We start from the raw sequence: 144,179 nt of genomic DNA on the forward strand, positions 1-144,179 counted from the left end.
ACCCCTGGTGAAAAGGCCACAACAACAGCCCAAAAAACGAAAATCACAGAAAAATCAGCACAATCCCAAGCCCTCCATGATGTTTAAATTCAAGACACCCCACAGACAGACTAGGCCCATGCACCACTTACTACCCCTGGGCATAATGGTTGAAATCTAGGCAAAATGGTTGCAGACCTAAGAACACTGCCTGCATTCAAAATATCCCCCTGCCTCCCAGCACATGGCCAGGGCTTGCCTGTAGCAGCACTCAAAATGGCCCCCACCCACATGGCCTGTCCCCATCAACACCCCAAAAAATCGAAAAACGCTGAAAAATCAGCACAATCCCATGCCATCCATGCCATCCATGATGTTTAAATTCAAGACACCCCACAGAAAGACTAGGGCCATGCACCACTCACTACCCCTGGTGAAAAGGCCACAACAACAGCCCAAAAAATCGAAAAACACAGAATAATCAGCACAATCCCATGCCATCCTGGCCCTCCATGATGTTTAGATTCAAGACACCCCACAGAAAGACTAGGCCCATGCACCACTCACTACCCCTGGTGAAAAGGCCACAACAACAGCCCAAAAAAACGAAAATCACAGAAAAATCTGCACAATCCCAAGCCCTCCATGATGTTTAAATTTAAGACACCCCACAGAAAGACTAGGCCCATGCACCACTCACTACCCCTGGGCATAATGGTTGAAAGCTAGGCAAAATGGTTGCAGACCTAAGAACACTTCCTGCATTCAAAATGGCCCCCTGCCTCCCAGCACATGGCCAGGGCCTGCCTGTAGCAGCACTCAAAATGCCCCCCACCCACATGGCCTGTCCACATCAACACCCCAAAAAATCTAAAAATCCTGAAAAATCAGCACATTCCCATGCCATCCATGCCATCCATGATGTTTAAATTCAAGACACCCCACAGAAAGACTAGGGCCATGCACCACTCACTACCCCTGGGCATAATGGTTGAAAGCTAGGCAAAATGGTTGCAGACCTAAGAACACTGCCTGCATTCAAAATGGCCCCCTGCCTCCTAGCACATGGAATTCAAGACACCCGACAGAAAGACTAGGCCTATGCACCACTCACTACTCCTGGTGAAAAGGCCACAACAACAGCCCAAAAAATCGAAAAACACAGAAAAATCAGCACAATCCCATGCCATCCAGGCCCTCCATGATGTTTAAATTCAAGACACCCCACAGAAAGACTAGGCCCATGCACCACTCACTACCCCTGGTGAAAAGGCCACAACAACAGCCCAAAAAAATGAAAATCACAAAAAAATCAGCACAATCCCAAGCCCTCCATGATGTTTAAATTCAAGACACCCCACAGAAAAACTAGGCCCATGCACCACTCACTACCCCTGGGCATAATGGTTGAAACCTAGGCAAAATGGTTGCAGACCTAAGAACACTGCCTGCATTCAATATGGCCCCCTGCCTCCCAGCACATGGCCAGGGCCTGCCTGTAGCAGCACTCAAAATGGACCCCACCCACATGGCCTGTCCCCATCAACACCCCAAAAAATCGAAAAACACTGAAAAATCAGTACAATCCCATGCCATCCATGCCATCCATGATGTTTAAATTCAAGACACCCCACAGAAAGACTAGGGCCATGCACCACTCACTACCCCTGGGCATAATGGTTGGAACCTAGGCAAAATGGTTGCAGACCTAAGAACACTGCCTGCATTCAAAATGGCCCCCTGCCTCCCAGCACATGGCCTGCCTGTAGCAGCACCTCGAAATGGCCCCCACCCACATGGTCTGTCCCCATGAACACCCCAAAAAATCGAAAAACACTGAAAAATCAGCACAATCCCATGCCATCCATGCCCTCCATGATGTTTAAATTCAAGACACCCCACAGAAAGACTAGGCCCATGCACCACTCACTACCCCTGGTGAAAAGGCCACAACAACAGCCCAAAAAATTGAAAAACACAGAAAAATCAGCACAATCCCATGCCATCCAGGCCCTCCATGATGTTTAAATTCAAGACACCCCACAGAAAGACTAGGCCCATGCACCACTCACTAAACCTGGTGAAAAGGCCACAACAACAGCCCAAAAAAACGAAAATCACAGAAAAATCAGCACAATCCCATGCCATCCAGGCCCTCCATGATGTTTTTATTAAAGAGACCCCACAGAAAGACTCCCCCACCCACCACTGAGTACCCCTGGGCAAAAGGCCCCAACAACAGCCCAAAAATCGAAAATTCCAAAATTGTAGTTGCAGCAACTCTAATGCCCCAAACAAACTTACTTGTGAAATTTCTAATCCAAAAGTGATCCAAAGAAAGTCAAAAAGGTCTCAAATCATAATATCCAGCAGCATCGACAAAAAGTAATCCGTCCAGGTGAAGAATCTGAATGAAAGTGACCAGCACATGAAGAAAGCACTGGGAGGAGCCTGCTGGACAGGAACAGGAAGTTGGAGACTGTGGGGCACTTCCTTCCTCCCACCCCCCCCCCCCCCCAAAAATGGACTCCTTGCAAAAAAAAGTGCAGGCAAATGTCTACCTAAGGAGTTATTCTGATAAAAATCATCATTTTCAGAAGGTTTATGCTGCTTGCTGGTGGATTTCTTGTGCAGAATTTCAAATTTTGTAATTTCGCGAGTGCGAGATTGCTGCTGCTCGCCGCATCTACGTGTTCGCAATTGCAAACTCTCGCGATACGTGCTGTGCAAGGTGGCAAGCCCGATTACGTAATCGCGGTCACCAAACTCCCGCGGGATCCCGCAGCAAGATCCAAAATGGCGCAGCACTTGCAAAATATAGAGAAAAACAACTCAGCAAACGCTGAATGACGGTAAGTGAACGCCGCACGCCGCAAAATTGTATCACCAAGAAAAAAAAATCCGCTGCGTGCGAATTTGTGGATTTTCTGTAAATTCGCGAGCTTTCGCGGATTGCAAATTTGCCGAAAATCCGCAAAATCCGTGAGCGGAACGGGTTTTCCGCCCATGCAGCCCTGGGTAAAATTTGGGCATTCTCGTTTTCAATGTCCTAGCTGACCACATTGAAAAGAGGGGGAGTTACTGGGAAGATCAGTCTCTCTCCTTCTCTCCTGTTCGGTCACCCTGCCCACTCCGCCTCCTCCTTGTATTGTCTGCTGAAACAATTGCATCTGTTCTTGAACAATTGCACAGTGATTTCCCACAGAATTCATTTCAGACACATTTTTGTTTTGCCATCCCATACATATGGTTCTCAACGGCTTACAGCTTTGGTAATAACCTGTGAACAAGAGCAGCACTTTCAGCAGCATTTTACAATGCCAGACTGATCATCAAATATATCAGTCAATTGAACTGGGAAATCAGAAGGGGTAACAGTTGCTAACTGTGGTCCAGACAGTTTAAGTAGGACAGACTTTAAGATTGCTTTCAACCAAGCATCCCTAGCAGTAATCAAGGCAGCACTTTCCCTGGGTGATATCACTGCCTTTTCGGGTTGCCATCCAGGCAGTTTCTGACTGCGTCAGGTGTGATAGCATGCAGTCATTAATTAACTTCGCCCAATTAGGATTATAGAATTCAAAGACAGTTTTCAATTCTTCCTTAAACTTCAAGGAATTTTCTCACACTTTGGAGGATTGTCTAGAAATATTCGAGAGATCGGGACATCTACAGTGACTCATCTCCCTTTTCTGGGATGTAGATACTGCCGTAAGTGCAAGAGGCAAAAGATTGAATTTGGGAAAGGACACTGAAGTACTTGCGATCATCATTGTAAGGGTTGGCGTTCGCCTAGTGTGCTGGGCACAATTCAGGATCTCAATCCCTTCACTTACCAGTTGGCTGCAGACTACTCTGAGCCTGCATTTCTGAATGGCGAGCCAATCAAGACTGTGTCATAAGCGGTAAGTGGTGTGCTTTGTGTCAGCTTCTTATCTAACCCTCACATTTACTACACGCTTGCTGCCACCTGCTATGCCCACCTGTTCTCCTACTCGAGGTGTCCCCGCTTGTATCCCATCAGCTCAGCCTGCCCATTGGCTGGTGCTCCTCCAATCCCAAGCCCAACTAATTGGCGACCCCTAGCATCTCCATATGGAAAATCATTACATCTAACTTGTCCTCGTCCCTCCCTCAATCTCTTCCTGAATCTCATTAGTCATTTGGGGAAAAAGGTCTGGAGGAGGTGGTGCACTGGGAGCACTAGTTGGCCTTCAATCCCTCATGCAACTGACTTGGTATCTGAAGATTTAAAGCCCCCACACACAAGATCTCAGCCAGCATTTCATGGTGCCTCATGGCAATCAAGTAAGGCCAACCATTGCTCTGGAGTTTTTGTATTTTTGAGGTACTTTAGTCTCCTTTCTAACATTGTTTAGGTGTTCAGAATCAAAGATGACTTCTTCAGAAAAAGAGGTGCTTCTACTGCTATTAGTACACTTAAACCAGTTCTCAGTAAACCAACACTTTCTCTAACCATAGTTATGGTACATAATATCGACAGGAGTAACTCTACAAGGGGCCTTTTTCTTTTCTGTTTCTTCAATTCCCCTTTGTCTTACAACACCTACTTGCATTCAAGGTAAGTACTTAGGTGGTCTGCTCTTAACTGTACTGAATAATTTGTGTCTGTTTATCAAGACCCGGTGGACATGCACACTTACTGTAACTCTTAAATTCCCAAAAAATTACAAGGGGATGTCACCCTGGTGGCAGAGAAAGCATCTGATTTATCGGTACAGAGTTTGCCTAAGCTTAATGTGGGTGCAAACTTACCCAGTATTCTCCTGACTCTGATCAGCAGTGAATTGAAATGATAGGGAAGCTTGGCAAATGGCAACCATGCCTTTCATCTCTTCACTCAGTCAAGGATGCATCCTGGTAGACGAACACAATGGGGTAGAGTATCTCTTACTCAGAACAATGCTGTCTTAGAGTATCACAGATTCAAAGTACACCAGGATAAATTATTGGACCACATTTCAGAGCATTTTGGACGAGTACTTCAACAACAGACATCAGTACAACCCAGGATTGAGCATTGCAGAATTGGCGTGTCCAGGGATCAGCGCATTCTTGTCCACTTCAGAGTGTGAACACCACAGGATCAGAGATCCTGGCACATCTGGATCATACCTTGCCATGTTCAGGACACTGCAGGATCAGAGCACTGAAAATTGAAACCTCCACAGGAAGAGAATACTAAAGAACATCCCACCCTCAGAGTGCCCCAGGATCAGAGACCAGAGTACCTAAGACTTGAAGTACCCAAAGGTTTCAGCACCTGTATCACAGAAACCAAAGATCTGAACCAATGATCAGACCACCTGAGGCACAGAGCAGTCCGGGACCAAAGCCTTTCAGAATCAAGCACCTCAAGATCAGAGAACCCTCATATAATCAGAGTCTACAAGCAAAATGCATCCCACGATTATATAAAGACAAAATGAGAGCAACCCAGGTTCAGCAACTAGAGTATCTACAACTAGGAGTCCCAAGGATTAGAGCAAACTTCATCAGAGCAATTTAGGGTTGTAGCATCTAAGGACCAGAATACACCATCCTCAGCGCACTCCGTTAGACCGCTTACTTATTGGCCAAAGTACCATAAGATTAGAGCAATTAAAGACCAGAGACCAGAATATCCTAAAATTGACTTCTCTTGTTCGAAGCACGCTTGCATTGGAATTTTGAGTAATTGATATCCGAGTACTCTAGGAATTAACCTGCCAAAAACACAGCATCACGCTGTTGAGCCATACTATTATCTGAGTTCTTAAGAATCGGGTAAACCATGAGTGGAGCACTCAATGATCAGTGCAACCCTGATTCAGACCACCTTACATTCAGTGCATATAAGGATAAGAACAATATACGGCAAGATCAGAGATCGAATCATCCAAGACTTTAGACACCCAAATATCAGAACATCTCAGCATCTGAGCACTCTGAAATGAGCTCCGCAAGAGCAAAATATGCTATTGGAGTAAATTGCCCTTTCTAGAGCTTCACTACCGATTTTTCACCTTTTACTCAAACCTATACTTGTTGCTATAGAACTCTGTGCATTCAACTCCTGCTAACCAATTATAAAGTGCCCTTGCTCTCCCTTTCAACATGATGAAATTGGTATACTCCTAATTGGCACATTTAACTTACCTATAAGTCACTAGTAAATGGTACAAAGTGCACTTAGAGCCTTTGAGTTAAATATCACTAGTGGAGAGCAGCGCCCTTTATATCACCCATAACAGTGCAAACATGACTGCAGGCAGACAATTTGTAGCCTGGCTTTGAAGTTTTAAACCACACATTCAAACTGTCAAAGTAACCCTTTTGACTGGTCAAAACCTACATTTTAAATATGTATGAGTTGCCTCTATGTATGCCTTATTGCCCATAAGGCAGGATGCATGGTACTTAAAGGTAGAACATGTAGAAATTTAATGTTAAACATGTAATTACCATGAAATAAAAAACTTATTTTAATAGAGCAAGGCTGTCTGTTCCATAGGAAAACACTGGGTTACATTATTACATTTTATATTGCTAATTTGGGGCAGGAAAGGGAAGTTCACGACTGAACCCCCTGTATATAGTTGCGGTCTATATCTATGAATGAAAATTAAAGGAAATGATTTAGCTCAGTGCTCTATACAGCGCCGGCGTGTTTAAACCAACAAGCGACCATCATCGCTTACCGTCATTCAATGCTAACAGCGTGAAAACTACACAAAAAGTAAACAGGAAGTTTAAAAAATGTCCCGCATCCAAGCTTTAAAGAAAGCTCATTTCACTGTCTAATAAGCCTTACCTTCATGATGTAGCCGAATCACCGTTCTGCTCAAACGTTTAGTGAATAACAAGAGCCTCGAGTTAAACTTGTCCACAAGTTATGCCGGTATAACAATAGTACCAACATTCCAAACTACGGTAGACTCACCAGCGTCTGACGTGTGCAGGATTTCCTGGTCAACTGACTTCAAAGAGGCGTGTGTTAGAGAGCTCCTCATTGGCCCGTTAAATAGTTTGAAGGTATCCTGACTCGAATGCAAGAGTATTTGAGCTTTATTGAGAAACCGAGGGAGTGCAATACAGCCACAGCAGACATGCCAACCCTCCCGATTCAGGCTTGAGACTACCGATTTGAAGGCTAGTCTCCCGCCTCCCGATTCGTACAAGCAAAAACCCGATTCGTCGGGGGTTTTAGCTGACAGGGATTGATATTCTGTAAAGTGTTAATTCTTCCAACAAAGAGTGGCGATGCAGGGGTTCTCGAAGGGGTGAAAAACCCACAAAGCGTCATTAACTTGGGAATCGTCTTTCAAAAACCTGCGAAGTACTGGGGGGGGGGGGGTGAAGGGGGAAGCTGTTTCAGCCCGGGCTGCCACAGGGGGGTGGGGGGTGCATGCACTACCAAAACCTGCCAGGCCAGTGCCCAACACTTGCATCACCCTCTCTCTGCCTGCCATTATGCTCCATGCTTCCAAAAACGTGCATTTACGTTTCAAATGTCCGATCCTGCAGCAGCCACTTCCAGCCCATACATGTCAGTAACCCGATTCAAGGCCCCATTCTCCCGATTAATTTTTTTAAATCTCCCACTTTGCTCTCCTGATATGTTGGCATGTATGCCACAGTCTAACCGTTCCCGACGGTAATGTTGAAAAAACTTCGAATAGGTGAAAACTAAAAAGCCCGCTCATTAAAACATGAAAAGGGATTTCGTAGTTTTGACGCGGTAAGCATTGGATGACGGTAAGCGATGATGGTCGCTTGTTCATTTACACACGCTGGTGCTGTATACAGCACTGAGCGAAATCATATCCTTTAATTTTCATTCATAGATATAGCCCGCAACTATTTACAGGGGGTTCACTCGTGAACTTCCCTTGTTTGGAGGTAATCGCTTTGTCCTAAACCATGCATGCGTACTGATGTCCGTTGAATTTTTAAACACACTGCATGGATATATGTAGTTACACAGCGTGTTGAGGACAGATGGCATGCCGGCACTTTCAATCACTGGTCAGAATACATCAGGGGTTACTAGTCATTACAATAGCACCTATATATGCTTTATATTCTTCAGTGCACAACACAGACACTTTTTGCATGTTAATTTCGGTGCACAGTGGGCACAAGCACAGACATTTTTATCCTTGTTTCTCAGAGTGAGTAAGAACTACATTGTTGACCTGACGTTTTTTCTTTTCTTTTGACTGTTCCGGCAGGAGGATCTCCTTCAAATTGTGTCATTATGGAACTTTTCCTCTGAAGAAGGGTTCTTCGAAACCCGAAATGCATTGGGCCTGATATCAAAAATTGTTAAACAAGCTGTTTTGTTCTTGGATTGTATTGAATACATATATTTTGGACTTTGTAAATTGCAAAAGTGATGATTATGGTTTTCATCAATGTGACCATAAAACATTGGTTACCGACCTAATTTGTTCAGAAATTTCTTTCATTCTTAAACTTTTTGAAATGTTATTGTATACTTATCACAAGTGTTCCAATCTTTAATAGAAACCTTAGGGACTATCGCAGTGCGCTGTGAGTCAGGAACAGAGGTTTTCGTTTCCCCTCTCTAGGACACTATGATTACCATAGTACATTCTCCACACACATACACACATACTCACACCCACACCCAGCCCTCATTGCCCAAGTATAGTATGACACAATACTTTCACCTTCTTAAACACCCAAGGTGGGAAGGGTTGGCCCTGGGAACGTTTACCCCATTGTTTAGAGTGGCCCATGAATCATTCCCACCCACTCTCTCATGCCAGGCCTATATGTGTCATCTCCAGGCACCCACTGTGGAACACTCCTAGACCTGAGGAAGTTCATAAGAGGACCGAACTTGCTGCCTGTGACCTGAGAAGGACCTTGAAAGGATTCACTTGTTCCCAGGACAAAGACGGGGACTCTAAGGATCATAACGCTGACCTCTTGTTAAAGCTATAGGGGCACAACAAGCTACAAGAGGCCTTTGCCTGCAACTACCCAGCTGACTTGTGGCAACTGGACCCGGACTGGTCCCTGCTGTCTGATCTCTGCCTGACACCCTGTGAGTTTCCAAATACCTCTACAAGGGTTCTCTGGGGCTTTAGAAGTGTACTCCTGAGGTGTATTGGGACTTAAAGGAGTAAAGTCAGAAAGTAAAATCCTGACAAAGATGTATCTGCTTGATGTAGCCGGTCTGCACACTATCGCGGTCAGCATCAAATTGCCCCTAGGTCCTAGTCTATTGCGATCATTGGCCCTTTGTGCATATTGTCGCTATTTTTCCTAAAATCTTAAAAAATTCATATCTCCGGTTCCCTTTATTGCATTTGGTCATTTTGTTGATTACATTTTACCTTATTTTTCTCATTTGTTTTGGGATTTTTATTGTTTACCTCTAAATTAAGCTTGTCTGCTCTGTGCCATAGCTACTGGGGGTTGAGCGCAGGTTTATTTTGTGACTTTGAGCCTTCACACTGACAAGGGCTCCGATTGTACCTTTAGGTGGGTAGACACACACCACAAATAATGCAATTTATTACAGCTACAATCAGAGCAACCAGACAAAGAGCATCTCTTCATCAGTGAATCATGTGATGCGAGCACACTAGAATCAGAACACGCCATGATCAAAGTGTGAAAGGATTGGCGACCAGAACAGCCTGAAGATGCGATCAGAAAAGCCAAAGTTCAGAGCACCTAAGCATAAGAGCACTGCAACATCAGAGCAACTTAGGCTCACATCACCATAGGCACTAAATATCAGAGCACCTGAGTAGGAATAATCTTAAGAGCGCATATATGACCACTGTAGTAGAAGGGAGGCTTTTGCTCTGGGGCATACCATAAATAAAGCATTTCAGAAGCAAAGAAGTGGCCTAACGGCTAGCGCGGCCAACCTCAGAGCTGGGGAACCGGGTTCGAGTCTCGGCAGGGACCCTCAGCATCCTGTGATTCTGTGCAAATCAGTTAATCTCCCCGTGCCTATCAAAAATGAATGTGTCAGTCTGTAATACAACTGGTGCTCATGTGAAGTGCTCTGATACCTTCGGGTCTAGTTCACGCTATATAAAACTCATTAAATAAAGCACTCAAGGATTGAAGATTTTAGTGTCAGCACTTCATGCTTGAGAATTAAAATGTCAGAGGACCCAAGCTTTAGAGCTCTTGGCACCATAGGATCAGACAGGGGCGGAGAAGATCATAATATCTGTGATTCACAGCACCTAAAAATCAGAGCCACAAAGGAGCGGCAGAGAGGGAGGGATGCATTCCAAGTAATGATGTAACCTAACCAAGTTAATAGGTTGAAGTCAAGACACCAGAACAGAAGAAAACTCAGATTATTTCATTAGATTGTGCTAGATTATGCCAAGTAAAGGACAGGCAATGAGAGGCAGAAACATTATAAAACTTGCACGGACAGTGGCAAAGGGTTTGACCAGACATGCGTCCCTTGCTCGCTGCGCCCCTTGATACAAGCTAGCCTGGCTGATGAGGACTGTTACCCCGAAACCCTCCTGGATGCTTTTCCCCGGTCCTGGGAAGACCTGGCCTGGCAGTTCAGGCTGTACAGTTACCATGAGGAGCAGGATCAAGGCTGATTTGCATATGGCTGGGTCTAAAGTGGGGTGGCATAGTGAGCAAAAGAACAATGGATTAAACCCAGATCTCTTGACTGAGGGTGAGTGATTGAAAAGTTTCAGCATTCTGTCCATCGTCTTGTTGCATCTGTAAAAATTCTTATAAGGCATGGAATATATATATATATATATATATATATATATATATATATATATATATATATATATATATATATATATATATATATATATATATATATATATATATATATATATATATATATATATATATATATATATATATATATATATATATATATATATATATATATATATATATATATATATATATATATATATGCTATGTTATGTTATGGTAATAACAACTTGTAGAGTGCACGGTCACCCGTAGCTTTCATGGCTCTGAGCATGAGGAGTGTTGCAGCAAAGTTACTATGCATAGACTTGCTGAAACAGACATGTTTTCAGGGCTTTCCTGAAACCCAGGAGATTGTCACAGCTCCTGAGTTCCAGGGGAAGAGGATTCCAGAATCTTGGGGCTAGGTAAGAGAAACGGCATCGTCCTTGCCTTTTCCATTTGAATGAGGGAATAGTTAACAGGTGGAGGTGGGCTGAACGGAGACTACGAGGGGGTGAGTACTTAATGATCATGCTTTTGATGAATCTAGGGCTGTTACTGCGCAGGGCCTTGAAGGCTCAGCATCCAGCCTTAAAGGCTGCCCGTTGGGCCATCGGTAGCCAGTGGAGTTTGGACAGTCCAGGTCTAGCTGACAGCCATTTAGGCTGTTTATGAATGAGTCTTGCTGCCTGGTTCTGAACGATTTGTAATAGTTTAAGACCAACTGGCAAACCGAGGTAGATTGAGTTCAAAAAGTCGAGCCGCAAGAGTACCAGAGCTATCACCACCTGTATGAGGGCTGAATGAGTCAGCAGGTGGGCGATTTTCTTGATTTTCCGTAATTGGTAAAAACTGGAGGAGATCACTTCTCCCACCTGTCCTCTGAGCGAGAGATCAGCATTGAGAATAACCCCTAGGCTTTTAACCGAGGTTGGATGGAGTGGGGTGAGACCCCAGTTCTGCCGGCAAATAGTGTAAGCCCCAGCTAATCTCGCTCTTCCCGGCAGCACTAATTCCATCTTGCCTGGGTTGAGTTTCAGGTGATTCATGTCCATCCAGCGCTGGATGTGAAACATGGTCGCCTAAAACTCAGCCGCGGAGTCAGGGGTTCCTAGTGGAATTCAAGCTGAAGGTCAGCCGCTTAGATAAAGATAATGATCTTCCTGTTTTTTAATGAGTGAATCAGGGGTCTGAGATATAGATTAAACAGTAGCGGGGAAAGAGAGGAGCCCTCAATATTGCTTATTGATTTATCAGCAAATTATTCAAGAAAGATAAACCAAACCAAAAGATACTAATTCCAGTCATGTGCACACTTTTAGCTGCTTTTTGGAGAATACAGCATTTTAAAGGAACTTATCCCAAAATTAACATGTAAAATTAAAAAAAATTCATATTGGGTTACGTGTAATATTGTTCAGTATTCCCGTCTTGGGGTTCTAGTGAATCCCTTTGCCTTCACTCAGTGACTGTAGCCACTCTGCAGTTATAGTTAGGATTCCCAGAGGTTGGAATTTGTCAGATTGTTGCTTGCTAATAACTGTCAGTTTCATGAATCTCCACGAAACTTAGCAGACCTATTCTTTTTTCTACATTGGCAGCAGACACAAAGTTTTGTGATGATTAGGTAAGACGGTGCAAAGATAAGACGAGGGGTCCCAAAACAGGTTTTTCCACCTATGTATTTTCCATAGATTTTTTAGACAGAAGTAGCGACAAAATGACTAAACAGATGTACATGAATTCTGGCATTAATATAGATTATTATTAGATTACATTAAAATACTTGTAGAGCGAATGGCTGCGGCGTCCCAGCGCTAAATAATGTAAATCACCATGTATCCCTCAGAACCTGGGCAATACAATTTAATATAAACAATGGTTCTGTCGGGTATGTCACTTGATTCCTTCAATACATGAACTAAATTCTTTATCAGGTGCAATTTTTAGTCTTCTAATTACTTAAGACAGATCCAACCTAAGAGCTTGCTCACCATACAAATCCAACATCAAAGAGGTTCAGGGTATTCATCCGTTTTTAATCTATGAATTTGTTTTTTCATTCATAAACACCCCTTATACATATCATACTTTTTAATCAAGACTTATTCACAATTCATAAATATTTTTCAAAAGGCGGCGCAGAAAATTAAGTGATTATAATGTGCTCCGTCCATTACCACCTCCTTTTGACTAAAAATTGCACCTGATAAAGAATTTAGTTCATGTATTGAAGTAATCAAGTGACATACCCGACAGAACCATTGTTTATATTAAATTGCATTGCCCAGGTTCTGAGGGATACTGGGTCGCCCCATGGTGATTTACATTATAAAGTGCAGGTGAATATCTGCGAGGGTTTCTGCTCTCCAATTTAATGTTGTATTGTTTTGAAGAAATCGTGTAAAGTCTAACTGTGTTGAAATTGTGTGACGTTAATTTGAAATCTTGACGCTAATTTGAATATGTCAGACAAGGAAACCTTGTCTTACACAGAAGAATATATAGCTAAACTAATCCAGGATCAGGGTGCATCCAGCTTCCTGTTGGGGGGTGAGGGATCATCAACGGATGCTGGGTTAACTACCAAATTAGCGAAACTAGAGAGACTGGAGAAAAAACTGATAAGAACACGCCTGCATGGGCATGTATTGACAAAATACTTGGAGGCAAATATCATACCAAAAGGTCTCCAGGTACGAAATGAGCCAGCTATCTTCATAAACGTACCTAAATTTCGAGAGGGGTTTAGTTTTGTGGCGAATAATTGCTCCAGGCACTGGATGGTGCTTGGAGTTGAGACCGCCATTGAATACGTGAAGAAGTTAATACAAGAAATTTCAGAACTTAAGAACAAGATACTGGGGGATTCGGCAATCACTAATGCAAAAGAGGCATTGGAGCGTGCTGAAAAAACCCTCAGAATTTAATACAATTACACTTGGTAGGAAGCTAGATAAACTGAGGAAGGATGTAAAAAACTACGACAAAAAACAGGCATACCCATATCTTGCAGACGACTATTATCAGCAAGATATCCAGGGGTTCTACACAAATAGGGGTAGAAAGGGTCCATGTAGATTCAATACCTTCTCAGGTTCATCTATAGGGACTAGTTCTGACTCGGAGGCAGACAGACCTTCCACAAGTGGTGCAGAACACCAAGGTCCCTGTCCTTGATTAGGAGAGGGCCCCAAGAGAGACAACAGAGGAGGGGGAAGGCAGCAGAATTGGCAACGACCCAGGAGATGGGGACAAAACAGATACACACAAGGGGCCTCCAGAGTCAGATTCTACCCGCCAGAGACGCACAGCCAGATTTCAACCAGGAGACAGACATACAGGTGGTAGTTACAGAAACAGTGGGAGCCGCTTTAAACACGATTGTTGCTGGACCTCTTAGCCCTGCTGAACCAAGATTAGAGGGCCAAACTTTCACCATGGACAGACCAACAGCACAGATACACACCAGTAACAATATTATGGAGGCCATGTCAGCCCTGATGGGAATATCGAGTACACTGCAAGTGAGAACAGAGGTTCTACACCTAGACCCTGTCCTAAACTTATACAACTATGAAATGACTGATGTGGAAATGAGTGTCTTGGCGAAGGGTTTGTCCTATGTACCTACAAAGGCACCAGACTCATTCCAAGTCAGATTGGAATTGCAAAGATTCTTTCGCAGGATCAGATTAAAGTACTTCTTTACTAAGAATATCTCTACACCGAAACATGCGGCAACTAGTTTCAGGGCACCATCTACTTTCATCCCAGCATCGTTTATGATGAGCGATAGATTACTGGCGTTTGAGAAAGTGGTATTAGAGGATACTATGCAACTGATGGGAGAAAGAAAATATATAAAATACAATATGAGTAAAGAAGAGAAAATGGCCCTCAATGACCTTGCGAAGAATGCTGCAATAACAATAAAGGGGGCGGATAAAGGAGGTGCAATAGTGGTCCAAAATACTCAGGACTACATTACCGAGATCGAACAACAGCTACAGGTACAGGAGAGCTACCAAAAGGTACCAAGAGACCCTACAAAGGAAATCAAGGCACTAATGGAAGCTATAACCGAGGCGGGAGTGGAAGGTTTCTTGAGCCAACATGAACAAGACTTCCTTAATCAACAAGAACCCAGGATACCAACCATATATACCCTCCCAAAGGTGCATAAAAGACTGGAAAACCCGCCCTGAAGACCCATAGTCTCGGGCTGCGGTTCAGTACTTGAACCATTGAATCAGTTTATTGATTATTTTCTGCAACCTTGGGTACCAACCACAAAATTGTATGTGCGAGATAGTATGCACATTATCCAATTACTTGAGGGCCAAGCGTTTGATGGTACTAAACAGATATTGGTCACATTGGATGTGTCATCGTTGTACACTTCTATCCCTCAGGATAGTGCAATAGAGGTGATAAGAATGACACTAAATCAGAGAAGTAGACCACATTGGATCCCGACGGAATTCCTGATCAAGATACTGGATATAGCGATGAAAAGAAACTACTTTGTTTTTAAGGGACAATTCTACTACCAATGCAAGGGCGTGGCCATGGGCGCAACATATGCGCCAAGTTTGGCTAATCTTTTCACGGACAAATATGAGGAAGAGCACCTATATGACCTGGCAAATCCGTTTCTGGAGATGATTGATGTATGGAAACGTTACATCGATGATGTTTTAATGATTTGGTCAGGGGATGAAGAGGAATTGGATGAGTTCCAGATCTGGCTAAATATTCGAAGCACAGACATACAGTTCACTGTGGCGCAAATCAGGAATTCTATTGATTTTCTGGATCTCACCTTTCAAGCCGAGGATGGATTGCTGTACAGTGATTTATATCGTAAACCTATGGAGAGAAACACACTACCCATGTATGGTTCTCATTACCCCAGAAATCTGAGGGATAATCTGCCCTATGGGCAAAACCTTAGACTAAGGAGGAATTGCTCTAAGGGAAAATACTTTTTTCATGAGGCAGATGAATTGACAAAAAGATTGGAAAATCGGGGATACCCCTCAGGCCTTTTAAAGCGTGCTAAGAAGCGTGCCTGGTACCAACCAAGAGAAGCATTACTTGAGACGAAAGAGAAGCCTAAAGAATCAACGTATAATACCAGAAGTAATGAGATACAGAAAATCATTAAAAAATACTGGAACCTGGTCCAAGGAGAATTACAAATGGCACAGCAACCCCTATTTGCCTACAAGAGGGGCAAAAACATAAAGGACACAGTGCTGAAAGCCTTCCTGGATCCCCCGAAGCAGCCCGACCTAAGAACTCTGTTAAACCTGCCACCAGTAACTGGTCACCATAAGTGTGGCAATTGTAGAGCCTGTGACTACTGCCTGGAGGGCTCGAGCTTTACCCTAAATACCAGAACTTTCAAACTAACAACATTTACAAATTGCAACAGTGCACTGGTCATTTATGCCATCACCTGCCCCTGTGCCCTGACATATGTGGGACAGACAAAACAGAAGGTAAAAACTAGAATTTTACAGCACATGAGTAGGATCAGGTGCAACACGGTGGGTGCGCCCTTGGTGGAACATTTCCATGCACACAAACATACACCGAAAGACATCAGGTGGAGAGTCTTAGACAAGATAACACCTAGGCCGAGAGGTGGATCAATTACTAAATCACTCAATTATAAGGAGTGTAGGTGGATACACATCCTCAATACAGTGCTGGAGGGGTTGAATGAACGTGAGGGGACAGCAAAACAGATGGGACAACTCTGAGTACATAGGTTCATAACTGATTCATGTTTCGTGTCCCTACTTGGGTACTTAGAGGTCCATAATTGATTTGTGTTTCGTGTCCTTATTTGGCTGCTTAGAGGTATTATGAGAATGGAATATCATATAATGCTTGGTATCTTATAATTATGACATTGTGAATCATTTTCAATTGTATGTATAGGTTTATTCTATATGAATTTTATTCCATTTGATTCCCATTTTTTTGTCTACAACATTTGTTATAATGATTATTGTGAATACCCTGGCTCCTTTGTTGGACAGATTCTAAACAAGATGTTATAATTTGCATGATTCCATTGTTGTTATGTGTGAAACCCAACATGCTCATAACTGAATAATAGTGTGTGAAGCTTTGCATGAACTTAGAATAACTTGCTCGGTATGGTTGCTGTTATCACAAACACCCGTGCTCTGCTAAGCTATATACCCAAAAAAGTTTTCCGTAACTGGGTTAAAGCTATGCCTGAGGCAGTGTGTCACATTGTGTAGTGATATCCTGTAAATACAAAATGCGAGTGAGCTTTGCTTCGTAAACATGTTATTACGTTCATTAGTAGTGTAACATTTTCAGACGATGACGTATTAAGGGAAGCAAGGGGGACCTTAGCAACCTAACAATGGCTTCACGCAGCAATACGTTATGCGTAATTCGATCAGTTGCTTAGCAAAGACATGACGCCAACGTGCAGTTGCGTCCTTGAGACGAATTATCGGGCTTTAATTGGTTGAGTTCGAAGAAGCATTTCTTTCGTCCTTCGAACGCGGCAGGAGAGACGTGATTATGATAGATCTCGCTGGCTGACCCAGATCAATTGACTACATCTTTCAAGAATAGGTGAGATTAGCCCTATGTGTTTAAGTATGTTACTGAGCTCGTTTAGAATGGGTAGAATAGCATGCTCACGACGCACTCCGTTTTCTTACAGAACGCCTGATTAATACGGCGACCTGAGCCTCTAGGGGTGCTACATCGGATTAAAGCCTTATGCATTTATATGCAGTGTGGGAACCATTGACATTGATTACTGGGTGAGTGTATACCCATTATGGTATAGAATGGCACTTTTCAATACATATTGAATGTCGTGCTGATTATGCGCACCTTTCCCTACAGACCGTCGGATTAACACGACGATTTTGAGCTAGAGGAACAATATAATTACCCCAAGCCCCACGTGGTTCCTCACTCCTTTGGAAATTTCTGTGGGCACCATTCGTGTCAACTAAGGGTTGAGTTTTACACGTTTGTATTTAGAACTAGTTGAAACTGATTAGGGACTACTTGACTTAATTCCATTGGATATGGATTAATGTTCATCAAGTACTCGTTTAACTCAACATATTAAAAAATCCAATGCGGACGAAATAACTTCTATAACGTTAACCCCGGGTCCAACTCACGAAAGCCCATCGGTGAGTGTATGAATAATGCATGTCACTCGCCACTTTGTGTCTCATCACACTTTTACAAATCCATTCTGATAAGCAACTTATCTAACCTACAGGCGCTTTACCACAGCCCCATGTCCTGAAGAAGACCCCCTTTAGACCCACAACTAAGGCGTCCATAGGGTCGAAACGTCGACGAAACTGATATCATTGGATCAGTACAGAATATCCGGTTTCATGATATCCAATTGAAGTGGATTACTGGGATAATTTTAACTAAATATAGAAACTGGCCAGAATACTTTTTGCTTCTTTTTCCCCCCCTCTCCTTCACTCACTTGTATATAAACACGTTTGAATGTCACTATTTCATTTTATGTCACATTATAATCACTTAATTTTTTGCGCCGCCTTTTGAAAAATATTTATGAATTGTGAATAAGTCCTGATTAAAAAGTATGATATGTATAAGGGGTGTTTATGAATGAAAAAACGAATTCATAGATTAAAAACAGATGAATACCCTGAACCTCTTTGATGTTGGATTTGCAAGCTCTTAAGTTGGAGCTCTGTCTTAAGTAATTAGAAGACTGTAAATTGCACCTGAAAAAGAATTTAGTTCATGTATTGAAGGAATCAAGTGACATACCCGACAGAACCATTGTTTATATTAAAAAGTCCCAGCGCTAAAGCCAGACAGAGTGAGGGATAGGCGAGGAATTAAAGTTGAGAGAAAAGCCAGGTCTTCACCAACCGTCTGAAGACCTGGTGATGGGGTGGAAAGGGTCTTTTTGTTATGTGATCTGAATTTCTTCACTTGTTTTTCAGTAATAAGGCACAATAACTTACTGATATATTGGGCCGCGGTATACTGTGGTACCTTCGTGGTATACCATGGTACATGTGAATGACGACACACAGTATTATTGGTTAATCTAACCCCTTGAAAAATAAAAAGGCAGAAATATTGTTTAGACCACACTTTGTGTTTGTACTGTGTTTCAATGGGAAATCTACTTCATTACTCTTTTTGGAATGTATAGGAAAAAAAGATGAGGCCGTTTCAGGGGTGTGGAAGTCTTTTAAAAATCTGCTTGATTAAGAGCAAAATAATTCAGAAATCTGCTCGCCCTTTAGAGAAATCCACTTGTCCTACTTCATACCTAAATCTTACATGAACCAAAACAGACAAGTTAAATTTTTTTTTATATTAGCACACACATGTATAGACTTTGAACAGACTGAGGTACTCTTGGGTGTGAAATGGTGCAATTTAGTACTTTTTAATGTATTTTTCAAGTTCGCTCATTTTAACCCCTATACCCTGATGCAAAGCTCCTACGGGCAGTAAAATGCTGGAATGGAGCTACGTTTTTAGAATTGGAATTTTGGATACAAAGGTAACACAGATCTGTGCAGAATCTGAATTTACCCACTTTCATAAAAGGAAGATGACCCGAACTGGGACAAACAAATTATAAATAATCTCTGCATATGGTGCATTAACCCCCCACCCCCTTAAAAATCGCACTAGATTTGAAATTGGTGACTTTTAGGAAAACACGTGGATACCTCCAATAGGTGCATTTACTCCGTTTTTTGACTGGGATTAAAACGCAAACCGTAACTCTGAAGTTGGTTCAAGTATTGGTGCCACACAACAGCAAATTACATCTAGAACTCTTGAAAGGTCACAATCACGAGGCGCCTAAATCACATTTTTAACACTCACTTTTTGCAATTTATAAATAATGTTCCATCTTTTCCATTTCTTGCCCATCTTTTCGAGCTCTGGCTCCCTCGCTACATACTAATTTCTTTCATATTTTTGACTGATATCTTCTGTCAACTTTATCTACCTTTTTTATTTTTATCTCAGTTTTCTTCCCTACTTTTCCGGCTCTCTCAACTTGTTCTCTCCTTCCTGTTGAACTGAGCAGAATGTCTTCAAGAGCTGCTCCTTTGAGCTACTGATCCCAAATATCTCTCCAGAGGGGAGAGTCCCAGAAGAGCGCCTGACAACCCCTGGAACATCTGTTAAGACTGGCACTCTGCAAAGAGGTAGGCCAAAAAAACACAGCAGATACACCTCATACAGACACACACACACACACACACACACACACACACTGATTTCATGTTGGTCACTCCCTCTCTCCTGCTTTGCTTCTCTGATCCTAACTTCCATCCCACATGAACTTTATTTTTTGCAACAATACCCACTTACAAAACACCTTGCCAACTAGATTAATTATATTCTTTTCTCAAACACAACAGATAGCTTCACTGACTGCACACCAGAACACCAAAGCCAAATCCATCAATCAATCAGTCAGTCTATTTGTATAGCACTGCTTATCACCCCCTGGGGGGGGGGGGGGGGGTATCCGGACGCTGTATATAGTTGGCAGAGTGCTGCCAGCTCCACAGCTCTTCCCAAGCAACACATCAACATACGCCTTGGAGGCATTCAGATATTCTTACATAAATGTACTGCACACATTGCTTCAATAACTTTTTCCAGACTAGTGATGCTGCCTAGAAAACCATCTCCCTAGCCGGGGGGCCAATGGACAACTGACCACTCAGCTCAATGAAAAACACCAAAGTACTTCAGCACACCACAGACACTGACCACTGGGAAGGGTAAATAAGGGGGTACACAAATACAATCGTTTAGATGTTGCCACTATGCTTCACAGCATGTTATGATCATTTTTTTATGATTACGATGTATTGTTGTGATATAGAAGTAACAACTAGCCAGAGATCGCGTAGCGATCATGTGACCGGGAGTAGAACCAATCACGAACGTGATCACGCGTTAAAACACAATGGGAAATGTTTAACGCATAGCGATTGGCTGAATGAATACGGCGCGCAATGCTTGATATTTAACCGTGAGTAAGAACGGAACGCTCGTATCAGAGCTACTTAGCACGAAGAATAGAATTATTTTGTTTTGTGTTTTTGTTAAAACTGTTTAGCTTGATAATAACGCAAGACGACATGGGGCCATTGTCTACACATCGTTTATTTTGGGAAATGGACAAAATACGTGTAAACACTAGATCGTGGTACTGGGTGCAATTCTTGCTTTGGTTGTGAAGATTTACATGGACAATTGAACTAAAATATTTTTCTTGTATTTTTGTTACAGAGTTACAATACAGACTCGTAGTTGTTACTAAGATAATGAACTGATTAATGTGATAATTTGAGAGTAGCAGGAACACTCATGCAATTCTTTGTTTTCCTCACAGACCCCCGAAGAAGGGTCATCCTTGACCCGAAATGCATTGGGTAGGAGTTAAATGTTTGAGCAGCGAACTGTTGTAAATGAATGAATTAATTCAAACGAATTTTCTGAAAATGAAGAAAATAAACAAATAATGATAATCAAAATTGGAAGTAATCAAGAGTCTTTATGATATAAATGGTGAAAGGATCAGCAATAGACCACAGAGGTCTTGTTAACTTTGTGCACACCTCCACTTGCGAATGGGTCTCCCATTTACTCCATTGTTACACATTACTACAATCAGCTCATGTTAGTTTCACGTTAAGTAACAATAAACTAGCCTTTAGGAAATCACTACAAAACACAACCAAACAATTAACAATTGATTGATGGAAACGAAAGGACACACATATGAAAGCACTACAATACCACAGCGGCGGCTCCTTTGCTATGGCAGAGGAGCGTCACAACCCCCAGCATCCCCCCCACCACACACAGGTCTCAAAATGGCAGGAAATGAAAAGTAAATATAGTTTTATTTTTCCTTTCCTGACAAGTCTTTGGGGGCGGGCCAGGGGGAATACAGGCACTGAGGGGGAGTGGTGGGCCCTGCCTTCAGTGAACAAGATGGTTTGGCCGGCCAAACCGTCATGCGCACTGAAGCTGTCTCTAACCCGAGCTGCATTGCCGGGTTGGAGATAGCAGGCGCAGGCTCCCAGTCTCACTGGGAGCGTAAATTCACAGCACTCAGGCCAATCCTGACTGACACCAGCAGCATGAGAGCAGCGTCAGGATTGGCCGTAGCGGAGTCTGGGAGCTAGTGCTTGGAGGAGAGGAAAGGAGAGGAGAGGAGAGGAGAGGAGAGGAGAGGAAAGGAGAGGAAGGGAGGGGAGGGGAGGGGAGGGGAGGGAGGGAGGGGAGGGGAGGGGAGGAGAGGAGAGGAGAGGAGAAGAGAAGAGGGGAGGGGAGGGGAGGGGAGGGGAGGGGAGGGGAGAAGGGAGAGGAGAGGAGGGGAGGGGAGGGGAGAGGGGAAGGGAGGGGAGGGGAGAGCATGAAGAGGCAGGTCGAAAGTACGTTTTTTTTTCTGTCTCCCCACCACGTCATTCTTGGTCAACACCAACTGCTATTAATACCATACTAATGGCACAAGCCTTAAAGAACAGATAACATGACAACATAACATTACTTTAGAAAAACTGATAACCACACATTACACACATTAACCCTTCACTGCCCAGTCTAATGCCCCTTGACATACACTACTAACTCAGCATTGCACATATTTGCCGATTTCCCACAACCCAACAGAAATGTACTCCCTTGCCCCATTTCCACAATGACACAACAATGCGCATATTTATCACAATGTAGCACAATGCATTGACACACTGGTGAAGTGTGTGTGTGAAACAAATATGCACTCATATGCAGAGGCAAAAAGGTTCACAGTAACACACAGGCTGTGCACATAAACTGGCAAACAGTAGAAAAGCGTAGTCTCTGCCAAGCCAACTACCTTGCCAGTTTGCTGCCCGAAACACAGACCTGCCCATGGCTGTGCAGGCAGAGGAATGCACCACATATAGAGATGCTGGGGCATCAGCAGAAGGGCAGATATATGTGGTGGGCAGGCAGAGATTGGGAGGGAAAGGGTTGGGAAAATCAGCCTTCTGCTATGCAACACACAATGGGAATGGGCATGCATAAGTGAGACCCGCCCACTCTATGTGCTGGTACTTGAATGTGGGGGGGTTGATCCCGGTTCCTCCCCGTGCTCCTCCTTCATGTACCACCAGACCCAACGACGATAAGCAACAGTGGACAATACAGCCAGTTAGAACTGACACACGCTGGCTGTCAGTCTAGCACTGAGGGACAGCCAGCCTGTGCTTCGCCTTGATCCTGCCGGTCTCCAATCCACTGGTCATCTACTCCAGCCTCCAATTATTCTCCCCCTGCACCACAGCCTCTATTTATTTTCCCACGCCTCAAACTGATGACATCTTCTGGCTTCACTACCTCTCTCGTCTCCCCCTAACCTAATCCTCAACCCCAGTCATCCCCATGACCACCTCGTCATCGTAGCAGCTCGTTCTTTGCTTGACACTACAGCCTCTCATAGTCCAATGAGTCCAAAAATGCTACAACTCTCTCTCCCTAAACCCACAACTCCTTCCTCTGACTCCCCAAGCTCTACGCACCCCTTGACTCTGCCTGAGGCCTCCCTTCATCGGACTCCCCAGCCGCTAACCATCCCATGAGTCTCCCCGAGGCCTCCCTTCATCTCACTCTCCAGCCTCTACCCACCCCTTGACTCTCCCCAAGGCCTCCCTTCATCGGACTCCCCAGCCTCTACCCATCCCTTGACTCTCCCCGAGGTCTCCCTTCGGCTCACTCCCCAGCCTCTTCCCATCTCTTGACTCTCCCCGAGGTCTCCCTTCATCTCACTTCTCAGACTCTTTACTGACTCTCCTCTGAGGTCTCCCTTCATCTCACTACCCAGTCCAGGCCCTCCACAATGATGTCACGAGGTCCAGCCTAGCACCAGAAGCAGAATTCTGTGGATGGAACACCTGTGACGTGCCAGGCCCTCCTCTGTGATGTCACGAAGTCCAGGCTAGCACCAGAAGGGGAATCCTGTGAATAGAACAGCTGTGACGTGCCAGGCCCTCCCCTGTGTTGTCACCAGGTCCAGGCCAGCACCAGCAGGGGAATCCTGTGGATGGAACACCTGTGACGTGCCAGGCCCTCCACTGTGATGTCACAAGGTCGAGGCTAAGTGCAGAGGGGAGGCCTCCTCCGCAGCAGAGACAAGGAGAGGCCACCGAGAGGGGGGAGAATGTCGGACAGGATTAGTTCGTCTTTGAGGCTCATCGCAGGATCATTTTGTGATTAAATATATATATATTAAGGTTATTGAATTAAAACCGTGTCTCGGCTGCTCCACCTCATACACCGCATGCAACACTTGTCATCGCCCATAACCGGTGATGCATGATGACAGGTTGAAGATCTCTATTGTGACGTGTCCGTGGTATACAAGGCTGGTAACCAGGCTGCCGCAGCATTGCACTCATGAGCACCGGACGGAGAGGACCACAGCTGCGGCTGGAGCCGAGGCCCACGAGAGGCCGAGGGGGCCGGGGCCTCACAGGCTCCAAAAAGAAGTGGGTGGGGATGGGTCACAAGGGACAGGGTGAGTATATTATAAACCAAATGAAAACCGAACTTGAAACTGAACTGAAACCAAACTTTAAACTGACTTGATACTGGCTTGAAACTGACTTGATACTGACCTCCCTTCCCTTCTGATTAAAGTACCTTTCCCTCTTTCTTTCTGTTCCCTTCTATTTCTTTTTCCTTCATATATCTCCTCTCCCCTTCTCGCACCTTCTTTAAATTTCCCTTTCCCTCCATTACTTTCTTCTAACCATGGGCAAATTTTGCGAATCTGGCGTTCGCGAATTTTGTGAATTTGCGAACTCGCAATCCGCAAAATCCGCGAATTCTCAGGAGTTTGCGGATTTTTTTTGGTGTTCGCAAGGATTTCTGCCAGTTCGCAAGGATTTCTGACAGTTCGCGAGGGTTTTGTAACAGTTCGCAATCGCGAACTTACATGTCGGCTCGCAACGTTCACGATTATGTTGTTTCTACGTCTGGTTCATCATCATAGGTTCCCAGCACCCTGTTTCACCCCTGCCGCCCTCTGTTTTACCCATGCCACCCTCTGGTACATCAATGCCTTATGCCACCCTCTGGTTCATCATCACTGTAGATTATGGGGGGAAAAGCAAGCACAACTGCCTGCTTCAACTGACATGAATTAATTTGGGGTTGATTTATTAATGTGTCACTATTTTAAAATTCCAGTCTGGCATCTGCATCCTTATCTGTAATTTGCTTTCTGTTGCAGTGCATTTTTTTTTCCAGGACCTTTGTGGCCTACTTGTAGCTATTCTATGAGCCTGCTGTGAGGGGCAGAGCAGGGTCATACAATTGTTGCAACTAGCAACTGAACAATTGTTGCAACTAGCAACTGAACTTTGGAGGGGCCCTTGTCAGGAAGCACTACAGGGAACGGTTACTAATGATGAGTTTGAACTTTTGAACCTGCTTTCACTTTTGCAAAACTCGTTTTTCTGCAGAGCAGCATTACAGCAACTTTAATGCCCCACCAAGCTTATATGAGAAAGTTGATTTCTAATCCAAAAGTTATCCAAAGAAAATCAAAAGGCCTCAAATCTAAAAAAAGTGCAGGCAAATGTCAACCTGAGGAGTTATTCTGATAAAAATAATCATTTTCAGAAGGTCTATGCTGCTTGCTAGTAGATTTCTTGTGCGGAATTGCAATTTTTGTAATTTCACGAGTGCGAGATTGTTGCTGCCCGCCGCACCTACATGTTCGCAATTGCGAACTTACACCGCAAAGAAAAAAAATCCGCTGCGTGCGAATTTGCGGATTTTGCGGGAAATTCGCGAATCTCGCGGATTGCGAATTTACCGAAAATCCGCGAGCGTAACAGATTTTCCGCCCATGCTTACTTTTTTCCTTACCTCTTCAATCCTTCCCCATTCTGTCAATCCCCCTTCCGTTCTCTTCATTTGCCTTCCCATTCCATCCATTCCGGTCCCATCGCACACTCTCTTATCTCTCCTTTTCCATCTCCACCCCTTCCCTTCTCTCTCTCCATTCCATCCCATTCACCGCCTCCTGCCCTTCACCCCATTCTTTTTTTCCACCCGTTCCGTTCCCTTCCAATCTGTTCCCATACGATTGGCTCTTCCTCACCCCACACCCTTCCACTCATCCTTCCCTTCCTCCCTTCACCTCCCTTGCCTCCACCTTCCCCTCACCCCTTCCTCTCACCTCCCTACCCCTTGACTCCCCACCCTCCCCACTCATCCCTTCCTTTCCCCTCCGATCACCTTCCCTTCCCTACCCCTTCCCTTCACCAACCCCATTCTTAATCCTCCACTTCTCTCCACCTCACACCTACTCTTCCCTTCCCTCACCCTTCCCATCTTCCCTATAGTCCTGTACCCCACCTACCTACCCCTTAGCCTCCCACCCTCACCACCCCTTCCTTCCCTTCGCCATCTCTTCTCATCTCATTGTTCACCCAACCCTTTCTCTTCCCCTTTTCCTCTTCCCTTCCCTTTCCTTTCCCCATCTCCTTCCATCTAATTGCTCATCCAACCCCTTCTCTCCCATTCCCCTCCCACCCCTTCCTTTTTCTCCCCTCCCCCTTCCCTTTGAACACCTCTATAGTTCTTTCCCCTAACCTTCCTAAGCCCTTCCCTCCTCACCCCACCGCCCCTTTCCGACCCATATCTTACCTTCCCATCCTTTCCCTTCACATCTCCCTCTTCCTAACACCCCCACTTTGCATCTCTTCACCTTCCCCTCACCCTTCCTTTCACTTCCCTTCCCTTCTACCCTTCCCTTCTACCATTCCTTCCCTTTCCCTTACCCTTCCCTTTCTCTCTCGCTCGCTGTCCATCATCTCTCCTGTCCCTCATCGTTCCCGCCACACCCCTCCTCTTCCCTTTCTTTTCCTTATCTCTTCACCCTTCCTCCATCTCCTCCTTCCCCTCACACTCCCCTCCTTTCTTTCCCTTTCCCTTCTCTACTCTTCACTGCACTTCCCCCCCTCCACTTCCTACCCCTTATCTCTCCTCCATCTCCTCCTTCCCCTCACACTCCCTTCCTTTCCCTTACCCTTCCCTTCCACCCCACCCTTCCCTTTTTTACCCTTCCCTTCCTTATCCTTTCCTCTCCTTTCCCTGCCCAATCCCCCCAACTCTGTTTCCATCCCTCTGCTCTCTTACCCCTCTCCTCACCCTTCCACTAACCCATCCCTTCCTCATTCTACCTCCTTTCACCTCCCTTCCTGTTACCTTCCCCTCACCCTCCCCTTCTTCCCTCCCCCCCTCTTCCTACCCCTTGACTCCACACTTCTCCCTTCCTTTTCCCTCCTCTGGACTTCCCTTCCCTGACCTTCCCTTCCCTTCTCCAATCTCTTTCTTCACCCTCAACTGGCCTCCACACCACACCACCTGTTCTTCCCTTCTCTCGCCCTTCCCCTATCGTTCCTTCCCCTCAACCTCCTTACCTCTTCCATCCCCACCCTTCCTCTTCCCTTTCCTTCCCTTCTCTACTCTACTCTTCACATCCCCTTCCTAACCCTTACCTCCTCACCCTCCCTCCATCTCCTCCTTCCCCTCACACTCTCTGTAAGAGTGTCTGTTAGAGTCTGTAAGAGAGTGTCTGTGAGAGTCTGTAAGAGAGTGTCTGTGAGAGGGAGTCTGTGGGAGTCTGTGAGAGTGTCTGTGAGAGTCTGTGAGTGTCGAGAGAATGTCTGAGAATCTGCGAGAGAGTGTCTGTGAGAGTATGTGAGAGTGAGTCTGTGAGAGTGTCTGTGAGAGTGTGTCTGTGAGAGTCTGGAGTCTGTCTGTGAGGGAGAGTCTGTCAGAGAGTGTCTGTGAGAGTGTCTGAGAGTATGTGAGAGTGTCTGGGAGAGTCTGTGAGAGTGAGTCTGTGAAAGTGTCTGTGAGAGTGTGTCTGTGAGAGAGTGTGTCTGTGAGAGTCTGGCATCTCTGAGAGTGTGTAAGAGAGCGTCTGTGAGAGAATGTCTGTGAGGGACTATGAGAGTGTGAGAGTCTCTGTGAGAGAGTGTCTGAGAGTGTGAGAGAGTGTCTTTTAGAGAGTGACTGTGAGAGAGTCTGTGAGAGTGTCTGTGAGAGTGTGCATGTGAGAGAGTGTGTCTGTGAGAGTGTCTGAGAGAGTGTCTGTGAGAGTCTGTCTGTGAAAGTCTGTCTGTGAGAGTCTGTCTGTGAGAGTGTGTGAGAGAGTGTGAGAGTCTGTGTCTGTGAGAGTCTGTGCAAGTCTGTCCGATTGTCTGTGAGAGAGTCTGTGAGAGTCTGTGAAAGTTTGTGAGAGAGTCTGTGAGAGAGGGTCTGTGAGAGTGTGAGAGTCTGTGAGAGCCTGAGAGAGAGTGTCTGTGAGAGTGTGTTCAAGTGTCTGTGAGAGTGTGAGGGAGTGTCTGTGAGAGTGAGTGTGAGAGTGTCTGAGTCTGTGAGAGTGTATGTGAGAGAGAGCATGTGAGTGTCTGTGAGAGTCCGAGTCTGTGAGAGTGTCTGTGAGAGTGTGAGGGAGTGTCTGTGAGAGAGTGTCTGAGAGTCTGAAAGAGTGTCTGTGAGTCTGTCTGTGAGAGTGTGTCTGTGAGACCGTGTCTGTGAGAGTCTGAGAGAGTGTGTGAGTCTGTGAGAGTGTGTGAGAGAGTGTCTGTGAGAGGCTATGAGAGAGGGATTCTGTGAGAGTGTCTGAGAGTTTGTGAGAGTGTCTGTGGGAGTTTGTGAGCAAGTCTGTGAGAGAGTGTCTGTGGGAGACTGAGAGTCTGTGAGAGTGTCTGTGAGAGAGTGTGAGTCTGAGAGTGTCTGTGAGAGTATGTGAGTGTCTGAGTGTCTGAGAGTCTGTGAGAGATTGTCTGTGATACAGTGTCTGTGAGAGTCTGTGAGAGTGGCTGTTCGAGAGTGTGAGGGAGTGTCTGTGAGAGAGTGTCTGTGAGAAAGTGTCAGTGAGAGTCTGTCAGAGTGTCTTTGAGAGTCTGTGAGAGTGTCTGTGAGAGAGTGTCTGTGAGAGAGTGTCTGTGAGAGAGTGTCAGTGAGAGTCTGAGAGTGTCAGTGAAAGTTTGTGAGAGTCTGTAAGTGTGTCTGTGAGAGGGAGTCTGTGAGACAGTCTGTGAGAGTGTCTGTGAGAATGTGTGAGTGTCAAGATAATGTCTGAGAGTCTGTGAAAGAGTGTCTGTGAGAGTCTGTGAGAGTATATGAGAGTGAGTCTGTGAGAGAGTGTCTGTGAGAGTCTGGAGTCTGTGAGAGAGAGTCTGTCAGAGAGTCTCTGTGAGAGTGTCTGAGAGTATGTGAGAGTGTCTGTGAGAGTCTGTGAGAGTGAGTCTGTGAGAGAGTGTCTGTGAGAGTGTGTCTGTGAGAGAGTGTGCCTGTGAGAGTCTGGAGTCTGTGAGAGTGTGTAAGAGAGCGTCTGTGAGAGAATGTCTGTGAGAGACTATGAGAGTGTGAGAGTCTCTGTGAGAGTGCCTGAGAGAGTGAGAGAGTCTTTGAGAGTGTGAGTCTGTGAGTGTCTATGAGAGAGTCTGTGAGAGTGTCTGTGACAGTGTGCTTGTGAGTGTGTCTGTGAGAGTGTCTGTGAGAGTGTCTGTGAGAGTCTGTCTGTGAGAGTCTGTCTGTGAGAGTATCTTTGAGAGAGTGTGAGAGTCTGTGTCTGTGAGAGTCTGTGCAAGTCTGTCCGATTGTCTGTGAGAGAGTCTGTGAGAGTCTGTGAAAGTTTGTGAGAGAGTCTGTGAGAGAGGGTCTGTGAGAGTGTGAGAGTCTGTGAGAGCCTGAGAGAGAGTGTCTGTGAGAGTGTGTTCAAGTGTCTGTGAGAGTGTGAGGGAGTGTCTGTGAGAGTGAGTGTGAGAGTGTCTGAGTCTGTGAGAGTGTATGTGAGAGAGAGCATGTGAGTGTCTGTGAGAGTCCGAGTCTGTGAGAGTGTCTGTGAGAGTGTGAGGGAGTGTCTGTGAGAGAGTGTCTGAGAGTCTGAAAGAGTGTCTGTGAGTCTGTCTGTGAGAGTGTGTCTGTGAGACCGTGTCTGTGAGAGTCTGAGAGAGTGTGTGAGTCTGTGAGAGTGTGTGAGAGAGTGTCTGTGAGAGGCTATGAGAGAGGGATTCTGTGAGAGTGTCTGAGAGTTTGTGAGAGTGTCTGTGGGAGTTTGTGAGCAAGTCTGTGAGAGAGTGTCTGTGGGAGACTGAGAGTCTGTGAGAGTGTCTGTGAGAGTGTCTGTGAGAGAGTGTGAGTCTGAGAGTGTCTGTGAGAGTATGTGAGTGTCTGAGTGTCTGAGAGTCTGTGAGAGATTGTCTGTGATACAGTGTCTGTGAGAGTCTGTGAGAGTGGCTGTTCGAGAGTGTGAGGGAGTGTCTGTGAGAGAGTGTCTGTGAGAAAGTGTCAGTGAGAGTCTGTCAGAGTGTCTTTGAGAGTCTGTGAGAGTGTCTGTGAGAGAGTGTCTGTGAGAGAGTGTCTGTGAGAGAGTGTCAGTGAGAGTCTGTGAGAGTCTGAGAGTGTCAGTGAAAGTTTGTGAGAGTCTGTAAGTGTGTCTGTGAGAGGGAGTCTGTGAGACAGTCTGTGAGAGTGTCTGTGAGAATGTGTGAGTGTCAAGATAATGTCTGAGAGTCTGTGAAAGAGTGTCTGTGAGAGTCTGTGAGAGTATATGAGAGTGAGTCTGTGAGAGAGTGTCTGTGAGAGTCTGGAGTCTGTGAGAGAGAGTCTGTCGGAGAGTCTCTGTGAGAGTGTCTGAGAGTATGTGAGAGTGTCTGTGAGAGTCTGTGAGAGTGAGTCTGTGAGAGAGTGTCTGTGAGAGTGTGTCTGTGAGAGAGTGTGCCTGTGAGAGTCTGGAGTCTGTGAGAGTGTGTAAGAGAGCGTCTGTGAGAGAATGTCTGTGAGAGACTATGAGAGTGTGAGAGTCTCTGTGAGAGTGCCTGAGAGAGTGAGAGAGTCTTTGAGAGTGTGAGTCTGTGAGTGTCTATGAGAGAGTCTGTGAGAGTGTGAGAGTGTCTGTGAGAGTGTGCTTGTGAGTGTGTCTGTGAGAGTGTCTGTGAGAGTGTCTGTGAGAGTCTGTCTGTGAGAGTCTGTCTGTGAGAGTATCTTTGAGAGAGTGTGAGAGTCTGTGTCTGTGAGAGTCTGTGTGAGTCTGTCCGAGTGTCTGTGAGAGAGTCTGTAAGAGAAGGTCTGTGAGAGTGTGAGAGTCTATGAGAGCCTGAGAGAGAGTGTCTGTGAGAGTATGTGAGAGTGTCTGTGAGAGTCTGTTCAAGTGTCTGTGAGGAAGTGTCTGTGGGAGTTTCTGTGAGAGTGTGAGAGTGTCTGAGTCTGTGAGAGTGTATGTGAGAGAGTCTGTGAGAGAGTGTCTGTGAGAGTCTATGAGAGTCTGTGAGAGTGTCTGAGAGTGTGAGGGAGTGTCTGTGAGAGAGAGTCTGAGAGAGTCTGGGAGAGTGTCTGTGAGTCTGTCTGCCAGAGTGCCTGTGAGAGTGTGTCTGTGAGACAGTGTCTGTGAGAGTCTGTGAGAGAGTGTCTGTGTGAGTCTGTGAGAGTCTGTGAGAGACTATGTGATTCTGTGAGAGTGTAAGAGAGTGTCTGAGAGAGTTTGTGAGAGAGTGTCTGAGAGAGTGTCTGTGGGAGACTGTGAGAGTCTGTGAGAGTGTCTGGGAGAGTGTCTGGGAATCTGAGAGTGTCTCTGAGAGTGTCTGTGAGACAGTGTCTGTGAGAGTGGCTGTTCGAGAGTGTGAGGGAGTGTCTGTGAGAGAGTGTTTGATAGAGTGTCTATGAAAGTTTGTGAGTGTCTGTGAGTGTGAGTGTCTGTGGGAGTCTGTGAGAGTCTGTGAGAGAGTGTCTAAGAGTCTGTGAGAGTGTCTTTGAGAGTCTGTGACAGTGTGCTTGTGAGTGTGTGTCTGTGAGAGTGTCTGTGAGAGAGTGTCTGTGAGAGTCTGTGAGAGAGTGTCAGTGAGAGTCTCTGAGAGTCTGTGATAGTGTGAGGGAGTGTCTGTGAGTGTCTGTGAGAGTGTCTGTGAGAGTCTGTGAGTGTCGAGAAAATGTCTGGGAGTCTGTGAGAAAGTGTCTGAGAGACTTAGAGTGAGTCAGTGGAAGAGTGTGTCTGTGAGAGTGTGCTTGTGAGAGAGAGTATCCGTGAGTGAGTGTCTATGAGAGAATGTCTGTGAGAGTCTGTCTGTGAGAGTGTCTGTGACAGTGTCTTTGATAGAGTGTCTGTGATAGTGTCTGAGAGTGAGAGTGTCTGTGAGAAAGTGTCTGTAAGAGTGTGAGAGTTTCTGAGTGTATGAGAGTGTATGTGAGAGTCAGTAAGAGAGTGCCTGTTTGAGAGTGTCTGTGATAGAGTTTGTGAGATAGTCTGTGAGAGGGTGTCTGTGAGAGAGTGTCTGTGACAGAGTGTCTGTGAGTCTGAGTGAGAGTGTCTGTGAGAGAGTTTCTGTGAGAGAGTGCCTGTGAGATTCTGTCTGTAAGAGTGTCTGAGAGTGTCTGAGAGTCTGTGAGAAAGTGTCTGTGAGAGTCTGTAAGAGAGTGTCTGTGAGAGTGTCTGTGAGAGGCTGTGATTGTCGAGAGAGTGTCTGAGAGTCTGAGAGTATGTGAGAGTGAGTCTGTGAGAGTCTGGAGTCTGTCTGTGAGAGAGAGTCTGTCAGAGAGAGTGTCTGAGAGTATGTGAGAGTGTCTGTGAGAGTCTGTGAGAGTGAGTCTGTGAGAGAGTCTGTGAGAGAGTGTGTCTGTGAGAGTCTGTGAGAGTGTGTGTGAGATCGTCTGTGAGAGAGTGTCTGTGAGAGACTATGAGAGAGTGTGAGAGAGTGTCTTTGAGAGAGTGTGAGTCTGTGTCTGTGAGAGTCTGAGAGAATGTCTGTGAGAGCATGAAAGAGGGTCTGTGAGTCTGTGAGAGAGGGTCTCTGACAGTCTGTGAGAGAGTGTCTGTGAGAGAGTCTTTGAGAGTCTCTGAGAGAATGTTTGTGAAAGAGTTTATGAGAGTGAGTGAGAGAGTGTGTCTGAGAGAGTATCTCTGAGAGTGTCTGTGAGAGTGTGAGAGAGTATCTGTGAGACAGTGTCTGTGAGACTGTGCGAGAGTGTCTGAGAGTCTGTGAGAGAGTGTGTCTGTGAGTGTGCTTGTGAGAGAGTGTGTCAATGAGAGTGTCGGTGAGAGACTATGAGATAGTCTGTGAGAGAGTGTTTGAGAGTAAGGAAAGATCTACCTCACAAGAGCGAGGGAGAGGTGTCACCTGACAAATGATGATAAAAGAGCGTGATAACGTCTCAGGAATGATAAAACACAACAAGACTACAAATGACTAAAGGGAGAATGTGATAAAAAAATTAACAAAAAGAACAAATATACAAATAAAGCAAAATTTATTAGAGATACAATAAATGTACTGAGAGTAATAGATAACAAAATGTATCAACAAATCAAATAAGAATGCAGAATATCAAAATCATATGATGTGCTGAACAAAAGGAATCCTAAAACAACGACAATTTTCTGATATTTTACACTGTTGTCAAATCAGTACACAAATCAAAATATTTCGTCCCCACAAACAGATTTATCATTCAGTAAAAAGCAAATCTCAGACACATTTCATGAAGAAACTTCCATTCATCTACCTACTCACTCAGTCAAACCAACTCACATCCAGCATTTACACAATAAATATATATACATATATGCAACAAAACAATGGCAGAGACCACCACCACCAAATTATACGAGTGGACAATAAAGTCTGAACATTTACTGGAAGTCCTTGTCCAAAGGTCTCTGTCCTGCATGGTGCCGACGCGCGTTTCGGTGCCAAGGCTACCTCGTAGCCAACACCTTCCTCAGGGCACTAAAGATACAGTTCTCTGTAGTTCAGGACCACAAGTGGGGAGAACAAAAAATGTACAAACAGCATAAAAAAAACCAGCAATAATTTGAATGTGCCAATATTTCAGAAACGGGCACAGATCCCAAATATGGTAAATTCCAAATCAGGACGTTCCATCCAAACTACAAAAGAAAATATATAAAATAATTAAACACATTCTCCCTTGGAGTCAAGGCAAAAATCATCCTACAATGGTTCAAGGGAAGCCTTTCACCCAGTGGCAGAAAATAGCAAAAACGGAAATGTGTAGAGAAAATCCGGTAAATTCCGAGAAAAGAGAAAAGGTTAGAGATAAAACAAAGGAATCATAAGCAAAAGGAAGTGAATAGCATCCACAATAGCAAGAATGAATCAGATCATCTCTCCTAATTTAAGAGGCAACATTCAACGCACGCCAGAAAGTCCACTCGAAATAGTCATGCTAATGTGTGCTCGTAAAGAAACACAGTGTGCCCAAGAAATAGAGCATAAATGAAAACATAACGGCTCCCAAACTTACAGTAAATCAGGAAAGGACAATGCCTAGGATGTAGTCCAAATGAAGCGGGAATAGCACACAGTCAATGCGAAGTTTAGACAAGCAAAAAAAGGCCAGTGGCTCAAGTAATTGAAACAGACAGCTCAAACCGACTACCAATCCAGAAGCTAATAATTCAAACAACTAAATAAAAAAGAGAAGAACTGACAATGAATAAAGGCATTAACAAGAAAGACATCACTGCCCAAGGCAAAAAAACATGTGTGTACTGCCTGGGCAAATCACGATTTACCTAGAAATAATACGATAACGGGCCGAGTCAGAAAAGAAATGCAGCAGCTCCTGGGTCACTTCAGGGAATGAGACTCCACGAACGGATCAAGAATGATGGTACAGGGGTAGGAGCCAAGCTCGCGACCACGATGGCCGCACTGTAACTCGGCTCCGCCAGCCTTCCTGCCCAACACACATATCCTGCCAAGCATCCTGCTCCGAGATGACACACTCGGGAGGAAACGGAAACGTGAAGCAACGCTCGTACTCACCGTCCGACCTGGGGGCTCCTGCGAGCTGCGGATCCGAAGCTGTGCTCCTGCTTGATCCGGGAACTTCGCGGCGTGGAGACCGGGGACTTGCCTGTGTGGGCCGGCCGGAGTGACGGAGTTGGCGCCGGCCCCTGGTGGAGGTGAGGGGTCGGCTGGGAGAGGCCGTTGTGTGGTTGTGCCGGTGGAGACTGACCGGGCCCGGTCCAGCGGCCGGGGGTCCCCGTGGTAGGGCGCGGCATGCCGTGGATGGGGAAGACCACGCAGGAAGATACCCCCTTTGTTGCCCTGTCCGGCCATCTTGAAGCCCTGCGCCCGGAGTCGGCGTGTGGTGCCCACGGGGCGGTGGCGCTGGCGGACCCCCCTTTTGGTGGCTCTCCTTTCTGCACCCAGGTTGCCATTTCTGGTGCTCGAGTGTACTCCAGCGGTGGCCTTGCCTGGGAGCCCGCTCCAGAAGTTGAGGCGTGTGGAGACGCGGCTGGACCCGCAAGATGGCGGCCGACGCCCTGGGTCACGGATTTACTCAGGGCGGCGAACTTGGGTTGCTGAAGTGCATGGGGGCCTGGCCCTGTGAGCGTGAGCCCACGCTTGGCGATGTCCTTGAGGCCCTACAGTCCTTACATGCAGCCATGGCCCCCGACACCCCTGTACAAGATAGACGGTCTGCCGCCATTTCTGTCGGGCCGTCCCTCATGAACACGTCTCGACTTCGAGTGTGCGCTGCTTTGTCCCCCTCAATTGCTGCGGGGAGTGCTGCCACAGTGCATCAACAAGACTGTACGCCTGCGGCCCCGAATCTCCAGGTAGCTCTGAATGTGGCGGGCGCGGATGTGGGCTCCACGCTGGGGCCAGTTCCTGCTCGAATGTTCGGGGAGCGATGTGGGTTGCCGATCCGCTCTGCTTCAGTGAGGTCCCGTCGTTACCTTGCGAGGGAGCCTTTACTTTCCTGTGCAGCGAGTCTGCACCCACACTGTTTGCTGCTCCAGTTGTCATTAATGGAAAGTCTGGCTTGCCGCGAAAAGTACTTGCTTTGCTGCTGGTTGCCGGGGTCCTCTGATTTACACCCCTGTTCCGTTTTGCTCCGATCGAGTGGCCTCTCCACCTTGAAATGTTTGCTGCCCACTATTCTATCACGTATGGTGGTGATGACTAGGAAAGGACAGGGGTGAGCCGGACTGGACCCGGAGGACTACTGGTTGACGGATGAGATGAGGAATGCCCCCAATCCCGATAGTATGGACGATTCCTATGAGGGTTTATGATACCTGATACTGTGTCGATCTTGTTTTTTGATGTTGCATAAATGTATGGGAAGGCGGGGGGCAGGGGCCGAAAGACTCGATTGATGGTCTCCTCCCCCCCTGATTCTTTTCCCTTTTTACCTCTTTTGTTCCTTTCCCTCCCTCTGACTTTTTCTATATTTTGGGTTTCCTATTTAGGGCGACAGGCACGCTGCTGGGGGGGTAGGCCGTAGCCTTCTGCAGGGGTGCAGGGTGGGGTGGGTGGGTTGGGGCCTCTTATCTGTTCCTTTTCCCCTTAGTTCTATGGCTCTTTTGTATCCCTTTATCGGGGCGCCGTGTCTGTGCATGTCTCCCATGGTGTTTTTGCAGGTGGGGATGGCGGGCGAGTTGTTATTCTTTCTACGGTATTGATTGCACATATATTATGACTTGCACGCCCTAACCCCGATAGTGGGATCCTCAGTCACTTTGCGTGCCTTTATCGCTGTGGGGCGCGTGCAGCAGCGCGGCGTTCCTTCTTTTCTTCTTTATAATATATTCCCCTCCCCCTCCCCCTTTTTTCTTATTCTTTAGGTTAGTATAGAGGATGCTTGTAACCACTGTTGTTGCTCTGGTTCCTCCGTTATGTATCAGTACGATAACTAGGTGGTCGGTGGACAAGCGACGGGCCACGGTGGGCACTCATTTGAAATATGGCGTCTATATCCTGATTGATGTGAACTGTTGCTGATAACCATCTTTATCGATGCCTTTATGTCTTGATGCTTGATTCGTAGCCCGCTATGGGAACTCAGATGATTAAAACTGCAACGGATCCGGCTGTACTCCCTATTATAAAATTAACCTTCTTTGATCCTGTTTTCAGCGGTCACGCTCAGCTTTTCTCAGACTGATCTAATTGCTTGCACAATGCTGGGTGCTACCGGGAATCCTCCTTATTGATTTATGTGCTACTTATAATGTGTCGTGGCCGGCCTGATTGGTTGTAGGCCCGTATTTGTATGCTCCTATCTGCACAATAAAGGTTTAAAAAAAAGAATGACGGTACAAACATGGAGTCAAAAGGGCTTGAGAAATCTGGTGAGGAAATAGAATTAAAATGTACAATGAGGCAAAAGCGAAACCTAGATCAAGGGGCAAAAGCGAAACCTTAGCCCCAACAAATACAACATATACAACATCCCGCAAATAACTAAGCATGAGCAAATTTTGCGGATCTCGCGTTCGCGAATTTTGCGGATTTGCGGATTCGCAATCCGCAAAATCCGCGAATTCGCTGATTTTTTTTTTTTGTGTTCGCCCGTGTTTCTGCCAGTTCGCGAGGGTTTTTACAATTTCGCAATTTGCGAACTTACCTGTCGGGTCGCAAGTTTTGCGAACTTGTTGTTTCTACGTGTCCAGCCTGTTTGGGACACTCTTCTTCATCACTGCCACTCTCTGTCACCACTGCCACTCTCTGACTACTCATGCCACCCTCTGGCCCACCCATGCCACCCTCTGTTTCATCACCGCACCCTCTGGTTGTCCAGTGTACATTATTTTCGGCAAAGCAAAGCACACCTTCCCTGCCTCAAGTGACCTGAATTAATTTGGGGCTGATTAATGTGTCACAGAATATTTTTTTAGCTGGCACCTGCTTCCTTAGTGCGCCCTGATTAGTGATCTTTTGCACTTGCTAAGTGCTTTCATTGTTGCAAAATTAGTTACAACACCTGCCCTGCCCCAACTGACAATAATGAATTAGGGGCTGATTAATGGATTTTAACTTCCAGCCTGGCTCCTGCTTGTCTCCCTTAGCTGTAATTCAGGACCTTTGTGGCATATGTGTAACTATTCTGAGGTTCAGAGCAGGGTCACATAATAGTTTCAACTGGCAACTGAACTCTGGAGGGGCCCCTCAGGAAGCACTACAGGAAATGGCTACTAATGATGAGCCTGAACTTTTGAACCTGGTAAGTAGTTACTTTCAGTTTTGCTAAGATCGTATTTCTGCAATTTTGCACTTATTCGCGGGGCGCGAACTCACACGAACAGTGCGAGCAGTGCGAGCAAAATCCGCTGCTCGCGGATTTGCGGATTTTGCGGGAGATTCGCGAATCTCGCGGATTGCGGATTTCCCGAAAATCCGCAAAATCCGCGAGCGGAACGGATTTTCCGCCCATGCCTAGACAGACACAAGTGTTAAGATTGAGAAAAGTTGCTGCAGGTTTATTATTAAATACAACATTATGTAATCACGGTGGGTTATCTTATGGGCGATCCAAGGGCAGGCCGCATTCTCGCCACCTGCCCGCCTGATGAGCCAATCAGCACAGTGGCGAACCACCCAACTGCTGCACCATTATGGTAATCACACTACTCACGCCCCTTGCGGGCGTATCTAGGCAAACCCCCGGTTGCACAGGCCCACAACCACCCGAAGGACTACTGGGGCGCCGACACGGATTCCTAGACCTCCCATGAGGTTCTAGGTTAGGCTCTGGCACCCCTATGTGCCCGCTGAAGTACAGTGTTGCACCTCTCTGCTTCCGGATCCCCCAGTAACTCCGCCACAGCCCGGCCGGCGGCCACCGTTGCCGTTCGGGCCCCCCACCACTTCGCTTCTTAGGGAAACCTGCAACCCTTGCTCTGCAGAGCATCTTGTCAGTACAAAGGAACAAGACCAAAACGACAGGTGAGCGGTGGACCCTTTCCACCTCGAAGTGACCTGATCCTGACATGAATATTACATGCCTGAAGAAACCCAGCCCCCTCTGCCACTAATCTGCAGATACCCCCGGGTCTTTTATTCCTTTACAACCTTAATGTAACCATCCCCGGTTCGTGAAGTCATACTACCAGGTAAATGACAAAGTGATGAGCAGGGGCCCCTACTGCTGAAGGCGCTTCATGACGAACAATAGGCGTTCCAGCACATGCCCTGAAACTCAACCACACCCTTCACAACAAGCGTCAGCAGGCTATACCCAGCTATGTTACAACTACTGCTGTCACGTCGTTCTCCGCATAACATAGAGAAAGTGTGCTTACGATGAACGCTTGTGCTGCTATACTCAAAAGAGCACAGGGGCATTGAAGGGATAAATACATATTATACTATATAACTTGGGCGATGTCTTTGCATATGCCAATACAGGATTGAACAGGTATTAACAGCAGGCCTCACCTGCCCTCTCGGGTTTAGTCTGGAAGCAGCTTAGGCCATGCTACCTATAAGATAGCTTGTCTGTAAGGATGACTTACGACCACCACAAAGGGATTGCTGGGACTGAAACCAAGTGCCCCCTTAAGATCCCGACCTGCATCATGACACACCCGCTGAAACCAAAAGCCCCTCTGAAACTAATCAGCATATACCCCCGGGAACAAATCCCTCTACAGCAATAGTGTAGACTATCCCAGGTTCGTGAGGTCATACCCCTGGAAAGAGCCCAAGAGATGAGGGGGCCTCCCCTGCTGATATCGCTCCCTAATCTATACAATAGGAGAACCAGCGCATGCCCACCACACACCTTCACACAAAGCATCAGCAGACTACACCCAGTAATGTATAACTTCTGCCGAAGTGCAGTTCTCAAAATTCAACTGTAAACTGAGCTTTGTGAACGCTTGTGCAACTGTACTCAAGCAAAGTACAGAGGGATATTTCAGTGCGCAATGCATAATTTAGTATAACTTGCGGGTGGACTTACATTTTATATACAGGATTGCAAAGGTAAACAGCTGGTATCACATTCCCCCCAGTAGCCTGGAGGCTGCTTAGACTATGCTACCTAAGAATAGCTTGTGTATAAAGTTGACTTAGGACCCCCGCCATAAGGGATTAATAAGCTGAACGCAGGTGCTCCCAATATTGGCGATATCAAACCTCAGGCCAACTTCTCACCTTGGGAGGAGCACAAAGGAATCTGAAGGTTACTCAGGTTCAACATGAGGCTGTTCAAACGTAAGCCAGGGGAGCCCAACCACACTAACCCTGAACGAAAGCCGTCCTGGACGCGCGTCACCGACCTGCCCACCTCCAGCCGGGCATCGCCTGCCCTGGGGAGGAGTGGCTGACCACTGTAAGGGACGGGGGGCAGCCCTCTGAGACTAAGGGCCCGCCCTCCTGATGGCCACCGGGTGGCCTTGGGCAGGCACAAAGACTTGACCGATGAAACTAGATTCGCCCCCCCTCTCACTCTCCCCCTCTGTCTCTTCCCCAGGGAGAACTAATCAGAGGGCCACTCAAGAGGAACATCCCCGCAAAGGAATGCTAACATATTCACGAACACGCGGGAGAAATCTAATCCACATCATGGAAGACTCGACAACGGGTCAATCCAGTAAAGGGAATCCTGTGAAAGCATGCCAGGGAACCACAGTCGAAGGACTTAAACTGACAGTTGCTCACCTGGTAGAACGGAGCATGCATCCAGGTGGCGCCATCTTAACCCCTTCCATGCTGATGACGGCCCCCAGTCGTCATGCATCACGGTGCTCGTGTGCTGATGACGGCTGGGGACCGTCATGAACCCGCCCACTCTTAAAAACGGCTGCACAGGCGCAGAATCGCGGCTGCGCTCAAGGGGTTAAAGAGAGAAGGCAAAATCTAATGAGCCCACAGATGAATAAAGCAGACTAATTAATTGTTTGCTCCCACTGGGTATATTCATTGAGTCCCTCCTTCTCAGAGTTAAGAAAGAAGATCCAAAAAAGTGTCTGAGACTGTCTATGAGAGAGTGTGAGTCTGTGAGAGAGTCTCTGTGAGAGTGTGAGAGAGTGTCTGTGAGAGAGTGTCTGAGAGTGTCTGTGAGTCTTTGAGAGTGTGAGTCTGTGAGTGTCTGTGAGAGAGTCTGTGAGAGTGAAGGAGTGTCTGTGAGAGTGTCTGTGAGAGAGTGTCTGTGAGAGTCTGAGAGAATGTCTGTGAGAGCATGAGAGAGTGTCTGTGAGTCTATGAGAGAGGGTCTCTGAGAGTCTGTGAGTTTGTGAGAGAACGTCTGTGAGAGTCTATGAGAGAGTGTGAGTGTGTCTGAGAGAGTGTCTGTGAGAGTGTCTGTGAGAGAGTGTGTGTGAGTCTGAGAGTGTCTGTGGGAGTATGTGAGAGTGCCTGTGAGAGAGTGTCTGTGAGAGTCTGTCTGTGAGAGAGTATCTGTGAGACAGTGTCTGTGAGTCTGTGAGACAGTGTCTGTGAGAGTCTGTGAGAGAGTGTCTGTGAGAGAGTGTCTGTGAGAGTCTGAGTGTCTGTTCGAGTGTCTGTGAGAAAGTCTGTGAGGGAGTGTCTGTGATAGAGTGTCTTTGAGAGTGTGAGTGTATGTGAGAGTCTGTGAGAGTGTCAATAGAATGTCTGTGAGAGAGTGTCTGTGAGTCTGTGAGAGTCTGAGAGATTTTCTGAGAGTCTTTGAGAGTGAGTCTGTGAGAGTGTATGTGAGTGTCTGTGAGAGTCTGTCTGTGAGTGTCTGTTAGACAGTGTCTGTGAGAGTGTCTGTGAGAGTGTGAGAGTGTCTGTGAGAGTGTGAGGGAGTGTCTGTGATAGAGTGTGAGAGAGTGTCTGTGAGAGTTTGTGAGAGAGTGTCTCTGAAAGTTTGTGAGAGAGTGTCTGTGAGTGTCGAGAGAATGTCTGTGAGAGTCTGAGAGTGTGAGAGTGTCTGTGAGTGTCAAGAGAATGTCTATGAGAGTCTGAGAGTGTGAGAGTGTCAGTGAGTGTCAAGAGAATGTCTGTGAGAGTCTGAGTGTCTGTGAGAGAGTGTCTGAGAGTCTGTGAGAGTGTCTGTGAGAGTGTCTGTGAGTGTCTGTGAGAGAGTGTCTGTGAGAGTCGGTTTGTGAGATTGTCTGTGAGAGAGTGTCTTAGAGAGTGTCTGTGAAAGTGTCTGTGAGAGTCTGTGAGAGTGTATGTGAGAGAATCTGTGAGAGTCTGTGAGAGAGTGTCTGTGACAGAGTGTCTGTGAGAGTATCTGTGAGAGAGTGTGTGTGAGTCTGAGAGTGTCTGTGAGTCAGGGCGATTGCGGACTTCTTCACCTCTAAGATCCAGCGGATCCAGGACTCCTTCCTTGGGCTGGAGCCTGAGGTGCCAGGTCGGGCGGAGAATGCCGCTGTTACCCGACCGAACGCCGGGGTGGCCCTGGCAGCGTTTCCTCCTCTCTCGCTGTCAGCTTCATTTGACCTGATGGCGGGACTAAAGTCAGGTTCCCCTCGGGATGCCTGCCCCGCAAAATTTCTGGCTAAAATGGCAGCGGTCATTAATCCACTCGTGAACCCCCTGTTGAACTGTTCTCTTGCACAGGGTGTGGTTCCCCAGTCCTGGAAGCAGGCAATGATTATTCCCCTGCTAAAAAAGCCTGGTCTGGATGTGGAGGTGTTAGCGAATTATAGACCTATCTCGCTCCTGCCGGCTTTTGCGAAGGTCATTGAAAAACACGTGCATAAGGTGCTTGCCGATTACCTGGAGTCCCACGACCTACTGCACCCTACCCAGTCGGGTTTCCGCGCCAATCTTAGCACCGAAACAGCCCTCCTGGAAGTCTCGGAGGCGATAAAGGAGGTGCTGGATTCGGGTGGGAGAGCGATGCTGGTGATGCTAGACCTGTCGGCGGCTTTTGACACCGTCCCTCATGAGGGTCTGCTTGCTAGACTCTCAGAGATCGGTCTTCGAGGGACGGTGCTCCAGTGGTTTCGATCTTTCCTGGCAGGCCGTCGACAAACGGTCTGGGCTTCTGCTTGCTCCGCCGAGATGTCGCCATTGGGTGTCGGAGTTCCTCAGGGCTCTGTCCTGAGCCCAACTCTATTTAATATCTTCATGACCCCTCTGGCGGCTCTGGCGGAGTCCTTCGGGGCCCAGATCGTTTCTTACGCCGATGACACCCAGCTCCTCTTCACCTGTGAGAGGGGTGCGGATTTCGATGGAGGTAGGATCCAGGGTTGCCTTGAGGCTGTGTTTCAGTGGTTCCATCATAACAGCCTCAAGTGCAACTCGGATAAATCCGAGGTCCTCTTTTTTGGGTGCAGTGCGGACCCGGATTGGAAAGAGTGGTGGCCTGAGAACATGTTTCCACCAGCAAGTTCGTCCCAGGTAGCTAAAAACCTTGGGATTAAGATCGACAATGGCCTCACTCTACGCTCGCAGGTAATCGGTCTCACTGGCACCTGCTTTGGCTTACTCCGGATGCTTCGCAAGTTCCTTCCCTTGTTATTGGAAGAACACAGGAAGATCACGGTGCAGGCGATTATAGGCTCGAGAATAGACTATTCCAACGTCCTCTATCTCGGCCTGCCAGAATACCTGCTTCAACGATTACAGGTTGTTCAGAATTCGGCAGCACGTGCTATCTTTGGACTATCTCGCCGTGCCCGAGCCTCGGGCCTCTTGGAGGCTCTGCACTGGCTTCCCGTCCGGAAGCGGATAGTTTTCAAAACTCTCACCCTGGCACACAAAGCCTTGCACACCTCCGGAGCAAAATATCTTCAGAAAAGGCTGTCCTTTTACCTTCCTGCCAGGTCTCTTAGGTCTGAAGCCTTGTTTCTTGCTGTAGTGCCCCGTGTGAAGAGAGCTCGCATCGGTGGTCGCTCCTTTAAATTATTAGCGCCTCAGCTGTGGAACAAACTGCCTGTGTCCTTGCGCAGCACTCCTAACTTGCTGGCCTTTAGGAAGGGGCTTAAAACTTGGCTTTTTACTTCTTAGTTTCAGGTCCTATTAGGTTTCCTCTTTTTTCTGTTTCTGTTCATTTTTCCCTGTTGTGTTATGAGATTAGTGTGCAATTCAAAGCGTCGGGACACTCTTTCGAGTAGCCGCACGCTATACAAAAAACCCGTATAACATAACAAAAAACCCGTATAACATATGTGAGAGTGTCTGTGAGAGAGTGTCTGTGAGAGTCTGTCTGTGAGAGAGTATCTGTGAGACAGTGTCTGTGAGTCTGTGAGACAGTGTCTGTGAGAGTCTGTGAGAGAGTGTCTGTGAGAGAGTGTGAGTGTGTCTGAGAGAGTGTCTGTGAGAGTGTCTGTGAGAGAGTGTGTGTGAGTTTGAGAGTGTCTGTGAGAGTATGTGAGAGTGTCTGTGAGAGAGTGTCTGTGAGAGTCTGTCTGTGAGAGAGTATCTGTGAGACAGTGTCTGTGAGTCTGTGAGACAGTGTCCGTGAGAGTCTGTGAGAGAGTGTCTGTGAGAGAGTGTCTGTGAGAGTGTCTGTGAGAGTCTGAGTGTCTGTTCGAGTGTCTGTGAGAAAGTCTGTGAGGGAGTGTCTGTGATAGAGTGTCTTTGAGAGTGTGAGTGTCTGTGAGAGTCTGTGAGAGTGTCAAGAGAATGTCTGTGAGAGAGTGTCTGTGAGTCTGTGAGAGTCTGAGAGATTTTCTGAGAGTCTTTGAGAGTGAGTCTGTGAGAGAGTGCGTCTGTGAGAGTGTCTGTGAGAGTCTGTCTGTGAGTGTCTGTTAGACAGTGTCTGTGAGAGTGTCTGTGAGAGTGTGAGAGTGTCTGTGAGAGTGTGAGGGAGTGTCTGTGATAGAGTGTGAGAGAGTGTCTGTGAGAGTTTGTGAGAGAGTGTCTCTGAAAGTTTGTGAGAGAGTGTCTGTGAGAGTGTATGTGAGTGTCGAGAGAATGTCTGTGAGAGTCTGAGTGTCTGTTCGAGTGTCTGTGAGAAAGTCTGTGAGGGAGTGTCTGTGATAGAGTGTCTTTGAGAGTGTGAGAGTATGTGAGAGTCTGTGAGAGTGTCAAAAGAATGTCTGTGAGAGAGTGTCTGTGAGTCTGTGAGAGTCTGAGAGATTTTCTGAGAGTCTTTGAGAGTGAGTCTGTGAGAGTGTATGTGAGTGTCTGTGAGAGTCTGTCTGTGAGTGTCTGTTAGACAGTGTCTGTGAGAGTGTCTGTGAGAGTGTCTGTGAGAGAGTGTGTGTGAGTCTGAGAGTGTCTGTGGGAGTATGTGAGAGTGCCTGTGAGAGAGTGTCTGTGAGAGTCTGTCTGTGAGAGAGTATCTGTGAGACAGTGTCTGTGAGTCTGTGAGACAGTGTCTGTGAGAGTCTGTGAGAGAGTGTCTGTGAGAGTCTGAGTGTCTGTTCGAGTGTCTGTGAGAAAGTCTGTGAGGCAGTGTCTGTGATAGAGTGTCTTTGAGAGTGTGAGTGTATGTGAGAGTCTGTGAGAGTGTCAATAGAATGTCTGTGAGAGAGTGTCTGTGAGTCTGTGAGAGTCTGAGAGATTTTCTGAGAGTCTTTGAGAGTGAGTCTGTGAGAGTGTATGTGAGTGTCTGTGAGAGTCTGTCTGTGAGTGTCTGTGAGAGTGTCTGTGAGAGTGTGAGAGTGTCTGTGAGAGTGTGAGGGAGTGTCTGTGATAGAGTGTGAGAGAGTGTCTGTGAGAGTTTGTGAGAGAGTGTCTCTGAAAGTTTGTGAGAGAGTGTCTGTGAGTGTCGAGAGAATGCCTGTGAGAGTCTGAGAGTGTGAGAGTGTCTGTGAGTGTCAAGAGAATGTCTGTGAGAGTCTGAGAGTGTGAGAGTGTCAGTGAGTGTCAAGAGAATGTATGTGAGAGTCTGAGTGTCTGTGAGAGAGTGTCTGAGAGTCTGTGAGAGTGTCTGTGAGAGTGTCTGTGAGTGTCTGTGAGAGAGTGTCTGTGAGAGTCGGTTTGTGAGATTGTCTGTGAGAGAGTGTCTTAGAGAGTGTCTGTGAAAGTGTCTGTGAGAGTCTGTGAGAGTGTATGTGAGAGAATCTGTGAGAGTCTGTGAGAGAGTGTCTGTGACAGAGTGTCTGTGAGAGTATCTGTGAGAGAGTGTGTGTGAGTCTGAGAGTGTCTGTGAGAGTATGTGAGAGTGTCTGTGAGAGAGTGTCTGTGAGAGTCTGTCTGTGAGAGAGTATCTGTGAGACAGTGTATGTGAGTCTGTGAGACAGTGTCTGTGAGAGTCTGTGAGAGAGTGTCTGTGAGAGAGTGTGAGTGTGTCTGAGAGAGTGTCTGTGAGAGTGTCTGTGAGAGAGTGTGTGTGAGTCTGAGAGTGTCTGTGAGAGTATGTGAGAGTGTCTGTGAGAGAGTGTCTGTGAGAGTCTGTCTGTGAGAGAGTATCTGTGAGACAGTGTCTGTGAGTCTGTGAGACAGTGTCCGTGAGAGTCTGTGGGAGAGTGTCTGTGAGAGAGTGTCTGTGAGAGTGTCTGTGAGAGTCTGAGTGTCTGTTCGAGTGTCTGTGAGAAAGTCTGTGAGGGAGTGTCTGTGATAGAGTGTCTTTGAGAGTGTGAGTGTCTGTGAGAGTCTGTGAGAGTGTCAAGAGAATGTCTGTGAGAGAGTGTCTGTGAGTCTGTGAGAGTCTGAGAGATTTTCTGAGAGTCTTTGAGAGTGAGTCTGTGAGAGAGTGTGTCTGTGAGAGTGTCTGTGAGTGTCTGTGAGAGTCTGTCTGTGAGTGTCTGTTAGACAGTGTCTGTGAGAGTGTCTGTGAGAGTGTGAGAGTGTCTGTGAGAGTGTGAGGGAGTGTCTGTGATAGAGTGTGAGAGAGTGTCTGTGAGAGTTTGTGAGAGAGTGTCTCTGAAAGTTTGTGAGAGAGTGTCTGTGAGAGTGTATGTGAGTGTCGAGAGAATGTCTGTGAGAGTCTGAGAGTGTGAGAGTGTCTGTGAGTGTCAAGAGAATGTCTGTGAGAGTCTGAGAGTGTGAGAGTGTCTGTGAGTGTCAAGAGAATGTCTGTGAGAGTCTGAGTGTCTGTGAGAGAGTGTCTGAGAGTCTGTGAGAGAGTGTCTGTGAGAGTGTCTGTGAGAGAGTGTCTGTGAGAGAGTGTCTGTGAGAGTCGGTTTGTGAGATTGTCTGTGAGAGAGTGTCTTAGAGAGTGTCTGTGAAAGTGTCTGTGAGAGTGTATGTGAGAGAATCTGTGAGAGTCTGTGAGAGAGTGTATGTGACAGAGTGTCTGTGAGAGAGTGTCTGTGAGAGAGTGTGTCTGTGAGAGTGTGCTTGTGAGAGAGTGTGTCCTTGAGAGTGTGCCTGTGAGAGAGTGTCTGTGAGAGAGTATCTGTGAAAGAGTCTGTGAGAGTGTCTGTGAGAGAGTATCTATGAGAGTCTGTCTGTGAAAGAGTGTCTGTGAGAGAGTATCAGAGAGTCTGTGAGAGTCTGTCTGTGAGAGAGTGTCTGTGAGAGAATGTCTGTGAGAGAGTGTCTGTGAGAGAGTCTGTGAAAGTGTGAGAGTCTGTGAGAGTGTCTGTGAGAGTGTCTGTGAGAGAGAATCTGTGAGAGAGTGTCTGTGAGAGAGTGAGAGTGTTTGTGAGAGTCTGTGAGAGTGTCAAGAAAATGTCTGAGAGTGTCTGTGAGTCTGAGAGAGTGTCTGTGAGTCTGAGAGAGTGTCTGAGAACCTGTGAGAGTGAGTGTGTCTGTGAGAGTGTGCTTGTGAGAGAGAATATCTGTGAAAGTGTACCTGTCAGAGTGTCTGTGAGAGAATATCTGTGAAGGTCTGTTTGTGAAAGTGTCTGTGAGAGAGTATCTGTGAGAGTATGTGAGAGTGTCGAGAGAATGTCTGAGGGGTTGTCTGTGAGTGAGAGGGTCTGTGAGAGAGTGTCAGTGAGAGTCTGTGAGAGAGTGTCTGTTTGAGAGTGTCCGTTAGTGTCTGTGATAGTGTCTGTGAGAGTGTCTGAGAGTTTGTGAGAGTGTCTGTGAGAGTCTGTGAGAGTGTTGAGAGAATGTGAGTGTCTGTGTGAGAGTGTCTGTGAGTCAGAGTGTCTGAGAGTCTGTGAGAGTGTGAGAGAGTGTGTCTGTGAGAGTGTGCTTGTGAGAGTGTCTGTGAGAGAATATCTGTGAGAGTCTGTCTGTGAGAGTGTGAGACTGTCTGTGAGAGAGTGTCTGTGAGAGTCTGTGAATGTCTGTGAGAGAGTGTCTATGAGAGACTATGAGAGTCTGAGAGAGGGTCTGTGAGAGTATGTGAGAGAGTGTCTGTGAGTGTCTGTGAGAGATTGTCTGTGAGAGTGTCTGTGGGAGACTGTCTGTAAGTCAGAGATTGTCTGTGAGAGAGAGTCTGTGAGAGTCTGTGAGAGAGTGTTTGAAAGTCTGTGAGAGTGTCTGTGAGAGTGTGCTTGTGATAGAGTGTCTGTCTGTTAGAGAGTGTCTGTGAGAGTCTGCGAGAGTCTGTGAGGGAGTGTCTGTGTCTGAGTGTCTGTAAGAGTCTGAGAGTATTGAGAGAATGTCTGTTGGTGTCTGTAAGAGTGTCTGTGAGTATGAGAGAGTGTCTGTGAGAGAGTGTGAGAGAGGGTCTGAGTGTCTGTGAGAGTGTATCTGTGAGAGTGTGCTTGTGAGAGAGTGTCTGTGAGAGTCTGCCAGAGTCTGTCCTTGAGAGTGTGTGAGACAGTGTCTCTGAGAGAGTGTCTGTGAGAGTCTGTGAGAGAGTATGCTTGTCTGTGAGAATGTCTGTGAGAGAGAGTATCTGTGAGAGTGTCTGTGAGAGTCTGTCTGTGAGAGCGTCTAAGAGTGAGTGTCTGTGAGAGAGTGTCCGTGAGAGTCTGTGAGAGAGTGTCTGTTTGAGAGTGTCTGTTAGTGTCTGTGATAGTGTCTGTGAGAGTGTCTGAGAGTTTGCGAGAGTGTCTGTGAGAGTCTGTGAGAGTGTTGAGAGAATGTGAGTGTCTGTGTGAGAGTGTCTGTGAGTCAGAGTGTCTGAGAGTCTGTGAGAGTGTGAGAGAGTGTGTCTGTGAGAGTGTGCTTGTGAGAGTGTCTGAGAGAGAATATCTGTGAGAGTCTGTCTGTGAGAGTGTGAGACTGTCTGTGAGAGAGTGTCTGTGAGAGTCTGTGAATGTCTGTGAGAGAGTGTCTATGAGAGACTATGAGAGTCTGAGAGAGGGTCTGTGAGAGTATGTGAGAGAGTGTCTGTGAGTGTCTGTGAGAGTGTCTGTGGGAGACTGTCTGTAAGTCAGAGATTGTCTGTGAGAGAGTGGCTGTGAGAGTCTGTGAGAGAGTGTCTGTGAGAGTCTGTGAGAGAGTGTCTGAAAGTCTGTGAGAGTGTCTGTGAGAGTGTGCTTGTGATAGAGTGTCTGTCTGTTAGAGAGTGTCTGTGAGAGTCTGTGAGAGTCTGTGAGGGAGTGTCTGTGTCTGTGAGTGTCTGTAAGAGTCTGAGAGTATTGAGAGAATGTCTGTTGGTGTCTGTAAGAGTGTCTGTGAGTATGAGAGAGTGTCTGTGAGAGAGTGTGAGAGAGGGTCTGAGTGTCTGTGAGAGTGTATCTGTGAGAGTGTGCTTGTGAGAGAGTGTCTGTGAGAGTCTGTAAGAGTCTGTCTGTGAGAGTGTGTGAGACAGTGTCTCTGAGAGAGTGTCTGTGAGAGTCTGTGAGAGAGTATGCTTGTCTGTGAGAATGTCTGTGAGAGAGAGTATCTGTGAGAGTGTCTGTGAGAGTCTGTCTGTGAGAGCGTCTGTGAGAAAGTGTCTGGGAGAGAGTGTGAGAGTGTCTGTGAGAGTGTGTATGAGAGTCTGTGAGAGAGTGTCTGTGAGAGTCTGTGAGAGTGTCTGTGAGAGTTTTAGGGAGTGTCTGTGATAGAAGTGTGAGAGGGTGTCTGAGTTTGTGACTATGAAAGTTTGAGGGAGAGTGTCTGTGAGAGAGTGTCGAGAGAATGTCTGTGAGTCTGTGAGAGTCTGAGAGTGTCTGTGAGTCTGTGAGAGTGTCTGTGAGAGAGTATCTGTGAGAGAGTGTCTGTGAGAGTGTCTGTGAGAGTGTTTGAGAGAGTGTTAGTGTCTGAGAGAGTGTTTGAGAGAGTGTCTGTAAGTGTCTGTGAGAGAGTGTCTGTGAGAGAGTGTCTTGAGAGCATGAGAGTGTCTTTGAGTCTGTAAGAGAGGGTCTCTCAGAGTCTGTGAGAGAATGTCTATGAGAGTTTGAGTGTGTCTGAGAGTGTATCTGTGAGAGAGTGTCTATGAGAGTGTCTATGAGAGTCTGTGAGAGTGTCTGTGAGAGAGTATCTGTGAGAGAGTATCTGTGAGAGAGTGTCTGTGAGAGTGTCTGTGAGAGTGTTTGAGAGAGTGTTTGAGAGAGTGTCTGTAACTGTCTGTGAGAGAGTGTCTTGAGAGCATGAGAGTGTCTGTGAGAGAATGTCTGTGAGAGTTTGAGTGTGTCTGAGAGTGTATCTGTGAGAGAGTGTCTATGAGAGAGTGTCTATGAGAGTCTGTGAGAGTGTCTGTGAGAGTGTGTGTCTGTGAGAGTGTGCTTGTGAGAGAGTGTGTCTGTGAGAGAGTATCTGTGAGAGCCTGTCTTTGATAGCGTCTTAGAGAGTGTCTGTGAGAGTGTGAGTCTGAGTGTCGGTGAGAATATGAGAGAGTGAGAGTCTGTGAGTGTCTGTGAGCGTGTGTGAGAGTTCTGCAAGAGTGTCTGTGAGACTGAGTGTCTGTGAGACTGAGTCTGTTAGAGAGGGTCAGAGTCTGTGAGAGTGAGTCTGTGAGAGAGTGTCTGTGAGAGTATCTGTAAGAGAGTTTATGTGAGAGTGTGTGTGAGAGTCTGTGAGTGTGTGTGTGAGGGAGTGTCTGTTATTGAGAGTCTGAGAGTGAGAGAGTGTCTGTGAGTGTCAGAGAATGCCTGTCTTTGATAGCGTCTTAGAGAGTGTCTGTGAGATTTTGAGTCTGAGTGTCTGTGAGAGTCTGTCTGAGAGAGTCTATCTGTGAGAGTGTCTGTAAGAGTCTAGGAGAATGTCGAGAGAATATCTGTGAGAGTGTGTGTGAGAGAGTCTGAGAGTGTGCTTGTCTGTGAGAGTGTCTGTGATAGGCTGTCTGTGAGAGTGTCTGAGTGTCGAGAGAATGTCTGTGAGAGTATGCGAGTGAGAATATGAGAGAGTGAGAGTGTCTGTGAGAGTGTGAGAGAGTGTCTGTCTGTAGGAGTGTGTCTGTGAGAGTCTGAGAGTGTGTGTCTGTAAGAGTCTAGGAGAGTGTCTATTAGAGAGAGTGTGTCTGTGAGAGTGTCGTGGAAAGAGAGTGTATGTGGTTGTGTGTGTATGAGGTTGTGTTTGGGGTTGTGTGTGGGGGGGTCTGTGTGGGGTTGTGTGTGTGGGGTTGTGTGTGTGGGGGGTTGTGTGTGGGTGTAGGTGTGTGTGGGCGGTTATGTTTGTGCATGGGGTTGTGTGGGGGTTGTGTGTATGGGGTTGTGTGTCTGTAAGATTGTGTGTGTGGGGGGGTTGTGTGGGGTGTAGGGTTTGTGTGTAGGGTTGTGTGTGGGCATGTGTGTTTGTGGGGTTGTGTGTGTGGGGGGTTGTGTGGTTGTGTTTGTGAGTGGTTGTGTGTGGTTATTTGTGTGTGGTTGTGTGTGTGGGGGGAGTTGTGTGGGTGTGGGTTTGTGTTTGTATGTGTGGGGTTGTGTGTGTGTGAGGTTGTGGGATTGTGTTTGGGGGGTGTTTGTGTGGGGTTGTGTGTGTGTGGGTGGGGTTTGTGTATGGAGTTATGTGTGTGGGGTTTGTGTGTGTGGGGGTTATGTGTGTGGGGGGCTTGTGTGTGGGGGGTTGTGTGTGGGGAGTTGTGTGTGTGTGTATGGGGTTGTGTGTGTGTGGTTGTGTGTAGGTGGTTGTGTGTGTGGGGGTTGTGTGGGGGGGGTTGTGTGTGTGGGGGGTTGTGTGTGTGGGGGGTTGTGTGGTTGTGTGTGTGGTTGTGTGTTTGTGCGTGGTGTGTTTGTTTGTGGTTGTGTGTGTGGGAGGTTGTGTTGGGGGTTGAATGTGAGTTGGGGGGTTGAGTAGGTGTATGTGTGTTGGGGTGTGTGGGGGGTTGTGTGTATGTAGGGGGTTTTGTGTGTGTGTGGTTGTGTGTGGGGTTGTGTGTGGAGTTTTGGGTGTGTGGGGGTGTGTGGGGTTGTGTGTGTGAGTGTGAGGGGTTGTGGGGGGGTGTGGGGTTGTGTGTGTAGGGTGGTTTGTGTGTGTAGGGTGGTGTGTGTGTATGTGTGAGGTTATGTGTGTGGGGTGTGTGGGTTTGTGTGTGTGGGGGGGTGTGGGGGGTTGTGTGTGGGGGTTGGGGGTTGTGTGTTAGGGGTGTTTGTCTGGGGGTGTGTGTGTGGGTTATGTGTGTGGGTTGTGTGTGGGGTTGTGTGTGGGTGTGTGTGAGGGGGTTGTGGGTGGGGGGTTGTGTGTGTGGGGGGTTGTGTGTGTGGGGGGGTTGTGTGTGGGGGATTCTGTGTGTGGGGGGGATTATGTGTGTGTGGGGGGTTGTGTGTGTGGGGGTATTTTTGTGTGTGGGTTGTGTGTGTGGGGAGTTGTGTGTGTTGGGGTTTGTGTGTGTGGGGGGTTTGTGTGTGGGGGGTTGTGTGGTGTGTCGGGTTGTGTGTGTAGGGGTGTGTGTGGGCATGCGGTTGTGTGGTTGTGTGTTTGTGTAGTTGTGGGGTTGTGTGTGTGGTTGTGTGTGTGTGGTTGTGCTGGGTTATATGTGTGTGTGGGGTTGTGTGGTTTTTTGTGTGGGGGTTGTGTGTGTGGGGGGTTGTGCATGCAGGTGGTTGTATGTGTGGGGGGTTGTGTGTGGGGGGGTGGGGCTGTGTGTGTGTGTGGGGGGGTTCTGTGTGGTTATGGGGTTGTGTGTGTGGGTGTGAGTCGGGGGTTGTGTGTGGGAGGGTTGTGAGTGTGTGGGGTTGTGTGTGTGTGGGGGGAGATTGTGTATGTGGGGGGGTTGTGTGTGTAAGGGGTTGTTTGTGTGGGGTTGTGTGTGTGGGGTTTTGTGTTTGTGGGGTTGTGTGTGGGGGGCTTTTGTGTGGGGGGCTTGTGTGTGTGTGGGGGGGCTGTGTGTGTGGGGGGGGGATGTTGTGAGTGGGGGGTTGTGTGTGGGGGGTTGTGTTTGTGGGGTTGTGTGTGGGGTTGTGTGTGGGGTTTTGTGTGTTGTGTGGTTGTGTGTGTGGTTGGTTGTGTGTGTGGTTGTGTGTGTTGTTGTGTGTGGGGTTGTGTGTGTGGTTGTGTGTCGGGTGTGTGGTGGGGTTGTGTGTTTGGGGTTTGTGTGTTTGGGGTTGTGTCTGTGGGTTTGTGTGTGTGTGGGGTCGTGTTTGTGTATGGGGTTGTGTGGGGTTGTGTGTGGGGGGTTGTGTGTGGGGTTGTGTGTGGGGTTGTGTGTGACTGCATGGGGTTATGTGAGTGTGGGTTTGTGTGTTGGGGTGTGTGGGGAGGGTTGTGTGTGTGGTTGTGTGTGGGGGGATGTGTGTGGGGGGGTTTGGGTGTGTGTTTTGGGATGTGTGTGTGATTGCGTGGGGTTATGTGAGTGTGTGGGTTTGTGCGTGTGGGGTGGTGTGTGTGGGGTTTGTGTGTGGGGTTTTGTGTGTGTGGGTGGGTGTGTGTGTGTGTGGGGGGGATGTGTGTGTGGGGGGCTTGTGTGTGGGGGTTGTGTGTGTTGGGTTGGGTGTGTGAGGGTTTTGTGTGTGTTTGGGGTTGTGTGTGTGGGGGGTTGTTTGTGAGTGTGTGGGGTTCTGTGTGTGGGGTTGTTGTGTGTGTGTGGGATTGTGTGGGTGGGGGTTGTGTGTGTGGGGGGTTGTGTGTGAACGTGGGGTTGTTCGTGGGAGTGGGGTTGTATGTGTGTGGGGTTGTGTGTTCGGGGGTTCTCTGTGTCTGGGGGTTGTATGTGTGGGGGTTGTGTGGGGTTGTGTGTGGGGGTTTGTGTGTGTGGGGGGGTTGTGTGTGTGTGTGTTTGTGTGTGGGGGGTTGTGTGTGTGTGGCTGTGTGTGGGGGGTTGTGTGTGTGGAGGGTTGTGTGTTGTGTGTTTGTGTGTGGTTTTGGGGTGTGTGGTTGTGTGTGGGTGTGTCTTTGTGTGTGGTTGTGTGGGGTTATGTGTGTGGTTTGTGTGTTCGTGGGGTTGTGTGGGTGTGTGTGTGTGGGGTGGGGTTGTGTGTGTGGGGTTGTGTGGGTTTGGGGTTGTATGTGGGGGTCTTGTGTGTGGGGGGGTTGTGTGTGGTGGGTGTGGGGGGTTGTGTGTGGGGGGATTGTGTGTGTGTGCAGGGTGTTTGTGTGGGGTTGTGTGTGTGTTCATGGGGTTGTGTGTGTGTTTGTGGGGTTGTGTGTGTGGTGGGTTGTGTGTGGTGGGTTGTGTGTGGATGGGTTGTGGTTGGGGGGTTTGTGTGTGTGTGTGGGGTTGTGATTTGGGGGGTTGTGATTTGGGGGTTTGTGAGTGTGTGGGGATGTGTGTGTGGGGTTGTGTGTGTGGGGGTTGTGTGTGTTGGCTTGGGTGGTCTGGGGGGTTGTATGTGTGGAGGGTTGTGTGGGGTTGTGTGTGGGGGGGGTTGTGTGTGTTTATGTGTGGGGGGTTGTGTGTGTGTGAGGCTGTGTGTGGGGGTGGGGATGTGGGGGGTTGTGTGTGGGGGGGTTGTTTGTTGTGTATTTGTGTGTGGTTGTGGGGTTGTGTGGTTGTGTGTTGTGTGTGGTTGTGTCTTTGTGTGTGGTTGTGTGGGGTTATGTGTGTGGTTTGTGTGTTCGTGAGGTTGTGTGGGTGTGTGTGTGGGGTGGGGTTGTGTGTTGAGTATTGTGGGTTTGGGGTTGTGTGTGGGGGGCTTGTGTGTGGGGGGTGGTGGGGGTTGTGGGGGTGGGGGGGATTGTGTGTGTGTGTGTGCAGGGTGTTTGTGTGGGGTTGTGTGTGTGTTCATGGGGTTGTGTGTGTGGGGGGTTGTGTGTGTGGGGTTGTGTGTGTGTGGGGGTTGTGTGTGTGGGGGGTTGTGTGTGGTGGGCTGTGATTTGGGGGTTGTGTGTATGGGGGTAGTGTGTGTAAGGTTGTGTGTGGGGGGTTGTGTTGTGTGTGGAGTTGTGTGTGTTTGGGGTTGTGTGTTGGGGGGTTGTGTGGGGGGTGTGTGTGTGGGGTTGTGTGTGGGGGGTTGTGTATGTGTGGGGTTGTGTTTGTGTGGGGTTGTGTTTGTGTGGGGGGTTGTGTGTGGGGGGTTGTGTGTGGTTGGTTGTGTTTATTTGGTTGTGTGTGTGGTTGTGTGGGGGGTTGAGTGGTTGTGTGTGTGGTTGTGTGTGGGGGGTTTGTGTGAGGGGTTGGGTGTGTGTGGGGTTGGGTGTGTGTGGGCTTGGGTGTGTTGGGTTGTGTGGTGGGGGTTTGTGTGGTGGGGGTTATGTGTGTGGGGGGTTGTTTGTGTGTGGGAGGTTGTGTTTGTGTATGGGGTTGTGTGTGCGGGTTGTGGATGTGGGGTTGTATGTGTGAGTGTGTGGGGTTGTGTGAGTGTGTGGGGTTGTGTGTGTGAGTGTGTAGGGTTGTGTGAGTGTGTGGGGTTGTGTTTGTGGGTGGTGTGTGGGGTTGTGTGTGAGTATGTGGGGTTCTGTGGGGTGTTGGAAGGTTGTGTGAGTGGGCTTGTGTGTGTGTGGGGTTGTGTGTGTTGGGTTGTGTGTGGGGGGTTAAGTGTGTGGGGTTGTGTGTGTTGTGGGGGGTTGTGTTTGTGTATGGTATTGTGTGTGGGGGCTTTGTGTGTGGGGTTGTGTGAGTGTGGGTTGTGTGTGTGGTTGTGTGTGGGGTTGTGTGGTTGTGTGTGGGGGCGTCTGTGTGTGATTGTGTGGGGTTGTGTGAGCATGTGGGGTTTTGTGTGTGGGCTGGTTGTGTGGGGTTGTTTGTGGGGTTGTGTGTGTGAGGGGGGTTGTGTGTGTGGGGATGTGTGTGGGGGGTTGTTTGTGTGGGGAGTTGTGTGTGGGGGGTTGTGTGTGTGGGGTTGTGTGTGTGGGGTTGTGTGTGTGTGTGGGGTTGTTTGTGAGTGTGGGGTTGTGTGTTGGTCATTGTGTGTGTGGGGTTGTGTGTGAGTGTGTGGGGTAGTTTCTGGGAGTGGGGTTGTATGTGTATGGGGTTGTGGGTGTGGGGTTGTGTGTTGGGGGTTCTTTGTGTGTGGGGGGTTGTGTTCATGTATGGGATTGTGTGGGGGGTTGTGTGGGGGGGCTTTGTGTGTGGGGTTGTGTGAGTGTGGGTTTGTGTGTGGGGGGTTGTGTGGGGGGTTGTGTGTGTGGTTGTGTGTGGGGGGTTTTGGGTGTGTGTGGGGGGGTTTGTGTGTGATTGTGTGGGGTTGTGTGAGCATGTGGGGTTTTGTGTGTGGGGTGGTTGTGTGGAGTTGTTTGTGGGGTTGTGTGTGTGTGAGTGGGTTGTGTGTGTGGGGAAGTGTGTGGGGGGTTGTTTGTGTGGGGGTTGTGTTTGGGGGGTTGTGTGTGTGGGGTTGTGTGTGTGGGGGGGGTTGTTTGTGAGTGTGTGGGTCAGTGTGTGTGTGGGGTTGTGTGTGTGTGTGGGGTTGTGTGTGAGTGTGTGGGGTTGTTTTTGGGAGTGGGGTTGTGTGTGTGTGGGGTTGTGTGTGTGGGGTTGTGTGTTGGGGAGTTTTGTGTGTGGGGGGGTTGTGTGTGTGCGTGTGTGTGTGTGTAGCTGTGTGTGGGGTGGTTTCTGTGTGGTTATGGGATTGTGTGTTTGAGTGTGAGTTGGGGGGTTGTGTGTGGGAGGGTTGCAAGTGTGTGGGGTTGTGTGTGTGGGGGGGTTGTGTGTGTGGGGGGGTTGTTTGTGTGGGATACTGTGTGTGGGGTTTTGTGTTTGTGGGGTTGTGTGTGGGGGGGCTTTTGCATGGGGTGCTTGTGTGTGTGGGGGGGTTGTGTGTGGGGTTGTGTGTGTTGTGTGGTTGTGTGTGTGGTTGTGTGTGGGGTTGTGTGGTTGTGTGTGTGGTTGTTTGCCGGGTGTGTGTGTGGGGGGTTGTGTGTGGGGGGGGGTTGTGTGTTTGGGGTTGTGTCTGTGGGTTTGTGTGTGTGGGGGGTTGTGTTTGTGTATGGGGTTGTGTGTGTGTGGGGTTGAGTGTGGGTGGTTGTGTGTGGCGTTGTATGTGTGACTGGGTGGGGTTATGTGAGTGTGGGTTTGTGTGTTGGGGTGTGTGGGGAGGGTTGTGTGTGGTTTTGTGGGTGGGGGGATGTGTGTGGCTTGTGTGTGGGGGGGTTTTGGGTGTGTGTGTGGGGTTGTGTGTGTGATTGCGTGGGGTTATGTGAGTGTGTGGGTTTGTGCGTGTGGGGTGGTGTGTGAGTGTGTGGGGTTGTTTTTGGGAGTGGGGTTATATGTGTGTGGGTTTGTGTGTGTGGGGTTGTGTGTTGGGGGTTCTTTGTGTGTGGGGGGTTGTGGGGTTGTGTGTGTGTGGGGGTGTGTGTGTGGGGCTGTGTGTGGGGGGGTTTCTGTGTGGTTATGGTGTTGTGTGTGTGGGTGTGAGTTGGGGGGTTGTGTGTGGGAGGGTTGCGAGTGTGTGGGGTTGTGTGTGTGGGGGGGATTGTGTGTGTGTGGGGGGTTGTGTGGGGGTGTTGGAGGGTTGTGTGGATGGGGTTGTGTGTGGGGTTATGTGTGTGTGGGGTTGTTTGTGTGTGGGAGGTTGTGTTTTTGTAAGGGGTTGTGTGTGTGGGGTTGTGTTTGTGGGGGTTGTGTGTGTGAGGGGTTGTGTGTATGAGTGTGTGGGGTTGTGTGAGTGTGTGGGGTTGTGTGTGAGTGTGTGGGGTTGTGTGGGGGTGTTGGAGGGTTGTGTGAGTGGGGTTGTTTGTGTGTGGGGTTGTGTGTGTGTGTGGGGTTGTGTTTGTGTATGGGGTTGTGTTTGTGTGTGGGGTTGTGTGTGCGGGGTTTTTTGTGTTTGGGGTTGTGTGTGGGGGGGTTATGTGTGTGGGGTTGTGCGTGAGTGTGTGGGCTTGTGTGTGAGTATGTGGGGTTGTGTGGGGGTGTTGGAGGGTTGTGTGAGTGGGGTTGTTTGTGTGTGGGGTTGTGTGTGTGTGTGGGGTTGTGTTTGTGTATGGGGTTGTGTTTGTGTGTGGGGTTGTGTGTGCGGGTTTTTTTGTGTTTTGGGGTTGTGTGTGGGGGGGTTATGTGTGTGGGGTTGTGCGTGAGTGTGTGGGGTTGTGTGTGTGGGGGTTGTGTGTGTGGGGTTGTGTGTTTTGGGTTGTGTGTGTGGGGTTGTGTGTGTGGGGGGGATTGTGTGTGTGGGGGGGTTGTGTGGGGGTGTTGGAGGGTTGTGTGGATGGGGTTGTGTGTGGGGTTATGTGTGTGTGGGGTTGTTTGTGTGTGGGAGGTTGTGTTTTTGTAAGGGGTTGTGTGTGTGGGGTTGTGTTTGTGGGGGTTGTGTGTGTGAGGGGTTGTGTGTATGAGTGTGTGGGGTTGTGTGAGTGTGTGGGGTTGTGTGTGAGTGTGTGGGGTTGTGTGGGGGTGTTGGAGGGTTGTGTGAGTGGGGTTGTTTGTGTGTGGGGTTGTGTGTGTGTGTGGGGTTGTGTTTGTGTATGGGGTTGTGTTTGTGTGTGGGGTTGTGTGTGCGGGGTTTTTTGTGTTTGGGGTTGTGTGTGGGGGGGTTATGTGTGTGGGGTTGTGCGTGAGTGTGTGGGCTTGTGTGTGAGTATGTGGGGTTGTGTGGGGGTGTTGGAGGGTTGTGTGAGTGGGGTTGTTTGTGTGTGGGGTTGTGTGTGTGTGTGGGGTTGTGTTTGTGTATGGGGTTGTGTTTGTGTGTGGGGTTGTGTGTGCGGGTTTGTTTGTGTTTTGGGGTTGTGTGTGGGGGGGTTATGTGTGTGGGGTTGTGCGTGAGTGTGTGGGGTTGTGTGTGTGGGGGTTGTGTGTGTGTGGGGTTGTGTGTTTTGGGTTGTGTGTGGGGGGTTGTGTGTGTGGAGTTGTGTGTGTTGTGGGGGGTTGGGTTCGTATATGGGGTTGTGTGTGGGGGTCTTTGTGTGTGGGGTTGTGTGTGGGGTTGTGTGGTTGTGTGTGTTTTTTTATGTTTGTGGGGGGTTTGTGTGTGGGGGTCTTTGTGTGTGGGGTTGTGTGGTTGTGTGTGGGGTTTTTTTGGTGTTTGTGGGGGGTTTGTGTGTGATTGTGTGGGGTTGTGTGAGCATGTGGGGTTTTGTGTGGGGTGGTTGTGTGGGGTTATTTGTGGGGTTGTGTGTGTGTGAGGGGGGTTGTGTGTGTGGGGATGTGTGTGGGGGGTTATGTGTGTGGGGTTGTGTGTGTGTGGGGTTGTTTGTGAGTGTGTGGGGTTGTGTGTGTGTGGGTCATTGTGTGTGTGGGGTTGTGTGTGGGGGGTTGTGTGTGAGTGTTTGGGGTTGTTTTTGGGAGTGGGGTTGTATGTGTGTGGGGTTGTGTGTATGGGGTTGTGTTTTGGGGGTTCTTTGTGTGTGGGTGGTTGTGTGTGGGGGGTTGTGTGGGGTTGTGTGAGTGGGCGGTTAGAGTGTGTGGGGGATTATGTGTGTGTGTGTGGTTGTGTGTTGGTGGTTGTGTGGGGTTATGTGTGTGGTCGTGTGTGTGTTTGTGTGGTTGTGTGGGGTGGGGTTGTGTGTGTGGGGGGCTTGTGTGTGGGGGGTTATGTGTGGGGGTGTGTGTGGGGGGTTGTGTGTGGGTGTGTGGGGTTGTGTGTGGGGGTGGGGGGTTGTGTGTGTGGTTATGGGGATGTGTTTGTGTGGGCGTGAGTTTGTTGGGTTGTGTGTGTGGGTGGGTTGTGTGTGTGGGGGGGTTGTGTGAGTATGTGTGTGGGGTGTTTGTGTGTGTGTTGGTGGGGTTGTGTGTGTGTTGGTGGGGTTGTGTGTGTGTTCGTGGGGTTGTGTGTGTGGCAGGCTTGTGTGTAGGGGTTGTGTGTGGGGGGGTTGTATTTGGGGGGTTTTGTGTGTGTGTGTGGGGTTGTGTGTGGGGTTGTGTGTGTGTGTGGTTGTGTGAGTGGGGGGTTGTGTGTGAGGGGTTGTGTGTGTGGTTGGTTGTGTGGTGGGGTTGTGTGTGGGAGTTGTGTGTGTGGGGTTGTGTTGTGTGTGGGGTTGTATGTGTGTGGGGTTGTGTGTGGGGGGTTGTGTGTGTGGTTGGTGGTGTGTGTGGTTGTGTGTGGTTGTGTGGGGGGTTGTGTGTGTGGAATTATGTGTGTGGAGTTGTGTGTGAGGGGTTGGGTGTGTGTGGGGTTGGGTGTGTATGGGGTTGGGTGTGTTGGGTTGTGTGGTGGGGGATTGCGTGGTGGGGGTTGTGTGGTAGGGGTGGTGTGGTGGGGGTTATGTGTGTATGGGGTTGTGTGTGTGTGTGGGAGGTTGTGTTTGTGTATGGGGTTGTGTGTGGGGGGGGGGTTTGTTTGTGGGGGTTGTGTGTGTGAGGGGTTGTGTGAGTGTGTGGGGTTGTGTGTGTAAGTGTGTGGGGTTGTGTGAGTTTGTGGGGTTGTGTGTCTGGGGTGGTGTGTGTGTGGGGTTGTGTGTGGGGTTGTGTGTGTGAGGGTGTGGGGGGGGTTATGTGGGGGTGTGTGTGGGGTTGTGTGTGTGGGGTTGTGTGTGGGTGGTTGTGTGTATGGCGTTGTGTGTGGGGGGGCTTGTGTGTGTTGGGTTGTGTGTGTGGGGTTGTGTGCGTTGTGGGGGGTTGTGTTTGTGTATGGGATTGTGTGGGGGGTTGTGTGTGGGGGGCTTTGTGTGTGGGGTTGTGTGTGTGAGTGCGTGGGGTTGTGTGAGTGGGTTTGTGTGTTGGGGTGTGTGGGGGGTTGTGTATGGGGGTTGCATGTGTGTGGTTGTGTGTGGGGTTGTGAGGTGTGTGGGGGTTTTGGGTGTGTGTGGGGGGGGGGGTTTGTGTGTGATTGTGTGGGGTTGTGTGAGCATGTGGGGTTGTGTGTTTGGGGTGGTGTGTGTATGGGGTTATTTGTGGGGTTGTGTGTGTGTGTGTGTGTGAGGGGTAGTTATGTGTGTGAGTGGCCAGGGTTGTGTGTGTGGGGGGTTGTTTGTGTGGGGGGTTGGGTGTGTGGGGGGTTGTGTGGGTGGGGTTGTGTGTGAATGTGTGGGGTTGTGTGTGAGTGGTGGGGTTGTGTGTGTGTGGGTTTTTTTGTGTGTGTGGGGGGCTGTGTGTGGTTGCGTGTGTGGGGTTGTGTGTATGGGGTTGTGTGTGGGGTTGTGTGTGTGGGGTTGTGTGTGGGGGTGTTTGTGTGTGGTTGTGTGTGGGGGGGTTGTGTGTGTGGGGTTGTGTGTGGGGGGGTTGTGTGTGGGGGTTGTGTGTGTAGACATGTGTGTGTGTGTGGCTGTGTGTGGTTGCGGGGTTGTGTGGTTGTGTGTGGTTGTGTCTGTGTGTGGTTGTGTGGGGTTATGTGTGTATGGTTGTGTGTGGGGTTGTGTGTATTTTCGTGGGGTTGTGTGTGTGGGGGGTGTGTGTGTGGGGTTGTGTGTGTGGGCTTGTGTGTGTGGGGGGCTTGTGTGTGGGGGGTTGTGTGTGTGGGGGGGTTGTGTTTGGGGGATTGTGTGTGGGGGGGTTGTGTGTGGTTATATGGTTGTGTGTGTGGGTTTGAGTTTGTGGGGTTGTTTGTGGGGGTGTGTGTGTGAGGGGGGTGTTTGTGTGGGGTTCTGTGTGTGGGCTGTTGTGTGTGTGGGGGGTGGTGGGGTTGTGTGTGGGGGCCTGTGTGTGGGGGGTTGTGTGTGTGGGGGGTTATGTGTGTGGGGGTTGTGTGTGTGTGGGGTTGTGTGTGTGGGGGTTTTGATTGGGGGTTGTGTGTGGGGGGGTTTGTGTGTGTGGGGTTGTGTGTGAGAGTGTGGGGTTGTGTGTGAGTGGGGGGGTTGTGTATGTGGGGTAGTGTGTGTGTGGGGTAGTGTGCGTATGGGGTTGTGTGTGGGGGGGTTGTGTGTGGGGTTGTGTGTGTGATTATCTGGGGGGTTGTGTGTGTGGGGTTGTGTGTGTGTGTGTGTGTGTTGTGTGTTAGGGGGGTTGTGTGTCTGGGGGGGTTGAGTGTGATGGTTGTGTGTGGGGGAGTTGTGTGGGGTTGTGTGTGTGGGGTTGTATGTGTGTGGGGGGTTGTTTGTGTGGGTTAGTTTGTGGGGTTGTGTGTGTGTGTGTGAGGGGGAGTTATGTTTGTGAGTGTGTGGGGATGTGTGTGGGGGGGCGGGTTGATTGTGTGGGGGGTTGGGTCTGTGGGGGGTTGTTTGTATGGGGTTGTGTGTGTAGGGGGTTGTGTGTGAGTGTGTGGGGTTCTGTGTGAGTGGTAGGGTTTGTATGAGTGGTGGGGTTGTGTGGGGGGGGTGGTGTGTGTGGTTGTGTGTGTGGGGTTGTGTGTATGGGGTCGTGTGTGTGGGGTTGTGTGTGAGTGTGTGTGGGGTTGTGTGTGGGGGGTTTGTGTGTGTGTGGTTGTGTGTGGGGGTTGTGTGTGTGGGGGTTGTGTGTTTGGGGGGGTTGTGTGTGTGGGGCTGTGAGTGTGGGGGGGTCGTGTGTGTGTAGGCATGTGTGTGTGTGGTTGTGTGTGGTTGTGAGGTTGTGTGGTTGTGTCTTTGTGTGTGGTTGTGTGGGGTTATGTGTGTGGTTGTGTGTTGGGTTGTGTGTGTGTTCGTGGGGTTGTGTGTGTGGGGGTTGTGTGTGGGTGGGGTTGTGTGTGTAGGGTTGTGTGTGTGGGGGGCTTGTGTGTGGGGGACTTGTGAGTGGGGGGGTTTGTGTGTGTGTGTAGGGGTTGGGTGTGTGTGGGGGGGTTGTGTATGGGGGGTTGTGTGTGTGTGTGGGTTTGAGTTTGTGGGGTTGTGTGTGGGGACGGGTTGTGTGTGTGGGGGGAGGTTGTGTGTGTGTTGGGGGTGTTTGTGTGGGGTTGTGTGTGGGGGCGTGTGTTCGTGGGGTTGTGTGTGGGGGCGGTTGTGTGTGTGTGAGGTGGGGTTGTGTGTGTGGGGTTGTGTGTGGCGCACTTGTGTGTGGGGGGTTGTGTGTGTGGGGGGGGTTGTGTGTGTGTATGGGGTTGTTTGTGGGGGGGTTGTGATGTGGGGGTTGTGTGTGTGGGGTTGTGTGTGTGGAGTTGTGTGTGTGGGGGGTTTTGTGTGTTAGTGAGTGGGGGGTTGTGTGTGTGTGGGGTTGTGTGTGTGGTGGTGAGTGTGTGGGGGGTTGTGTGGGGGAGTTGTGTGGGGTTGTGTGTGGGGTTGTGTGTGTGGGGTTGTATGTGTGTGGGGGTTGTGTGTGTGGGGTTGTGTGTGGGGAGGTGTTTGTGTTGGGTTGTGTGTGTGTCGGGTTGTGTGTGGGGGGTAACAGAATGGGAGGTGAGGCGGTGAATGGGATCGAAGGGAGTGACCAAAGGGGAGACGATTAAATAGGTAAAGAAGAAAGTAATGGAAATAAAGGGGGAGGGAGGGGAACAAGGAGGAAGAGTGGTAGTGGGAGGGTGGGGTAAAGGGAAAGAAGGGATGGGTTAGGGAAGGGTGTGGGAAGGGAATGGAAAGGAAATTAAAGGAAAAATGAGTGGAAGAAGGTGGAGGAGAAGAGAAAGGAGGAGAAAGGCAGGGAAAGGAAGAGAGATGGGAGGGGAGAGGGCAAATGAGAGAGAGGGAGTTGAGGGGAAGGGTAGTGAGGGGAAGGGTAGGGTATGGAAGAAGGGGTGGGTGAGGGGAAAGGGGAGGGAATGATGAAGAGGAAGGGAGGTGAAGGAAGAAAGAATAAGGAAGAACGGACGGGTAAGAGGAAGGGGTGCAGAAAAGGAGCAGAGGCGATGGGAGCAGATTGGAAGGGAAAGTGGCTGTGACCGGGAGGGAATGGAGGGGAAGAGAAGGGAAGGGGTGGAGATGGAAAAGGAGATAAGAGAGTGCAGGATGGGCCCGGAATGGATTGAATGGGAAGGAGAGGGGAGTGACAGAAGGGGAGAAAATTAAAGAGTGATGGAGAAAAGGGGAACTTAAAAGAAAGGGAGAGAAGGGGATATGAGAGGAGAGATAGGAATGTACGGTAGAGAAGGAAAACGGGAAAGAGAAAGGAAAAGGGAAGGGAAGTTTCAAGACAGTATCAAGTCAGTATCAAGCCAGTATCAAGCCAGTATCAAGTCAGTATCAAGCCAGTATCAAGTCAGTATCAAGCCAGTATCAAGTCAGTATCAAGCCAGTATCAATTCAGTTTAAAGTTTGGTTTCAAGTTCGTTTTTCATTTGCTTTCTATACTCACCTTGTCCCTTTCACCCAGCCCCGCCCAGTTCTTATGGAGCCTGTGAGGCCCCGGCCCCCTCGGCCTCTTGGGGGCCTCGGCTCCAGCCGCAGCTGTGGTCCTCTCCGTCCGGTGCTCATGAGTGCAATGCTGCGGCTGCCTGGTTACCAGCCTTGTATAACACGGACACGTCACAATAGAGATCTTCAACCTGTCATCGTACATCACCGGTTTATGGGCGATGACAAGTGTTGCATGCGGTGTAGAGGAGGAGCTGCCGAGACACGGTTTTAATTCAATTACCTAAAAAAAAAAGCAAAAATCTATTTAGTCACAAAAGGATCCTGCGATGAGCCTCAAAGACGATCTAATCTTGCCCGACCTTCTTCCCTCTCAGTGGCCTCTCCTTGTCTCTGCTGCAGCGGAGGCCTCCCCTCTGCACTTAGCCTGGACCTCCTGACATCACAGAGGAGGGCCTGGCACGTCACAGGTGTGTTCCATCCACAGGATTCCCCTGCTGGTGCTGGCCTGGACCTCGTGACATCACAGAGGAGTGCCTGGCGTGTCACAGTTGTTCCATCCACAGGATTCCCCTGCTGGTGCTGGCCTCGACCTCGTGACGTCACAGCGGAAGTCCTTGCACGTCACAGGTGTTCATTCCACAGGATTCTGCTGCTGGAAAGGCCCGGCCCAAAGGCTGTCACAACTTGCTTGCACACACACATCTATACAAGCACGTGCGAAGACACTCACACAGGGGAGTCATACGCTACAATTTATTATGAACTTTAACAAGAGAGCCCAATTAGGGCCACTCTTCATTGGTCACAGTGAGAGAACTTCGAACCAATCACACCCAGGAGCAGTTGTTGCGTCTCTTCTGATAGATGGGTCTCCCCTCGTGTACGGTATACTATTCACAGCAGGAGCTCTCATTCTTCACCAGGCTCGTAACGGGGTCTCACTTGTGTGAATTTATAGAACAATCTTTACTGTTTGTTGCTCCGGGGTGCTTCTACTTTCCCTGTGAGTCTTATCATAGCTGCCAAGTTTCTGCGGTCATTGTGATATATGCTGCTCCAGTCCAGGCTTTTTCCTCTGAATTATGGGACGTGTAGTCCTGTTTATAATGAACAAGACTCCAAGTCCCAGAATTCCAGGAAAAAACGGGGACTGGAGCCGCACAACACGGATGGACCCGGAAAACTTGGCAGCTCTGCGAGAAAGCAGTGCTCAGGTCAGGAGAGCAACTAGGAGGGGGGCTAACTCTTCCAGCAAGTGGTGGGGGTCAAGAATTTCAGGCAATGCGGGCAGAGCCATCTTTATAGCCAATATGAGGGAAAGAAGTGACACATTTTGTCGTTTTGACACATTGAACAAACCCAATCTGATTAAGATGCCATGGTTACCCTTTTATTCCTCACTAGAGTTATGTTGGGGGCTAGCTACTAAGGCCAAATTGTTCATAGCAGTGTTTGATCCTTTTGCCGCACATGAATATTTCGATTTATGACATTTTAATTTATTGTTAGAAATTGGTTCTCCACTTGGCAGAGGTGTGTTGCCAAGGAACCAAGCTGTCCTTAGGTAACACCACTTCAGGTATTGCAGTTGAAGGAACCTTCTCTGCTCTGAACTCTTCTAGAGGGGCTGTTGCTTGTGACTTACAGGCCCCTTGCCAGGTTTACAGGCCACTCAGCAGCTCTCCCTATTCAGATCTCCTTTCTGGTGGTCTGGGCTCTCGGCTGCTTTCCACTCTCCAAGCTGCAGCTCACCTCCCCAGGTCAAAGGGCAGGTCTCCCTGAAGCAAGGGAGACATCAGGTATCGCTCCAGCCAGCTTTCTTCACTACCTTCTTCAGAAGAAAATAAAACAAAACAAAACAAAACAAAACATCCTCATTGTTTACCATTTACAGGCTGCAGAGTGGCTATTACTCCGTGTGTGCATTTTATTTATTTTAATTTATAAAGTTTTATATGGGCGAACTTGATCCCGAAGGATATCAGAGCGCTTTACAATTTGAGGTAATAAAATAACTTCCCACCCTATTCCAAGCCTGAATACCGAACAAAAGCTGCAGCATATGCATCAAGTTCCTTTAAGTGAGGGGAACATATTGTCACAACAAACACTGCTGCAGGAGGTAAGGACCATATATCAATTCCGCTGGACAGCAATGAAGGTATCGAAGTGATACTCACTATCCTATAAAATGCCAGGCATAATGCCATGCCTTCAAACATCAGGGTCTAATCTGCAATGGCACTAGGGATGGAATCAAGAGAATGGCCGGAGGGCCCCGCCCGAGGATGCAATTGAGGTGGACATAATGTATACGTAGGCCAGTGACTATAAACTGAGCCACACATGTGCACTTGTTTAGTATCCAAAAAACATCAGATTTACACCTACAGAGTGGAAAGACCGTAAGGGAAGCCATATTAATTTAGGAAAACATAATATTGCCTGAACATGCTATTGGGACGGGCATGTCCCCTGTGAGGTACAAGTCATGTTGCCCTATCCTGAAAACTTGACTGTGAGTAGCTGGTATCCCAGAGATTATTTAATTTTGGCCCTAGCCTTGTATTAATCTAGCGCATAGAGGCCTATGCTGTCCCTTGACGTGACGGAGGTCATGGACCTATCCTGTGACCTGGAGGGACATGTCAAGCATGCCCTCATTTTCCTGATAGTGGACTACCAGCATGCCACAGGTTTAGCATGTAAACCGATGGCGCAGCATACAGTGTTTTGTGAGTGCATAGTCATGATCAGACCTTTTTATTTGTGTCACAGGAGTGGAGGCCCGCCATTGTAAAGTTCTGCCTCAGTATACTAATCCTAACCCATGTGATAACATTCCAAATATATACTGTGTGTGTTTTTGTTGTGTCTTGTGTGGTGGTACATGCAATATGTACACAAGTGTGCCCGTGTAATGGAGGCCTCTGGTTTCCATTCTGGAAGCCCCAAATCTGCTCCTGTGCACAAGATGGAGGTGAGATTGTTTTCGCAGACAGTGGAGGTGTTTTGCTGACGTTCCTAAAGCTGGAGGGAGGAGACATAGACAACAAAGTGGGGATAGAGGAGACAAGAGACCTTCAGAAATTCACTGAAGCCTTTTTGCTGAGAGAAGCTGCTGATTAGTCTTCCTGTAGCACTGCCACTTGGAAGATGGTGGCGGTGAAGAGTGGGACAAAAGTCTTCTTTTCAATGTGGAAAGGATCTTTTAGGTGAGCCAGCCTTTTGTATTTCCCCTGATCACTGCATAGTGTGGTTGTTGATACACCAGGTATAGGAAGCTCACCTCTCTTTGTGCCTCGGTTGTGGTTACTCCTGGATGGAGACTACCGTACTACATGGAGCATCACTCTGCTCTGTATCCTACTGTGATGGCTGCTGTGCACCCAGAGGTGGCGTCTGTCTTACAGCCAACTTCCCAGATGACAGGGGTAATTCCCCGGAGTCTTGTTTTGCTGGAAGAGCTTATCTCCGACCTTAATTGCCTGGAAGCCAGCCGGCCTACTGAGAGAGGGAAATACCTGCCAACCCTGCAGGAGGTGTTGGAGTACCAGCCAGACCCTAGTGCTGAGGGTCAAACCGGGGGAATGGAGACAGCAAAGACTGATTGGTGAGTCCGATAGCATGAGCACAGTCTCTCCAGAAGTGAGGTGGCAAATGTAAATTGTGGATTGGCCGCTAACCTTGCGGCGGTGCAATAAGACCGATTGGGGGTGTCCTTGCTGGTAAAGTGAAACAACTGTGACCATGGACATATTTGCCATCAAAGCAAAGACTTGTGCCTGTGACCGTCACCACTGCTGCGTTTTCAAAGTGCTTACTGTGACTGCTAGCGTGCCACTGTGCCCCTGTCTAAATCGCAACCCAATTCGTGCTCAAGTGACCCAGAAGTGGGTCCAGTGCCTGCCCTGTGAACCCCACCACCAGTATCTGCATTTGTCAAAGAACTCCAGGCTACCAAATGAGCTACCCACCCTGTTACCAGCTTACCAAGATCAGCTGCCTCTTCTGCAACCACCACGTCTCATCCCAGAAGTGGGAGAGATTGGAGACACTTGTGTCGAAAAGACATGGAGGCTGTGTTGTGGTGAGACTGTGTCCAAGGAGACTGGATTGAACTGAGCTCAAACATTACTGAACTAGGGTGTCTGTGTCTGAGCCTTGAATTATGTTGCACAAAACTCTGTAACCTAAGGGGGACATGTTGGGCGTAGTTCGCAGAGTTTTGCTACGTGGACCTCCGTGAAGTTACAAAAAAACTCAGTGAAGTTCTGCTAGTGGCGGAGTGCAGTGCGATCTGCAGTTTGTGCTGGCATTTCTGCTGCTCGGGTAAAAATTGTACCCGAGCGGCAGCTCACGCTCGCAAACTTACTGTTCGCGATCGCGAACTTACGGTTCGCAATCGCAAGCGGGGGAAAAAACTCCACTGCACATCGAAAGCGGAGTTTTCTGCACTCTGCGAGCTCCGCGGAGTGCAGAAAACACCGCAAACTCTGCAAACGGAGTAAAGTTCACCGCCCAGGCCTAGTCCAGATTCGCAAGAGGAGGGAGCATTGCTGTTCACTTACGGACCATTTGTGCTTGTTCGGGGTGGTGCACAGATCTTCCTGAAGCCCTGCTAAGTGGGGGCTTCATAACTGAACCCACACTGTCGACTCATCTGCCTGAAGGGGGAGCCGCCACAGCTGATTGCCACCACCGCTGGGGACACCAACTCCCACATCCCAATGCTGTACCCTCACCTGTGATTCATCAACAGCGCTAGTTCACAAAGCCTGGGCCAAGGGCTGGCCTGTCCGTATCCAGAGGAGGCTGGACCTCCCGCTAACGTCTATTTCCCCCCCAAAATGTACTGTTGTTTGGTATATCTTCAACCCCTTGTTATATCTAAGCATCTTAAGCTGTATGACTGGGTCAGTTTGCATTGATCTGATAAGTAAGCTTGTTGCCCTGATTGTTCTAGTCTAACTCACTGAAAATTTTCTAATCCACCATTTCATAGCTCTGTTTGCAGCTCTGGTATACGCCTGTGTCATTTACAAATGGGGAAAAGGAATGCCACTGATGGGGATGGGTGAGGGGGTTGGTAAGAAAGAAAAACAAAACCTAGCAAAAATATGCTGGAGGCAATTGTGTGCTTGACAGCCATGACAATCTGTTGGTTGAATGTGGGAGATACTCGCTCCAGCCCCCGCTGCCTCGCTTCCTCACCCCATTCATTTTTCACCCCCATGCAGCACAAACAAGCAAAAGCAAATCCAGGGGATGTTTAAGAAACATACTCTTCAGGCCGAGGAGCAACATACTGTGGGTAAAGCACACTTACTGTTAACAACCGCACTAGTACACCCCGATTCTGGTCAGCGACTACAGTCAACACTTGAGGGTGCTTTACCTTGTAGTAACCGCTTTGCCCCATTGGCCAAGATGACTAACAACCAGGATGACGCTAATAATTTGGTGCCTTCTTCCACGCCACCTGATGTTTCTGTTCCCATCTTCCCTGATCAGACCTCTTACACAGCTTTTATTTTAGATTTTTTTTTTGGGGTGGCCAATGCTTGTTTAAAAAATAAATATATTTTATTAACTTTTCTGATAACAATTTACATCCATATCTGTGAATTATATAATTTTGCAAACGTTTACGGTTGTCACGACATTATATATATCTATTATCAATAAACGTGTTAAAAACTGTTAAAGGTAGTTCACCAGCCCCCTCCTTGCTTTTATCTTAGATTTGAAAACTGAGGTGGGAGGTGTAAAATCCATTATTACATCACTGACCAATTCTTTGAAACAGCTTCTAGCTTTTAGCAACAAGCATGCAGTTATTGGGCAAATTGATCTACCCGCAACCATTTCCATACCATCTGCTGCTGTAACCAGACGGTGACTCCTGTGAATAAGGGGGCCAATCCCATAGCCGATGATGTTCCTACTGCTAATCACGATCAGCAAATTCCCAGTCATGCGCATTTGTGGCCGCTTAACTACAACAGGGTAACTTCCAATACCGCGAGTACTCAAAGCTCAGGCGCTCATACTTGGCACTTTACTCTGGATAGTTTTCCCTCTTCTTCTTCCTTTGGGGCCAATCTCGGTCATAAACATAACAACTCCCTGAGCCCCACTAAAACTAGACCTGCCAGTGCTGATTCCATCATGATGATCGGTGTTCCTAAGCCAGGCTTCTCCAATGAGTAGCTTGTGACCTACTTGTCGTTCACTACCCACCTCTAAGTTGCTCTCCTGTGTGCAGCCCAACCTACTAAAGTAGACACTTTTGGTTGGTTGAATTAGTTGTGTTGACCAAAATTTAAAAGTGTCTATTCAACACAAAAATAAGTGTATTTTGAAACCTCATAATTTCGCTGAGATATTTAAAGCTGATATTTGAGTGCTAAATCAGGTGGCATTGGGGAGACGTAGTACTAGTATTAATACCTTGGTGCCAGATGCATTACATCTACGGTTGTTATGTCTTATCCATGTAGAGCAGAGGTCTTCAAACATTTTTACTCTGAGCCCCCTTAAGCAAAATGTTTTGAGGTCAGCCCCCCCCCTGGGGCTTATGAGATGATTTCAAGAAGGCTTTTTCTATAGCTTATGAACCACACTAAATATGAGACTCATGAAACAGCAAATGAATAAAACAAAAACAGACATTATCCCAAAAAAACTGCTCCCCATAATTGGGGTGTTGGGAGCCCCTCACACTCTTTGACCTCCATGCAACTATTCCTGCTGCACTAATGATAACCGCAGTCCTGAGTAGCAGGCTATCTATCTCCTCTGCATCTTTTACCTCTTCCCAACATGATGGATCATCACCTCGGTCCTAATGATTGAAAGGAAAATAAGCTCCAATGCCCCTTTTTTAAAGGTAGACAGTCATAACTGAGATGCAGTGGGCCCCTCAAATTTCTGGCCACAGTCCTGATGCATCTGCTTCCTTAATGATAACCAGCAGTGCCTACTTACACACTTGGCAGAAGCACCACCTTCACTACTGAATGTCCCTAAAAAAAACTCTTATATTGTCCCCTTCTTTGGGGTATATCTCTGACTAAGCTGTCTCTGGCAATTTGTAAACATAAAAATAAGTCTCCCTACAGTGCTCCCTATTCTGGGCCTTCTCTTTGACAAAGTCTATGATTCTCGCTCCTTTCCTCTGTCTCCTAGACCATTACTGTGAGGCCCCAGAGATCGAGAGGATTAAGGCTCTGCATTTGAATGCAACCCTGCTTGCCTTTTACCTGCCACCCCATTGACTCAGCTTTCACAAAAAACTGCCCCTGAATGGTTAATAATGACTTTGAGGTTCCTCTGCCTGAAAGCGAAGGGTGTGGTGGTAGAGCAGATATTTTTTAAAAAAACAGCCTTCTTACCAGCTATTAATTGATTGAGTCACTTAAAGCCAGGGCCACTGGAATTATGAGTTTCTGTAACAGCAGTGTTTTCCACATAATTATAGTTTTACGGCATTTGCTCCATAATCTGCAGATTTGAACTAAAGAAACATGATTCTAGCTCAAACGGAACAAAAGTTACTCAAAGCGTGACTAAGTGTTCCAGAGCATTGGAAGGCCCTTTGCAAAGATTCACTGGTAATCTTGTAGTTGCTTACTGCTGTATTCGGGTGTTAAACTGGTAATAATGAGGTGAAATATTTCCCCTCACAGCGTTACCTTGAGTTAGAATGACAAAAAAATTAAGTAATGCTAATCACAAAATGTGGCGCATTGTGCCACATAATTTACCTTTTCTTGCTGGATAATTTAGTCAATCCTGCCGCGTAATGTGGTCCTCTTCTGTTGAATAATTCCTGCGGCTTCGCTTAAGACTTCATGGTGGCAAAGATTAATTCTTTTTGAAATGTAATGTGAGGGTGTTATCAGCCGAGATCTAGAATAGGGGAGACACTTACAAAAATGTCTGCATTAGATACAGATGCAGCAACCTAGTTTAGAGTATGTAAATATTGTTTTAAAATAATGACTTACATATTCACAGTGTTTTCTGCCACAGCCTGGGACCTCATAGCACTGGTACACAGACAAAATATTGAGTTTTAAATTTCGATATACAATTATATCGAAGTTTAAATATTGATGGGACATAATATAGAAGGTAAGTAATATCGACAGTCGATATTAGTATGATATTAGTAATTTCGAAGTTTTAAATATCGATGTCAATAATATCGAAATAAATAATTTCGATGTTACTAATATCGATTTTTAAATACATTTTGTGTATATTATATTGTATTTATTATGTTTTATTATTTATTTTTAATGTAATTTAATTAAATATTGTCTTTTAGTACTGTAGCGGGTTGTGGGTTTATAGGGGAATAGGGTGGGAAGTACTTTAATTATGTTAAATTAATTATTAATTAGTAGGAAGTATTAATTAAGTAGGAAGCATACATTTATATTAATTGGTAAATAAATGTAATTAATTGGTTATTAATTTTAAATAATTAATTATTTGATAGATGTAATTTATAAGTATGTAATTTAAACCCCTACGCTAGCCAACACTTTCCCTACTGTTGCACTCTCTGGAGTTGGAATAGTAATTGTTACCCCTACGCTATCCAACACTTTCCCTACTGTTGCACTCTCTGGAGTGGGAATAGTAATTTTTACCCCTATGCTATCCAACACTTTCCCTACTGTTGCACTCTCTGGAGTTGGAATAGTAATTGTTACCCGTAATCTATCCAACACTTTCCCTACTGTTGCACTCTCTGGAGTGGGAATAGTATTTGTTACCCCTACGCTATCCAACACTTTCCCTACTGTTGCACTCTCTGGAATTGGAATAGTAATTGTTACCCCTACGCTATCCCACACTTTCCCTACTGTTGCACTCTCTGGAGTTAGAATAGTAATTTTTAATCCTACGCTATCCAACACTTTCCCTACTGTTGCACTCTCTGGAATTGGAATAGTAATTGTTACCCCTACGCTATCCAACACTTTCCCTACTGTTGCACTCTCTGGAGTTGGAATAGTATTTGTTACCCCTACGCTATCCAACACTTTCCCTATTGTTGCACTCTCTGGAGTTGGAATAGTAATTTTTAAACCTACGCTATCCAACACTTTCCCTACTGTTGCACTCTCTGGAGTTGGAATAGTAATTTTTAATCCTACGCTATCCAACACTTTCCCTACTGTTGCACTCTCTGGAGTTGGAATAGTAATTGTTACCCTGACGCTATCCATCACTTTCTCTACTGTTGCACTCTCTGGAGTTGGAATAGTAATTTTTAATCCTACGCTATCCAACACTTTCCCTACTGTTGCACTCTCTGGAGTTGGAATAGTAATTGTTACCCTGACGCTATCCAACACTTTCCCTACTGTTGCACTCTCTGGAGTTGGAATAGTAATTTTTAATCCTACACTATCCAACACTTTCCCTACTGTTGCACTCTCTGGAGTTGGAATAGTAATTGTTACCCTGACGCTATCCAACACTTTCCCTACTGTTGCAGTCTCTGGAGTGGGAATAGTAATTTTTACCCGTACGCTATCCAAAACTTTCCCTACTGTTGCACTCTCTGGAGTAGGAATAGTAATAGTTACCCCTACGCTATCCAACACTTTCCCTACTGTTGCACTCTCTGGAGTGGGAATAGTAATAGTTACTGCTACGCTATCCAACACTTTCCCTACTGTCGCACTCTCTGGAGTGGGAATAGTAATTTTTACTCATACGCTATCTAAAATGTATTTCGCTTTTTTATTAGTATTATGTTGTTATTAATTGTTATTTATGTGACTATTTTATGTAAATAAATGTATTAGTAATTTATTACATTTTTATTTGTTTTTAAGTTATGACAATAATTAATTTAGAGTTATTATTAATGAAAAATATATTATGTATTATATATTTATTAACATTAATTTGTATTTCATTATGTATTAATTTTAAATATTATAGTACATTTTTAAATATGTTTATTACATTTATAAGTATTATTTTGTTAATATTACATTTTTATTATATTTAAAAAAAAACGATATTTTACAAAAAACGATATTTTTGTCATTCTATATTTTATTTTCGATATTCTTGTACTTACCTTGTTAGGGATAGGATTCCTATATTTTTGACTTCGATATTTTTGTTCCGATATTTTTGTATATCGATATTTTTGTTTTCGATATTTTGTCAGACATTCCATAGCACTATAAACAGGTCCACTGGAATTATTCCGCAGGAGAAGGCCTATTTATGCATCCGTTTGACTAAATTCTGCAGCAAGTAAAGGAGAATTATGCTGCATAATGCTGCATACTTCGTCAGCGCCGTAGCATAGCTGCAAAATCCGCGCTGTAACAAAATCGGAAGAAAACCGGCCCTGGCAAAGAGCTTGGCGGCACCCACAACCCCCCGGGGGGCGGCCTAGCACTTTGCCAGGGCCGGTTTTGGTTCCCAGTCCAGTCCTGTATTTCGTCATAGCATTACTGCATTATTTTGCTTTTTCTACTCTTGTTAACACTGCCCTGGGTTTTATTGCCCCTCATAAGTACCACATTAATACCCACATATAGCAATAAGCAACAGAAAGGAGACCAGTCAACCTTTAGAAAGGGCATTCCACTGTGAGGTAATGTGTTGCTGCATTTTTAGTAACCTTTGAACCATTTGAGCTAGAAACAAGTTTTTTTTAAATCTGCAAATTATGTAGCAGATGATGGATTATGTGGCAAATGCGGGAAATCCATAACTATGCGCAAAATGTCCAAACCGCACAATTGCATAATGAAAAATTTCCTAGCTAACGTACAGGAAAGTTTCAATTCTATTAAGGAGGCGGAGGCGAGGATTTGGCTGTCACTTTCTCCCTTTATTACTCCAGCAGCCATTAAAGGTATCAACATTCTCAAACAAACTACATTTCTCATGAGCATCAGGGAAAATGGAAACAAAAAATGTCTCGGTCACTGTCCAATCCCAGGCCAGGGCTCCTCATATCTTCCTCTGCTGGCACTCTATCCTCCTCTTTCTTCCTGCGACACTGCCACAGTCCTTTGTCCGTTATTCCTGTTTGCCCGCCTCGGAACCTACATAAGAACATCGTAGCACCACTGAGCAAGTCAATCGACATAAGAACATCATAGCCTACAACAGCGTACTAGGGAAAACTGTACCATAAAGATTTTACTTACCGTCCCAACCCTAGCTATTCTGGGAGGGTTCGAATGAAGCCAGGGTGGGCTAATCCTCGCCTCCGCCTCCTTAATAGAATTGAAACTTTCCTGTACGTTAGCTAGGAAATTTTTCATTCTATGTCAGGAGCGGAGGCTTCTGATTAGGCTAGTTCAAAGCTTGTCCACCACCAAGGAAGCCAGCGACACTACTGGCTTAAAGTAAAATCTTTTGAAGGTGGAGTCTGAAGACCAGTTTGCGGCTTTCAGAATGTCCTCCAGACGAGCCCCCAGGGAAAGGCTTTAGACGCCATTGCCCCTCTCACAGAATGGGCCCCAAAACGGGAAATATCAATGCCAGCTTCCTGCATAACCCAGCGCACCCACCGCGCAATAGGCAATAGTAGGGGATGAAACCGCCCGTGTGGTTTAGTAAGAGCAATGAACAACTGTTTGACACCCTGTGGGCGTATATCAACCGTCACCACTTCATAGACCTTTAGCGCCCTAACCACAGATAACTGCGGGACATCCGGGAATGCAGGAAACGAGATAGAACGCGAATCGCCCTTGATATGTCTGGAAATATGGAAGGTAACTCCATCCGGGGTCAAGACACGACCTGTAAGGTCCAAGGCTCTCACATCCGAGACCCTGCGACACAAAGTCAGACATAGCAACATCACTAACTTAGCTGAAATCTGTTTCCTCGACAGGTATTTATTGGATGGCCACTCCCGAAACAAGTTAAGGACCTTATTTACATCCCACAAAACTGAATAGCGAGGTTCCGGAGGAACTGATAACCGAATCCCCCACAGCAGTTTGCAAACCAGAGGATGTTCCCCTATCAGGTGGTTATCCAGCGGGGTATGACCTGCCGAGATGGCCGACCTAAAGATATTGATTGACCTGTACGCCAAACCTTCCTTTGCCAGTGAGGCTAAGAAATTAAGGACGTGGACAATGTCTGCCCCCATTGGATCAATCTGGTGTTGCAGACACCAACCACTCCACCGAGACCATGCTGATCGGTACCTCTTGTGGGTAGTGTCTGCCCAGGATTTGGCCAACAGCGTGGCAGCTTCCTCCGAAAGTCCCGGGACTTGCCAGCGTTGCCTGTAACCCGCCAGGCCATCAGACACAGGTTGCCCATGGCCAGGAGGTGGTGAGGATCCCCTTGAGGATTCCTGAGGAGAGCTGGAACGTGGGGTACAGGGATTGGAAAATCCCAGGAAAGTTCCATCAGAACTGGAAACCAGGTTTGCGATCTCCAGATCGGGGTGATCACCACCAGATCCGCCTGCTGTCTCCTCACCTGGGTTGACACTCTCATGATCATCGCAAAGGGGGGAAACGCATAGCCCCTCTCTTTGCTCCAATCCTGCAGAAACGCATCCACCGCCGTCGCTTCCGGGTCCGGCCGCCAACTGAAATAGCGCTTCAGCTGGGCATCCAGATGGGAAGCAAAAAGGTCCACTGAAAACGGACCCCATCTGTTCCCGATCACCTCGAACACATCGGGGCGAAGTTGCCATAGACTGGCGTCCCTCCAGTGACGAGACCACCAGTCCGCTACTCAGTTGGCTGAGCCGGGAAGGTGCTCCGCCGACAGGGATATTTCGTTGGACAGGCAATACTCCCATAGAGTCCGGGCAAGGTCGGACAAAGCCCTGGGCCTGGTTCCTCCAAGGTGGTTGATGTAGCGCACCGGCGCCACATTGTCCATCTTCAGAAGGACACAGCACTGAATCCTGTCTTTCGTCCAACACCTCACCGCAAAGGAACCTGCCATCCACTCCAGACAGTTGATGTGAAGGTCCTTCTCTGTGGATGACAATACTCCGCCTGTAGAAACAGCGCCACAACCGGCTTGGAACCGAAGATCGCCCGACCGTTCCAAGCGTCCAAATGCTCGATCCACCATCGAAGCTCATTCCTCGCCTCTTCCGTGAGGGGGACGACCTGGGAGTAGGTAAGGCCCTTGCGGAGGTGAAAAGCCTTGAGGCGTTGAAGGGCCCGGTAATGAAGGGGCCCGGGAATATTGCCTGAATGGACGACGATAAGAGACCTACAACCCTGGCCAGGTGCCGCAACAGGATCGTCGGACGTGCCAGAGTGCGTCTCAACTCATGCCTGATCTTGGACAATTTCCGAGAAGGCAGGGACAAGGTGGCTTCCACTGAGTCTATCAGAAAACCCAGGTACTGCATCCTCCGTGATGGGAGAAGGTCCGATTTGGCCTGGTTGACGATGAATCCTAAGGACTCCAGAAGGTTGACTGCCTTTTGGAGTCGGACCAGCAGCTTCCACGGACATTGATTCAGGAGGAGCATGTCGTCCAGATAAATGATAAGACGGATGCCCTCCGTGCGCAAGCGCTCCACCGCCGGCTTCAGCACCTTGGTAAAACACCACAGAGCGGACGACAGTCCGAAAGGAAGGGAGGCAATCTAGTAAACCTGTTGACCCCACTGGAACTGAATAAAACTCCTGTGGGGAGCGAAGATGGGAATCGTGAGGTAGGCATCTTTCAGGTCCAGCCGGACCATCCAGTCCCCCTCCTGAAGCAGATCCCGCAGGAGGTGAATACCCTCCATATTGAAATGGCGGTAGATAAGCCAGCCATTGAATTCCTTGAGATTTATCACTGGGCGATAGCCCCCGTCCTGCTTCTCCACAAGAAAAAGATTGCTGAGGAAACCTCGCGGGTGCAGCCCCGCCTGCACAATAGCCCCTTTCTGTAGGAGATCCGCGACCTCTTTGTCTATCAGAGAGCATTGGTCCGGCGTGAAGCCGATAGGTCTGGGGCGAACGGACTGCCTGGGGAGTCCCGAGTACTCTATTTGAAACCCTCCGACGGTCTGTAAGACCCAGGCGTCGGAGGTGAGTCTAGACCATGCCTGAAAAAAATACTGGAGTCTGCCCCCCACTTTCAAGCCCTTCACATTTTGAAGTCTCACCTTTGTGATTATTGTAGCCGCCGTCTCCTCTTCCTCTTCCACCACGGCAGCGGGGACAACCTCTGGTCTGGTAGAAGTTTCCGAACTTGTCGGGATCCTGGTATTGACCCCTGTGAGAGTCTCCCTGCTTGTAGGAGCCTCTGTTGTAGGGTCTGCCAGACGAGCGGCCCCTCCCTCGACTGGCTGCACCAAAAACACGGGGTGTGAAAATGCGTTTCACGGACGTCTGGGCATTGTCCAGGGAATTAAAGGTATTCACAAATTTACCCAGCTCTTTGACAAACGGGTCCCCGAAGAGGTTACCCTCCGCCATCGGACCTGCCTCAGATGTGGCCAGTTCCCCAAACTTCGGGTCTATCTTAATTAGTATAGATCTTCTCCTCTCCGTAGAAATGGCTACTTTCGCATTCCCCAGGAAAAAAAAATCGCCCTTTGCGCCCAACCGGAAAGGGTCTCCGGGAAATCAGGGATCCCAAGGCCTTGGCGTCCTCGGCCATGTCCAAGATTTTCGCCAAAGGCCCCGCCGTGTCCAAGAGTTTATCTTGGCAGGCCCTCCAAGATCGGTCTATGCCCTTCTTGGGGTCCTTCACAAACTTTGTGAGGAAGGTAGACATTTTGGGGTCAATCTCTGGGGTAACTGTAACCTTACCCTCCAAGGTGGGGCGCGGGCACTCTGCCCGAAGACAACTACGAAGCTCCGGGTCCAAAGGCTTACGAAGCCTGGCCACCATGTATGCCGCCACCTTGGGAGCGGGAACCCAGTGCAATGAGCGTGGGTGGAGCAACTCGTCCCGGTTGAGAATGTCTGAACTGGGGTCGGAGCCTGACGCCTGGGTGGGATGGGCGGGAAGCCACAAACTCTCTGGATCCCCATCCCCATCCGAGGTTTGGGGTGACTCGTCCGGGTCGACTGAGGTCACATCGTCCCGACCCCCCTCCAAGTCTCGAGTCGGCGCCTCCTTTGAGGTTGAAGGGGTATCAGCGGTTTCCGCATCCAAGAACGCCTATTTCAAGCGCGAGAAGGCATCGGAGTCCACCCTCGCGTCCGCAGAGCACTTTCTCTTGGGATCTGTGGTACTCATCGATGGTTGGCCTGGAGGTAGGGGGTCCATTTGCCCCGAAAGGTCTGCCCCATGCCCGAGGGGTTGGCACTGTGCCTGAAGCTGATCTATCTTCTTCTCCAGGGGCGCAACCACCCGCGTCACGGCCTTCAAAATGGAGGAATCCATAATTTGGCAGAAATGGTCATCTACCGGCAAGTACATGACCTGCTGCTCTTCCCCCTCCTCATAGTATTCCTCATATTCCTTGGCGCCTCTGCGCAACAGCAATAATCCAAGTTCATAGGGGTTATAACGGGGTAGAGCCCTTAAATATATCTCTTCCCATCGCAGCGGGGTTAGTAACAAGGATACTGGGACCCAACAGCCTCTGCTATGAGGCACTGGAAGGAAGCCTGCCTGGGCCGGTCCCGAAATTGCACTAATTATCTTACCCGCCGCGCGGGTGTTCAGGCTCCAGGCAGGGGCTCTGAATATATTATCGTAGCCTTTGCGCTGCCAAAATACAAAAGATAATCCCACAAGTCCTCCCCCGTGGTGCGCGAGTCAGTTGAGCTGCTTCTCCCGACGCGAGCACAAAGCGGAACTCAACAATTCGCGCCCGGCGGGGGGTAGAGCTCCTCAGAGCGGCAGCGAAGGACGCGCGGTCCCCTAGCGGCAGGAGGCCGCCCGCGCACAGAGCCTGAGAGACAACAACCGCGAAAGGAGCGGAGAACGCCCCCGCGGTACACGCACAGAGTCACTGCCTCAACCCCCCAGGGGAGAAAACATCCGCGCGCTAACCTGCGCATCCCAACAATTAAATCGCCAACAATATAAAGTCAGTCAGAAAAGGTAAAGGAAAAACACTCATCTGTATGCTGCTGGAGCAGCGAAGAAAGAGAGGATAGAGTGCCAGCAGAGGAAGATATGAGGAACCCTGGCCTGGGATTGGATAGTGACTGGGACATTTTTTGTTTCCATTTTCCCTGATGCTCATGGGAAATGTAGTTTGTTTGAGAATGTTGATACCTTTATTGGCTGCTGGAGTAATAAAGGGAGAAAGTGACAGCCAAATCAGAAGCCTCCGCTCCTGACATAGAGTTCCAGTGGCCCTGACTATAAATACAAAGTTCACAATTCCTCTGCACCAACCAGGGTTCAATTATGTGTTGCATACCTTCAACACACACAGACATCTGCAGTGATGGTAGTCACTAACTGAGGTTTCATAACCTAAAAGAGTGCAGTTATCACCGGTTAGTTTAACTTGTATTTATTATCCAATTAAGTTGTTATTGCATTATTTTATACACACCTCCAAGACTGTGAAAACACAAAACACATAGGCTATTTATTTTATTTTTAGCAAACTCTTTGACCCTGCAGGCACACCAGGGGCGCAACTAGACCCAAACGTCTGGGGGGCTAACACTCCAAGTCAGGGCAGGCCCTGGCACTGGCCGCACAGAGTGCAACAGTCTTTTTTGGCGCCCCTCTCCCATTTTTTCCTCCATGAATTCCCTCACTACTACTCACCAGCAATGCACCCCATCTCTTTATAGCCCCTTTCAGACAAACATTTAATTTTTTATAGCGCTATTAATAGTTTACTCAAACTCAGTTCTGTGATCCACATGGCACCTGTTCTTTGTAGCAGGCACATTAACCCTCTGTGCTGTGTGGGTGGTAGGAGTGCCCATGTGAGTGCACGGTGAGCGATGCTACAGTGTGAGAGTAGGGTAAAAGGAGTGACTGCTGGGTGAGTGAGGTGACCATATGATTTTGGGTGTGGAAGTAAGTGCAGAGTGGGACGAATGAATGCATGGTTAGTGGTGGACTTGTTTGAGTGAGTTTGCAGATTGAGCAGTGAGGGGGACAGGTGAGTGAAGTGTCACATGAGTGCAGGGTGAGTAGTGTACTCGTGTGACTGTTGGCTGAGGTACAGAGTACCCTTCTTGAAAAAATTTCTCACCCTAGCAGCACCTCTTCAAATTTCTCCATTATCGGGGATTTTAATATTCATATTGATGACCCTGAGGCACTGATTCCGCAAAATCTTTTGGAGGGAATGGGGACTTTAGCATTGAAACAAATTGTGGAGGGAGCCACTCACTCTGCTGGCCATCTGATTGACCATTTTTACACTAATCTCACTGACATGCAGTGGAAGGAGTCGCTACCTATCCCATGGTCAGACCACACACTTCTATCATTTGCATGGACGCCCATGGATGCTGTCCATCCTTTTACAACTACAGCCAAGACTGGTCGGACTTGGTCAAAACTGCCTGTGTCAAAGTTAACAACTGTTTTAAAAGACTCCATTCCGTTAATTAAGAAGGATAATCCGATTGAAGCTTACAGTTCCTTTAATAAGTGGCTAGAGTCCTCTCTTGACCTCACTCTCCCTAAACACAAAATAGTGCACCGTGCAGGTTCCAATAAAATGCACTGGTATACTGCAGAACTGAAATGTCTCAAACGGAACTGTAAGAGGCTAGAGAGGAAGTGGAGAAAGAACTTCACCCCAGAGGATAAAGCGCAATAAAGAGCTACTCTTAGGAACTATAAGACCCAACTAAAATTAGCCCAAGCCTCTTTTTACCAGCTTGAGATATCTAAAAGCGCTAACTCCCCTAGGGAAATGTACAAAATCTTCAAGTCTCTGGTAACTCCGCCTTGTCGCTTGAATGAAGCGGCCGATCCCCTAAAATGGTGCGAGGAGTTAGCCAATTTTTTTCGCTCAAAGGTTGCTACCATCTACTCCTCCTTCTGTGCGAAGGAAGCTACAAATGATCTTTGACACTCCATTGAGCTCACCACTCGATTGATCTCCTCACCTACTCTGGATGCTCTGCCCTTGATAGATCATTCCACAGTAGAAAAACTTCTGCAGAATCTGAAATCAGGCACTCCTGCGGACATTGCCCCGCCCTCTGCCCTAAAACAAGTTTCTGAGGTGGTAGTACCTATTATAAAGGACGTAATCAACTCCTCCCTTTCCACTGGAGTGGTTCCCCCACTGTGGAAACAGGCCAGAGTTAAAGCTCTTTTAAAAAAAGCCAATCTCAACCCTGATGACTGGTCAAACTACCGCCCTATCTCCCTGTTGCCAGGGATTAGTAAAATCACAGAAAAGCATGTCAATCTTGCCTTATCCGCCTTTATCGAGAACGAGGCTGTACTTCACCCTACTCAAACTGGCTTCAGAACAAAACAGGGCACTGAGACCGCCCTGGTGGTGGTAGTGGAGGAGGCGAGGAAGATTGTAGATGCCGGAGGCTGCGCTGCGGTGGTCCTTTTGGACCTCAGCGCAGCCTTCGATACGGTCAACCACTCCCTGTTGATCAGCCGCCTCGGCGAGGCTGGCGTTTCCGGGGTTGCCCTTAAATGGCTTCAATCCTTCCTAGCAGAAAGATCATTCTCTGTCTTTGAAGGGGAGTATACCTCAAGACAGTTCCCCCTTCACTACGGCGTTCCCCAGGGATCCTCATTAAGCCCCACATTATTTAATATCTATATGAGGCCCTTGGCTGAGGTGGTGCTTCCCTGGGGAATAAAAGTGGTTACCTACGCCGATGACACCCAGTTGGTGGTCTCACTCACTAGCTCTGAAGACGGGACCTCTGGACCAAACAATCCGTCTCCCTGTCTCACTAAGGTCTGTGAATGGATGGAAGCATCATTTTTGAAACTAAATGGGACTAAAACCGAGATCATGATCTTGGGTTACAAGGCTCCTCTGAACCTTAATCCATGGTGGCCGAGCTGCCTGGGTCCCCCTCCGACCCCAAAGAAACAAATCAAGAGTTTGGGAGTCTGGCTTGATCCCTCTCTCGGCTTTCAAGTGCAGGCAAAGAAGGTAGCTGCAACATGCTTTGGCTTGATTAGGACATTTAGGAAGGTTCTCAACCTCCTTCCTTCTGATTCCAGACGGTTCCTGGTGCAGTCCTTGATCATCTCTAGATTGGATCACTCCAATGCACTTTATCTCTGCGCACCGTTAGGCACTATCAAAATTCTGCAGTCAGTCCAGAACTGCGCTGCTCGACTTCTGGTCAAAGTCCCCAGACACAGCTCAGTTAGGCCTGCTCTGCGTGCTCTTCACTGGCTTCCGATTCAAGAGAGGATAGGTTTTAAGGCCATGTGTATGGTCCATAAATCCATCACAAACAACGGTCCAGATATTCTTCGCCCTCTCTTCTGCCCATACCGACCCTCCAGAACCCTTAGGTCCAGTGAACTCAATCTTCTGACAGTCCCTAGGATCAAGAGATCCCGTACGGGGGGTCGGCGGTTTTCCTTGCAAGCAGCCAAGTTCTGGAATAACCTTCCTGAGAGCATTCGACTCCTACCGAACCATCTCATGTTCCGGAAACAATTAAAAACCTTTCTTTTCCGATGAGTGATGATGATGTTACCTGGGTCAAAGCGCTGGGATGCCCTAGGGTAGCCATGCGCTATACCAAGTGTATTTTCATTAATTCTTTCATTCATTCACAGAGTGAACAGCGCAAGTTCATTGTGAGTGCAGAGTGATCGCTGTAAGTGCAGGATGAGCGGGTGAATGGTGTGAGTACATGTGATTGTGATCAGGGTGAGAGCATTGTGATTGCTGTGAGTGCAGGATGAGTTTGAAAGCGAAGGGCGTGAATGAGGAGTGAGTTGTCTGAATGCAGGGTGCATTCCCAGACACTTGAAGTACCTCAGCATGTTATTGATGGTGGCATAGGGTTCTAGATATAAGTTAAACTATTGCTATTATGGTATTGTTCAGGGATCGAGGGTTGAAGAAATAAATAATGTGCTGATCCTGCAACAAACTTCCAGTCTTATGATTAGGGTTGCCAGCTCATTATTTTGATGTCGCAGACAGTACAAAAATAAATAGGTACGCACTTTGAACAGCAAATATAAATTGAAAGCACTTTTAATTGTGTCAGGCTGCCTGTAGATTCCGGGCTGATAATTAAAGGGAACAAAGACAGAAAAGTCACATTACAAATGAATAGATTCTTTTTATTTATAACCCTATTTAGTGTCAAGAGGAGGTCTTTGCAGGTTCTTTAAACAACATATGGCTGGCAATTTTCTTCAGGAAACCCTACTTTATATTCTTTTTTATGAAATGCATTCTCACACTAGTAAATGTAAAATACAAATGAAAGGAATAGGGGGTACTGGAATTGGGAAAATAACAGAGGCATACAACGGTATGTAAATATACAAATGGTCTTAAAAGACCTGTGAAAACTCAGATGTGCCAGAGATAAGACTCCAGACACTGCCCAGCCAAGCTCCCAGCAGCACACTCACTGACATCCGCCCCCACGGCACTCTGATCTTACTTCAAGGGTTTCCGAGTAAATGAAGATAGCCTGGAAATGCAGCAAATAAACATCGCTGTACTTCCAGGCCATCTTCATTTACATGTACTTGCAGAGGCATTTGTGCCCTCTCAGGGAACACATCCACGCCCCTCCAGGGGGGCACACCCCACAGTTTGAAGACCTCTGATGTAGAGACATTCCAAATTGATAAAGGTTTATTAACATTATTGCCGGCAACCCTGACTGATGCACTGATGAGATCACTGTTAGTCATCTTCCATATGGAGACCACTAATTATGGTCACTATTATAACACTCATACTATTATTAGCTCAGGATGACCTTCAGTGAACATAAGTAGCTATTATTACTGAAAAGTTTGGAGGCCCCTGTACTAAGCTGACACATTAAATTAGCCATGAAGAGGAAAAATATATAAAGAACAGTGACACACTGTATACGTTACGTCAGGGGTTGTCATTCACTTATCCGAAATGGCATTATCAGTGCCACAAGTATAGTCATTCCTGATTCCAACTATGGCTTGATAAAACTAATTCTCATTTACAAAGCTATGGTTGACAATTTGGTGGCCTTTGATGGTAGGACAAGCCCCCTAGTCAATTTAAGTATCCCGGGACAGTACAGTTCCCTGTCGAAAGATTCCGTATGGTGTCTGTCAATTCCATCTCACATCTTAGTGATAATGACTGAGTCAGGGGGCGGCTGTTCCACCTTCTCACCCATCAATATTGCTTACATTCAATGCTGCTCTGCCTGACAGTCCAATGGATGCTACGGGGCCTGACCATTCAATTCATTCCTGTTCTTCCGAGGCGTTGATCATGTCTAACACTAACTTTAATCCATTGCTTGCTTGTGAATATTACTCTAGTGGTCCTAATAATTACGTCCCTTCTGTGTCCAATAGTGTCATCGCAGCTGAAATGTCTGGGAATGGAGCTCAGGGCCAGACTAGCTGTAGCAGGTTCTGGGCGTTCACCCAGTGGGATGCCGGGGCGGGGACCAGTTTTGGAACCTGGGAGGCCGTTTTTGTTACCGGGGTGGTTTTGCAACATAGCTGCAATATCGGCCCAGTGTAAGAAAAGCTGCAGCAGTGAGATGGGAGTGGTGCTTCCAAACTAGCACGCCCATGGGCCGACTGAGGTGTTTGTAAGGGCCGGTTTTGGTTCCCAGTCCAGCCGTGATGGTGATATGCACAAGGGACCTCCATCTTCTAAGTCCAGCGAGCTGCTTTTTGTCTCCTGGAATGTGACCGGACCTAGATCCAAAGTAACCCTTCTAGACTGTCAACTAATTTATGGACAATTATGATGAATGCCTAGTACAAGAAGCCTGGCCTCTGGATTCAATCCACAGGCCAGATTATCTTAGTTTTTTCATTCTTGCAATTCCTAGCCAGAGGGTAGAGCCTCTGGGGTTCTTGTCATATGGGTTAGAACCTCACTAAACTGTCAAATACGTCAACTTAACATTAAATCTTCTGACATCTTGGGTTTCCAGTTGAACACTATAAGTAACCACGGAATAACCATCTTTAATGTCTATGTAGGAGGGGTCAGGGACAGTATGGTTTCGCAAACGCTACAGGTGCTTAAAAACTTTCTTGAACAGCGCTCTTACCAACACTGTCTTATTGTAGTGAGTGACTTTAATATAGCATTCGAGCCACTCGACAATGCGACGTTAATTAAACCAGGGATGAAGATTATGCTTGGTCTATTCTTTTGTTAGATATTCCACCAATAAACAGATGGACAAAAACCGGTCTCCAATTAAAGGCACTTACAGTGGAGCACGGGCTCAGGGCCCTTAATGGTAGAACTAAATCTGATTTAAAAGGTGTCCACACTTACAACAAGCCACATCACGTGGGCCGAATTGATTATATACCAGTCGACTTAAGGCTGTGGCCATCTGTAATCGATATGATTGTTTTAGAAAGATCGGAAAGCAATCACAATCCCCTCTCTTTGACCACTCAGGCCTTTTGTGAGAGCATCCCTTCAGATCATGATCTGCCCTCTTACACCATGGATATTACTTTGACTGCTGACAAACGTCACCTGAAATGACATCAGGTAGCTGCTCTTCCTGATATATTATCTGTCGTAGATATGGACCTTAAAACAGTCCTCGCTCAAATTGAGATCGACCAGTTAGACACACCAGACCAATGGATGCATATTCATAATGCCTTCTTTGAGCGCATTTTAGGTTATTTCACCATCCCTGTTTCACGCAACAGGAAAAGTACTGATAGCAAGATCCTGGTTCAACAAAGAATGTCTCAAACTCAATAATTCCCTAGTAACAGCCGTCAAATCTAAGGATCTGGTCCACATTCCCCTGTAGAGGAAGGCCTACAAGAGGGCTATTTCTAATGCTAAATGGGACTGGGATGAACAGAGGTGGAGGGCCCTTCTGGACGTATGTTCAGCCACAAATTCGACCAAATTCTGGCAATTAGTCGCATGTGGTGCTCTTCAGCCACATTGGAGTCATCAAATAACGCTGCTCCATCTGACTTGGTGACTCTACCACTCCAACACAGGCTACCACCAAAGTCTTTCCTCCTCCCTCCTTTGTTACGCCCACGTTTGTTATTACTGATACCATTGAGTCCCTAAATGCTGTCTTGCGGTGCTGAGTGCAGGATCCGATGGTGTTCCAGCTGACATATTCTTATCTGATTTGGAGGATTGGACAGCTATATTTTAGCCATTGCTAATGCCATGACTGATGGGGCACCCATTCCTGATTCTTGGAAGGGAGTAGTAGTTTTACCCATCCATAAAAAAGGCAACCTATCTCAACCAAGCAATTGCAGACCAATAATCTTAATAGACTGCCTCCAAAAAGTGTTTTGCCTCTTTTTGCCGCCAAAAATCTAGGATTGGATTATGGAACAAGATGTCCTCAGTCCCAGTTCCCAGGAAGGTCTCAACCATCGACCAGGCCTTCTGTTTTGTGTTAATCTATTCAGAGAACCATTGTGATTGGCCAGTGCAAGCTGTACATTGCCTTTGTCGATCTAAAATTGGCTTTTGACTTGAACCCCCAGCTGGCCTTTGGAAATCACTCGCTGATCTTTCTATGCCTCCTCACATTCTATCATTACTAATCCGTTTACCTGAGGACCATTACACGAATATTAGGTGGGGGGGGCGCAAAGTCAATTGACTGATAGATTAGCAGTTCATAAAGGTGTTTGCTAGAGTTGTGTTCTGGACCCCACATGATTCTGGTTATTTATAATTGATATTGTAAACTTCCTGTCCCACTTTGATACAGATGCTCCCTCGTTGGCACAAATCAAATCTCTGATTCTCCTCTTTGCAGACAACACTTTGTTGGGCTTCAGACACTTTTGACTCGCTTCACCTAGCTTTCCTTGGAGATCAGCACCTCTAAAATCAAAAGTGATGCTGTTTAATCCACATAAATGGTACAAGGGGAGTATAGTCCGAGGGGGGGGGGGGGGGGGAGTCCCCCTGGAGAGGGTTGATTCTTTTACCTATCTTGGGGTGACATTTTCTGGGGGTATGACCTGGCACCCCCACATCAATAAGGCAGCCTTGAAACTTAAGCAGACCACTGGTGTGTTACTTAAGGAGTATTCAGCTTCATACGCCAAACCCATCACTTCGGCTTTACAAGGCCAAAACACTGGGTTCCACCCTATACAGGGTGGAACTGTGGAGCATTTCCAACCATGAAGAATTAGCCATCACTGGAATATATTATCTTGACTATCTTCCTCCTAGCACTCCACTCTGTTCACTTTTTATGGACCTGGGAGTAAATAGGGTTGTGGGTAAACTCCATCTATGCCCCCTATTTTATTGGAGATGTCTATGGACTACCCCTAAATGTGTCCACTATGTGATTTGTCTTAAGAATGTCATGAAGGCTGAGCACTTCAGCAAGGTCCCCTGGCTCACATGAATCAAGGAGGCATTACACTGACTTGGGATGCCCGAGTTGTGGGATCAGCCAGATTCCACTAATTTTCCGTCCAAAGATTTTCTGAAAAAGCATTACTGGGCAACACTAATGGCCAATGAATCCAGAAAAGCTGCCTGCTCTAAGCTTACTAATGATTATATCGATTTCAAGCCCATTTGTGGCTTTGATCTCTTCTGGGATCAGGTGTCTGTTGTGCTTGACAGGAAGCTTTACTTCCAGTTCCAAGTGGGTACCCTCCCACTGAGAGTGTTCACTTCCAATTGGGCGGGTGGGAGAGCTTCTGCGTGCCCCGCCTGTATCTCTCCAGTCAAGAGCATTCCACATGTTTTCTTTGTGTGTCCAGTAACCCTGGGGTGAGCTGGCGGAGAGGGACTACGCGGAAGTCCACGGAGTTGGGAACAAACTATGTGGGACTCTGCTCCGCTCCGCCACCGCCTCCACTTCTCTAATAAGAATTAATGAAAAAAACATTAAAGGTAAAAAAAAAAGATTTACCTTGACTACGGCGTCTCCGGGCTGCCGTCCTCTTCCTCGCCGTCTCAGGGTGATCTGCACATGCGCGCATACACCTGCATGTGCGTTTTTCACAAGGACGCCGGGGATGCCGCAGTCAAGGTACGTGTTTTTTCTTTCACCTTTAATGTATTTTTAATTAATTCTTAATAGGCGGGTGGAGGTGGGGGCTGGTCAACTCTGCTCCGCTGCGGAGTATGCGAAGATTTGTCTTTTCTGCGTTTTCCGCGGAGTAGGCAAATCTCCACACACTCCGCGGACGGAGCGGAGCTCTCCGCTGACACCTAGTGTCCATCATACGCTTCCCCACAGCTCCTGGCTAGATACTATATGTAGGCTGCTAGACGTAAGTAATTATTCTGCCGCCTTTGACGTTTTCAGGGTGGATAGCCGCCCGGTTGTTGGCATATCTGTTGCCAAATCCTTGGCTGCTATTTGGGCCTTAGCAGGAAGGTACCCCTGTATTTGCCTGATATCACTTGGGCTATTTATCCTGGGGAAATCCTGTTGTTGTATCTATGTGCACTCCTTTTTTCAAATCTGTGATTAAGATTGCACTTAGATTTTTTTTAATGTAGCTCTGGTCTGTAACTATGTTTTTATGAATGTTTTTATCTATTTAATGTTGCTTTAACTTGTTTGTACTTTTATGGCCATGGTGGCCAAAATAAAGTGATCTGAGTGGCTGACTGACACAAGAGGGGTGACTCCAAGGAAAACTAACATTTGCAATGCAATAGGTCTTGCATTTGCGAAATTTTAAGCTATTGGCATTGTAAATGACAATGCCTTTTATTTATCTGTTTTTAAAAACAACACATGGATAAAAGCTTTGTCATTTACAATGCCAGTAGCTGAAAGTTTCGCAAATGCAAGACCTACTGCATTGCAAATGCTTGTTTATTTATTTTGGAAGGATAACAGGCTGGAGTCAAGCATAACGATGAATCTATCACACTGTACATAGAACTCTGCAGAAGGGGCTTGAACCTGCTGAGCTGCGCGGTCATTTATAGTAAGATGCAGCCCTACTGCTTGTTTCTTCTCTTTTGAACACGGACGAGGGAGCAGCTGAAGTGGCTAACAGAGGGGGCAGGGGTGCAGGCAGTGCACAAGACCACAGCACTCTCCTTAATAATGTATTATCTCAGAAGCAAACTCCCTTTGCCCTTCTCAAATCTGCAGAACAGAATCATGGACTCCCCAGGGGTTATCTTGAAATGTATGGCCTCACCAGCAGCGACGGGAGTAAGATGATGCAGTATGTGTGCACAGGGAGTGCTGGGCCAGAAAGGGTTGAAGCGACATGATTGCAAGAAGAGAAACATGGACGAAACTGAGGAGTAGGGAAATTAGAGGTGAGAGAGGGGGCAGGCAACCACAGACGGCAATATGGTTGTGAGTTTCATGGAAACACGCAGCCTCAAAGTGTGCTAGGGCTGACATTAAAAACAAGCCCACCCTGAGACTGCTGATAGCTTCAGAGATGATCAGGAGCCGATGGGGAAGCGTCCTGTGCAAAAGTGAAAGCGCGCCAGCCCTATGCGGGGACAAGAGATGTACACGCATACGGAGTGCACATCTCCTGTCTCCCTTCGCCCACCAAATCAACAGCAATAGGTCTCGTCAAGGCTAGCAACGCATGCACTACTTTGTTAGGCGAGACCTAAAAACATGCCCTCCATCACGTGGAAGAGGACTAGTTCCTATATATTCAACTTGTAAGTAAAATACTCAGCCAGAAGATTTTTTACTTTGTGGATTTTAGGGTGCCTCCCCTGCAACATGAGCCAAAATGGAGAGGCAGAGCAAACGCGTTTTCCATTGTGAAGAAATAACTAATTCGCTGGGCCTTTAAAAATGTTAGCAAGTAATCCGTCTGAGACTGATTCACGCTAACCCTGTACAGCGAACAGTTTACCAACGATCTGCTTTTTTGGCCCTCCGCATCATTACCATGAAGAATGTGTTTGCTGTAGATAGCGAGCCTTCTGGTAAGTAGTTTATTTATAACTTCAACCTGAAAACAGTTGGGGCTGTACCTTCGAGTTAGTTGCGTCATCTGCTATGGTCACACTGATAACAAGCAATGGCCACGCGGCCGTGAAACTGACACCGTCACGCGGCGCGAAAGTCAGATGGCAGCTGTGCACGTCCCGCGCGCTTGTGCTCATGACAGCAAGCTGGTGGCCGGCAAAAGTAGCACTTTAAAAAGCCAGCTACTAAATGTATCGCCGGGACAGCACATGCGCTGGCTCAGGCAAGACCTAAAAAGGGTATTATCCCAAGGCACAGTGGTTCATGCACCAATGTATATTATTGCACCTGCTACTAATACCTATGTGACATCCCATTTCTAGTGAGTTCTCAATGTATCCAATTTAAGCCCCCCTGTACTGGGCAAACAAATTGTTTTGCTGGGTGGTTGGTTCGGAGTTTGTACACCGACACTACCTCCCTAAAAAGCCTGTGACTGTTTCCCATGGATACCACTGAAGTGCAGCAGAGGATGTACTTGACCCAGTTTTTACAGATTTGATAGGATGGCTTTCTGGACACCAGATGCAAACAACTCCAGCCCTAAACGTGAGGTCTAAGTAGCCCATGCTTACACCACGCCCCCTGAAAGGGACTGACACGTGTACTCTAATAGAAAGAGCATGTATGTACCCAAACTGACCAACTATGCACTATGCGACTCCTAACTCTATATAGTCACTACGATTCACTCAATACTACATTTCCAATAGTAGTCAAGGGCACTCTGGATGCAGAAAGAAATGGTGCAACATTCTTGGCACTAAAGACTTAAATCAAAGGAGTGAGAACAGGGAGATTTTAAATTAAACTAATACTGTTATTTGAAATACTTTACTGATGTTCACCAGTACTCCCCTCCACATGATATAACTCCATGCTTAATTGTCGAAGAGTTAATGCACTTGAATAGTGCTTTAGATTGTTTTTCAGCACCTTCCTGGGTGTATTTCAGTACTTCAGAGACTTACTTTTTTAGATTTGGCTTGAAAGTGCAGGTGTCGACAGAACTTGCGTGATCAACAGAAAAGGACCAATGAAGGGCACAACTAAGAAAAGGTGTTGGCTCCACCCATGTTGGTTACCTTGAGTAAAGCATGTGATTGAGCAGTGATTAAATGTTGCTGCAGAGAAAGAGGGCCCTATTCACAATGGTAAAGAAGTCTAAGTTTAAACCTGAAATCTAAGAGCCCAATTTACAAAGGTAAAGTTAGACCTGAAGTCTAAGGGCCCAGTTCACAAAGGGAAAGTTAGTCCTAAAGTATAAGGGCCCGATTCTCAAAGGTAAGTTTAGACCTGAAGTCTAAGGGCCGAGATCACAAAGGTAAAGTTAGACCTGAAGTATAAGGGCCCAGTTCCCAAAGGTAAAGTTAGACCTGAAGTCTAAGTTTAGACCTGAAGTCTAAGGGCTGAGTTCACAAAAGTAAAGTTAGACCTGAAGTCTAAGTTGAGGCCTAAAGTCTAAGGGCTGAGTTCACAAAGGTAAAGTTAGACCTCAAGTCTAAGTCTACCTTTGTGAATTGGGCCCTTACCCTTCAGGTCTAAATTTATCTTTGAGAATCGGGCCCTTAGACCTCAAGTCTAAACTCAGACTCCAGGTCTACGTTTATTTGTGAATTAGCTGCAGAGTGTTTTCTGCACTCCGATTGCTCCTTAAGGTTATTACCTTACCTAACATGACTGCCCCATAAAAATGTAATGACATGGCAGTGTGCAAGAGGAATACCCCAAAATCATGGAGTGATAGTACTGGCTAACAGTATTGCTCTGTGAGCCGTTAGCAGTATGACTGACAGAAGTATTGGTGAATAGAGCTTTCCGATAAGGTTTTGTCCCACATTAAAATGGTTGCTGCACAAATTGTGATGAAGTCTGAGCTTCTTTATGTTTTTTCTTTCCCATCTGCATTTAGGAAGTCCAGAAAACACACCTACCCACCCTTTCCGGCAATCCAAATAATGTGCTGTTTGCAGCAGCCATAGCCTATGGGTGGACATCCCAAAAAGCCTCCTACCAACACTCACTCCTCCCACACCAACTCGCAGCCTCAGTTCACTCTCCCCAAATACACCAGCTCCTCAGTGCTTAATTTTAGCCAGTGGTTTCTGGTCCTCAGCACTGACATTTAATCATCAACACCGGTGCAGTAGTTTCATGAGCGCCAGTAAAGGACACACTCATTTTTGGTAGGCACAGGAAGATTAAGTGATTTGCCCTGAATCACAGGATGTTGAGCTGATGTTGAAACCGGAACCTGGTCCCCCAGCTCCGAGGTATGCAGCTCTGGTCATTATGCCACACCCTTTCCCCACTGCCTAGGTAGTAGTTGGCTCTGTTTCAGGCAGTGTTACAGAAGAAATGGGCTGGTGCAGGCTGCCACCTGTCAAGAGCCCCGGCATGTATTTGTTTTTTACACATTAACCACTGAGGCTCCTCCATAACCATCTCCCCTGTCTCACACTAATCCATACAGCCTCAGCTCAATCTTCCCTCAAGTAGCAGCCCCTGCAGTGCACTACCCCTATGCTGGGCAATGTGTACAGATGCTGGTCTACATTGTGGCTTCAGAAGCAGTGAAAACAAGTCTGGCCACTGGTATCCCCACCTCTTTCCTTCACAGCAGAAAGCATGAAGTGGGAGAGAATGTGGCCTAACGGCTAGGGCGGTCGACCTCAGAGCTGGGGAACCGGGTTCGAGTTCGATACCTTCAGGTCTAGTGTGCGCTATATAAAACTCCCCAAAAATATATATATATATGAAGGCCAACAAGGCTCAAGTTCACTACCAACTAGTACATCTACAGCCTTTGCCCACCCTCATCATATTTTAGCCTGCTGATCCCACTCAGCACTCACACCAGCCTACAGCCTCAGATGCAGTGATTCACCCTTAGCTTGTGCTGCTTGCTCCTCATCCAGCAGCTTTCGCCTGCTTTCCCCTGTGGGTGCATTTGCAGATATATGTGCATGTTTACAAGTGTTGAGTAATTTAATTTCTGCTGTGTGAAAGGTGTGCCCATGGGGTGACAGTGAGTGGTGTGAATGCATGGTTAGCGCTGTGAGTGCTGGTTGGAAGGTGTGCCTAAATGAGTGCAAGGTAAGTGGGGTATCCATGTGGCAGCAGGGTGTCCAATATGTTCATGGAAAGGGAGGTTGAGCTGTGTGAGTGATGAGTGAGATGAGTGCCTTGTGAGTTCGATGAGTGGTGAGCCTGTGTCAGTGTAAGGTGAGAAGTGGGATTTGTGTGAATTCAGGACAGTGTATCCCTGGACGCTCTAAATAACTCACCATGTTGTTGACGATTGGCAAGTGAAGTTTCAGGTGTAATTTTAAAAAAATGCCACCAAACATGAGACACCACCCCAAGAAACATAGGGTATCATCCCACTAAACATGGGGCATCATCCCACCAAACATGGGGCACCATCCCACCAAAGAAGAGACATCATCCCACCAAACATGAGGCATCATCCCACCAAAGAAGAGACGTCATTCCACCAAACATGAGGTATCATCCCACCAAAGAAGAGACGTCATCCCACCAAACATGGGGCATCATACCACCAAAGAAGGGACTTCATCCCACTAAACATGGGGCATCATTCTACCAAACACGAGACATCATCCCACCAAACATTGGGCATCATCCCACCACATCTTGAAGTGGCTGGTGAAAGATAGATGGTGGCTGTGTGCCCCTCTACTCCCAAAGTGCAGCCCAGATCACTTGGGAACCACCAAAAGAGAAAAAAATCTATCGAGTTTCAGATTGGAAAAGTGGTTGTATGTCAGATTATCAAAAATATTGTTTGCCATATTGTTGCTTAAACATCTTTAACAAAAAAATATTGCTGCACTGGGTTGTGATGTTTTTTTATTAACTCTAAAGGGGCAATAGTTTTGTAAACGATATTTAGAGCATAATATTTTTATTAGTCGATATTTAGGCCACGTTATCCTGGCACCATACTTTATAAGGACAAAAAAGAAAGCGTACATAAATTGACAACAGTGAAGCATTTGACTGCAGATGGTTTCCCTGATAGAACTGAGAGTAACTGGCTTCAGCACAACAGGGACATTAGTTAATGCCATAGCATTACTAGCACACAGACAAAATAAAACAATATATGTTTCTTTTCCTGGCTTCTTGATGGATTGAATAAGGAATTACAGATGCTAACAGTGTGGACCAAAACCTTTTGTTCTAACAAGTTCATGTTTCCGTGTCAGAACAAAGGGTACATTGTGCTATAAACAGGGTCACTGGAATTATGCGATTGTGCTACTGCAGTGAATTTCGCATGATTATAGATTAGCCGCATTTGCCACACAATTCATCATCTGCTGCATAATTTGTAGATTTTAACAACAACAAAAAAATATGTTTCTAGCTCAAACCATTTGCGGCCCATGCAGATAAGCGTGGTGCGGCGGTGCGAGCGGTGTGAGGGGGGGGGGGGGGTTGGAAGTGACAAACTATGGAATAGGGTACATAAATAAATAAAAGCCCTTACCTTGCTTGTGCTGCATTGGTGATGCGGCGAGAGCAAGGTAAGTGGTTTTATTTATTTATTTAATTTTCCCTATTCCTTCGTTTGTCACTTTCACTTCCGCCCACCCCGCCCCTCCGCCATGCGTACCTGCATGGGCCGCGACTGGCTTAAATGGTTTAAAAGTTAATAAAAATGCAGCGACGTGTTGCAGTGCAGTCGAAGGCTCATTTGAACTGTTGACTCGTCACGTTTCTGTACCTTATTTATTTATTTATTGGGGTGTTAACCTGGTACTATTGACTTGCAACTAATGCACAGAGAGTGATAATAAGTATAAAAATGACAAAATAATGAAGTTTTACTATCCCAAATTGTGCTGCATAATGCCTCATAATTTGTTTTTTCTTGCCCAGTTTACTCATCCCTGCTGCATAATTTGGCCCTCCCCTGCCTCATAATTCTGGTGGTCCTGGCTATAAGGGGACGCTTCTTCATTGGCGTTGAATCTGATATTGACATGCTCTGTAGTTAAAATGCAACGTACATCACTAGCATTTTGAGACCACAAAGGGTAAGGGACTTGTACTAATGCACCAGGAGTATTTAGTAGTGATGTTTGTACATCATTATTGATAAATTCGAAGACTATTCGTATTCGCCCAGGGTAGTTAAAACATCACTTTAATTTTCAATTGGCACATCCAGATAGACACTGTTACTACTACATTATACATGATAGTTCAGTTTACGCCAAAGGTTTCTCCCCAGAAGATTTGTGGAGGTAGTGGGATTCAAAAGAAAAGCCGCAGGTGTGTAATTGAAACCAGGGAAAGATGCATAGGATTAGTAAGAGGGTGAGGAACAAGTGCATTTGAAATGCCTACTCTATCACTAACTGTGCTTGAGAGTGGAAGAGAGGAAGACTCAGGAGTTTCTAGAACAGAGCCACTGGCATCAAGAAGGCATGCAGTAAGCTTTCTGTGTTGCTCATAAAACCCTCACTGGTCTACTAGGACAGGATTCTGCAAAGTCATTCCTGGAGGGCCGGATCCATACCATATTTTTAAGATAACCACTAAATGGGGATATACAAAAAATCTGGCATGGATCCGGCCCTTAGGGGCGACTTTGGAGAACCCTGTTCTAGGATGAAAGTGTCAATCAGCTCCCCTCGGACTGTCCTAAAATATATGTATCTATTTGAATGAAGAAGAGATAAAGCAGGCTTCGGACTGATGTATACAGCCCTGGGTTAGATTTGTATTTACAACATGGGGTGGTGAGGGACAGAGTCTCTGAATTAAGCAGAAAGCTCTCACCCAGTCAAGAGATCAGGGCTAGATCCAACACCGTTTTTTAGCTCACTGCACCATCCCAGTTTCAGAACCTGGCTGTATGCAAATTAGTCTGTTCCTGTCCCAGTGCATGATGGGAACAGGGCAAACCAAACTACAAAAGCCAATTCTTACACTGGGAAGGAAACAAGCTCCCGGGGACCGGTTTCTGGCATTACAGCCGTCTTCGGCCCGGTTTGCTTGAATCCTGATGGTGCAATGAGCAAGGGTCTCACATCTGAGAATACCCTTCCACGCTTAGGGTGGACAAAAATATTTACAACAAGGGGTGGTGAGGGACAGAGTCTCTGAATTAAGCAGAAAGCTCTCACCCAGTCAAGAGATCAGGGCTAGATCCAACACCGTTTTTTAGCTCACTGCACCATCCCAGTTTCAGAACCTGGCTGTATGCAAATTAGTCTGTTCCTGTCCCAGTGCATGATGGGAACAGGGCTAACCAAACTACAAAAGCCAATTCTTACACTGGGAAGGAAACAAGCTCCCGGGGACCGGTTTCTTGCATTACAGCCGTCTTCGGCCCGGTTTGCTTGAATCCTGATGGTGCAATGAGCAAGGGTCTCACATCTGAGAATACCCTTCCACGCTTAGGGTGGACAAAAATATTTACAACAAGGGGTGGTGAGGGACAGAGTCTCTGAATTAAGCAGAAAGCTCTCACCCAGTCAAGAGATCAGGGCTAGATCCAACACCGTTTTTTAGCTCACTGCACCATCCCAGTTTCAGAACCTGGCTGTATGCAAATTAGTCTGTTCCTGTCCCAGTGCATGATGGGAACAGGGCAAACCAAACTACAAAAGCCAATTCTTACACTGGGAAGGAAACAAGCTCCCGGGGACCGGTTTCTGGCATTACAGCCGTCTTCGGCCCGGTTTGCTTGAATCCTGATGGTGCAATGAGCAAGGGTCTCACATCTGAGAATACCCTTCCACGCTTAGGGTGGACAAAAATATTTACAACAAGGGGTGGAGAGGGACAGAGTCTCTGAATTAAGCAGAAAGCTCTCACCCAGTCAAGAGATCAGGGCTAGATCCAACACCGTTTTTTAGCTCACTGCACCATCCCAGTTTCAGAACCTGGCTGTATGCAAATTAGTCTGTTCCTGTCCCAGTGCATGATGGGAACAGGGCAAACCAAACTACAAAAGCCAATTCTTACACTGGGAAGGAAACAAGCTCCCGGGGACCGGTTTCTGGCATTACAGCCGTCTTCGGCCCGGTTTGCTTGAATCCTGATGGTGCAATGAGCAAGGGTCTCACATCTGAGAATACCCTTCCACGCTTAGGGTGCACAAAAATATTTACAACAAGGGGTGGTGAGGGACAGAGTCTCTGAATTAAGCAGAAAGCTCTCACCCAGTCAAGAGATCAGGGCTAGATCCAACACCGTTTTTTAGCTCACTGCACCATCCCAGTTTCAGAACCTGGCTGTATGCAAATTAGTCTGTTCCTGTCCCAGTGCATGATGGGAACAGGGCAAACCAAACTACAAAAGCCAATTCTTACACTGGGAAGGAAACAAGCTCCCGGGGACCGGTTTCTGGCATTACAGCCGTCTTCGGCCCGGTTTGCTTGAATCCTGATGGTGCAATGAGCAAGGGTCTCACATCTGAGAATACCCTTCCACGCTTAGGGTGGACAAAAATATTTACAACAAGGGGTGGTGAGGGACAGAGTCTCTGAATTAAGCAGAAAGCTCTCACCCAGTCAAGAGATCAGGGCTAGATCCAACACCGTTTTTTAGCTCACTGCACCATCCCAGTTTCAGAACCTGGCTGTATGCAAATTAGTCTGTTCCTGTCCCAGTGCATGATGGGAACAGGGCAAACCAAACTACAAAAGCCAATTCTTACACTGGGAAGGAAACAAGCTCCCGGGGACCGGTTTCTGGCATTACAGCCGTCTTCGGCCCGGTTTGCTTGAATCCTGATGGTGCAATGAGCAAGGGTCTCACATCTGAGAATACCCTTCCACGCTTAGGGTGGACAAAAATATTTACAACAAGGGGTGGTGAGGGACAGAGTCTCTGAATTAAGCAGAAAGCTCTCACCCAGTCAAGAGATCAGGGCTAGATCCAACACCGTTTTTTAGCTCACTGCACCATCCCAGTTTCAGAACCTGGCTGTATGCAAATTAGTCTGTTCCTGTCCCAGTGCATGATGGGAACAGGGCAAACCAAACTACAAAAGCCAATTCTTACACTGGGAAGGAAACAAGCTCCCGGGAGGCATGCAGTAAGCTTTCTGTGTTGCTCATAAAACCCTCACTGGTCTACTAGGACAGGATTCTGCAAAGTCATTCCTGGAGGGCCGGATCCATACCATATTTTTAAGATAACCACTAAATGGGGATATACAAAAAATCTGGCATGGATCCGGCCCTTAGGGGCGACTTTGGAGAACCCTGTTCTAGGATGAAAGTGTCAATCAGCTCCCCTCGGACTGTCCTAAAATATATGTATCTATTTGAATGAAGAAGAGATAAAGCAGGCTTCGGACTGATGTATACAGCCCTGGATTAGATTTGGGCATTCTCGTTTTCAATGTCCTGGCTGACCACATTTAAAAGAGGGGGAGTTACTGCTGTTCGGTCACCCTGCCCACTCCGCCTCCTCCATGTACTGTCTGCTGAAACAATTGCATCTGTTCTTGAATAAGTGCACAGTGATTTCCCACAGACTCCATTTCAGACACTTTTTTGTTTTGCCATCCTACACTTATGGTTCTCAACGGCTTATACCTTTGGTAATAACCTGTGAACAAGAGCAGCACTTTCAGCAGCCTTTTACAATGCCCGACTGATCATCAAATATATCAGTCAATTGAACTGAGAAATCAGAAGGGGTCACTGTTGCTAACTGTGGTCCAGACAGTTTTAGTAGGACAGACTTTAAGATTGCTTTCAACCAAGTATCCCTAGCAGTAATCAAGGCCGCACTCTCCCTGGGTGATATCGCTGCCTTTTCGGGTTGCCATCCAGGCGGTTTCTGACTGCGCCAGGTGTGATAGCATGCAGTCATTAATTACCTTCGCCCAATCAGGATTATAGAATTCAAAGACAGTTTTCAATTCTTCCTTAAACTTCAAGGAATTTTCTCACACTTTGAAGGATGGTCTAGAAATATTCGACAGATCGGGACATCTACAGTGACTCGTCTCCCATTTCTGGGATGTAGATACTGCCGTAAGTGCAAGAGGCAACAGGTTGAATTTGGGAAAGGACACTGAAGTACTTGCGATCATCATTGTTAGGGTTGGCATTCGCCTAGTGTGCAGGGCACAATTCAGGATCTCAATCCCTTCGCTTACCAGTTGCCTGCAGACTACTCTGAGCCTGCATTTCTGAATGGCGAGCCAATCAAGACTGTGTCATAAGCGGTAAGTGGTGCGCTTTGTGTCAGCTTCTTATCTAGCCCTCACATTTACTACACGCTTGCTGCCACCTGCTATGCCCACCTGTTCTCCTCCTACTCGAGGTGTCCTCGCTTGTATCCCATCAGCTCAGTCTGCCCACCGACTGGTGCTCCTCCATTCCCAAGCCCAACTAATTGGTGACCCCTAGCATCTACGTATGGAAAATCCTTATATCTAACTTGCCCTCCTCCCTCCCTCAATCTCCTCCTGGATCTCATTAGTCATTTGGGGAAAAGGGTCTGGAGGAGGTGGTGGACTGGGAGCACAGGTTGGCCTTCTATCCCTCATGCAACTGATTTGGTATCTGAAGATTTAAAGCCCCCACACACAAGATCCAGCCAGCATTTCATGGTGCCTCATGGAAATCAAGTAAGGTCAACCATTACTCTGTTTTTTTTGTATTTTTGAGGTACTTAAGTCTCCTTTCTAACATTGTTTAGGTGTTCAGAATCAAAGATGACTTCTTCAGAAAAAGAGGTGGATCTACCACTATTAGTACACTTAAACCAGTTCTCAGTAAACCAACACTTTCTCTAACTATAGTTATGGTACAAAATATTGACAGGAGTAACTCTACAAGGGGCCGTATTATTTTCTGTTTCTTCAATTCCAATTTGTCTTACAACACCTACTTGCATTCAAGGTAAGTACTTAGGTGGTCTGCTCTTAACTGTACTCAATAATTTGTGTCTGTTCATCAAGACCCGGTGGTCATCCACACTTACTGTAACTCTTAAATTCCAAAAAAATTACAAGGGGATATCACCCTGGTGGCAAAGGAAGCATTTGATTTATCGGTGCACAGTTTGCCTAAGCTTAATGTGGGTGCAAACTTGCCCAGCATTCTCCTGACTCTGATCAGCAGTGAATTGAAATGATAGGGAAGCTTGGCAAATGGCAACCATGCCTTTCATCTCTTCACTCAGTCGAGGATGCATCCTGGTAGACGAACACAATGGGGTAGAGTATCTCTTACTCAGAACAATGCTGTGTCAGATTATCACAGATTCAAAGAACACTAGGATAAATTATCGGACCACATTTCAGAGCATTTTGGACGAGTACTTCAACAACAGACATCAGTACAACCCAGGATTGAGCATTGCAGAATTGGTGTGTCCAGGGATCAGCGCATTCTTGTCCACTTCAGAGTGTGAATACCACAGGATCAGAGATCCTGGCACATCTGGATCATACTTGCCATGTTCAGGACACTGCAGTATCAGAGCACTGAAAATTGAAACCTCCACAGGAAGAGAATACTAAAGAACATCCCACCCTCAGAGTGCCCCAGGATCAGAGACCAGAGTCCCTAAGACTTGAAGTACCCAAATGTTTCAGCACCTGTATCACAGAAACCAAAGATCTTATTTATTTTTATTTATTTATTTGATGCTATTTATAAAGCGCATACAATTACCCTTAGGCGTCTCGGCGCTGAAATTGCATTTAGGTTTCACCCTGGGGCGGTAATACGGAATAAAATCACTGATTGAACAACCAAGTCTTCAGTTTTTTTCTAAACTGAAGAAGAGTGGGACTTGTTCTTATGTGAATGGGCAGAGTGTTCCAGAGTCTAGGGGCCGCAGTTAAGAAGCGGCGATCTCCCCAGGAAGCTGTACGACTGCGTTGTATCACCAGTTGATTTAGAGAGGTAGATCTGAGCGTTCTTGGGGGATTATAGGGGATCAATTGCTCTCTAAGGAATCTGGGTCCTAGTTTCTGGAGCGATTTAAAGACAATACACAGCGCTTTAAATTTGACCCGGTTGTGAATGGACAACCAATGATATTGTTTAAGCGTGTCCGAGATGGGAGCAAATCTAGGTTTTTTTGATAGCACTCGGGCGGCGGCATTCTGCACTGTCTGTAGTTTTTTAATGACTCTGTTCTGGGCATTGAGCAGCAGACCATTACAGTAGTCCAATGAGGACAACACTAGTGAGGAAACCAGTGTTTTTGCTGCTGATTCTGGCAGGTAAGGAGTAATTTTTCTTACCATTCGCAACTTAAAATGAGCATTGGCAGCCACCTTATTCGCGTGGGCCATAAAGTTGAGCTGGTTGTCAAAAGTGACACCCAAGTTTCTAACTTTGGCCGTGGGACATGGAGGAGTGCCCATGGCCGTTGGCCACCAGGTTGCCGACCAGGCTGGGGAGAGATTGCCGAAAATAACCACCTCTGTTTTATCAGAATTGAGTTTCAGGCAATTTCTTGCCATCCACTCACCAATGGCAATCATCCCGTCTTGAAATCTCTCTGCCATTTCCTGACCGTCTCCCTTTATGGCCAGAACCAACTGAGTGTCGTCTGCGTATGAGGTCAGGCCCATCCCGTATGCTTTGATGACACTAGCAAGGTCCGACACATATATGTTAAATAGTGTCGGACTCAGGGATGAGGCTTGAGGGACCCCGCACGGTAACGACAGCTTGGCTGACTGGAAGGGACCCATAGTGACCGCCTGGGTTCTATTGGTCAGGAACGAAGCCAGCAGGTCTCTAGCAGTGGACTGAATGCCCATCCTCTCGACACGGTCGACCAAGATCTTGTGGTCGACCGTGTCGAAAGCAGCCGACAAGTCAAGGAGGACTAATACAGCAGTACCTCCTTGGTCACGAATGATTCTTATATCGTCAGCTGCTTTGATGAGGGCGGTTTCTGTGCCGTGGTATTTGCGGAAGCCGAACTGGGTATCATCCAGCAGGTAGTTGTTCTCTATATACGCTGATAGCTGCTGGTTCATAGCCTTTTCTATGACCTTTGCTAGATAAGGGAGACTAGCAATGGGACGGTAGTTCTTCAGTTCATTTTTGTCTAGCCCAGGTTTTTAAGCAGAGGTTTAATAAGTGTATTTTTCAGTGAGTCAGGGTAGGTACCGGATGCTAGAATAATGTTACAGAGGGTGGTTATGATGGGGACGACTGTGTCTGGTACTGTGGCTAGTACAGAAGAGGGGCAAGGATCCAAGGCTGATCCTGCTTTTATCGTGTTAAAAATGCTCGTGACTTGATCAATGGTGAGGGCATTGAAGGAGGTCATAGTAGTGCTAGTTGAATTAGTCAAAGAAGTGATCGGAGGGGTGGAAGCACTACTATGATCCTGATCCTGATTAAATGCTTGATAGATGTCATTGACTTTAGTGAAGAAGAAGTCTGACAATGCATCACATAATGTTTGTGATGGGGGTGGGTTAAGGTCTGGAGCATTTCCCGCAAGGGTTTTTGCAACATTATAAAGCTGTTTGCTGGAGTTTTTAGCAGCTTCTATATGGCGAGTATAGTAATCCTTTTTCGCAGTTATAATCATTAATTTATAAGTGGCCAGGGCTTTCTTATAAATGTCCTTGCTTTCAGTATCGTAAGTTCTTCGCCACTGTCGTTCCTTGTTCCTGGTGAGTTGTTTTTGGTCTTTTAGTTCTTTCGTGTACCACTGAGCTTTGGGCGTATTTCGGTTTTTGGAAATTGATTTAATGGGTGCCAACTGAGTAGAGGCTTCACCCAGCCATTTTTGGAATTGAGTGGTAGCAATCGCTGGATCGGTGGATAGTTCGGGGGTTGAGGTATTGAGAAGCAACATTAGATTGTTACGGTCAATGTCCTTCCAGACTCTAAAAGTGCCTTTTGTTGCAGGGTTTACTGTTTTCTGCTTTCTGAACCAATGATCAGACAATCTGAGGCACAGAGCAGTCCGGGATCAAAGCCTTTCAGAATCAAACACCTCAAGATCGGAGAATCCTCATATAATCAGAGTCTACAAGAAAAATGCATCCCACGATTATATAAAGACAAAATGAGAGCAACCCAGGTTCAGCAACTAGAGTATCTACAACTAGGAGTCCCAAGTATTAGAGCAAACTTCATCAGAGCAATTTAGGGTTGTAGCGCCTAAGGACCAGAATACACCATCCTCAGCGCACTCCGTTAGACAGCTTACTTATTGGCCATAGTACCATAATATTAGAGCAATTTAAGACCAGAGACCAGAATATCCTAAAATTGACTTCTCTTGTTCGAAGCACGCTTGCATTGGAATGTCGAGTAATTGATATCCGAGTATTCTAGGAATTAACCTGCCAAAAACACAGCATCACGCTGTTGAGCCATACTATTATCCGAGTTCTTAAGAATCGGGTAAACCCATGAGTGGAGCACTCAATGATCAGTGCAACCCTGATTCAGACCATTTTACATTCAGTGCATATAAGGATAAGAACCATCTACAGCAAGATCAGAGATCGAATCATCCAAGACTTTAGACACCCAAATATCAGAACATCTCAGCATCTGAGCACTCTGAAATTAGCTCCGCAAGAGCAAAATATGCTATTGGAGTAAATTTGCCCTTTCTGGAGGGTCACTGCCAATTTTTCACCTTTTACTCAAACCCATACTTGTTGCTGTAGAACTCTATGCACTGAACTCCTGCTAACCAATTATAAAGTGCCCATGCTCTCCCTTTCAACATGATGAAATTGGTATACTCCTAATTGGCACATTTAACTTACCTATAAGTCACTAGTAAATGGTACAAAGTGCACTTGGAGCCTTTGAGTTGAATATCACCAGTGGAGTGCAGCGCCCTTTGTATCACCCATAACACTGCAAACATGACTGCAGGCAGACAATTTGTAGCCTGGCTGTGAAGTTTTAAACCACACATTCAAACTGTCAAAGTAACCCTTTTGACTGGTCAAAACCTACATTTTAAATATGTATGAGTTGCCTCCATGTATGCCTTATTGCACATAAGGCAGAATGCATGGTACTTAAAGGTAGAACATGTAGAATGTAATTTTAAACATATTATTACCATGAAAAAAAAGAAAACTTATTTTAATAGAAGCAAGGCTGTCTGTTCGATAGGAAAACACTTGGCTACATTATTACATTTTATATTGCTAATTTGGGGCAGGAAAGGGAAGTTCACGACTGAACCCCCTGTATATAGTTGCGGTCTATATCTATGAATGAAAATTAAAGGATATGATTTAGCTCAGTGCTCCATACCATGCCGGCGTGTGTAAACCAACAAGCGACCATCATTGCTTACCGTCATCCAATCATAGATATAGACCGCAACTATTTACAGGGGGTTCACTCATGAACTTCCCTTGTTTGGAGGTACTCGCTTTGTCCTAAACCATGCATGCGTACTGATGTCCGTTGAATTTTTAAACACACTGCATGGATATATGTAGTTACACAACGCGTTGAGGACAGATGGCATGCCAGCACTTTCAATCACTGGTCAGAATACATCAGGGGTTACTGGTCGTTACAATAGCACCTATATATGCTTTATATTCTTCAGGGTACAACACAGACACTTTTTGCATGTTGATTTCGGTGCACAGTGGGCACAAGCACAGACATTTTTATCCTTGTTTCTCAGAGTGAGTAAGACCTACATTGTTGACTTGTCGTTTTTTCTTTCCTTTTGACTGTTCCGGCAGGAGGTTCTCCTTCAAATTGTGTCATTATGGAACTTTTTCCTCTGAAGAAGGGTTCTTCGAAACCCGAAATGCATTGGGTTTGATTTCAAAAATTGTTAAACAAGCTGTTTTGTTCTTGGATTGTATTGAATACATATATTTTGGACTTTGTAAATTACAAAAGTGATGATTATGGTTTTCATCAATGTGACCATAAAACATTGGTTACCGACCTAATTTGTTCAGAAATTTCTTTCATTCTTAAACTTTTTGAAATGTTATTGTATACTTATCACAAGTGTTCCAATCTTAGGGACTATCGCAGTGCGCTGTGAGTCAGGAACAGAGGTTTTCGTTTCCCCTCTCTAGGACACTATGATTACCATAGTACATTCTCCACACGCAGACACACACACTCACACCCACACCCAGCCCATTGCCCAAGTATAGTATGACACAATACTTTCACCTTCTTAAACACCCAAGGTGGGTAGGGTTGGCCCTGGGAACGTTTACCCCATTGTTTAGAGTGGCCCATGAATCATTCCCACCCACTCTCCCATTCCAGGCCTATATGTGTCATCTCCAGGCACCCACTGTGGAACACTCCTAGACCTGAGGAAGTTCATAAGAGGACCGAACTTGCTGCCTGTGACCTGAGAAGGACCTTGAAAGGATTCACTTGTTCCCAGGACAAAGACGGGGACTCTAAGGATCATAATGCTGACCTCTTGTTAAAGCTATAGGGGCACAACAAGCTAAAAGAGGCCTTTGCCTGCAACTACCCAGCTGACGTGTGGCAACTGGACCCGGACTGGTCCCTGTTGTCTGATCTCTGCCTGACACCCTGTGAGTTTCCAAATACCTCTACAAGGGTTCTCTGGGGCTTTAGAAGTGTACTCCTGAGGTGTATTGGGACTTAAAGGAGTAAAGTCAGAATGTAAAATCCTTGACAAAGATGTATCTGCTTGATGTAGCTGGTCTGCACACTATCGTGGTCAGCATCAAATTGCCCCTAGGTCCTAGTCTATTGCGATCATTGGCACTTTGTGCATATTGTCGCTATTTTTCCTAAAATCTTAAAACATTCATTTCTCCGGTTCCCCTTATTGCATTTGGTCATTTTGTTGATACATTTTACCTTATTTTTCTCATTTGTTTTGGGATTTTTATTGTTTACCTCTAAATTAAGCTTGTCTGCTCTGTGCCATAGCTACTGGGGGTTGAGCTCAGGTTTATTTTGTGACTTTGAGCCTTCACACTGACAAGGGCTCTGATTGTACCTTTAAGTGGGTAGCCACACACCACAAATAATGCAATTTATAACAGCTACAATCAGAGCAACCAGACAAAGAGCATCTCTTCATCAGTGAATCATGTGATGCGAGCACACTAGAATCAGAACACGCAATGATCACAGTGTAAAAGGATTGGCGGCCAGAACAGCCTGAAGATGCGATCAGAAAAGCCAAAGTTCAGAGCACCTAAGCATAAGAGCACTGCAACATCAGAGCAACTTAGGCTCACATCACCATAGACACTAAATATCAGAGCACCTGAGTAGGAATAATCTTAAGAGCGAATATATGACCACTGTAGTAGAAGGGAGGTTCTTGCTCTGGGGCATACCATAAATAAAGCGTTTCAGAAGCAAAGAGTGGCATAACGGCTAGCGCGGCCAACCTCAGAGCTGGGGAACCGGGTTTGAGTCTCGGCAGGGGCCCTCCGCATCCTGTGATTCTGTGCAAATCAGTTAATCTCCCCGTGCCCATCAAAAATGAATGTGTCAGTCTGTAATACTATAAACAACAAAGGTACCAGAGGGTCTCACGAAATGTGCCCAGAGGAAAAGAAAAGCCAACCCATCCCTGACCTCTAAAGAGATGCGTCACAGAAGGCTCTCGATAGGATGAGGAAAATACCCATCAGTCACCACACGGATCCGCCCTTCATCATTTCGGATTTTGTCCGTACTACCCATCTGAGAAGATCGGTGCCACACTCAGAGGTCAACCCGGTGGTAAGGGGGTTCCTCGACAGGTATAGGCAATGACAGTGTGGTATGCCTCTCGATGTTATGAGTGGCCAAAAATATGGGACTGGGGTGTGCAGTGTTGGAAAGGGTGCGGAAGTGAAAAAACCAAGAAAGGGGTGTATTAAAATTGGTTCAGAAAGAGCACTCTACACAATTTATTCTCTGTGTGCCTAACATACCAATATTAAAAATAAGTACAACCCAGGGCTGTCTGATTATGTAGACCGCCTGAGGTAGAAGTGGTCGACTAGTTTCTGCAATCAAGGGACTCTTGCGTCCTTGCATTCATCAGGACCAAAATACAAATAAAACTACTGCACCTAGTGTATTAAGTGAAAGTGAAGGATGACACCAGGAAGGCAAGAACAAGTGCATATGGTCACCTGAATGCTCCGGGTGCCCTTACAGTCTGTGTTGATCACTAAGAGAAGAGAAGAAGGTTAAGTATAGCTATCTTTATCCAGTGGGCTGTAAAGAAAGTCAATTTCATATAAATCAGACAAAATATCACACTCAGAGTATTGATATGCAAGTACTCAAAAATGAGTATAACCCAATGTTCATTCATTTGGAAAGAAGATTCATAAGCCAAATGTCTTTCAGTGCTTACCTCGATCTGTAAGGTAGACTGGCCTCACCCCACCTGGCAGCGGCTCAGGGGAAGATGAAGCACCGCTCTAGAAAACATATCAATCATATGTCACACACAGTGAGCACATACAGAATCACCACACCTCCTATTACAAATAGCCGATGATAAATGGTCTTAGTCTATTGAACTGAGTATGCCTCGCAGTAGCGGAGCAGAGGACCCTTCTGCAGAAATCAGGGACTTTCGGTTAGAAAAAGCGCGAATCTCATGTCAATAAAAACATGTACAAACAGGGACACTGCACTACCTAATACCAATGGTGCGCGGTATTAGTATATTCAAATAAACGTGCCCTGCAGTAGCGCTGTAAAAGTCCTGTTACTGGGGAGAGTAACCTGCTGTGGGAAAAGCGCAGCGTTAAGGGCAGGACCTCTCCTACCTGTCCGTCGGTACTCCAGGGCCGGCGTCCTGGCCGGCTGGGGAGGTACCGAAAGGTAGGAGTGAGGCTGTTAATAAGCCGTGCTCTCATTGGGCAAGCAGTCACGTGGGGCGCGTCACCACCGAACGTCATTGGTTCGGAATAGAACACACCGGCGTCCTGATTGGCTGTAGGACCAAATACCGGAGGAGGTCATTGGTCAATCGATCCCTACGTCGTCATGGAGACGGGGATCAAAACAAATGGATTAACTTTAAACTGTTCGTAAGCGAGGTGCAGTAGGGGCAAAACGCCAGGGAAAGATCCTAAATTGCTATAGATGGAAAAAGTGTAGCGTTACAGACCAGTGACACCAGGAGACATGGGCAAGGTGGAATTGTCTTATGGGCCAAGAAGCTAAGTCCGCTGTTGTCAATAATGACATGGCAATAGCGGACTATTTAAAAGAGCTCCTAGTCCTGGGAAAACTAATACCCCACTAGGGTTTCCACACATTAAGGCCGTAATGAGTTACAAGAAATGAATATAAGAGAGCAGCTTAAAACATAGGGGCAACAGACCCATATGCAGTTATGATTGGTGTAGTCTCTCTGGCCAGTGTGTAGAATATCAAGGGAAGGGCGGGTGTCTAAGCAAGAACAGGTAGTTATACCCTGGTGATCTCTAGGGCCAGATGTTAGGAATAAGGTTAACTCTCACCGGTATTTCCCATTTGATGGAGAGGTAACCAACAACAACAATGGTGGCCACCCAACCCGTGTAACCTAACCAAGTTAATAGGTTGAAGTCAAGACACCAGAACAGAAGAAAACTCAGATTATTTCATTAGATTGTGCTAGATTATGCCAAGTAAAGGACAGGCAATGAGAGGCAGAAACATTATAAGACTTGCACGGACAGTGGCAAAGGGTTTGACCAGACATGCGTCCCTTGCTCGCTGCGCCCCTTGATTCAAGCTAGCCTGGCTGATGAGGGATGTTACCCCGAAACCCTCCTGGATGCTTGTTCCCGGTCCTGGGAAGACCTGGCCTGGCAGTTCAGGCTGTACAGTTAGCATGAGGAGCAGGATCAAGGCTGATTTGCATACGGCTGGGTCTAAAGTGGGGTGGCATAGTGAGCAAAAGGACAATGGATTAAACCCAGATCTCTTGACTGAGGGCGAGTGGTTGAAAAGTTTCAGCATTCTGTCCATCATCTTGTTGCATCTGTAAAAATTCTTGAAAGGCATGGAATATATATATATATATATATATATATATATATATATATATATATATATATATATATATATATATATATATATATATATATATATATATATATATATATATATATATATATATATATATATATATATATATATATATATATATTGAAGCTCCTGTGTTTAATAAAACACGCCACACTCACGGGGGTGAAGAAGAGACAGGCGTTTATTGTGCAGCAGCCTGCTGAATAGCTACAGGGTCCATGGAAAGCCTCAGAAGATTCAGAGGCCGAGGGTTTGTCTTGCAAGTTCCGACGTGTTTCGAAGGTTAACTTCCTTCTTCCTCAGGGAAACGACGAACATCACATATGGTGCAGGTACGGGTCCAGTTAAATACATGACACGCCCCTAATGGTGGGCTGGGCTGATGCTGCGGTGTCTGCTGGAACAGGTAGGCTGTCTTTATTGTTAATGCATATTTCGCAGTCCTTATCAGGGATCCTGTTCTGCTGCTGATAATCACCCGCTCCGCACCCCCTCGCCTGCCACGATAACAGCTGAGCATGGAGAAGGAGTGGTGAATATCCGGTCTCCTTCCGAATCTGTATGATTCCCGGTTTCAGGCTCCAAATCAGGCTGGTACTGTGGCAGTGCTAGGCATATGCAGGGTCACTGCGACGCTCCTTTTTCCGCCTAAATGTCCATGCACTCTTGAAGGCGGGTGCAGAAAACGGTGGCGGACCGTTAAAATATTGAAGCTCCTGTGTTTAATAAAACACGCCACACTCACGGGGGTGAAGAAGAGACAGGCGTTTATTGTGCAGCAGCCTGCTGAATAGCTACAGGGTCCATGGAAAGCCTCAGAAGATTCAGAGGCCGAGCGTTCGTCTTGCAAGTTCCGACGCGTTTCGAAGGTTAACTTCCTTCTTCCTCAGGGAAACGACGAACATCACATATGGTGCAGGTACGGGTCCAGTTAAATACATGACACGCCCCTAATGGCGGGCTGGGCTGATGCCGCGGTGTCTGCTGGAACAGATAGGCTGTCTTTATTGTTAATGCATATTTCGCAGTCCTCATCAGGGATCCTGTTCTGCTGCTGATAATCACCCGCTCCGCACCCCCTCGCCTGCCACGATAACAGCTGAGCATGGAGAAGGAGTGGTGAATATCCGGTCTCCTTCCGAATCTGTATGATTCCCGGTTTCAGGCTCCAAATGAGGCTGGTACTGTGGCGGAGCTAGGCATATGCAGGGTCACTGCGACGCTCCTTTTTCCGCCTAAATGTCCATGCACTCTTGAAGGCGGGTGCAGAAAACGGTGGCGGACCGTTAAAATATTGAAGCTCCTGTGTTTAATAAAACACGCCACACTCACGGGGGTGAAGAAGAGACAGGCGTTTATTGTGCAGCAGCCTGCTGAATAGCTACAGGGTCCATGGAAAGCCTCAGAAGATTCAGAGGCCGAGGGATCGTCTTGCAAGTTCCGACGCGTTTCGAAGGTTAACTTCCTTCTTCCTCAGGGAAACGACGAACATCACATATGGTGCAGGTACGGGTCCAGTTAAATACATGACACGCCCCTAATGGCGGGCTGGGCTGATGCCGCGGTGTCTGCTGGAACAGGTAGGCTGTCTTTATTGTTAATGCATATTTCGCAGTCCTCATCAGGGATCCTGTTCTGCTGCTGATAATCACCCGCTCCGCACCCCCTCGCCTGCCACGATAACAGCTGAGCATGGAGAAGGAGTGGTGAATATCCGGTCTCCTTCCGAATCTGTATGATTCCCGGTTTCAGGCTCCAAATCAGGCTGGTACTGTGGCGGTGCTAGGCATATGCAGGGTCACTGCGACGCTCCTTTTTCCGCCTAAATGTCCATGCACTCTTGAAGGCGGGTGCAGAAAACGGTGGCGGACCGTTAAAATATTGAAGCTCATGTGTTTAATAAAACACGCCACACTCACGGGGGTGAAGAAGAGACAGGCGTTTATTGTGCAGCAGCCTGCTGAATAGCTACAGGGTCCATGGAAAGCCTCAGAAGATTCAGAGGCCGAGGGTTCGTCTTGCAAGTTCCGACGCGTTTCGAAGGTTAACTTCCTTCTTCCTCAGGGAAACGACGAACATCACATATGGTGCAGGTACGGGTCCAGTTAATTACATGATACGCCCCTAATGGCGGGCTGGGCTGATGCCGCGGTGTCTGCTGGAACAGGTAGGCTGTCTTTATTGTTAATGCATATTTCGCAGTCCTCATCAGGGATCCTGTTCTGCTGCTGATAATCACCCGCTCCGCACCCCCTCGCCTGCCACGATAACAGCTGAGCATGGAGAAGGAGTGGTGAATATCCGGTCTCCTTCCGAATCTGTATGATTCCCGGTTTCAGGCTCCAAATCAGGCTGGTACTGTGGCGGTGCTAGGCATATGCAGGGTCACTGCGACGCTCCTTTTTCCGCCTAAATGTCCATGCACTCTTGAAGGCGGGTGAAGAAAACGGTGGCGGACCGTTAAAATATTGAAGCTCCTGTGTTTAATAAAACACGCCACACTCACGGGGGTGAAGAAGAGACAGGCGTTTATTGTGCAGCAGCCTGCTGAATAGCTACAGGGTCCATGGAAAGCCTCAGAAGATTCAGAGGCCGAGGGTTCGTCTTGCAAGTTCCGACGCGTTTCGAAGGTTAACTTCCTTCTTCCTCAGGGAAACAACGAACATCACATATGGTGCAGGTACGGGTCCAGTTAAATACATGACACGCCCCTAATGGCGGGCTGGGCTGATGCCGCGGTGTCTGCTGGAACAGGTAGGCTGTCTTTATTGTTAATGCATATTTCGCAGTCCTCATCAGGGATCCTGTTCTGCTGCTGATAATCACCCGCTCCGCACCCCCTCGCCTGCCACGATAACAGCTGAGCATGGAGAAGGAGTGGTGAATATCCGGTCTCCTTCCGAATCTGTATGATTCCCGGTTTCAGGCTCCAAATCAGGCTGGTACTGTGGCGGTGCTAGGCATATGCAGGGTCACTGCGACGCTCCTTTTTCCGCCTAAATGTCTATGCACTCTTGAAGGCGGGTGCAGAAAACGGTGGCGGACCGTTAAAATATTGAAGCTCCTGTGTTTAATAAAACACGCCACACTCACGGGGGTGAAGAAGAGACAGGCGTTTATTGTGCAGCAGCCTGCTGAATAGCTACAGGGTCCATGGAAAGCCTCAGAAGATTCAGAGGCCGAGGGTTCGTCTTGCAAGTTCCGACGCGTTTCGAAGGTTAACTTCCTTCTTCCTCAGGGAAACGACGAACATCACATATGGTGCAGGTACGGGTCCAGTTAAATACATGACACGCCCCTAATGGCGGGCTGGGCTGATGCCGCGGTGTCTGCTGGAACAGGTAGGCTGTCTTTATTGTTAATGCATATTTCGCAGTCCTCATCAGGGATCCTGTTCTGCTGCTGATAATCACCCGCTCCGCACCCCCTCGCCTGCCACGATAACAGCTGAGCATGGAGAAGGAGTGGTGAATATCCGGTCTCCTTCCGAATCTGTATGATTCCCGGTTTCAGGCTCCAAATCAGGCTGGTACTGTGGCGGTGCTAGGCATATGCAGGGTCACTGCGACGCTCCTTTTTCCGCCTAAATGTCCATGCACTCTTGAAGGCGGGTGCAGAAAACGGTGGCGGACCGTTAAAATATTGAAGCTCCTGTGTTTAATAAAACAAGAGAAGATCATAATATCTGAGATTCACAGCACCTAAAAATCAGAGCCACAAAGGAGCGGAAGAGAGGGAGGGATGCATTCCAAGTAATGATGTAACCTAACCAAGTTAATAAGTTGAAGTCAAGACACCAGAACAGAAGAAAACTCAGATTATTTCATTAGATTGTGCTAGAATATGCCAAGTAAAGGACAGGCAATGAGAGGCAGAAACATTATAAGACTTGCACGGACAGTGGCAAAGGGTTTGACCAGACATGCGTCCCTTGCTCGCTGCGCCCCTTGATTCAAGCTAGCCTGGCTGATGAGGGATGTTACCCCGAAACCCTCCTGGATGCTTGTTCCCGGTCCTGGGAAGACCTGGCCTGGCAGTTCAGGCTGTACAGTTAGCATGAGGAGCAGGATCAAGGCTGATTTGCATACGGCTGGGTCTAAAGTGGGGTGGCATAGTGAGCAAAAGGACAATGGATTAAACCCAGATCTCTTGACTGAGGGCGAGTGGTTGAAAAGTTTCAGCATTCTGTCCATCATCTTGTTGCATCTGTAAAAATTCTTATAAGGCATGGAATATATATATATATATATATATATATATATATATATATATATATATATATATATATATATATATATATTATATATATATATATATATATATATATATATATATATATATATATATTATATATATATATATATATATATTGTGCTCCAATCCTTCCGTTACCAAAGAATTATCCACACTCCGGGGGTTGATTTTCCAAAGTTGCTTTATTACAGACAAGACAGACGCACCCGCGTTTCGGCACACAGCCTTTCTCGATGTCAGTAGCCACTAGACATCGGCATGTTTTTAAACAATATCCTCACATTAAAGGAAGGACTACTGGCTTGCTGAAATTTACCAGCGCCATCTTAGAGTGGTATGTTATTCAAAAGATGTAATCAACTCTATGCATGTTACGATTCGAACATGCATTATAACCACTCATTTGTCCAGGTAAACTCGAACTGTGAAATGTACATAATTTACCATCATTCCACACATACAATTTTCGGTATTTACATCGAATTAGATTACTTGGTTTACAAACACAATTGAGCCGTGTATCGGCCATTATCCTCCCTTAGATGTTATTCAGGTCTGTTTTACAAAATAAATCAACCATTAACATTTCCTTCTTCTATATGGATTTTTGTGCAACTTTATCCTTGATCAAATTTTCAATTTCATTATTAGTTCATCATATCAAATTCATGTTTTGCGGTAACGGGCCCTCCAAGGATCATCCTATAACTTCAAATCAGATTTCAAAGTCACAAATTAATCAAAAATCCAAAAGTACAAAAACATAATTCCTCCAAAATAACCCTGAAAAAACTCATCCATATTTACATATATACACATAAATATACATATGTACACAGATAAAGGTATCATGAATACATCCTTTGCAATTTCCATCAACGTTGTTACCAATCATTTATGTATCGATATGGACCATAAGGTCTTCGCCACAGTTCATACCCCAAGGTGTTTTGTGTGGAGGTCAATAATATATATCTCGATTCCAGCCTTCGAAGTTTCTTAAGTCTATCCCCTCCTCTGATATTATCAGGGACTGCATCTAGTCCATAACAAATTAACTGGTTCCGATCACTTTGATGTCTTTCTGCAAAGTGTCTTGCGACCGGATATGCCTGGTCTACCTTGTCTATTGCCCTCATGTGCTCTAATATACGGATTTTAAATGGATGCACCGTAGTGCCTGTATACCGCAGCCCGCAAGGGCAAACAAGACAGTACACTACATCCCTTATTTTAAAGAAAGGTGATTCTTCTGTTATTAATTCCTGTTTACTTAAACGTATGCAACCTTATGCCTCCTGGAACCTTCCTCATGGCTTACGGCGCTTTTGGTTTCTCTTGAGGCAGGATCTCCTCCCTTTGAACAAATTATTAGCTAGATGGTATGGTTCCTCCAAAAAGTGTAACTTGTGTAATAATTTGACCCAGGATACTGTCCACGTTCTATTCGTATGCCCTGCCTTAATGGCTCACCGCTGAAAGTGGGTGAGACCAATTTGTTTAAAATTAAGTATTTTGTCTGCCAACTCTTTAGTAGAAGCTATTCATAACCCCCCCAATGAAATGTTTTGCTATAGAATTTTTAACTTTTTTTAATGTTTCTTAGATTTGTATTAATGGACATGAATCCTTCATTTAATTTCTGATTTAATAGGGTGTATTTTATGGATTTTATGTATCAGTATTTGGTGCTCTTTATGTCATGTTTTATGTGGATCCAATTGAGTTCCATATCATATATCAATAAAAAAATAGAAAAAATAAATAAAAATACACCACATACGGTGTACTGCAAGTGATGAACTTTCTGATTTTCTTGATCATACCAGTGTCTTGAATAGTATATGTAAGCGCTCGTTTGCTGTTACAACACGCTTTACATTTATGACAGGGAAAAAAACCTTTCATACTTCTCAAGGTGTTTGCTTTAGGAGGTGTTTTTTCAAAGTGGCTTCGTACCAATTGATCTCGGATGGATCTAGCCTTTTTAAATGTGACCAATGGATAATTGGGGACATCTTCACCCAACAATTTGCACTCTTAGGTCTAAGTAGTCCACAGAAGTTGGACTAATTGTCCTCGAAAAGTGCAAGTTGTGATCATTTTCATTCAGGTTGGCGATGTAGTGACGTGCAGTCTCTTCTGTTCCTTGCCAGATGATGAATAAATCATCGATATATCAATGCCATTTTATCACTGAGCCACTCGATATGTCGTCCCTGTAGGTTCTGGGCACCCGCTCCTCCCACCAGCCAACGAACAAGTTCGCATAGCTGGGAGCGAAGCAGGTGCCCATCGCCGTACCAGACACCTGTCTATAATATTCATCTTCAAAAAGGAAAATGTTATTATTTAAGCAAAAATGCAGAAACTCAATCAGCATGCAATTGTGTTGCGCATATCTTAACTGTCTTTTTCTCAAATACACAGTTACTGCGTCAATTCCTTTTGAGTGTTCAATACAGGTGTACAGGCTCGTTATATCAAGTACAACAAGTAGGTAGTCAGATTGCCATTGTACATTTTGGATTTTAGTCAAGAAGTCCTTGGTGTCTTTCACACATATATATATATATATATATATATATATATATATATATATATATATATATATATATATATATATATATATATATATATTAGAAGGGGTTCCCCACACAGTAAAGTCCCAGGAAACAGAGAAGACTCGCACTCCAGGGTCCGTGTTAAAATAAAAACGTTTATTGGCGACGCGTTTCGACCAGGCGGTCTTCTTCGTTATATATCACAAATAAACGTAGAAGTCTAATGAAAATCCTGTTGGGATTTCTTACAGGCTATCCTAACGTCTCATTAAGTACAGAAAGGAAGTGAATGACAAATTAGACTAACAAACCAAATCACCAAAATATGGGCCACCTGTGAATGTCAATCGACCTCATTAAGGATTCCCATCAATGACTTGTATAGATCAATATTCTCATCTGGTAATCCTGCCAGGGTATTGTGTCTCTTCATCATTGAGACATCCAGCATACTCCCATGGTCGGCTTGGGGTAACGACCCACAATCACTGTACCATATGATGTTGCTCTGATGGGAGAGTGCAGTGCAAGAAAATTATTATAAGTGGTGATTTAAAAAAGGGATAGGGAACTTATCAAATAATTTTTTATTAAACATAAGCCCCTTCCTGTTTAAAAACAAGAACAGTGCAAAACATTGATCGCAGTTTAAACAAATAGCTGCGAGAGGGCCAACATGTTTCAGCCTATCATGGAAAGGGACCAAAGGCTTTCATCAGGGCCTCTGTTCTACGTGCGTGCTACTGCTTGGTAGTGACTAAATGTGTGAAAAAATAATTAGAAATGTGAAAAACATACAAGTGAATCATTAACAGTAATGGATATAATTCTCCTTCATCTGTCTGAATTCCTCCTTGGCACCTGGTGTAATAACATCTGTTGAGAACAAACACAAGAGTGGACCTAAATAAGCTAACAAGGTCTGTTTGATGCTGTAATCATTACGATATACTTGAATATTAAATACTCACCCAGTGGGCCCGGGGAAAGGACCTCACCTCTTCCTGGACCTGGCTCAGGATGTGTGAGACCCCGCTCTGCAAGTACAAAACAACCCCGCACTTTAACATGGGCAGAGAGAGCTTACTCTAACCTGCTCTGTCCTATAGTTGTGCCCAGGGTTCAATACTGATTTGCACGCAGAGTAAACCTGCTTATATTAACCTATCCCAAATGGAGAACTTCGCCACACAGCCACACCCAAAACTGCTGCTTGCAACAATGAAGTACATTTAGTCTATCACTTTTTGTGTGGTATGAGCATAGACTATCTAAGTAAATACGTTCCCACAGTATACAGTGTACTACATACTACATATCTTACTTTCCTAACTTGTTGTAAAAAGGGGGAACAGAGAAAGCAAGTGAAAAAAGTGAAATGTAGCACTGTAGGACTCTGTGCCTACCTGTCCATCGTTGTCTCGGTCTGTGACTGAGTCAGGGGGAGGCGCAGGGCTGTTGTTAGAGCTGCAATATCACTGGTTGTGTCATATCTGTGATAGCCAATCAGTAAACGGAAAGATCGAGACTGCAACTTCCCGATAACAAAAAGAGGCATACTTCCCAATCTCAAGGTAATGCCCCAAATAGTGGTTATGTAATCGTATGTAAACTTAGTCAGAACGCCAACCTTGGTCAGAAATGCAGCCATTCAGCACGTCTTTACCGAGGCATACTCTGGCTCGCGTAATCTCGCGTGACAGTTGATCGAACTACAAAGTGACGTCACTAGCGCAATATGTGTAGTTCTTAGAACACTAAACGTAGATCGTAGTCGATTAAAAACAAAGGGCAGCTGCACTGACAAATTACATGGCTCGTGCAGTCTCACGAGTCAAAGTGAAGCGACATACTTAAGCCCAGATCTTATCAGCCGCATTTGTCTATGCTAAGACCTTGTATGCCTCGCGTAGTCTCGCGAGACTAAGTACTAAACTATAGAGTGATGTCATACACCCCGTGTCTGTAGTTTAAGTAACCATACACACTACGGGAGGTCTCAATGCAAAGTCTTGCCACACGCTCATTAGTGTTTCATGTGCAGATCCAAGACCGACAGAATACCTCACATTATTAAATTGGGGTACAACCAAATAGGGTAATAGATAGATCACCACTTGAGTAGTGTAATCCTGACTGAAAGAACATGAATAGCTGGTCCAATGGTGATGTAATCATAATAAATTAAACCAAGGGATATCATCATTTAAACCTTGCCCGTCTGTGCACAATTTGAAAACCCATTTTTGTTCTTTTAAAAACAAAAATTTGGATATGTCACTAATGTGTGAGGGGATGAATGGTTTTTCAAGAACAATCCACTTGAAATCGATTTCACTGTGGTTGTGTTGTATGAAATGTTTTGTCAGTTTAGAAACATCTTTTGTGCACCGAAAAGTACTTTTATGTTCCTGCATCCTCACTCGCACCTTCCTGGTTGTCATGCCGATATAACGTTCATTGCATGGGCATGTTAATAGGTATATCAAGTTACTACTATTGCAGTTGGTAAAATGCCTCAGCTCCCAAGGGTGATTAGTGCCTATGTCTATGCTCGTTGCTTTGAAAGTTTGAGGACAAACCGAGCATGCCCCACATTGATGATGACCCGTTACCGGGGGTAGGTCCCATAGGGTGCCCACCTCTCTTTTAGGTGTCTCCTTCGGGCGAGTATGTATTAAACGATCCCTTAGGTTGCTGGAACGTTTAAAGGCAAATAGCGGAAACTCTATCTTGTCGTTGCTGCTGTTAAGTATGCGCCAGTGCCGCCTGATGATTTTCTGGATGCAGTTAGATTTGGTGTTGTAAGTACTAACCAGTGTAAGGCGATCCAAAGGGGCTTTCTCATCCCCTGGCTCAAGCAGTGCTGCTCGATGGTTATTAGCAGCACGTTTCCAGAAGCGCTGAATCAGTCTCCTTGGATAATGTCTATTGGTTAGCTGTTTAGACAAGTCCTCTGCGTGATGTTCAAAAGTTTATGGGGTGGAACAATTCCGTCAGGCTCGAAGGAACTGCCCAAAAGGCAGGTTGTCACGCAGGGATTTAGGGTGTTGGCTTTCATATAAAAGTAGCGAATTTCTTGCCATCGGTTTCCGGTACAATTCACTTTCTAGACCCATTTCCGTGGTGTAAATGGAGAGGTCCAGAAAGGAAACCCTTTCTTTGCTGATTTCTATGGTGAAACGCAGAAAGATATTTTGGTTGTTTAGCCATTGGTGGAAGAGGAGAACAGAGTCTTTGTCGCCTCTCCACACCAATAGAATATCATCTATATATCTTTTCCACCAAAGTATGGATGAAAAGAAAGGGCTGGTTGGATTTAACACTGTTGTCTGTTCGAACATGTGGACATACAAGTTAGCTAGGGAAGGGCAAAAATACTGCCCATGCTGGTCCCAGAGACCTGATGGTATACTGTATCTTCAAACATGAAGAAATTCTCCTTCATGGCTATTGTAGCTAAAGCCATAATGAAGGGCACAGGGGTGATGGAGTCAAGTTCCGTTCCCTCCAGGATGGATCTGATGGTATCTAGGGTCGCATCCTGGGGGATGGAAGTGTACAATGACTCTACATCCAAGGAGACGAGATAATCAGTCTCCCGATTGAAGGCGATGTCCGGGATCACTCTCAGGACATCGGTGGTGTCCTTCAGATAAGTTGGCATAGTGTACACTAGGGGTTTTAGAAAGCGGTCTACAAAGGCTGAAAGGGGCTCTAGAACTGAGCCCTGGCCAGATATATTTGGCCTCCCCGGTGGTGGTCTCTGGGGCTTATGCACCTTAGGCAAGGTGTAGAAATAGGGCATGATGGGATGCTGTGCCTGCAAGAATTGTGACTCCAGAGGAGATATCCAACCCTCTGCTAGGGCCTCTTCAACTAAGCCCTTGATCTCATTCATCAATCTCGGAGTGGGATCTGTAGTGAGTGGACGGTATGCATTAATGTTGTTCAGCTGTCTGAGACATTCAGTCCTATATATCTCTACATCTTGGTCTTCTTCCTTAGCAAGCCACACAAACACACAGTTACCATTTTAAAGTGCACTAGGGGAGTAGTGGAAACTGACATAGGACCACAACCCAATTAGAACTACAATAGTCGTGAAGACTAAAAATAAAGTGAAAGAAAGACTCAGTGGTGCAAAGGCTTGCATAACATTGGTGCTTGAAATTAAATGTAAGTGACATTGTGATGTTTAAATAAATAAACAAGTGGCCAAATTCTAAGCACTAGATCAGATGTCTACATATTTGCACCACATCGAGTCCAAATTTACAACAACATCAATAACAGCAAACTTGGAGGCCAAGTTGCCGTTTGTTGTCTCTTGGCATGGAGAATCTATTACATATCTGACATTTGGTCAGTACATTAAATCATGAGAAAGGTGGAAAAAGAAATTGAGTTTGCATACAGGACAAATTATAAGTCACGGCCAGGTGGCCAGTCTTTCTATATAACTGTTAACATACTGCCAAGAGAATGTATCCGAAATCGTATGTCCTACGGGATGGGGCTAGGTCACAGGGAGTGAGGGGGTAGCCCGGCTTAAAAAGCCAATCCAGGGAAATGGCTAGATGTAAACATAAGGTGCTAAAATCAATCTTTTAGCACTGTGAATAGTGCAGGAGGTGAACCCTATACTATCTGTTGAGAGCCTAACAGGACCTACAACAAAGGTATACATTTGGGTGTGATTGTGCAGTTAAAATGTGGGGTAAGGTAGTGTGCAAACGAGGGAATGAGGGAAATTTTAACGAAAGTGACGTGGTGATGGGTTGCTCATCAGGTGTGAGCTACCCCATGTGCTTGACCTTGTGGGTCGTGATGGGGTCGTCTAGTCAAAGCTCTAATGTGAAGCTCCTAACTCCACATCTATCGACAGAGAGAGGCCTCTCTGAAGGAAAGTGTGAGTAGGATGTTGCAAACACAACAGCTGGAAAAAGGGGTAGAGATGAGGGTCAGGTGCAAGGGTTAGGTAAACTGTAAAGGTATAACATAGAGTTTTCAGCCAATATGCACATGTAACTCCTCATCCTCATTAAGGCAAAAGGGGTTTATTGAATCCAGATGAATGATGTACTGGGATTCCAGGACACGTAGCTGCTAAAGTCTGTTGCCCCCTCTCGGGTTCGCAGGAATTCTGTCAATGTCAAAGAAGGAAAAATTATTAACGTCGCTGTTATGGAAGTGTAACCAGTGGCGCGCAGTGGCATAGCTCATGTCAACATTCTTAATTGCCCTCATGTGCTCCAATACACGTTTCTGTATTGGGAAGATGGTGATCCCAATATAGAATTTTGCACATGGGCAAACAATCACATATACACAGTGGTCAGTATTGCGATTCACAAATTTCCCAATCGCCTCACTTTTGCCTGTAGGAAGGGGATAGATCTTGACATTTTTGCTAGTGGCACAGGCCTTACACTTGCCACATTTGTAAAAGCCTTTCTGTTCTTTGAGCCAATTATTTTTCTTCATAGGTGCCTCAAGGTAGCTTCTCACTAGCATGTCCTTCAAAGAGCGTGCCTTTCTGTATGTCAACTGTGGTTGTCTATTGATCATTTTGCCTATAACCGGATAGTCTTTACAATGTGCCAGAGCTTCTTCAGTATCTCACATACTCTGCTTGCTTCTGCACTGTATGTCGTTATCATCCTGACATTGTTAGATCCCAGGTTCTCATTGGCTCTCACTATCTTTTTGGTCAAGGGTGTTTCCCTATTCCTTGCTTTGGCCTTTTCATTGACCACCAGCAGTACCTGGTCAGAGTAGCCCCTGGCCTTGAATCTCTGTGTCATGGTGATCTGCTCTTTCTTAAATGCGGCCTCTGAGCTGCAATTATGCTTAGCCCTCAGGTATTCTCCATATGGGATGCTGTCCTTGAGGTTATTGGGGTGGTGACTTCTAGCATGTAAAATGCTGTTGCCTGAGGTGGGTTTCCTATATAAGCTGGTTTGGATGGCTCCCTCCACAACTTTTACTGTAACATCTAGAAAGTCCATTTCTGTTTTGTCTGTTTTGTTGGTAAATTTTAGATTGACATCATTCCTATTGATGCTGGCAAGGAATTTGTTTAACTCAAGCTTGGGGCCAACCCAGATCAGGAAAATATTGTCAATAACCTGGTGTAAAAGGCAATGTGACGAGTGAGATTGGTATTCTCCTCTGACCATAGGACTTGTTCCTCTCACCAACCCATCAACATGCAGGCAAAGCTAGGAGCAAAGCAACTTCCCATCACCGTCCCCACCTCTTGTTTAAACCAAATGTTACCGAACAGAAAGAAATTATCCATTAAACAAAATTCCAACATTTCGAGCAGCATTTCAGTTTGTTGTAAAAAGAAAACAGACATATATATATATATATATATATATATATATATATATATATATATACACACACACATATATATATATATATATATATATATATATATATATATATATATATATATATATATATATATATATATATATTAAACAAACTTCTTCCTTGAAGAAGAAAAACGCAGGCTGCTTCTGGATGCTTCAATGTTCTTTTATTAAAAGCACAAAATCAGGTAGCTGCCTACCGACGCGTTTCGCCACTAAGGCTTGGTCACGGTGAAGTTGATTAGTGCTGGGTGCTATTTACATAACAAAATAAGTTGCATAGAAAGAGGACTGCTGCTGGTCACTCCTCACAGAGTTGTGTCAGCCATCTTGGAGTGGTGCAAGTTCGTAATATACAAGTATTGTCACGTCATACATGTTTTATACAATGATCATAATCCCGCCCAACTGGGCTAATTCATAATTATATACACTGTATTAATAGCGATGTCTCGCCAAAAAAATATATATTATATATATATATGTGTGTGTGTGTGTATATATATATATACACACACATACACTTAGGTTGGAGCTCTGCCTTAAGTTATTAGAAGACTAAAAATTGCACCTGATAAAGAATTTAGTGCATGTATTGAAGGAATCAAGTGACATACCCGACAGAACCATTGTTTATATTAAATTGTATTGCCCAGGTTCTGAGGGATACTGGGTCGCCCCATGGTGATTTACATTATAAACTGCAGGTGAATATCTGCAAGGGTTTCTGCTCTCCAATTTAATGTTGTATTGTTTTGAAGAAATCATTTAAAGTCTAACTGTGTTGAAATCGTGTGACGTTAATTTGAAATCTTGACGCTAATTTGAATATGTCAGACAAGGAAACCTTGTCTTACACAGAAGAATATATAGCTAAACTAATCCAGGATCAGGGCGCATCCAGCTTCCTGTTGGGGGGTGAGGGATCATCAACGGATGCTGGGTTAACTATCAAATTAGCGAAACTAGAGAGACTGGAGAAAAAACTGATAAGATCACGCCTGCATGGGCATGTATTGACAAAATACTTGGAGGCAAATATCATACCAAAAGGTCTCCAGGTACGAAATGAGCCAGTTATCTTCATAGACGTACCTAAATTTCGAGAGGGGTTTCGTTTCGTGGCGAATAATTGCTCCAAGCAATGGATGGTGCTTGGAGTTGAGACCGCCATACGAGATATTGGGGGATTCGGCAATCACTAATGCAAAAGAGGCATTGGAGCGTGCTGAAAAAACCATCAGAATTTAATACAATTACACTTGGTAGGAAGCTAGATAAACTGAGGAAGGACGTAAAAAACTACGACAAAAAACAGACATACCCATATCTTGCAGACGACTATTATCAGCAAGATAACCAGGGCTTCTACACAAATAGGGGTAGAAAGGGTCCACGTAGATTCAATACCTTCTCAGGTTCATCTATAGGGAGTAGTTCTGACTCGGAGGCAGACAGACCTTCCACAAGTGGTGCAGAACACCAAGGTCCCCGTCCTTGATTAGGAGAGGGCCCCCAGAGAGACAACAGAGGAGGGGGAAGGCAGCAGAAATGGGAACGACCCAGAAGATGGGGACAAAACAGATACACACAAGGGGCCTCCAGAGTCAGATTCTACCCGCCAGAGACGCACGGCGAGATTTCAACCAGGAGACAGACATACAGGTGGTAGTTACAGAAACAGTGGGAGCCACTTTAAACACGATTGTTGCTGGACCTCTGATCCCTGCTGAACCAAGAATAGAGGGCCAAACTTTCACCATGGACAGACCAACAGCACAGATACACACCAGTAACAATATTATGGAGGCCATGTCAGCCCTGATGGGAATATCGAGTACACTGCAAGTGAGAACGGAGTTTCTACACCTAGACCCTGTCCTAAACTTATCCAACTATGAAATGACTGATGTGGAAATGAGTGTCTTGGCGAAGGGTTTGTCCTATGTACCTACAAAGGCACCAGACTCATTCCAAGTCAGATTGGAATTGCAAAGATTCTTTCGCAGGATCAGATTAAAGTACTTCTTTACTAAGAATATCTCTACACCGAAACATGCGGCAACTAGTTTCAGGGCACCATCTACTTTCATCCCAGCATCGTTTATGATGAGCGATAGAATACTGGTGTTTGAGAAAGTGGTATTAGAGGATACTATGCAACTGATGGGAGAAAGAAAATATATAAAATACAATATGAGTAAAGAAGAGAAAATGGCCCTCAATGACCTTGCGAAGAATGCTGCAATAACAATAAAGGGGGCGGATAAAGGAGGTGCAATAGTGGTCCAAAATACTCAGGACTTCATTATCGAGATCGAACAACAGCTACAGGTACAGGAGAGCTACCAAAAGGTACCAAGAGACCCTACAAAGGAAATCAAGGCACTAATAGAAGCTATAACCGAGGCGGAAGTGGAAGAAGGTTTCTTGAGCCAACATGAACGAGACTTCCTTAATCAACAAGAACCCAGGATACCAACCATATATACCCTCCCAAAGGTGCATAAAAGACTGGAAAACCCGCCCGGAAGACCCATAGTCTCGGGCTGCGGTTCAGTACTTGAACCATTGAATCAGTTTATTGATTATTTTCTGCAACCTTGGGTACCAACCACAAAATCGTATGTGCAAGATAGTATGCACATTATCCAATTACTTGAGGGCCAAGCGTTTGATGGTACTAAACAGATATTGGTCACATTGGATGTGTCATCGTTGTACACTTCTATTCCTCAGGATAGTGCAATAGAGGTGATAAGAATGACACTAGATCAGAGAAGTAGACCACATTGGATCCTGACGGAATTCGTGATCAAGATACTGGATATAGCGATGAAAAGAAGCTGCTTTGTTTTTAAGGGACAATTCTACTACCAATGCAAGGGCGTGGCCATGAGCACAACATATGCGCTGAGTTTGGCTAATCTTTTTACGGACAAATATGAGGAAGAGCACCAATATGACCTGGTAAATCCGTTTCTGGAGAAGATTGATGTATGGAAACGTTACATCGATGATGTTTTAACCCCTTCCATGCTGGTGACGAACCCCAGCCGTCATGCACTACAGTGCTCGTGTGCTGATGACGGCTGGGGTTCGTCATGGCCCGCCCGTGTTCTGCCGGCGGCCGCACACGGGGAAAATCGCGGCCGCACGGAAGGGGTTAATGATTTGGTCAGGGGATGACGAGGAATTGAATGAGTTCCAGATCCGGCTAAATAATCGAAGCACAGACATACAGTTCACTATGGCGCAAAGCAGGAATTCTATTGATTTTCTGGAGCTAACCTTTCAAGCCGAGGATGGATTGCTGTACAGTGATTTATATCGTAAACCTATGGAGAGAAACACACTACTCATGTATGGTTCTCAACACCCCAGAAATCTGAGGGATAATCTGCCCTATGGGCAATACCTTAGACTAAGGAGGAATTACTCTAAGAGAAAAGACTTTTTTCATAAGGCAGATGAATTGACAAAAAGATTGAAAAATCGGGGATACCCCTCAGGCCTTTTAAAGCGTGCTAAGAAGCATGCCTGGTACCAACCAAGAGAAGCATTACTTGAGACGAAAGAGAAGCCTAAGGAATCGAGCAGGATTGCCTGTGTAACAATGTATAATACCAGAAGTAATGAGATACAGAAAATCATTAAAAAATACTGGAACCTGGTCCAAGGAGAATTACAAATGGCACAGCAACCCCTATTTGCCTACAAGAGGGGCAGAAACATAAAGGACACGGTGGTGAAAGCCTTCCTTGATCCCCCGAAGCAGCCCGACCTAAGAACTCTGTTAAACCTGCCACCAGTAACTGGTCACCATAAGTGTGGCAATTGTAGAGCCTGTGACTACTGCCTGGAGGGCTTGAGCTTTACCCTAAATATCAGAACTTTCAAACTAACAACATTTACAAATTGCAACAGTGCACTGGTCATTTATGCCATCACCTGCCCCTGTGCCCTGACATATGTGGGACAGACAAAACAGAAGGTAAAAACTAGAATTTTACAGCACATGAGTAGGATCAGGTGCAACACGGTGGGTGCGCCCTTGGTGGAACATTTCCATGCACACAAACATACACCGGAAGACATCAGGTGGAGAGTCTTAGACAAGATAACACCTAGCCCGAGAGGTGGATCCATTACTAAATCACTCAATTATAAGGAGTGTAGGTAGATACACATCCTCAATACAGTGCAGGAGGGGTTGAATGAACGTGAGGAGACAGCAAAACAGATGGGACAACTCTGAGTACATAGGTTCATAACTTATTCATGTTTCGTGTCCCTACATGGGTACTTAAGAGGTCCATAATTGATTTGTGTTTCGTGTCCTTATTTGGGTGCTTAGAGGTATTATGAGAATGGAATATCATATAATGCTTGGTATCTTATAATGATGACATTGTGAATCCTTTTCAATTGTATGTATAGGTTTATTCTATATGAATTTTATTCCATTTGATTCCCATTTTTTTGTCTACAACATTTGTTATTATGATTATTGTGAATACCCTGGCTCCTTTGTTGGACAGATTCTAAACAAGATGTTATAATTTGTATGATTCCATTGTTGTAATGTGTGAAACCCAACATGCTCATAACTGAATAATAGTGTGTGAAGCTTTGATGAACTTAGAATAACTTGCTCGGTATGGTTGCTGTTATCACAAACACCCCTGCTCTGCTAAGCATTATACCCCGAAAAGTTTTCCGTAACTGGGTTAAAGCTATGCCTGAGGCAATGTGTCACATTGTGTAGTGATATCCTGTAAATACAAAATGCGAGTGAGCTTTGCTTCGTAAACATGTTATTACGTTCATTAGTAGTGTAACATTTTCACACGATGACGCATTAAGGGAAGCAAGGGGTTCCTTAGCAACCTTACAATGGCTTCACGCAGCCATACGTAATGCATAATTTGATCAGTTGCTTAGCAAAGACATGACGCCAACGTGCAGTTGCGTCCTCGAGACGAATTATCGGGCTTTAATTGGTTGAGTCCGAAGAAGCATTTCTTTCGTCCTTCGAACGCGGCAGGAGAGACGTGATTATGATAGATCTCGCTGGCTGACCCAGAGCAAGAGACTACATCTTTCAAGAATAGGTGAGATCAGCCCTATGTGTTTAAGTATGTTACTGAGCTCGTTTAGAATGGATAGAATAGCATGCTCACGACGCACTCCGTTTTCTTACAGAACGCCTGATTAATACGGCGACCTGAGCCTCTAGGAGTGCTACATCGGATTAAAGCCTTATGCATTGATATGCAGTGTGGGAACCATTGACATTGATTACTGGGTGAGTGTATACCCATTATGGTATAGAATGGCACTTTTCAATACATATTGAATGTCGTGCTGATTACGCACACCTTTCCCTACAGACCGTCGGATTAACACGACGATTTTGAGCTAGTGGAGCAATATAATTACCCCAAGCCCCACGTGGTTCCTCACTCCTTTGGAAATTTCTGTGGGCACCATTCGTGTCAACTAAGGGGTGAGTTTTACACGTTTGTATTTGGAACTAGTTGAAACTGATTAGGGACTACTTGACTTAATTCCATTGGATATGGATTAATGTTCATCAAATACTCGTTTAACTCAACAGATTAAAAAATCCAATGCGGACGAAATAACTTTTATAACGTTAACCCCAGGTCCAACTCACGAAAGCCCATCGGTGAGTGTATGAATAATGCATGTCACTCGCCACTTTGTGTCTCACCACACTTTTACAAATCCATTCTGATAAGCAACTTATCTAACCTACAGGCGCTTTACCACAGCCCCATGTCCTGAAGAAGACCCGCTTTAGACCCACAACTAAGGCGTCCATAGGGTCGAAACGTCGACGAAACTGATATCATTGGATCAGTACAGAATATCCGGTTTCATGATATCCAATTGAAGTGGATTACTGGGATAATTTTAACTAAATATAGAAACTGGCCAGAATACTTTTTGCTTCTTTTTCCCCCCCTCTCCTTCACTCACTTGTATATAAACACGTTTGAATGTCACTATTTCATTTTATGTCACATTATAATCACTTAATTTTTTGCTCCGCCTTTTGAAAAATATTTATGAATTGTGAATAAGTCCTGATTAAAAAGTATGATATGTATAAGGGGTGTTTATGAATGAAAAAACGAATTCATAGATTAAAAACAGATGAATACCCTGAACCTCTTTGATGTTGGATTTGTATGGTGAGCAAGCTCTTAAGTTGGAGCTCTGTCTTAAGTAATTAGAAGACTGTAAATTGCACCTGATAAAGAATTTAGTTCATGTATTGAAGGAATCAAGTGACATACCCGACAGAACCATTGTTTATATTAAAAAGTCCCAGCGCTAAAGCCAGACAGAGTGGGGGATAGGCGAGGAGTTAAAGTTGAGAGAAAAACCAGGTCTTCACCAACCGTCTGAAGACCTGGTGATGGGGTGGAAAGGGTCTTTTTGTTATGTGATCTGAATTTCTTCACTTGTTTTTCAGTAGTAAGGCACAACAACTTACTGATATATTGGGCCGCGGTACTGTGGTACCTTCGTGGTATACCATGGTACATGTGAATGACGACAAACAGTATTATTGGTTAATCTAACTCCTTGAAAAATAAAAAAGGCATAAATATTGTTTAGACCACACTTTGTGTTTGTACTGTGTTTCAATGGGAAATCCACTTCATTACTCTTTTTGGAATGTATAGGAAAAAAAGATGAGGCCGTTTCAGGGGTGTGGAAGTCTTTTAAAAATCTGCTTGATTAAGAGCAAAATAATTCAGAGATCTGCTCGCCCTTTAGAGAAATCCACTTGTCCTACTTAATACCTAAATCTTAAATGAACCAAAACAGACAAGTTCAATTTTTTTATATTAGCACACACATGTATAGACTTTGAACAGACCCCCCTTAAAAATCACACTAGATTTGAAATTGGTGACTTTTAGGAAAACACGTGGATCCCTCCAATAGGTGCATTTACTCAGTTTTTTTACTGGGATTAAAACTCAAACCGTAACTCTGAAGTTGGTTCAAGTATTGGTGCCACACAACAGCAAATTACATCTAGAACTCTTGAAAGGTCACAATCACGAGGCGCCTAATTCACATTTTTAACACTCACTTTTTGCAATTTATAAATAATGTTCAATTTTTTCCATTTCTTGCCCATCTTTTCGAGCTTTGGCTCCCTCGCTTACATACTAATTTCTTTCATATTTTTAACTGATATATTCTGTCTACTTTATCTACCTTTTTTATTTTTATCTCAGTTTTCTTCCCTACTTTTCCGGCTCTCTCAACTTGTTCTCTCCTTCCTGTTGAACTGAGCAGAATGTCTTCAAGAGCTGCTCCTTTTGAGCTACTGATCCCAAATATCTCTCCAGAGGGGAGAGTCCCAGAAGAGCGTCTGACAACCCCTGGAACATCTGCTAAGACTGGCACTCTGCAAAGAGGTAGGCCAAAAAAACACTGCAGATGCACCTCATACAGACACACACACACACACACACACCCACCCAACCACACACACACACACACTGATTTCATGTTGGTCACTCCCTCTCTCCTGCTTTGCTTCTCTGATCCTAACTTCCATCCTACATGAACTTTATTTTTTGCAACAATACCCACTTACAAAACACCTTGCCAACTAGATTAATTATATTCTTTTCTCAAACACAACAGATAGCTTCACTGACTGCACACCAGAACCCCAAAGTCAAATCCATCAATCAATCAGTCAGTCTATTTGTATAGCGCTGCTTATCACCCCATGGGGGGGAGGGTATCCGGGCGCTGTATATAGTTGGCAGAGTGCTGCCAGCTCCACAGCTCTACCCAAGCAACACATCAACATACGCCTTGGAGGCATTCAGATATTCTTAGGTAAATGTACTGCACACATTGATTCAATAACTTTTTCCAGACTAGTGATGCTGCCTAGAAATCATCTCCCTAGCCGGGGGGCCAATGGACAACTGACGACTCAGCTCAATGAAGAACACCAAAGTACTTCAGCACACCACAGACACTGACCACTGGGAAGGGCATTACTACAATCAGCTCATGTTAGTTTCACGTTATGTAACAATAAACTATACTATACAAAGCCTTTAGGAAATCACTACAAAACACAACCAAACAATTAACAATTGATTGATGGAAACGAAAGGACACACATATGAAAGCACTACAATACCACAGCGGCGGCTCCTTTGCTATGGCAGAGGAGCGTCACAACCCCCAGCATCCCCCCCACCACACACAGGTCTCAAAATGGCAGGAAATGAAAAATAAAACGATAATAAGCACTTTTTTTATTATAGTTTTATTTTTCCTTTCCTAACAAGTCTTTGGGGGCGGGCCAGGGGGAATACAGGCACTGAGGGGGAGTGGCGGGCCCTGCCTTCAGTGAACAAGATGGTTTGGCCGGCCAAACCGTCATGCGCACTGAAGCTGTCTCTATCCCGAGCTGCATTGCCGGGTTGGAGATAGCAGGCGCAGGCTCCCAGTCTCACTGGGAGCGTAAATTCACAGCACTCAGGCCAATCCTGACTGACACCAGCAGCATGAGAGCAGCGTCAGGATTGGCCGTAGCGGAGTCTGGGAGCCAGTGCTTGGAGGAGAAGAGAAGAGAGGAGAGGAGAGGAGAGGAGAGGAGAGGAGAGGAGAGGAGAGGAGAGGAGAGGAGAGGAGAGGAGAGGAGAGGAGAGGAGAGGCAGGTCGTAAGTACGTTTTTTTTTCTGTCTCCCCACCACGCCATTCTTGGTCAACACCAACCGCTATTAATACCATACTAATGGCACAAGCCTTAAAGAACAGATAACATGACAACATAACATTACTTTAGAAAAACAGATAACCACACATTACACACATTAACCCTTCACTGCCCAGTCTAATGCCCCTTGACATATACTACTAGCTCAGCATTGCACATATTTGCCCATTTCCCACAACCCAACATAAATGTACTCCCTTGCCCCATTTCCGCAATGTCACAACAATGCACATATTTATCACAATGTAGCACTATTCATTGACACACTGGTGAAGTGTGTGTGTAACAGAAATGCACTCATATGCAGAGGCAAAAAGGTTCACAGTAACACACAGGCTGTGCACATAAACTGGCAAACAGTAGAAAAGCGTAGTCTCTGCCAAGCCACCTACCTTGCCAGTTTGCTGCCCGAAACACAGACCTGCCCAGGGCTGGCAGGCAGAGGAATGCACCACATATAGAGATGCTGGGGCATCAGCAGAGGGTAGATAGATGTGGTGGACAGGCAGAGATTGGCAGGGAAAGGGTTGGGAAAATCAGCCTTCTGCTATGCAACACACAATGGGAATGGGCATGCATAAGTGAGACCCGCCCACTCTATGTGCTGGTACTTGTATGTGGGGGGGTTGATCCCGGTTCCTCCCCGTGCTCCTCCTGCATGTACCACCAGACCCAACGACGCTAACCAACAGTGGATAATACAGCAAGTTAGAACTGACCCACGCTGGCTGTCAGTCTAGCATTGAGGGTCAGCCAGCCTGTGCTTCGCCTTGATCCTGCCGGTCTCCAATCCACTGGTCATCTACTCCAGCCTCCAATTACTCTCCCCCTGCACCACAGCATCTATTTATTTTCCCACTCCTCAAACTAATGACATCTTCTGACTTCACTACCTCTCTTGTCTCCCCCTAACCTAATCTTCAACCCCAGTCATCCCATGATCACCTCGTCATCATAGCAGCTCGTTCTTTGCTTGACACTACAGCCTCTCATAGTGCAATGAGTCCAAACATGCTACAACTCTCTCTCCCTACACCCACAACTCATTCCTCTGACCCCCCAAGCTCTACCCACCGCGGTATACTCTCCCCAGAGGTCTCCCTTCATCGGACTCCCCAGCCTCTACCCATCCCATGACTCTCCCTGAGGTCTCCCTTCATCTCACTCGCTGCCTCTACCCATTTCTTGACTCTCCCCGAGGTCTCCCTTCATCTCACTCTCCAGCCGCTACCCATCCCATGACTCTCCCCGAGGTCTCCCTTCATCTCACTCCCCAGCCTCTACCCAGCCCTTGACTCTTCCCGAGGTCTCCCTTCATCTCATTCCCCAGCCTCTTCCCATCCCATGACTCTCCCCGAGGTCTCCCTTCATCTCCCTCCCCAGCCTCTACCCACCTTTGACTCTCCCCGAGGTCTCCCTTCATCTCACTCCCCAGCCTCTACCCATCCCATGACTCTCCCAGAGGTCTCCCTTCATCTCACTCGCTGCCTCTACCCATTTCTTGACTCTCCCCGAGGTCTCCCTTCATCTCACTCTCCAGCCGCTACCCTTCCCATGACACTCCCCGAGGTCTCCCTTCATCTCACTCCCCAGCCTCTACCCAGCCCTTGACTCTTCCCGAGGTCTCCCTTCATCTCATTCCCCAGCCTCTTCCCATCCCATGACTCTCCCGAGGTCTCCCTTCCTTTCACTCCCCAGCCTCTACCCACCCCTTGACTCTCCCCGAGGTCTCTCTTCATCTCACTTCCCAGCCTCTACCCATCCCATGACTCTCCCCGAGGTCTCCCTTCACCTCACTCCCCAGCCTCTACCCAGCCCTTGACTCTTCCCGAGGTCTCCCTTCATCTCATTCCCCAGCCTCTTCCCATCCCATGACTCTCCCGAGGTCTCCCTTCCTTTCACTCCCCAGCCTCTACCAACCCCTTGACTCTCCCTGAGGTCTCCCTTCATCTCATTCCCCAGCCTCTTCCCATCCCATGACTCTCCTGAGGTCTCCCTTCATCTCTCTCCCCAGCCTCTACCAACCCCTTGACTCTCCCCGAGGTCTCCCTTCATCTCACTCCCAAGCCTCTACCCATCCCATGACTCTCCCCGAGGTCTCCCTTCATCTCACTCCCCAGCATCTACCCACCCTTGACTCTCCCCGAGGTCTCCCTTCATCTCACTCGCTGCCTCTACCCATTTCTTGACTCTCCCCGAGGTCTCCCTTCATCTCACTCCCCAGCCTCTACCCATCCCATGACTCTCCCCGAGGTCTCCCTTCATCTCTCTCCCCAGCCTCTACCCACCTTTGACTCTCCCCGAGGTCTCCCTTCATCTCACTCGCTGCCTCTACCCATTTCTTGACTCTCCCCGAGGTCTCCCTTCATCTCTTTCGCTGCCTCTACCCACCCCTTGACTCTCTCCGATGTCTCCCTTCATCTCGCTCCCCAGCCTCTACCCATCCCATGACTCTCCCCGAGGTCTCCCTTCATCTCTCTCCCCAGCCTCTACCCACCCCTTGACTCTCTCCGAGGTATCCCTTCATCTCACTCCCCAGCCTCTACCCGTCCCATGACTCTCCCCGAGGTCTCCCTTCATCTCACTCCCCAGCCTCTACCCACCCCTTGACTCTCCCCGAGGTCTCCCTTCATCTCACTGCCCAGCCTCTACCCGTCCCATGACTCTCCCCGAGGTCTCACTTCATCTCACTCCCCAGCCTCTACCCATCTCTTGACTCTCCCCGAGGTCTCCCTTCATCTCTCTCACCAGCCTCTACCCATCTCTTGACTCTCCCCGAGGTCTCCCTTCATCTCACTCTTCAGCCTCTACCCATCCCATGACTCTCCCCGAGGTCTCCCTTCATCTCTCTCCGCAGCCTCTACCCATCTCTTGACTCTCCCCGAGGTCTCCCTTCCTCTCTCTCCCTAGCCTCTACCCATCTCTTGACTCTCCCCGAGGTCTCCCTTCCTCTCTCTCCCTAGCCTCTACCCATCTCTTGACTCTCCCCGAGGTCTCCCTTCATCTCACTCCTCAGCCTTTTCCCATCTCTTGACTCTCCCCGAGGTCTCCCTTCATCTCTCTCCCCAGCCTTTTCCCATCCCATGACTCTCCCCGAGGTCTCCCTTCCTCTCGCTCCCCAGCCTCTACCCATCTCTTGACTCTCCCCGAGGTCTCCCTTCCTCTCGCTCCCCAGCCTCTACCCATCTCTTGACTCTCCCCGAGGTCTCCCTTCCTCTCACTCCCCAGCCTCTACCCATCTCTTGACTCTCCCCGAGGTCTCCCTTCATCTCACTTGCTGCCTCTACCCATCTCTTGACTCTCCCCGAGGTCTCCCTTCATCTCACTTGCTGCCTCTACCCATCTCTTGACTCTCCCCGAGGTCTCCCTTCCTCTCGCTCCCCAGCCTCTACCCATCTCTTGACTCTCCCCGAGGTCTCCCTTCATCTCACTTGCTGCCTCTACCCATTTCTTGACTCTCCCCGAGGTCTCCCTTCATCTCTCTCCCTAGCCTCTACCCACCTTTGACTCTCCCCGAGGTCTCCCTTCATCTCACTCGCTGCCTCTACTCATTTCTTGACTCTCCCCGAGGTCTCCCTTCATCTCTTTCGCTGCCTCTACCCACCCCTTGACTCTCTCCGATGTCTCCCTTCATCTCGCTCCCCAGCCTCTACCCATCCCATGACTCTCCCCGAGGTCTCCCTTCATCTCACTCCCCAGCCTCTACCCACCCTTGACTCTCCCCGAGGTCTCCCTTCATCTCTCTCCCCAGCCTCTACCCACCCCTTGACTCTCTCCGAGGTATCCCTTCATCTCACTCCCCAGCCTCTACCCGTCCCATGACTCTCCCCGAGGTATCCCTTCATCTCACTGCCCAGCCTCTACCCGTCCCATGACTCTCCCCGAGGTCTCACTTCATCTCACTCCCCAGCCTCTACCCATCTCTTGACTCTCCCCGAGGTCTCCCTTCATCTCTCTCACCAGCCTCTACCCATCTCTTGACTCTCCCCGAGGTCTCCCTTCATCTCACTCTTCAGCCTCTACCCATCCCATGACTCTCCCCGAGGTCTCCCTTCATCTCACTCGCTGCCTCTACCCATTTCTTGACTCTCCCCGAGGTCTCCCTTCATCTCTCTCCGCAGCCTCTACCCATCTCTTGACTCTCCCCGAGGTCTCCCTTCCTCTCTCTCCCTAGCCTCTACCCATCTCTTGACTCTCCCCAGGTCTCCCTTCCTCTCTCTCCCCAGCCTCTACCCATTTCTTGACTCTCCCCGAGGTCTCCCTTCATCTCACTCCTCAGCCTCTTCCCATCTCTTGACTCTCCCCGAGGTCTCCCTTCATCTCACTCCTCAGCCTCTTCCCATCCCTTGACTCTCCCCGAGGTCTCCCTTCATCTCTCTCCCCAGCCTTTTCCCATCCCATGACTCTCCCCGAGGTCTCCCTTCCTCTCGCTCCCCAGCCTCTACCCATCTCTTGACTCTCCCCGAGGTCTCCCTTCCTCTCGCTCCCCAGCCTCTACCCATCTCTTGACTCTCCCCGAGGTCTCCCTTCCTCTCACTCCCCAGCCTCTACCCATCCCTTGACTCTCCCCGAGGTCTCCCTTCATCTCACTTGCTGCCTCTACCCATTTCTTGACTCTCCCCGAGGTCTCCCTTCATCTCACTCCCCAGCCTCTACCCACCCCTTGACTCTCCCCGAGGTCTCCCTTCATCTCACTCGCTGCCTCTACCCATTTCTTGACTCTCCCCGAGGTCTCCCTTCATCTCACTCCCCAGACTCTACCCACCCCTTGACTCTCCCCGAGGTCTCCCTTCCTCTCGCTCCCCAGCCTCTACCCATCCCATGACTCTCCCCGAGGTCTCCCTTCATCTCACTCGCTACCTCTACCCATTTCTTGACTCTCCCCGAGGTCTCCCTTCATCTCATTTCCCAGCCTCTTCCCATCCCATGACTCTCCCCGAGGACTCCCTTCATCTCACTCCCCAGCCTCTACCCACCCCTTGACTCTCCCCGAGGTCTCCCTTCCTCTCGCTCCCCAGCCTCTCCATTGAGGTTTTCCTTCATCAGACTCCCCTTTTCTCCGACATCTCCAGGTTTCAGTATTTCCTTTCTGATCTCCCCAGAGTGGCTCAGCTCCTTACTAGGCCCCTCCATTACAGTTCACGTCTTGCGACCGTCACCGAGACCTCGTCTCTTAGCTGTGGAAGCCTGCACTACTGCCTGGAGGAGAGAGCGGACACTTCCGGTGAGAGAGGCCGTCAGGCCTGCAGCCTCCGCATGGAGAATCCAGCCCACGCCAGCTGAGGGAGGGGTGGGAAGGGTGGGGGTATATCAGCCCAATATTCATTGCGCACCTAGTGCAGAACAATGCACCTAATGTCGAAAATATTTATTTTAAACGAAGAATACGAAAACTCCACAGTATATATTTATATAAAAGGTCTGCGCCTTCCCAGTAGCAGTACTGTGGATGGAACACCTGTGACGTAACAGGCACTCCACTGTAATGTCACGAGGCCCAGCCTAGCACCAGCAGAGGAATCCTGTGAATGGAACACCTGTGACGTGCCAGGCCCTCCACTGTGATGTCACGAGGCCCAGTCTAGCACCAGCAGGGGAATACTGTGGATGGAACACATGTGACGTGCCAGGCCCTCCACTGTGACGGCACGAGGTCCAGGCCAGCACCATCAGCAGAATCCTGTGGATGGAACACCTGTGACGTGCCAGGCCCTCCACTGAGATGTCACGAGGTCCAGCCTAGCACCAGCAGCAGAATCCTGTGGATGGAACACCTGAGATGTGCCTGGCCCTACTCTGCGATGTCACGAGGTCTAGCACCAGCAGCGGAATCCTGTGGATGGAAAACCTGTGACGTGCCAGGCCCTCCTCTGTGATGTCACGAAGTCCAGGCTAGCACCAGAAGGGGAATCCTGTGGATGGAACACCTGTGACGTGCCAGGCCCTCCACTGTGATATCACAAGGTCGAGGCTAAGTGAAGAGGGGAGGATTTCTCCGCAGCAGAGACAAGGAGAGGCCACTGAGAGGGGGGAGAAAGTCGGACAGGATTAGTTCGTCTTTGAGGCTCATCGCAGGATCATTTCGTGATTACATATTTTTTTTAAGGTGATTGAAATAAAACCGTGTCTCGGCTGCTCCACCTCTTACACCCGCATGCAAGACTTGTCATCGCCCATAAACCGGTGATGCATGATGACAGGTTGAAGGTCTCTATTGTGACGTGTCCGTGGTATACAAGGCTGGTAACCAGGCAGCCGCAGCATTGCACTCATGAGCACCGGACGGAGAGGACCACAACTGCGGCTGGAGCCGATGCCCTTGAGAGGCCGAGGGGGCCGGGGCCTCACAGGCTCCAAAAAGAAGTGGGTGGGGCTGGGTCACAAGGGACAAGGTGAGTATATTATAAACCAAATGAAAACCGAACTTGAAACTGAACTGAAACCAAACTTTCAACTGACTTGATACTGGCTTGAAACTGACTTGATACTGACTTGAAACCTCCCTTCCCTTCTGATCAAAGTCCCTTCCCTCTTTCTTTCTGTTCCCTTCTATTCCTTTTTCCTTCCTATATCTCCTCTCCCCTTCTCGCGCTTTCTTTCAATTTCCCTTTCCATCCATTACTTTCTTCCTTACCTCTTCAATCCTTCCCCATTCTGTCAATCCCACTTCCATTCTCTTCATTTGCCTTCCCATTCCATCCACTCTGGTCCCATTGCGCACTCTCTTACCTCTCCTTTTCTATCTCCATCCCTTCCCTTCTCTCCCTCTCCATTCCATCCCATTCACCGCCTCCTGCCCTTCACCCCATTCTTTTTTTCCACCCGTTCCGTTACCTTCCAATCTGTTCCCATACGCTTGGCTCTTCCTCACCCCACACCCTTCCACTCATCCTTCCCTTCCTCCCTTCACCTCCCTTACCTCCACCTTCCCCTCACCCTTCCCTTCCTCTCACCTCCCTACCCCTTGACTCCCCACCCTCCCCACTCATCCCTTCCTTTCCCCTCCGATCACCTTCCCTACCCCTTCCCTTCACCAATCCCATTCTTCATCCTCCCCTTCCCTCCACACCACACCCTCCTCTTCCCTTCCCTCACCCTTCCCATCTTCCCTATAGTCCCGTACCCCACCTACCTACCCCTTAGCCTCCTACCCTCACCACCCCTTCCTTCCCTTCGCCATCTCTTCTCATCTCATTGTTCACCCAACCCCTTCTCTTCCCCCTTTCCTCTTCCCTTCCCTTCCCTATCCTTTCCCCTTCTCCTTTCGTCTCATTGCTCATCCAACCCCTTCTCTCCCATTCCCCTCCCACCCCTTCCTTTTCTTTCCCTCCCTCTTCCCTTTGAACACCTCTATAGTTCTTTCTCCTAACCTTCCTTATCCCTCCCTCCTCACCCCACCGTCCCTTTCCGACCCATCTCTTACCTTCCCATCCTTTCTCTTCACATCTCCCTCTTCCTAACGCCCCCACTTTGCATCTCTTCACCTTCCCCTCACCCTTCCTTTCACTTCCTTTCCCTTCCCTTCTACCATTCCTTCCCTTTCCCTTACGCTTTCCTTTCTCTCTCCCTCGCTGTCCATCATCTCTCCTGTCCCTCATCCTTTCCGCCACACCCATCCTCTTCCCTTTATTTCCCTTATCTCTTCACCCTTCCTCCATCTCCTCCTTCCCCTCACAATCCCCTCCTTTCTTTCCCTTTCCCTTCTCTACTCTTCACTGCACTTCCCCTCCCCTCCACTTCCTACCCCTTATCTCTCCTCCATCTCCTCCTTCCCCTCACACTCCCTTCCATTCCCTTACCCTTCCCTTCCACCCCACCCTTCTATTTTTTAACCTTCCCTTTCTTCTCCTTTCCTCTCCTTTCCCTGCCTAACCCCCCCACTCTGTTTCCATCCCTCTGCTCTCTTACCCCTCTCCTCACCCTTCCACTAACCCATCCCTTCCTCATTCTGCCTCCTTTCACCTCCCTTCCTGTTACCTTCCCCTCACCCTCCCCTTCTCCCCTTCCCCCCTCTTTCTACCCCTTGACTCCACACTCCTCCCTTCCTTTCCCCTCCTCTGGACTTTCTTTCCTTGACCTTCCCTTCCCTTCTCCAATCCCATTCTTCACCCTCAACTGGCCTCCACAACACACCATCTGTTCTTCCCTTCTCTCGCCCTTCCCCTATCCTTCCTTCCCCTCAACCTTCTTACCTCTTCCATCCCCACCCTTCCTCTTCCCTTTCCTTCCATTCTCTACTGTACTCTTTACTTCTCCTTCCTAACCCTTACCTCCTCACCCTCCCCATCTCCTCCTTCCCCTCACACTCTCTGTCTGTAAGAGTGTCTGAGAGTGTCTGTTAGAGTCTGTGAGAGAGTGTATGTGAGAGTCTGTAAGAGTGTCTGTGAGAGGGAGTCTGTGAGAGAGTGTAGGAAATGGGACCCCCGGCCGGCCAGGGCTTGCGCCACAGCCAGTCAGAGACCGCCACTCCTATGTAAAGTCGACCCCTGCTCACCCTCTAGGTAACGCGGCGTGGGCAGTCAGGCCTATCTCTGAGGACATGTGTGCAGCATTTGCGCACGCACCCACCAACAACATCATCCAGGGCCTCCCACAAAAGGACTCCACACCAAGTATATATGAAAATAGTCTTTGTATTAAGAAGGACACATAGGAACACACATTGTACAAGGAGCCCGAGGCACGGGCAGGGGTTACAAGGAAGAAGGTACAGGGCAGGGCCAAGGGGCCCCTGCCAGGGGTATGCACATGATGGATCTGGCATTAGAACACATATTAACTGGGAGCTTCCTCGAACTAGGACTAGAACACATAATCACCAGGAACTTTGCATTAGAATACGTCCCGCCCCGGGGTTTCATAGGACTAGCAATAGAACTCACTCTAACCAGTATCGACATACATGAGGCAAGGTTATACGAAAGGAATGGCAAGGTACATAACACCACAGACGTACCTGTAGGAAGGAAACACAGAATAACTCTCAAGGAGCACAGTTAACATTTAGCGAGTACTCTCAACAGGCCAACTGGCCTTCGGGGGCTAGGACGCCCAAAGTCTCAATGTCAGGGTGGGCTGCAGGTAGCCTACAATAAACCTAAACGTGGTAGCTGCCGATGAAGTTCTGGGCAGCCGTAGATGATGGGGCATCACGTTGGAGCCTCGCAGGCTCTGAATAATTAGGCAGCAGGGGGGAGCCTCACGGGCTCGGGGACCGAGGTGCTGGGGCCAAGCCTCGCAGGCTCGGAGGGGCAAGGGACCATGGTGGAGCCTCTCGGGGCTCAAGGAATGAAGGGGCCAAAGGTGGAGCCCCGCAGGGCTCAGTCCATAGGTGGGGGCAGGCGGAGTCCCTCTCGGGGGACTCAGCTTCGTGGGAGGCCTCACGGGCCTCAGGGCACAACCGGGGGTTCACTCGAGGGGAGGGGCGGGCACCGACAATGTGCCCCGATGCCCCTCCTCTCCATTGCTCGCCGCAGCACTCACCGGTTCTGGTGCATCGGTCTCTTTGGCTGCGCCAGCCTTCTTCTTGTGCTCCGGGGCTCTCTCTCTCTCGGGAGCCCCGGGGGGGGGGGGAGTGGGGTCAGCAACTTCACGGGGGTATTGCAGGAGCGGGGAGTGGGCTCCCGCCGCTCCTGCTTTGTCGCCCTTCCTCGGCCGGCCTCTCTCCTTCTCTCGGGCCGGCAGCCAATCACGGCGCGGCCTGGGGGATGACGCTAGGGGGGAATCCCGGGCCGGCAACCAATATCAGCGCGGCCCGGGGATGACATCACTAGGGTCCCGGGCGGCGGTGAACTCGGGGGGAAATCGACGAGGAGTAGGCTCCCTCGTACACCTGCGTTGTAACAGGTGTATACCCCTCGTAAGGTACAAAGGCAGGAAATAAAGCGAGGTAGGCCCTCGCTGAGGCTCAGGAATCTTCCCAAGCATGGGGCAAATACCGGGTGGGCACCGGCTCAGTCAGGACAGCGTTCCCAGCGCACCCAGTGAAAACAGAGCGCTCCATGCGCTATAAGCAGGGCAAGGTGCTCCCAAGCGCTAGAGGCACAGGAAGCAGCAAAAGTTCCATCAGAGTCCAGGACTTCGGGTGGAGCCCAGCAGCTCCTAGGGGGGAAATACCATCAGAAGTCCAGGAGCAGGGCAGGGCCCCGGGAGGCAAGCCAACCCTGAGCCCAAGCAGCAGCAGCCCCTGGTAGATTCAAGTTGAGAACAAGAACAAGTCCAGAGTGTCACAGCACCCCTTTTATACACACATTCTTGGTCTGAAGGGGCAGGCAGGGCGAGGACCAGCTGGAACTGGTTATGGGGGGATTCTTTACACTGGCCAGGCTAGGAACATCAGCCGCACCCCAGGGGGTGGAGCCAGCATTGTCTTGGGAAAACCCAGCCTCATTCATGACACTCAAACCAGACAGTCAATCCACAAGCAGACCCAGGCTCACTCCTCCCCTCACATCAGCATGCTAAACACTCCATTCACCACCGGGGCAGACCCTCCCAGATCCTGGGAGCCAGGCTCACCAGCCAGCCTCGGCCAATCATACGCCAGGCACACATTCCACAAATATGCCAACTTCTAAAAGGGGGACTTCTACACTAGACACACTCATATCACATATACCGTTGCGCAGCATTCAATCTCACGAGTTCATACATACCAGACTTGACCCTGCACACCCTACGCATCGGGAACTACCGAGGACTCATCCATTCCCCATGTATTCCTATGGAAGGGTAGGTCGCTCTCTCTTCACACGCACTCAGAGGGGGGATCACCATCCCCAGGTTACATATACCATAAAAACTTCAGGGGCGGACCTGCCAGACGGGCCAAGTCCAACAGAGAGTGTCTGAGAGTGTCTGTGAGTGTCAAGAGAATGTCTGAAAATCTGCGATAGAGTGTGAGAGTATGTGAGAGTGAGTCTGTGAGAGAGTGTCTGTGAGAGTGTGTCTGAGAGTCTGGAGTCTGTGAGAGAGAGTCTGTCAGAGAGTGTCTGTGAGAGTGTCTGAGAGTATGTGAGAGTGTCTGTGAGAGTCTGTGAGAGTGAGTCAGTGAGAGAGTGTCTGTGAGAGAGTCTGTGAGAGTGTCTGTGTGAGAGAGTGTGTCTGTGAGAGTCGAGTCTGTGAGTGTGTAAGAGAGCGTCTGTGAGAGAATGCCTGTGAGAGACTATGAGAGTGTGTGAGAGTCTCTGTGAGAGAGTGAGAGTGTCTTTGAGAGAGTGTGAGTCTGTGAGTGTCTGTGAGAGTGTCTGTGAGTTTGTGAGAGAGTGTCTGTGAGAGGGAGTCTGAGACAGTCTGTGAGAGAGTGGCTGTGAGAGTGTGAGAGTGTGAGTGTCTGAGAGTCTGCGAGAGAGTGTCTGAGAGTCTGTGAGGGTATGTGAGAGTGAGTCTGTGAGAGAGTGTCTGTGAGAGTGTGTCTGTGAGAGTCTGGAGTCTGTGAGAGTGTCTGAGAGTATGTGAGTGTGAGAGTCTGTGAGTGAGTGTCTGTGCGAGTGTCTGTGAGAGTGTGTCTGTGAGAGAGTGTTTCTGTGAGAGTCTGGAGTCTGTAAGAGTGTGTAAGAGAGCGTCTGTGAGAGAATGTCTGCGAGAGACTATGAGAGAGTGTGAGAGTCTCTGTGAGAGAGTGAGAGTGTGAGAGAGTGTGAGTCTGTGAGTGTCTGTGAGCGTGTATGTGAGAGTGTGTCTGTGAGAGAGTGTCTGTGAGAGTCTGTCTGTGAGAGTCTGTAAGAGAGTGTCTGTGAGAGGGAGTGTGTGAGACAGTCTGTGAGAGAGTGTCTGTGAGAGTGTGAGAGTGTGTGAGAGTCTGTGTGAGTCTGTCTGAGTGTCTGTGAGAGTCTGTCAAAGTTTGTGAGAGAGTCTGTAAGAGAGAGTCTGTGAGAGTGTGAAAGTCTAAAAGCCTGAGAGTGTCTGTGAGAGTATGTGAGAGTGTCGTTGAGAGTCTGTTCAAGTGTCTGTGAGAGTGTGAGGGAATGTCTGTGAGAGTCTATGAGAGTCTGTGAGAGTGTGAGAGTGTGAGGGAGTGTCTCTGAGAGTGTCTGAGAGAGTGTGTGAGAGTGTCTGTGAGAGACTATGAGAGAGTGATTCTGTGAGAGAGAGTGTAAGAGAGTGTCTGAGAGTCTCTGTGAGAGTGTCTGTGAGAGTTTGTGAGAGTGTCTGTGAGAGTTTGTGAGCAAGTCTGTGAGAGAGTCTGTGGGAGACTGTGAGAGTGTCTGCGAGAGAGTGTCTGTGAGTCTGAGAGTGTCTGTGAGAGTATGTGAGAGTGTCTGTGAGAGTGCCTGAGAGTCTTCCTGTGAGAGAGTGTCTGTGAGAGAGTGTCTGTGAGAGTCTGTGAGAGTGGCTGTTCGAGAGTGTGAGGGAGTGTCTGTGAGTGTCTGTGAGAGTGTCTGATAGTGTCTATGAAAGTTTGTGTCTGTGAGAGTCTGGGAGTGTGAGTGTCTGTGAGAGAGTGTGAGAGTATGTGAGAGTGTGCTTGTGAGTGAGTGTGTCTGTGAGAGTGTGAGAGTGTCTGTGAAAGTTTGATAGTCTGTGAAAGTCTGTGAGAGTGTGAGGGAGTGTCTGTGAGAGTGT

The 144,179-nt window shown here is 47.1% G+C and overlaps 2 pseudogenes; both read right to left on the reverse strand.

The window, feature by feature from the left end:
* Positions 1-21,247: 21,247 nt before the first annotated feature.
* LOC147702676 (uncharacterized) lies at positions 21,248-77,334 on the reverse strand (annotated as a pseudogene).
* A 292-nt stretch (positions 77,335-77,626) lies between these two features.
* LOC147702677 (uncharacterized) lies at positions 77,627-117,996 on the reverse strand (annotated as a pseudogene).
* Between the last annotated feature and the right edge of the window lie 26,183 nt (positions 117,997-144,179).

This window comes from Lissotriton vulgaris, chromosome 7, assembly GCF_964263255.1.
Source record: "Lissotriton vulgaris chromosome 7, aLisVul1.2, whole genome shotgun sequence".
NCBI classification, from domain to species: domain Eukaryota; kingdom Metazoa; phylum Chordata; class Amphibia; order Caudata; family Salamandridae; genus Lissotriton; species Lissotriton vulgaris.